The sequence below is a fragment of the Oreochromis aureus genome, linkage group 13 (genome assembly GCF_013358895.1).
Source record: "Oreochromis aureus strain Israel breed Guangdong linkage group 13, ZZ_aureus, whole genome shotgun sequence".
In the NCBI taxonomy this organism is placed as follows: Eukaryota; Metazoa; Chordata; class Actinopteri; order Cichliformes; family Cichlidae; genus Oreochromis; species Oreochromis aureus.
Window position 1 is genome coordinate 23,843,558 of NC_052954.1, and position 144,179 is coordinate 23,987,736.

The following is a 144,179-nucleotide window of genomic DNA, read 5'->3' on the forward strand; positions in this document are numbered from 1 at the left end:
GGGTTTTATGCGTTCATTAATAAACAGCCAACTTTGCTCCAGTTGGAAGACTGCATGAGGACATAACTTATCCAGGCCTGTTTATCATGATGCAGGGTTATAAGCACCCAGCAAGTAGGGGCATAAACAAGTCTAGTACAGGTATCCAAATAAAGAATGCACTCAATTCAAGAGCAATCAATATCGTTTTGTACAACTAATCACTCAAAATATTTGTAAACATCAACTCTTGACACATTTCCAGCATCAGAGTAGCACATTTTAATTTTGGCAAACAGCAAACCTCTGTTAGATTAAGATGTCTGTGGTGAGCTGTACGAGTCCAGTAAACTCTATAAATCAGCCTCATAAAATACCTCAACACAGTGTGATAGACTGTGTTAAGACAGGCTTTATTTTCTCTTTTTTATATGCCTCTTGGTTTAAATGTGGTCGACGAATACAGCAGAATATTTCTCTGTGCCCCTGCTTGGGACCCTGTGGTGTGCAGGGGCTCAGGAAACCCAAGTCTCTTGTATCTTTGGGCCAATTAGAAGAGAGCATAACAGAAACAGACTGGACTCTCTTGTGTAGCACAGGAAACAGTTAGAGTATACATTGTAGACTGTAACCCAGAGCTGATGTTAAGAGTTAAATGACAGGGCTCATTCATTTTTTTTTCCTGCGAAAAAAAAAACAAAAAACAGAGCTGAAGCTGAACGCTCTTTAATTTCGATCCAAGACAACACACATTGTTGGCTGATGCAAAAACGGCCGAAACCCACGCAACATCATCAGCTCCATTATGTGGCACTACGTAGGCGAGAAACGGTGGGAAAACTTGCAGATGAAAGCAACCTCATCTATAAGGAACACCCATCCTCTAGCTGAGGACAGTGAACGTAGCCAATGATGGACGCCACTGAGGTCTGTGTGATCTCGCCTCCCAAGTTTGTCCAGGCTGTGAGTGAGGCCATTGAAGGACCAAAATGGAGCTGTACTTCCACATCTGAAGCCACACCAAAGTCTGGCATCCTCCAATGAGCATAGGAGCTATGGTATATATGGAATATCAAAGAGCTGTACATCCAAGCTCATACTTAAAGACACCAGCTAATTATAAATTATTTTGCTTCTTTCAACGACCCAATGACACCATCCATATGTACCGTAAAATGTCCACACATGCAGCATTCACAATTAATTGCACACACAGAGACGAAACCCCCCTGAATATGCCATGACTCATTATCCAGCTGATTAAAGAGGCTTTAAATATTCAGTCCACACGTGCCATATCAAGCTCAAGGCTGAATACGTAAGGAGCACCTCATTAAGAGATGACAAACGATACTCATACATACGCTTAATCATCGACGTTGGAGTGGAAATGTCTGCTCCGTGTACACAGACTGTTCTACAGTGTCAAGTTGGCTTACTTGTACACCGTTTCCATTCATACTTTTGCTCCTCGATGAAGACGATTGCCTCTTTTCACTCAGCTGTAGTCTAGATTAGGTTTTATCATCAAGCTGTGAGTAAGAAGTTAAAGTTGAATTTGAAATTGTGCATGATATAGCAAATAGGAAAGGCACACCTTAGTCAGATATAACGGCAAACACATTTTATAGAATTATAACAAAATAAAGTTGAATTATGTTTGCAAAAATTATGATACTTTATTTATATTTTATTATATAAATTATTAATGCAGGGCTTTCAAATGGAGTGTGGAGTTGATGTTTTATTCAAGGATCCAAAAATTGTCAGTTTCTTATTTATTGTAATTATTTTGATGGCTAGTTCTGGTTGGGGCTAATATTTCAGTAAACATGGGATTAGGGGAAGCAGGGCTCACAGACACACCCTCTTTTGTTAATGTGGCTTTTTGCATGTTTCTTACATGATTCTTGTTATGATTCTTGGCTTGGTCTGTGCTGAAACATCTGTTTCATGCTTCTCCTGTGTGGTGTTTTGCACTCCATCAACCGAAACCTTTGCAGTCATCCGTGATGAAAACATAACTGGTGGTTTATAGAGCACAGGGATGTTTTCAATGACAAAGTGAAGATTTTTCTCTCACCACAAGAGGGCAGAGGAAACTCTCTGCAATCACATCAAAGACTCAAATCAAACTGTGGATGCTGCCAAACATTTCTCTCTTTGCAGACTTTGTAAACCTCTTATATTCCACCACAGACTCATCATCCTCTCCTGGATAAAGATAAGCACAAGACTAAAACATGAGCACATTTTCAGTGTTTATTTCTTTCAAGTCATCCACATAATAAATAGAGACAATTCAAACCAATTACACTAGACTGAAAAGAGGGTGAAATAGCTTGGCTTTGCTAGGCTCTAACGCGGCAGGCACTTAAAAAAGATTAGTGTGTATTATTTAGAAGGATTACAGTGGGACTTTTTTTTTTTTTTTAAATAACACCATGAGACAGCTGCCTGCTACTAGGCTGTCAACACAAACGTGAACAGGAACAGGACATGCCTAAAAGCATATAAAAAATAAATCTGTTTCTAGTCTGCAAACACACAACAACCAAAACATCTGTAATTAAAAAGAAAATACAATTTTAGGTATTATTAAAACCTTAGCATGCAACATAAGTGGCTGAGCTTGAATACTTTTTCTGTTAAACTATGAATTAAAACGTATGCACGGGATCAGTTCGGTATTATCTTCAAACTAGTAAACACAGGTTTAAGCAAATAATGTCTTTCAGGACTGAGCTAAAGCTCACTCTGCCATATTGTTGTTGCTTTTCTTTTTAAATCAATATTAATTACAAAATGCATAGGAGTCTTCTTGTTCACTTGCTACTTTAAGTCGTCATCAAGACTCCACAAAGTCTAATACAGTGAAATATGACTCACCAGAAAGAGTGACTTGGGTTGTGACATGGTGCACACGCTGTAAAAGCTTAAAGTTTTTTTTTCATCTTGTACATCTGCACGGCACTTTGACTTTACTACCACAAGTGGATTATTGGTTAAAACTATTTACTGTAGTATTAGTAGTAGTAGTAGTAGTAGTAGTACACAGAAGAGTACTTTATTTTGTCAGTAACAACAACTCAATCAACCAAAACATTGTTGAGAACACAGTTGCAAAAAGAACAGACCTTAACCCTCCCTGTATATTTAAAAACAAAGAGATTCAAGTCAGTGGCTTGGCCACTGTTTAGAAAAAAAAAAGAAAGACTAAATATATTTCACCTTGCATAATTATACACATCGGATTGTACATAACTATTTCCATTTTTATATATATATATTTTTTTTAAGTCTAGCCCAGTCCAGAATTGTCGACTTTTAATTTGTATTAAAGTGAGGATTTGATCTCTGACTTGGCCTGCTCCAACACTGGCAATAGTACACAAATCCAGTGTTACAATAATGAGTATGAATGGATCACACAGTTTAGTACAAGTAGATCTGAGAAGTGACAAAATGCCAGTCCTCACTTTGAACACTCTTTTCAGACATGAGGAATTAGCTAGCACCCTTAAAAGCTCCCTTATTTTCTTGGCACAAAGTGGTTTGCAAAATTCCTCAACACTTAAATGCTTTTAACACCTCTTTATGCCTGTACAGATTAAAATAAAGCTGTTATTGAGTGCTAATTGACACAAGTTAAGTAGAAGGTGTAAATTAAGTCTTTGTAAATAATAACATCATTTGAACTATGACAGCAGGCGGGAAGGGCTGGGGGAGGGGGGCGGGGTCTGGGTTGACTTTGGCACAAGAGTGCAGTTCAGAGGTGAGCCAACTTGTTTCTCCTGTACACCGATGGAGTAGTTCCAAAGAGTTTGTGACAAGAGCTTTGACTGGGAAAAAAAAATTAATGTTGCTCACAGGATTTCTCCTTTATCTGAGGATCTCAGTCAACGTCCGGTTGACTTTTAATGTCCAGTTAAACGGGTCAGACCTCGCTCACTGGCAGATCAGCGTCCTCTAGGTTCAGGGGTGTTTCAGGCATGTGGGGCTCAAAGCTGCTCCGCCGGCGCCACGGTGACTCCTCAGAGCTGGCGACGTTGGTCATGGGAGCGTCGCAGGTCACTTTGCCAGCCGTGTTTCCTGCAGGGACAGGCGTGCTGGCGTGTGGCTGTGACTGGGGCGTGGCAGCAGGCTCATGAAGTGCTCGCTGTCCCACGCCAGACTGTGAGCGTGTGCCGCACGTGATAGCACTCCCCCACTCTGGGTAGCATGGTGGCACTGCAGATATGGGCGAGCGAGGGACGGGGGGACCCGTGGGGGTGCGGTAGAAAGTGGAACGGTTGCCGTGTTCCTGTAGCAGAAAAAGCAGGAAGAAAGAAAGAGCAAGAATGAAGGAGACAAGAGGAGTTATTGTTAGTGAGATGAGTCAAATCCTGATGTGTGTACTTTATGTGAGAAGAGCCAAAGTTAGTTACAGACTTGGAATTAGCGCCCACATTTGAGGCCTGATGCAGCTTGAAGTTGTAGGTGCTCAAGAATGAAGCATTGCTAGAGAATGGAGTGACGGCAGTAGGAGTGGTAGCAGTAGAAGTAGAGGTAGCAGGAAAAGTAGTGTCAGGAGGTTTTAGTTTTGGTAGTCTCAATAGGTTGCAGTAGAAGTTCAAACAGAGTGCAGTGGTTGGTTGTTGCTCATTATTTCACAGCTTTTCAGATTTCAATCTCTGAGAAAAAAAAGAAGTATCAGAAGAAAGAAAAAAAACTCAGTACAGGTAGAAAAAACAAAAAAGGGTTAGGCAGCAGGAGGTGAAATGTAGGTTAGACAAACACTCTGCAATGCTCTGTAATGCACCAAAATATGTACATGAAAACGCCGCCTTTATGGCTGTATATTTTTAAACATAGCCTCTTCACCAAGACGCTTATTCACGGTAGCACCATATGACTTTGCAGGCCAGTGCAACTTCCTAACTATCACTTACGCGTCACAAAATTTAAGAGTAAGATTGTAGCACAAACATGACAGAAACCACAGTAAGAGTCACAAGTGTATTAAAAGTTCTTTTTGTTCTCGTCGTTGAATCCAAATGTCCAAAATCAAGCTCATGTCGAAATTTAGCGGGCAGTGGGAGGGGAAAGATTAGACAGTCTAACTGTATGAACGTTTGGGAAACCCCCAAACTTTACTGCAGTGCCAACTGTCATCCATCGTAGCCATTTAAAGCTAACCTGCTCTAAATTTGACTTTTTTTTTTTTTTTTTTTTTTTTTTTTTTTAAGAGTTGAGCCCGACCGAAATAGGATATTAAAGACTGATGTTTTGCGATTTAAAAATCCAATATAGCCGCCGATATTTTCTTTTCATTCAGACTCACAAAACAACCATCATTTATTCTTTTATGTGTCATTATTTATGATTACATACCAACATAATAAAACAAGATTATTTTTAAACTGCATCATTGCAACAAGTGTTGGTTGACCTGTGTTTGTGGCTTTCTAAATCCCCTTTGCCCACTGGGAAGTTGCAGAGTGCCTTCTGGTGGACAAGCTATGTAACAACACGCCACAGTTGAAGGGTGTTTCCTTCTGTCCCTTTATTACTTTCCTTGTTTTCATCGACAGTCACAAATGCCAATACTGATATATTGACAAATAGCTAATATAGACCAATATATCAGCCTAACCGATAGCTGTTTAAGAAAAAAAAAAACAACAAGTCACTATGAAAAACTGAGTTTGTGACTCTGGACGTGTGGATTCAGCTTTGGTGAGTTGTTGTTACACATTCACAACATTCAGAGATGTGCTTTCGGAAGTCAACATGAAAACAAGGATTTTATTGTATGGGAACGTATGAGAAAGAGAAAATAAACATACAGGCAGCGAACAGGAGGGAGGAGAAGAGACAAGCAGGATGTCACACATCTAAGACAGGTACACAGCTGCAGCATACTGCAGAGATAACAGAGCACGGAGGGAAGAGAAACAGAAGGTGTGAAAGATGCAGTAATAAAGACACAGATACAATCAGGCTCAAACTATTCATAGCTAAGCTGGTCAGACAGTTCATGCAGTCAGAGCATATTTGTGCATGAATATTTCCAACTTTGCACTGAAATGTCATCAGCAACAATGAAAACATGGGAAAGCTGTGGATGAAGATGAAGGAGACTGCAGGTCCTTGTGATGGTCAGTTTAGTCATTTTGTACTGTGGCAGAAAAAAAAAACCCTTCATTTTTAGCATTTGAAAGACTTGAAGTATGCTTGATTTGCACTGCCATGCCTGTGACAACAGCCATCACATGCAAGAGAAGCAAGCACACCTCGACTCTTAAAACACCTGACGCACAAATTGCATCCATTTAGCTGCAAATATTCTAAATGCAAAACCCCTAAACTTTATGCTAAGCTTGATATCAGAGAGCTGCAAAACAAAACAAACAATCAAAAAAAAAGCAAAGGAGATTGAGAGGTGAAGATAAGCAGCGAGAATGAGGATGTGAAGGGAGGAGGAGCAGTTGTTTGGTTATCACAGCCATACGTAGGGTGTGGTTGGTACAAAGCAACAAAAAAGAAAAAAGAAAAGCGCATCAGATGTGCAGTTGGATCTGATCTGTTCCCCTTCGTCCACAACCAAAAGGACCAGCCAATAAGTGAAAAAAAAAAAGTATTAAAAAGGTGAACCCAGAGCTTAAAAAAAAAAAAGGGGGGGGAGTGGGATTTAGACGAGCTGACATACGTGCTGCTGCACTCCCCGATTCGGGACGTATACCTCTGTATACAAGGGTTCGACAGCCGTCTGGCCTGCCGCATCTGCAACAACACAGTGCAAAGCAGGATTAGAGCAGATGGGCCATCTGCCCACTGGGAAAGGAGAAGGAAGAGGTGGAAAGAATGTGAAAGAAAGAAAGGGAGAAACGGATCGAGAAAAGAGGCAAAGGGAAGGAAAGACGAGCCAGAGAGAAAGACACAGAAGGCAAGAAAGGAAACCATAGAGAAACAGACGCTTTGCGGATAATGACTTCAGTCTAACCAAAAGGGACCAAATGTGGCAGAGGCTGGTTTTCATCTGCAGCAAGAACAATGGAAGTGGTTTATTTCACTGCTCACCTACCGGGTCAAGCTGCCTGACTCCCTGCACGTAGACTGCCGAAAAGTAACTAATGCTCAACAAGTGGTGACAGCTGGTTATCCATTACCCACTTTATCTAAATCAGTTCAGGGGCAACCCAATGGGACTGGAGCTAAGTGGTAGCCATGAACTTCAATGTCCCCAGTTTGTTTCCAACTGAAGACTTTTGCATGCCATCAGTTTCTCTATCGCTCTCACTTAACTGCAAATACATTTAAAGAAAATAATTTCAAAAAAGTAGTATTTACAAAAAAAAAAAAAAAAAAAAAAAATATCAATCTCGTTTGTAGGTGGTAATGAAGAGGCTTGAGGAACATTCAGAACAGTTTTGAGCAAAGTTCAAGCTGAAATTTCCCCCCTTACCCAAAAGAACCTTTGAAATATTACCATTTTTTTTTCCAAGTAATGTTCTCATTCATGCTTCTTCGTATCCTGATTTTAAACATCACAATCCCCTTTACAGGTCCATAGCTCAGGAGTTAGAAATTACAAGTCTATGTCATTCTGTACTATGCAACTACAACACAATATTGTTAAAATACTATTATAGGATGAACCAAATTCATGCGGAACAAACGGCAGAGCCAATTCTCCTATTATGCATTTGTTTAAAACGAAGTCAAAGAAAAACAAAAGAAAAAGAATGCCACTGAAACTGCGTGAGGACGTGTAAGAATAAGAAAAAACAAGCGGCACAAGTGAAACAACACACAAATCAACCATATCATCTTGACTACTACAAACCACGTCACTCAGTAAGTCTCCCATTCTACTCATGCAAGTAAAAGTCAGGGCTGACATTACTTTTGATGTTAAGCTTGAATCTGATTGCAGTGACTTATGTTCCTCCCATGGTGGATTTGTGTTGTACCGTAGTGGAAGATACTTACCGTGGCAGCTGACCTCCCAGGGCCCCGCTGGGCCACAATGGCCCCCGACAAAGCCTTGATCCAGCTGTGCATCTCCTCTGGACTGTCTGCCTAGTGGAGACAGACATGAAAAGAGGCAGAACGAAAGGAAGGAAAGAATGAGAACATAAGCAGTGGAAATCAGGATCGGAAGTGACGGGAAGGGAAAACATGTAGTTGGTAAAGATGCAGACAGACAAGACTGAATACCAGATTCATCAACATTAGTAAGGACTCGCGTCTGAACCATTCTTTTCATCACAGAGAGTCGCATACCTGTATGTAAAACGTCCTTGATGTGGTGACAACTTCAAATAGATTATCTCTCATCATAATGTCACTACAATGAAGCAGAAAAAACAGGATCAAATTTATCTCATCTGTATCTTTATCAGAAAAAGTAAGCACAAACCACCGAGACAAAGACATTTTTCTGTACAATGGAAAAATGTTGGGACTTGTTAGATACCTCTGCTTGCACTCCTGGACTTTGTGAACTTCTTTTAGTGGGATCATTCTGAGAGGCTCTTTGTCCTGAAAGCAAAGAATTAACTTTTCAAAACACAGGACAAATATTATTTATAATGTATGCACATTTAAAATGCTGTATCTAAAAAAAGGTGCAGAGTTTCTGGTTCACAGGGGAAGAAGGAGGTTAACTTTCCAAGAAGTAGCAAACTGCAAACACTAATGGTTGCAACTTTCTTGACACAGCACTTTGATACAGCAGACAGAGAGTCTGTGTCCTTGAAGCCTGTTGATAGCCAAATAGACAGATAAAGTTGTCAAATAAGGGCAGACCTAGACAAGGACAGGGTAAGGGACGTACAGTATTATCCAGAGGACAGTGTGTGTGTGTGTGCGTGTGCGTGTGTGTGCGCGTGTGTGTGTGTGTGTGTGTGTGCGTGTAAGTAAGAAAACCCGGAGGGAAGAAGGCATGATCGGACATGTACAGTGAAGGCATTGAATTCCACAGGCTATGACTAAAGCATGTTGGAACTCGGGGTTGTGTTTGCAGATACTCCCCCCTCGGATTCTGGAGGAGAATCAAATCTATGTGTACTACAAATCTAAACATTCCATAAAAGCTTCATGTAACTTAATCACAGTTAATTACCAAATCTGACTTGAAGTAACTCATTGAATTCTCTTCAAGAAGAAAATATCGCCGTTTCCAGTTCCTCATCTGGGGAGAAAAAACAGATTTTTTTTAAAAAAAAGATTCAGATTACAGAAGCACATCTTTTTTTAGTTCTTACACATTTTACTTTGTCCATTACTGTTGGGTCTTCCTAAAAGTATAGAATTGTACACACAGGAAGAGCTGAATTTTCTTAGACTATCATTATATTAATTGTAATGGAGCTAGGACCACCTACTTTATTTTTTAATTGGGTCCCTGAGCAGAACTACTGCACAGGGGAACACATCTGAACATCAACAGAAGGACAAATTAAATAAACTAATTTTAAGCGAAAAAAAAAAAAAAAGCCAAAAACAGTGTCAGGTGCTCACCACAGCTCCTTGCTTGACACAGTAGCCTGACTTGATGACATTGTGGTCCTGAGCTGGCCTCCCCAGGAAGTAAGGCAGCTGGCTGTGGGAACGCTGCATGGCCTCACGCTCAGCTCTATCTGCGCCATCACCTCCTTCGTGCTGGAGGGTGAAGGACATAAAATAATGTCAATTTGAAGCTCATTGTGAAAACCAAACAGATTTTGCGAACAGCACAAATTGCCACTTTGGATTCTGTGATGACAAAAGATCAGCCAATGATCCTAGTTAACTGAATTTTGAGAAAAAGACATTGGTCAAGAAATAAAAATATTCACCAGTCACTTTGTTAGGTACACCTGTTCAACTGTTAACACTCATATCTAATCAGCCAGTAACATGGCAGCAATGCATTTAGTCCTGAAGACACGGTCAAATCGAGCATCAGATTTAAGTAACTTTGAAGTTGGCTTCGACAGGCTGGTCTGAGTGTTTTAGAAACTGCTTATCTACTGAGATTTTCCCACACAACCACCTCTATAGGGTTTACAGAGAATGATCAGAAAAGAGAAAATATCCAGCGAGTGACATTTCTCAGAGGACAATGGCCAGAGTGCCTGGAGCTGACAGGAAGGCAACAGTAAATCAAATAACCACTTGTTACAACCAAGGCCTGCTGTGAGTACACAGCTCATCTATCCATAAAGCAGGTGCGCTAAAGCAGCAGAAGAAGTCATGGATTCATCCCATTTTACATCAATGATCCAGGATGCTTCTGGCGGTGTAATGGTGTGGGTGATACTTCTATTGCCCCATTTTGGGTTCCAGCATTTTCATATCACAGCCTACCTACCTGGGTATTTTGGCTGACCATGTCCATCCCTTTATCTTTTAATGGTTACTTCTAAGATAACATTTCTTGAATATGCCAACGAGTTCACTGTACTCAAATCAACTCCAAAGTCCCCAAATCACAATCCAACAGAGCACCCTTGGGATGTGGTGGAAAGGGAGATTCGTATCACGGATGTGTAGCAGACAAATCTGCATCTTTGATCCTATCACATCAATGAAAACGTCTGAGGAATGTTTCCAGCACCATGTTAAATCTCTAACACAAAGAATTAAAGCAGTTTTGAAGGTAAAAGGGCATCTAAAGTTGTACTAGCATGGTGTAATTGGTGACCTGACTGGTGAGTGCATAGTCACTGTTAAAAATTAAAAAAAAAAACCTGTGATTAACATTATTGTTATTGTTGCACAGATATTAATATACAGTAGTAGTTTCAACATCAGAAATTAAGGATCATTTCCTTTATCAATAAATGATGGATTAAAGTAGTTATCAAATGTTATTAATCATTTATTGGTTCAACAATAGTTTTGCACTTTAGAACATAGAGATATCAGTTTCTCCAAGATCAAAGTGAGGTCTTTAAATTGGTCAATTTATCTGACAAGTTATTTATATTCAGGTTAAAACTGTAGAAAAACTGTTCTGTATTTGAAGCAGAAAATTTCACATGTTTGGGAGCCTGAACGCTGCGTGAAAACTAATGATCTAAAAGTTGGAAATAGCTTGACTAAATCGTTCTAACAGATACAATATAAAAGCAACATTTTGGGAATAGTCTAGTTTAAAAACCAATTTACACATTTTCTTTTGAAGGTTTTCCCAAAGCTGTGATAAATAAAGTACGTGTTATTATATGTATGCATGCAAATGTAATCAAATACAATATGTGGTTCACTGCATTCACGGGTAAAGTTTACCTGTGTTTGGGTGACTATAGGCACTCCTCCAATTATCTCAGTCTTATAGGAGACTTGTTTTTTGGGCCCTGCAACATCTGGCAAAGCCTTTTGGTTCTCTGAGTTCTGCTGGCCATCAGACAACTTTGGAACCTTAAAAACAAACAAACACATACACACACACAAAAGCTTTAGGTATAATTATCCTCTTTTTACAAACTTCAAGCCAAGCTTCATGAAACTTTATGCATGCAGACTCTGACAAGCCTTTTATCCCCATTTCCCCTCCGCATGCCTAAAACTTCATTGTCCTTTATACCACAACTCTGTACAAAGCAGCATCCTGTTAGTCATGCTCTGACTAACTTCCATCTAGTTCCTTGAAAGAGGAAGAAATAAAAGTTTTTCCAAGTGATAAAACATAAACCAGAAAGAGCAGATTAGAAAAGCTGAATCTAAGATGGGGGTGTGTGTCTTGTGTTTATCATCTCACAGTGATCTTGGTGGCTTTATTGAGAGCGTTGACCCAGTCGACAAGGTCCTGCTGATCATTGGCCTGCAGGAAGAACTTCCTCATCCCAGCATTGATGACTAACAGATGACAAAAAAAAAAAAAAGCATTGGGAACAATAGAAAAAGTGAAAGTATATTCAGCCCTCTTCTGTCACAATCAGGCTACAATACACCCTCTGAATCACAAACCAATACACATACAAAGACATATTATACAGGACTGAAGTGTGTTTTCAGCCCTTTCTTGTATGAGTGTCAGAACACATCCACCGCCACAGATTTCTCTGGAAGTGAAAAACAACTGAGCCAAGGGACTCTCCCACACACACCCAGCAGCATTTTCTCTGCATGGCGATGATGACCCAGCTAGACTCAGCTGTCTCCGTCTGCCACCACCTACCCACGTCTAACCATGACGGAGGGGGGGGAAGCTCACAGCCACCAACAACCACATATTCTCACACGGTTTTACAGCCATATGAACATGAGAAAACTGCATTTTCAATCATGAAGAAATTTTTGGGTCAAATGCTGATTAGCTATGGATCAGGATTTAGATGCTGAAAGAACTAAAGTCTCTTTTCTCTCTGGCTTTGTCATAAATCCTTCAGTTCTGCAGCTCAAACCGTCCCTGTGTCTCCTCTATTTCCTTCTGACACCATAGCAATAAATTACATTAAAGCTGGCCTGGTAAATCAGGCGGGGGAGAGCTGTGAAAAGGCAAAAGGCAAACTCTGTGGCACAATGAAGATCATTCTTCCCCGTTCTGTGTGTTTAGTCCAGATCTTGGACACCTCAATATATTATTCCACTACTTTTCTGTAAAATAATTCTGTCTATCTGGCCTCAAGCAGATGACCAGGAGGAAATCGTCCAACAGTCTTGAGCTAAAATTTGTCCACTGTTAGTGGGAGAGGTAAACTACTTGGCAGTAGTGGAATTGCAGTGATATCTTTGGCGCTGGAATGAAATCTGGGAGAAGGGGTATCAGATCTGACTCATAGTTACACATAACAAAACAATGCATGCTGCTGGGAAATGCAGACAAAAGCCAAAGTTAACACAGTTGCTCTTAATCTTTCTCCATCGCATGAGCTGCAAACAAAAGTCTGTTTGTTTGATCTTTTTAAACTATAAATTAAATGTCAACATTGCTTCACCCTATATCATGCCTTGGCTTGCTGGACACAGGAAAAGGGGAGGAGCACGATTCATGGATATCAGACAAAATTTAAAAATAGCTTCTCATGTCTGCGAATCAGGTTCTGATTAGGATGTCGGCATCCTGTCATACCTCAACAAGGCAACTGCTGTGTACACAGCCAGATATACACACAGTGTGAACATATTGTCACACACTAGTATTTCCTGCTATTGAACTGGACAGATGAAGAGGGAGGCTAGTAAAAAAAACACCGCGATGAAGGTGTACTCTTAAAAAATAAATAGTCGATAGTTTTTATTAAATATTTTTTCCCATCTTGGCCATATGAGATAAGAAGACAAGTACAAATAGGGCTCTACCCATTTCTTTGTTAAAAGACATTGCAAAGAGGACATCAAACAATATTAAAAAGCCAACAACACCCTATAAATTATACCCAGTCCAGGTAAAATACAAAGACTATAAAATTCACTCATACAAAATGAGTGTCCTTATTACCCTTTTATTTTAACATATAAAATAAACTATACCGTTGCCAGAAGTGTTCATAATACACAAGGTTTCAAATAATGAGGTCAACGTATGGAGAAGTAAAAGCTCAGGCTACAGACTGCTCTAAACGCTCATTTTCAGGGTTTTTTTGTGGAGATATTCCAAACGGGGTCATCTCAGCCACTAAACTGAGCACTGAAGCCCCACACATTCACTGTTAAAACCTTCTGCCTGCAAGAGGCAGCCAATCAGCTTGCTTAAAGGAAGGATGGCTTTAAAGCAAAAGGATAGAAATGGAATAACTCTGGAGTTGTACGGAGGCCCAGAATTAGACAAATAAAGATTATTTTGTACTATAAATCACGCAACACAACTCTAGTCTTCTTCTTTCGGCTGCCGCATATTCACAAGGGGTCGCCACAGCGGATGGATCCACATTTTTGATTTGGCACAGATGTTTACACTGGATGCCCTTCCAAACACAACCCTCCCAGGGATTTCTGTCTCCTGTTGCATGTTAGACAAATGTGTTACCCACTACACTATGGAGCTGCTAAAGCTACTCTTGTGAAGTCAAAAAATAAAACTATGGAGTTGGAAAAGAGCACAGTAGGTCCATTTTAAAGATAGTAAGTAAGAAAGTTCTTGTATCAGAGTCAGTTTTCTAATCACAGGGACCCATACCACAAGCACAGAGTAATGCGACTCATTTCTAAAGACTGCAGAATCAATGAGCATCAAGATTAGCCAACAACGCACCAGAAGAAGACAACAGCAACTTATACCTTTATAAAACGTTTTACCTATTGTAGTCAGCAACAGGTAACACCCCAGGATATCCTTATTAACTAGTACCTGAGAAGAATGAGATTAAAACCTTAGCAATACATGAAAGGCTGTTTTAAAATAGGACAGATAATAAATTCTACCCACAGAATAGTTAAACGTGGTCAACAAAAACCCAGGCCATTACCTGCTGGAGCCTCATGCATTTTTGTACGTTAACTAACCACGCAACGCTGAACAATGCTGCTTGATTAGTGGTGGAGAAAACCTGAGAAAAGCTGCGCTTGACCATGTTGAGAGAGCAGACAAGGACAAAAAATAGTCCTCCCTTAGGTTATATTAAGGGTATCCAGCTTAGTCAACATGTGGTTAAACTCACCATCATTGCTCATGTTTTCAAAGCAGTTCAGACATTTGTCAAGTTGTATTTTTATAAAGACGCAAGATGTTTTCCTGTTTAGTATGAATAATACTATGAATCATATTATCCAAGACTCATTAGTGACGTCATTGGAAAATGTGTTCAAAATAATATTTGACATGCGAGATGTTAAAAACAAGAGTGAAGTCTTCTGTCAAAAACGTATGCTTTTATTATGCTAATATCCTGACTGGAAGAACAGATTTGATGATGTGCATTTTCTTACCGAAGCAGAATTCTGCTTTAGGCCTCAGCTTGGTGGCATCGCTGACCTAAATAAGAACAAATCCCAAAGACGTTAGCGCTCAAGCTCTATAAAAAATGTGAAGTCTTCCAGTTGTATATAATCTTGTAGCTCCAGTGATGATCTAGCTTACCTTAGAGATGTATGTGAGCTTGAGGGAACCAACACAGACCGTACCAACAGGCAAGTTCTGTGGGAGAAGGTGGAGAAGAAAAATACTTGCAATAAAAAGGAAGCTCAAGCTAATGATGCAATTACGCAATACAATACACAATGCAAGTGTCAGTAAGGCGGACCCTTAGCCGTAGGAGATCAAATGTGATCTGGTATGGGGGTGAAGTTCTGCAAAGCCAGTCGATATTATAGAGTAAGTACAGTATGTGTTGGCTGCACTCCATCCAGTTAATGTCAGTGCCTTCCTGTGTTTCTGAAACTAGGAGATCCAGATTTAACGTCATTAAAATTTAACTTTTTTCAATCTATAAAAAGAAAGAGACTTATTCAATTATTTACAATTTTTTTCCTGCTCTACATCATTTATGAATACTTGGTGTAACAGGGCACTTAACAAATACAGCAAATCTAAATCAGATTATGTGCCAACAGAGGACATATTACACTAAATAAAAAGTGACACTATGGGGCACAGAGTAGACACTGACGGCCAACCTCTTCGGTCAGTGCAAATATTACTGTAGTCTCCTTGGGCCCCTCTCAACAACATGAGTACATTCTACCCCCTATTTAAATGGATGAATACCTGCAGCCTGCATGACTGCAGTAAAACACACAAACCTCAAAACATGCTGATACTGATGCTGCACATGCGTGCTGGTTAACATCAGTTAGGCTTGCAACTGGGCATGTGTGAGTCACACAGCTTCTGCTACAGGTAAGAAAAGCACCAAACACACCTCCAGCTACAAGTTACTCCCCTGTGTTGCAGTCCACAGACAGCCTTTTCTGACATGATTTACAGGAGTGTCTGCCAATAGTTACAACACAGACACAGCATTAGATCTGAGATCCTCCTGTGTCTGTAATATGTGCTTTCCAAGCATGTTGGAATGTAATTTTTAAAAAACATAAATTATAGAGACTGCTCTGCTATCAGTGGCTCACAGTCAAGATACACCTGCATGAAAGCTAATCATCTATATGATAACTAAAATTCGCTGCATGTAGTTTCCCAGTTTGCCTGTACGGTTACCCTGAGGACACCCTCCAGTAAAGCTAAGAGCTAAGCTAACACATCTCTGTGTATTTACCTGTGGGTTGTCCATGTACCACACCAAGCTTCCCTGTTGTGTGTCCAGTATGAAGTAACGGCGCAGGAACTTGCCGCTGTTCTCATTCTCCTCGATGTCCAGAAAGCCACAGATGCGGTTCTGTCGGTCCACGTAAGGCATCGCGCCACCGGGACATTCCCTGGCCCGCTTAGGCCGGGAAGGGAGAGAGAGGAGCGGGAGAAGAGAAGGGAAAAGCGGGACTGGTAGGAATTCCTTAAGGACACATTGAAAAGAGAGGAAAGAAAAATGAGTGAAGAGGGTGGGTGGGAATGAGGAATTTTAAGTTTTCTTTGTGCAGAGTCTTGCTCTCTCTTTCTTTTGCTGTCTTCATCTACTGCATCTATGGTGTCTCTGCCACCTGGATCTCACTAGGCTACAGCCAGTGAGGGGATCATGTGACACAAACCACAACCCCGCCTTTATCCTTTTATATCAGCCTCACCCGCTCTCTCTTCCTCTTTTTCCCCGTGTAAAACATACTCTACACTGTCACTCTCTCTTCCACCCAGCCCGGCTTGCACCCCCCCTTACCCCTTATCCCTCTTCCCTTGGAGTCTTTCTTTTCTCACTTTCTCAGCCATCTCCTCCCAAATTCTCTCTCATCCGATTTGGCAAGCCTCTGGCCAGCCCCTTCTATCCCCTCCCTTCAACCCGCCTCCCTGCCTCCGCAGCTAAGCACCGCTTGAGTATTGCCAAAAAAATACCAGTGAGCTCAGTCATGTTTGACACAAAGGAGAGACGAGAGGGGGAAAAAAAACAAAAAAAAAAAAAAAAAAAAAAAACACCCACAGGACCCACGCAGGAGAGAGTGTACAATATTTAACCTGCTGAGCGCTGCCACATCCCTGCTACTCTCCTTTAATGAACTGAAAAGTAAATGTTTAGACCAACACGTCTGAATGTGCGCATCTCAATGTCAGCACTCCTGTGGGTGGGCGCAGTGTTACTGTGGGGATATTGTCACATTAGCCTGTTTAAGCTGCTGTCTTTCTGAACCAATCCTACAATATGTGAGATGAGTCTGTGGAAGGCCGAGATAAAGGCGCTCTTTTTCCAGAACATTATGAGCACTGTGTGGGTGGATGAGGGCAAGGAGGGGACAAAAGGCCCGCTTGTTGTGCATGGAGTCTAGGCTGTTAGCATCTCACTTAGTTTCTGGATCTACCCGTAAAATATGCATCTACCCATAAAAGTCAGCTTCTGAGTCATCCTATTTGACACACAGGCTACAGAAAGGAGCAGCAGTGTCAGAGACAACCATCTCAACGCTACGTACACACCGAACGTCAAGTGAGAGACGTTTCTGTGGAGACTGGAGACACTGTAAATAAAGTACTCTGCAAAAGTTAAGCTGAAGGCATGCTCATCCATTTTAGTGATTCAAAAAAGAATTTGACAAAAGATGAAATTAAATGCACTTAAAGATAGGGAAGAGAAAATGAGGATTATATCAAAAGTCTTAATGCAAACTAGATCAACATTGTACCAGAATTCAATTTTTAACAAAAACACATGAAATAAAGAAACTTCAATATAGATAACAGCTTTGTTAGCCAAGATATGTACTAAGTAGGGAATAAGGGAAAATTTAAAAAATTAATGCATTTTTTCCGCCATACTATAACAATATAACATTTGAAAAAAATTGATCACTCCCCTAGACTTTGTTTGACCCAAAGTGCCTTTCAATGGGGGTTTTAACGTATTTAAATACATCGTGTGGATTTATTTTGTCATCACAGCATCAGGTAGAAAAATGCTTTTCATTATTCTTAGTTCCTAGCTTCTGTTGTGCAGGGTTGGGTTTTTTTGTTTGTTTGTTTTTACACTAGTAACACTTTTTTTAAACCCAACAAGGCATCTTCCTTTAGCTCCTACTTGCACATAGGAAGATGTAAGATCTGCAAAAAGATGTAAGGAAACACTGACTGATGAACCCATGGCAAGTACCATTAAAAACATGTAATCAGGAGCCGAAAGATTACAGATATAAAAACAAAAAAAAGTACAGTAAAGTCCAAAATAATTTATCAACCACATATGACCAACAAAAAGCAAACCAATTTTGACTCATCAAACAAAAGCTTTGCTAGCATTTCCTCACAATTACTTGGGGGATCCAAACAGCTGAAGTGGATCTACATCAGGATGGCTGATGCTGGTATAGATGTGGGAACATGAAACATACAAAGAAAATGCAGACTGGGTATGCAGCTTAAGTTCGCTGTTAGTTTTTGGAAGAATCGGGTAGATATTTGAGAGAATCTAATTTCCATGCCTTCTCAAATATCATCACAGCATTAACTTTCAATCAATCAGGTGAGTCCAAGGTTAATAAAATTATTTAACCCCTAATGAAATGTAAAAGCTCATAAGGGACTAGATAAATAACTGTAGATGGTTTTATATTATAAATAACTCTGTGAAAGACAGCATTTCCTTCCGTTCTAAAAATTGCTGTGGGAACTCCTTTATACAACGCAGGTGACAGACAGGAAGTAAACAGTTAGACCTGTGCACTTGCTTCTGTTTGCAAAGCTAAAAAGTTTGCAAATGACCGGTTGGTAGAACACCTGAAAAGCACAGCCTACTCTACCCTATTTGAATTCTAACAGGGCAAATTTAGAAAAAGGTGGGGTAGTGAGATGATTGGTTCTGGATCTGCATAAAGTCTATGACACAGATAATATTTTTTTAATTCCAACACGCACAAGAACTTGTAACACGGGGGTCTTGCAATGATCAATATTAGGGCCACTGTTATTCAGCTTGGGCATCAATGATGTCCCATCTGTGTATGATGATGTAAATGGTAAATAGACTGGTTCTTATATGGTGCTCATTTACTCTACTTGAGCACTCGAAGTGCTTTATACAACATGTCTCATTCCACACATTTATAACAGTACTTTTTTTCGACAGTGCACGTGTAAAGTATTCACATCACAGTTTTTTATTTTTAATACATCTGCAAGAATCTCAAGCAAACCTTTTTCACTTTGTCATTATGGGTATTGTGTGTAGAGTTTTAAAGTGAAAATTGAATTTAGACCATTTTGCAATAACATTGCAACATGACAAAATGTGGAACAAGTGAAGCGAATACTTTCTAAACACACAAGTCTAAGTGCTTTCTGACATTCACACTCCGGTGAACACATGAGGAGGAACTTAGGGTTCTATATCTTGGCCAAGGATACGTTGGCCAACCACCTATCTTCCAATTAGCAGGGGACCTGATCTATGTCCTGAGCCATTGCCATCCCATAAAAAAGGCATGAGAAATATATGTCATTTTAAGACATGAGAAAGACTACAGAGCTTGTAGTCAAACCTTTAAATATAATGCAAAAACATTTCATATTGGTTTAAATCATGCCTTACACTCAGTAAGGCTTGCAAAATTTCAAAATCTCTGGTAGCCCTTCGGGCAGGCACTCTTCAGTTTTTGGTAGCCCAAAATAAATGTAAGTAGCCCGAATAAAAAAGAGAGCAATTTTTTAATGTTTTGTTTCCTTTACAATATTATACATTAAAGTATAATATTGTAACGGAAACAAAAAATTAATCAGAAAATTGTTAAAATACAAATCACAACAACTGTATAAAAATTACAATCGTTAACTCAAATACTTGGTTCTAATTGAACAGAAATTTCTATGAACTTGTAAGAACTGTGTAGAACATGAATCAGTCTGTGTCAGATCCTGAATTTGAAATTTCCACTGAAGTCAAGGGTAAGGGGTAAGTGGAACCAAGATCTAGGCCATTTGCTTTTTGAAGTTTGCAAAGACTGCTAAATTTTGACAATGGTAGTTCACTCTTTGCAACATAGTATGCTTTTGAAAGATTTTTCAGGACTTCTTCTTGTGCTTGGTTTATTTTTAGTATGTTTTTTGTAATTGCCGTTTGTTCTGGGAAAGATATTGCAGACTGGGCAATAATGCATTTCTTGCATTTCTCATGGGTTCTTTGTAACTGGGACCAGTAATTTTAAGAAAGGCGCTTGTCAACTCAAATGAAATGAAACTCACAACACACCTGGCAGAACATCATGTTATTTAGCTTGTCATATTCCAGCCACCAGAGATGGGCAGTAACGCGTAATCTGATTACTTTTTTCAAGTAACGAGTAATGTAAGGGATTACTATTGCAAAAACGGTAATTAGATTACCGTTACTTTCACGTAGGAACGCTGCGTTACTAAAACCGTGATTTTTTGCGAGAATGTCTCATGGCAGTGACGTAAGCGAGTGCGACGTTCGTGACAACAGCTGTCTGCAGATCAACAATGGATAATATATCGAGTGCAGGAGAGAGTATGAGCATGCAGCGTTTAAAGCGTGGAAGTACTGACCTTACTTTGAGTTTGATTCCATAAAAAGTGACAAAAACATTAGCGTCCGCTGTTCACTGTGTGGGAAGAAAACTTCTTTTTAAACCCCTAAACTTCCAAGCAAGCACCGAGTGCGCTACGACGTAATGTGAAATTCACAGAGAAACTCGCGGATTCTTCCATTGACCGCTGCGGCACACCTGCACCAGGGTAAACCTCCGCCTAACCCACTCCTGCTTTATAGGTGAAAATAGAGCAACAGGACCGCTAGTCTTTGATTTTATTTATTTTCTGCTGTGTTTTACTTGCATCTATTTGAAAGAGTGAGTGTAAACACAAAAAAAATATTTTATTTTATGTGCTGGGATGTGCAGAAAATGGGTTTAAATGTTAAACAAATTTCTTCCAGTCAGAGAATGTTGCATATAATTTAATTTTTGCTTGATGCATAAAGTTAAAAGATTAAAACTAATAAAACAAGTTTTAAAAAGGGACTTTTCCATTCGATTACATTTTGTATGAAGAATTATGCAGAAAAAGTAGAATTGGACTGAAAGATCTATCGCTTTATTACCTATTCAGGTTGTAAATCGTGTTTTTAAAAAGTAACTAAGTAACTAAATAATTAATTACTTTTGAAAATAAGTAATCAGTAAAGTAACAGGATTACTTTTTGGGGGAAGTAATCAGTAATTAGTTACTGATTACTTTTTTCAAGTAACTTGACCAACACTGCCAGCCACAAATTTTTTTGTCCATAGTCTGCCTCATAGTCTGATTTGTCATAACTTTTCCGTTTTGTGGTAGGCTTTTCTTTGGCTGTCCCTTCTTCACCCTGACCTGTCTTATTTGGCTCAGCAGAACTAAAATACCGGCGTAAATCCTGCTGCTTTTACACACGTTCTTACATAACGGTCAGCGATTCTCTGCGCAATCAACCCAGGGCTTGCAAAATCGCTAGCCCGACGTCCCGGGGCTAGCGATTTTTCCAGTCGGGCTACCAAAATCTATCTCAGCTCTGCCCATCGGGCTATCATAGAAAGGAAAAATATGTGTCAATGCTTTTGCATTTTCTTTCGCAACTGTAGCTGAGTAATTATGTCATTGGCATCGATGAGCCTCTGTCAATATGTGACATATTGAAATCGCGTTTGAATTTGTGCTTGTTTTTTGCTTCACTTTCACTTTGCGATCGCGCGAACGGTGTGTAGAGAGCGGCAGCACTGATTGGTGAGTGACGATTAATTGCGCACCAATTCCTCTGGCATCATCTTATCACTCATTAGATTACTATTCAAACGTGACAAGTGAAATCTCCCACAGCAAGCTTAAACATGTGAGAGGTTGATTGCGCAGAGAATCGCTGACCGTTATGTAAGTACGTGTGTAAAAGCAGCAGGATTTACGCCGGTATTTTAGTTCTGCTGAGCCAAATAAGACAGGTCAGGGTGAAGAAGGGGCAGCCAATGAAAAGCCTATCACAAAACGGAAAAGTTATGACAAATCAGACTGAGGCAAAAAGAAAGCTCAGCTTTTTTGGTTTCATGGACAAAAGAATTTATGTGGCTGGAATATGACAAGCTAAATAACATGATATTCTGCCAGGTGTGTCGTGAGTTTCCCTCGATATCTGAGTCGCCAAGCGCCTTTGTTACTGGGACCAGTAATTTTAAGAAAGACCCCATCAGAACCCATGAGAAATGCAAGAAATGCATTATTACCCAGTCTGCAATATCTTTCCCAGAACAAACAGCAATTGCAAAAAAACATACTAAAAATAAACCAAGCACAAGAAGAAGCCCTGAAAAATCTTTCAAAAGCATACTATGTTGCAAAGAGTGAACTACCATTGTCAAAATTTAGCAGTCTTTGCAAACTTCAAAAAGCAAATGGCCTAGATCTTGGTTCCACTTACCCCTTACCCTTGACTTCAGTGGAAATGTCAGATTCAGGATCTGACACAGATTGATTCATGTTCTACACAGTTCTTACAAGTTCATAGAAATTTCTGTTCAATTAGAACCAAATATTTGAGTTGACGATTGTAATTTTTATACAGTTGTTGTGATTTGTATTTTAACAATTTTCTGATTAATTTTTGTTTCCGTTACAATATTATACTTTAATGTATAATATTGTAAAGGAAACAAAACATTAAAAAATTGCTCTCTTTTTTATTCGGGCTACTTAAATTTATTTTGGGCTACCAAAAACTGAAGAGTGCCTGCCCGAAGGGCTACCAGGGATTTTGAAATTTTGCAAGCCCTGCAACCTCTCACATGTTTAAGCTTGCTGCGGGAGATTTCACTTGTCGCGTTTGAATAGTAAGCTAATGAGTGATAAGACGATGTCAGAGGAATTGGTGCGCAATTAATCGTCACTCACCAATCAGTACTGTCGCTCTCTACATACCGTTTGCGCGATCGCAAAGTGAAAGTGAAAGCAAAAAACCAGGCGCAAATTCAAACGCGATTTCAATATGTCACATATTGACAGTGGCTCATCGATGCCAATGACATAATTACTCAGCTACATTTTCGAAAGAATGCAAAAGCATTGACATATATTTTTCCTTCCTATGATAGCCCGACGGGCAGAGCTGAGATAGATTTTGGTAGCCCGACTGGAAAAATCGCTAGGCCCGGGACGTCGGACTAGCGATTTTGCGAGCCCTGCTCAGTATTGAGAAATCTACATTTCATTTACAGTTTGCATTTCACTAGGAAGTGTAAATAAACAGCAATATTGTTGATTAAATAAACAGTGTAGAGGAAGTTACATAGCTAGGTGTAGCTTCAGTTCACATCAAGAAGGTGAGTAATACAAAGGCATATTAAAACTTACTCACTGAAAGCAGGAGGGACCTGAATGCAAACACACTTCCTGTTATCTATTAGTTTATCTCTTGTTGGATCAGGTGAGACAACCTTGAAACCAATGAGATCATATCCTCAGTAAACACAGCAAATATTCAGTTCTCATGATCAGTTAACAACTTTGAACTTCATGGTAGTTTACAAAATTGCACTTCCATCGATAAAAACATTTGTACAACTTTGCTCAGGACAGAGAAGCGGCGCCTCAAGGTCAACTGTTTAAGTGTTTATAGTTCTTTTAAAAAAAAAAAGTTTTTCACTACCACTGTTTTTAAAGTCAACACGAGGCTCATTAACATTTATTTTTCCACAGTAAAGCCTTGAAGTTTTAGAAAAACTCAATTTGGACTTCTTTCAAACTTTGTGGCACAAATTATTCAATCTTGAGAAAAGACACCTTTTAGACTTGGTCATAAATTATTCTCGAGCATCTCTACTCTGTTTTCTTCATCCTCCATTCGTCTTTACAGTTGCTAAAAGTAGCAACAGAGACTCTCTTTGCTAACTCCTTGCTAGCATTTCTTATTCAGTTATGTGCTATTCAGTGATGGGGATGAGAAACTGTTCATGTTTGACAAATCAATGTGTGCCATGATACAGAGTTAGTTTTGAATAATCATCGTCTTATAATATTGTTTGTGTGTCATACAGTTAGAACTATGAATGAGAATATGGGTCTTTAATACATGCCCATCTCCATACTCTTAACATCATACATTGAAGCAACAGTGGACATTTTATCAGTTCAACTAATCACATCGTATATGAAATAAAAACTGTATTTTGGTGCATAGCAGTAAGCATGACCCCCCCCAAAAAGGTAACGACTGTTTTGTAAAATAGCTGATTATAAAAATATGTATATGTCACAGGTCACCTGTCAATCTAGGGGGTCAACATTAAAAAAAAAAACAACACACACACACACACACACAGACAATGACAACACAGACTAAATTCCAATGCTGTTAACCCAAGTTCACATGAGGTCTGTAGACAAATAATAGTGGTGAGTAGCAAAGGTAGCACTATCAGACAGGGCTCGGACTGAAGATAGCTACATCCCTAACATCTCCTCCAGAGGAAAAATGTGCATGATTGTTTATTAAAATGAGCCTTCTCCTTAAAAACAGTAAAGATTATTTACACCAACACTTGCCTTGAGCACATGACAACGAGAATACATTTATGGGACTGAATCTTACTATCTGGGCCCCCAGAAGAAATTTGTTAATGTAGACAATAATTTATTTTTTACTTCAGTTTTATTTAAAGTGTGTGTTTGACTTCTTTTCAGTAATAGGTATCACATCTTGAATTGGATTGACAATGTTTCTTAAAAGAGAATGCAGAGAGCTAGATCTAGGTCTGAGACTGCAGTTTGGGGAAGGCCTCGGTGAGGACTGGTGGCAGCTCCCGGGCCAAGTGTTTCCCAAAGAAGGCATTCCCCAGAAGCAGTGATGACTGACCATTACAAAGATCTTGATGAATCTGTGATGAAGAGCTGGATTTAATATGGTCAAATATATTGCACTCCTTTCTACTTTCAGCTGCTCCCTTGTCAAAGGGGCTCATCACAGTGAGTATGTGTGCATGTGGGGATATATAATCCCCCACTGGGGATTATACAGGACATATATAGACCATAACAGCACATCAGTAATTCAACTGTCAAAATAAAAAATATAAGGTCATATTAATTCACCCGAGGTGGCTGTAAGCTACCATGTGTTACAGTGCAAGCTACCTCTTGTGCTTAGGGAAGAGCAAATACAGAATGGACAGAGTGTAGTTTCTGCATGAGTAGGTATTTTTGTGTCCAGGGTCAATGGTCATAATATCCTTACGATAATTCAGCTCCCTCGCAAGTAAATCTTTGAATATTTTCCTTACAGGACACGCATAATTGCGCCAAGGAAAGCAATCCACACATGGCAAGCAGTGATCAGTAACCCAGCCTTTATTTGAGAAGCATATCTGGGTTTCTCTAGTAAGGATTCAAAACAGATCACTACCAGGATACTTAGAAATGCAAAAATTCTGTCTGGGATCACACAGCACACTTTTCACTGTAAACTGAACGAAGGAAAGATACAAGGAAACATTACAATAAATTGTAGAACGTGCTAACCAGACTACAGTGAAGATTTACAAGTTTAAAGGTCAACCTCTTAAGATAAGATGGTGATAACAGCCCACTTCTTTCTAGGTCAAACATTTCCCAGGTAGACTGACTCTTTACATTTGCTGGAAGGCCTCACTAGCACAAACACTGTCACAAGATACGGAAGTCATAAGTCAACAGTTAGGACTGGACAGTCAGTAATTTGTTTTCATGGTCCTAAACTGCAGCTTGAAGATCTAAAGTACCACAGCAGCTGGAAATATTAACTGCAGAGTATAAGTTTATGTTGCTTGTGCTGCTGACTGCAGCAGTTATGCATGTGGATTGAAAAAACAACAACAAATTAAATAAATAAAAGGGAGAGAAAACAATGGTAAGGGATTAAAGGTAATCTAAGGAAAGGGGCAGGGGACTTCACTTGCTCATTGTGGGTCAAAGGTGGGTCAAGCCATTCTAGTTCAAATAAAACAAATAATTTCTCGCCAGAAACCTTTAATCTAAATAGAGCCCATAAGGCCAGCAGGTTTGCCCGGTTTCAGCCTTAACAGTTACTTGGTCACCCAGGTTTCTGTGCACCACAGCAATACCTAGTCTGGATTTTTCTATTTCCAAAGTAAGGCAAAACGAAGATGCTCAGTGGGTTTAGTCTACTAGCTGAGTCCTGCGCGTCTAAACCAAAGGACTTAGGAAACAGGAGTCCATAATCCCAGCGTAAATATAACATCACAACCACAAACTGTTAGCTAACGTTAGGGTATTCCAGCCTACCACAACACGCTGAAAACGGCTGTGTTAGCAGCATCAGCAGCTGTGGCTCCCTGGCCTCAACTTAACTGAGAACGATATGGCTCATGTTAGCTTGTACTTAGCATGCCGCAAACTTGTAAAACGATTCGCAAGACACCGAGAATTACAATATATAACCCCTAATACTGCTTTTTCTTTACTGCTCGACCGTTTATAACTAGCTGGGAGAAAGAAGTTTTGTCACAAACGTTAACCTAACCCCGAGCTAACACTGGCGGCTCCTGCTAGCCCGCTTCGTTAAATATTAAACGGACAACTTTAAGTGTACGAAACAACAAAGTTAGTAGCTTAATTAATTTAGTTTAACGACCCGTGTCGGCTTACCCGAGTCTTCCCTCCTGTAAGTGGTGCGCTGAGCCGCCGTGGATCTCGGTTGCTGTTGGGTCTGTGCTCTATACCTCAGCCCATCTCCCCCGATCCAGGACAGGGCTCCAACACAGCTACTGCTGAGCGACGACCGCAGATCGTCTATTATGAAGATGATCACTCTGACGCTTAACAAAAACACCGATAGAGGTCTGTCTTTTAGATTTTTATTAGTGTTTTTTTTTATATATATATATAATTTTAATATGAATCCATGTGTAACAGGGGCATAATACAGTACAAATGCAACAATTCGTCATATATTATTATTTCGATTAAATAATAAATAAAAACTAACACTAAATACTCAGTTTGCATCGGACGTTTGAGCCAGTATTTTTTCAATTACATGTAAATATATATGTATGTTTATATGTTTGATTTAACTGCAATCTGCTCAGTATAAATGTCAGCGGTATTAAGGGTGACCAGATGTTCTTCTTTATGTGGGACTGGACGGTATTTTTAAGTTTCCACTCGTGAGAAATCTTGAGACAATGTCCCATATTTTGACTCGCTTGGCATTTACCCCAGTGAATGTGAAGGGAAGGCTTGTTATTACAGCCTTAGCCTGTCTAATGCTATGCCCAACAGGGAAAGTTACAAGGTACCAAAAAACGTCACAAGTTTGGCAGATTTTAGTGAAAATGATGAAAAATATGACAAAAAATATGAAGAGGCAGTACTGAAACCCAGAGACTGTAAGCAGGCAGTACAGCAGCTGAAATAACAGTGAAAATGGGAACATAAAAAGATTATCACATGTAACCACAATTTAAAAAAAAACATCTTTGTTTTCTCTTATTGTTGGAAGAGCTCGGAACGTTAGATTCAAATATAATATATCTGACTATTTGCTAGCATTGCATACCACTTTCTGCCACACAAACACTGTCAAACCAAACCAGTCAAACCAGTCATATTTAAAGATTATCCAAATATTTGGTGCTTGAAAATGAGTGCAGAGTGAGAGGTCTCTACATAAAAATGTGAAAATGAAGCACTGGGTGTCAACCTGAACGGAAATCAGCAGAGTAGTGATTTAGCGACATCTTACGTTTAAAGCCTGCATCCACCGAGTCCTGCGATTATCCCGTGGTGATAAATAGAGATTTGTTATTGTGTAAGATGTGTAACAAAAGAAACCTTTCTTCATGCAAAAGTGCCTCATATTTCCTGTTTTTTGTTTATTTTTAATAAATATAACCATCTCTAACTTGATATTACTACTACTATCTGTTCATACGGTTCACTCATGCAGGAGAAAATGCATGCAACTCCCAGGTCCTGCATCCAGATGCAGTTTGTGCAGTTTCGGTAAATGTCTTATGTATGACTGTAATGGAGTTTCTGTGCACTAAAGTTATTTATTTTCCATGCATGCCGCCTCAAGTTACAGCTAAGAGCCATGTTACGCAAATGCATGCAGTATATGCATTGCTTAAACTCCGTCTTCTTCTTTTAAGTCATGCAAAATGGAAACAGCTTCAGCAGTGAGTGGGATAATCGGTAGGCTGCTGCTGCTGCCTTTCACAATTGTTCTTAGTCATAACAGCAAGCCAACCTGTTTGCAGAGGCAGATGATGGGCGTGAACAAACACAGGAACACGTACTGTCTGCGGGCTAAGAAAACTTTGAAGAGGAGGAAGAGAGGAGGAGCAGGCGGTGTGCTGATGTTCAGCAGGTTCCTGTGAGGTTTCTCGCTTTCTCTTCACTGTGAACTTGTTACTCCTCTCGCCTGGCGGGTTGACAAACGAGGTGACAATGGCCGACGAAGAGGAGGGGGATACCTACCGGGAGATGAAGCTTTTTCCACAGCTGTGGCCCCGCCACAGGTGCCGCTCTCAGAGTGATACCTCCGGATTTCGAGCTAGAGTTTTGTTCAAGCTCCGGGGAGCCCGCTCAGGTAGGAGAGACCTCTCACGAGTTGGCCAAGAAAAATAATAATAATAAGGAAGTTGGAGACAGAGGTGCTTAATAAGCACAAAATAGGCTTCATCTAGCTTTCTTTAATCAACAGTTAAGGTTATGCAAGTTATAGCCGTTACGTCTTACTAGACAACATCTCCAAATTGCTTCCTCTGACTTCCTGTTCTCCTACCCCAAAATAGTTGTCTTATCTCTTCCTCTCACATTTTGGGCTGAATTAAAAAAAATGAGCAAATAAAGAAGCCAGTTTTTGTTTGTTTGTTTTGTTTTATACTTAATTCTGCTTTCTTGTTCATACATTTAATGTTCATAGAACACAATAATTACAGTAGTGTCTCACTGCTCTCTTGTGACACACCTGTAATTCATCACCATATAGTGGGTACACCTATTTTTTTTCCTCAAAGTTACACAATAAATTGCATGGAGATCGTCTTTGTCAAGTCAGGGTGTGACACATAATTAAATTCACCAGTAACTGAAGTTAGAAAGTGTGCAGTATCAGTATAATAACAATGGCGGTTATTTCTTTGGGTATTAGATATCGAAAGGTCTCAGATGTAAAATGTAAAACCAATACTTGGGGAGAGGGTGTTAAAATGATGCAGTGTGAGACCTCATTCACTGTGTTAACCATGTGTCCTAAATGTCACTGTCAGGGTTTTGCTGCCTGAAGCCCGTGGCTTGCAGGCCTATATACTGCTTTAGTGGTTTGAACCACTTCCTATCAGTCATCTACACTGTTTTAACTTGGAGCCGTGCTGTTTGACCAATTCACATGCCTCCCTCTGCTCTGACATAGTTTGCAGACATAACATTTATTAATTCACTGTCTTTTGGTGAGGACTTTTTTTTTCTCCTTAAATTGGATCAATTTATTATAGCATAAAAATAACATTTGCGTTAATAGTTAAGAGTTACATTGCTTGTCTACAGTTGCCACAGGAAGTGTCCTGTGTTTACCGTTAGGCTGTAATTACAGGAAATGATTGTGGAGTGGATCCGTTAGGAAAATAGATGCCCAAAGTTATTTATGTCTCCTGCCAGTTTGCATTTTGAACTTCACCAATTGGGTCGATGCAAGATTATTAAATATTTCTTATAAATGCCCTTACATATGTAATCTTCAGTCAAATCTGTTAAACATATGTAAGGTTCCAAACCACCGGTTTAGACTATATAATGACTGTAATATGTACAAAACACACTATATTGTAAACTGAACGATTTGTAGCAACAGGGGGCGCTATTTCACCTTTCCTAACAATGGTCCTTAAAAACAGCACACATCAGCTCAAACGTATTACGTCACCCAGGTGTGGACTGATGGTGGGAGGCTGGGTTTATTTTGATTGAGATGATGTGAGATTAGAAATAGTGTAGTACACATCGCAAATGACGCAGACCATATCTGTCATTTTAAAGAATCATATTTTTTTCTTTTCTTTTTTTTGACTAGAAGGGATGAAGCTGATCGAGGTTCTGAGAAATTTCCCTTCCCAATGTAAAATTGCTCCAGTGGGGAATATTAGCACGATTAATGGCAGAAGGGAGGGATGTTCTTTTCATGCTAAGTATGGTTTGTTTACAAAATATATGAGAATAAAAAGGAAATGCCGCCCACGTACTTTAGAACATGCAAGGCAACAGGAAGCATAATCGAATGATAAAACAAAATAGGCTCTTTTAAGTAAAAGTGAACTCTCTAAGCAATCCATCCCCTTTAAAAATGTATTTGTGCCACAGGTGAGGAGTGTTAAAGAAAGACACTGAGATAAGAAACCACAGTCTTGTGAGATATTATGTGGCTAAAATGTAACCAGAGCAAAATCAAGCCCCATAGTTTTTGAGTAAAGTGGGTCTGAATGAAGACTGACAAAAGATTCTGTTTAATTTTTGGTGTAATTTTCTATCACTTCCTGAATGTGCATAAAAATAACAAAGCATGTACACCAATGCACTTCATGGCTCTTAGGTTATATGTGGATAATGCGCATGCTAAGATGGCCTTTGATGTACTTTGTAAATAATATGTTGTCCTCCAGATGGGTACTGTTTCGCTGTCCTAATTAGAGAGGGATAAAGTAGAGGAGGAGATAAAATGGTACAAGAGGCCGGAAAATAGAGGAGAAAGATAGAAGGAAAGGCCAAGAACAAAAAGTACATATTAAGACAAAGAAGAGCAACAGTGAACAAACAGACCAAAGAGTGGAAAGCAAGTGAGACATTTGAATGCAGACAAGGGAACATTGTGAAATCAGCGAAGAGCAGAGAGGAGGCAGAAAGGGATGCAAGGACTGGATGATTAAGGAGGAGGAGAGGACCAAAGCAAAGAAGACAACAGAGGAGTGTCAGCTTTCTGGTAGCTTGGCTTCTTGCGGGTACTTGCCTCGAAATTACATTGATTACAGACCCTTTTAGCCTGCGATAACTGCTTGTTAAAATGTACTGAAATGCAGTGAGCTGCCCTTCCCCCTTCACTGCCCACACATCTTTAGCTACCGATGTGGCTTCTGCAACAGCCACTGACATACCCAAAAAAAGTTATGGTTTTGGTTTTTGTAGTAAATAAAAACACCATCTGTAACCATGTTGCAGTGTTCACTTATTATAACCACATTCGGCTTTTCCTTCTCCAAAGTCTCAAATGGAATTGGAAATTACTAAATCATTAATTTTTAATAGATTTTGTTGAGAGCTCAATTTCTAAATTCTGGAGATAGACAAATCAGAGAGAGGAGTTTTGGTTTAATATTTGCTGTGTCAATTGAAAGCTTCTAAAAAGAAAATATTTTAATGTGAAATGTATTGTTTTTTATTCCAATTACAACGGATAGATGTAGCGACGTCATGAAATGTGTGCCAAGTGATGGGGCAGCTGTGGCAGTGATGGGAAGGAATCTGTCTGTAACCAAATGTAGACCACAGTTTAGGATCTATTGACTTATTTGACTATGGCTGTTATGTAGCAAAATACAACCACCTTGTTTCAGCTACATTTATGATGATATATGTTTTTTACATAATACCATCACATTTGAATTTATCAATGACCCTGCTGTGAGGCAGTAATTCCACCCCTAAAAACAACATGTCAGCAAGCTCTCAAAGGGTCATTATGATTATACCTGTTTTGAGCAAAGCAAGACATTAGGTAATGGTTAACTCTGGTTTCTGACGTCAAAGTTTAAAAATATTGAAAACCTAGCCTACAGCTTTGGAACCAGGCTTTATTTTAACATATGATATCAGTGGCAGATTTTTAAGAACAAACTTATATCTTTTATAACTTAAGATGCCTTGTGACACATTTTCAACAAGCCCACAGGCAACCCTAGGTGTGACACCCAGTTCAAGCAGTCAAACAGCATTTGTTTAAATTTGTTCAGAAAAGTCACATACTCCCATATACTCCCATACCAAGGATTGCAATGAATGTTAATCTTGGAATATTAAAAATAATTGGAAAAAGTTTTTTTTAAATTTAAAAACGTCACATTAGCTAACATGCTAGCAGAAGAGAGGCTAGTTGTAATGCCTTTATACAAGCTCTCCATAGAAGCCAGTACAGAGAATGGATCTACAGAATATACCATTTTAACTAACAGTCAGTGTTTGCTTTTAACAGTATCAATCGCTGACGTTTGGCCCACCCTCTTTTAGTAATAATTTAAAACCAAATCACCAAGCTTGCCTAATCCCTGATCAACTTGGGTTTGTGTTTAAATCTAACTAAACCTTGACTGCAGCGGTGTCAGATGCGCAACTTATTTCATTTTCAGTAGTGAAGTGTGAGTAAGCCATACGTTCGGTAAACTCTCCTATGTGTTGTTCTGCAGGGACGTTCCAAACGCACTTCATCAGAACCTGTTGGCCTGCTGCTGCTGCATTTTAAATGACCTCGTGGTTATACCAGCAGATAACAAAAAGCAACTCCAAATCCAATAATTATTCTGGATCAGCTCTGTTGTCTTGGTTTTTTAATACACTCCCTGGAATCTTCATGAACACTCTTTGAATGCTAGCTCTAAGAAACTGATTTTCTTTCCTTTTTAATAATCACACTCAGCCTTGGTAAGTTTTTGGATGGACTTTATGTGTTGCTCTCACATTAAACTGTGAGAAAAGAGAATAAGACTGCATCTCTTTTTGATTATCTTGTTAGATACTGGCACTTTTATGCTTTTTTAATCTATTCGCTTCTTTTCCGTGTGATCATGCGTGTGCCTGTGTGGGTGGGTGTTACTGGAGTTGATGAGCCAGTTTCTGTTCTTCTCGCTTATTGGGAGCCCTTTCATTGGACTGAATCAAAAGTCAAAGTCTCACTTTCTCTGTTTCTTACTCCCCCTCCATCTGTCTAACAGTAACTCTGTGCAGTTACTTAATAAGCCTTTAACTTTATTAATATATGTTGAAACGCTTCGGCTGCAAATGAGCAGGATGATTACTCTGCACAGCCTCTAATAATGCTGTTTACATACAGCAAGTGTGTGTTTAAGCGTGAAGTGGGAATTACATAATCACTCTGTGTGTTAATTAAAAAATCCAGTGGAAGAGAGACACTAGTGACAAAAATTACAGGTATAAGATAAATTATATGTATGTATAAAAATATCAATTGAGAACAGGATTAAATAATAATAAGAGAGTCAAATAGAATAATACAGGAAAGCACTGACAGTTGACACGTAGCACTAATGTTTGTGTGTGGACACCATATTTGTTCTCACTCTAGTTTACTTACCTTGTTTACACTGGCTACACACACACACACACACACACACACACACACACACACACACACACACATGCACGCACGCATATCTATTATTCTTAGTCCATCAGCACATTTTATCATGTTCTGACACATTTTTTCTTTCCACAGATTGAACTTTAATGTGAAATAGATATGCTTTATAATAAACAGGAAATTAAAAATCACCTGTGCTTAGTAGACGTACACAGCCAACATAAATATGCAGCAGATATCTAAAAGAGACATGCAGTAATCCTAACTTTTGCTGATATAAAGCTTATTTAATTATTTATTTAGTGTGTGTGTGTGTGTGTGTGTGTGTGTGTGTGTGTGTGTGTGTGTGTGTGTGTGTGTGTGTGTGTGTGTGTGTGTTTGTGTGTGTGTGTGTAAAAGTGAGAGAGGGAGAGACAAAGAGAGAGGAAATAACCGTCTATCTGGCTCTTAGTATCACAGAAAGCGATAAGGAAAGGACCCAAGCAGACTTGGCTGATGAGAAACTTGAACATTAACAAAGTCCCAAAAGGCACAAAAGGAACCAAAGTGGCATGATGAGCACAGAGACAGAGCACACTGGGGAGCATAACAGATGAACTAGCAGACAGAGGAGGAACACAGGGCTATATATAAACACGGAGCACTAATTGGGGGAGCAGGCAGAACGCTATAGGAAACAATTAACAGCAGGTAAAAACAGTCAGGGAAAAAGAGAACTAACCTTCAAAGTAAAACAGGAAATAGCCAAAGGACACTAACACAGAATTTAATAGAAACATTTAATAAGAAGTCAGGAACAAATGGACACAGAGGGAGGCATAAACATGGACACTAGGGAGACTACTACTACTAATAATGATAATAATCTAGATGAAACAAAACTTAGACTCCTCAGTGGAATACAGTAAATGCACGAAACAAAGATGAAGAAATGTTGAATTTAGATTTAGAATCAAGAACACATAATGAAAAATGTGAGGCACTAGAACAAGAGTGAAAACAACAAAACCACTCAAAAACCTTGGAACCAGACCAGAGGCCATGGCACTTCATGTTTCTTGCACTTTTTATTCTACCTGCCCTCACTTGAATCTCTCTCTATGTGTGTGAGTATGTTTGTTAATTTTTTAGAGATATAGTTCTCACAAATCTTATGTTTATATTCTTGTCGTTGGGCCACAGTCTTCAGCTGTCTTCTTAATTAAGCAGCAGTATGTAATAAGCCACAAACGGGGTTAAAACGGGGAGAAAAAAAGGCCACTAGACAGCTGCAGTTTACGTCTATGTCTTTTCAGACTCAGTGTGTGTACTTAATACTTAGTAGTGAATTAAATTAAAAGGTGGACAGTAAAAATTCAGTATCTGAAAACTTTGTGAAATATGTCCACATCTGTCTTTCCATTCCTCCGTTATAGTGTGGAATTTTTTTTTTTCCGTTTTTAAGGGGATTATAACGGTGTGTCATGGTCACGGTCCCTGTTCATTTAACTGAAATCCATTCTTGGGTTTCTGGTTTTCATATTTTCCTAATGTCTCCTAGTGTGTTTCCTGGTTTTTGTCTACCTCTGTTTATGTGTCTGTTTGTTTTCTTGTTTTTAATCATTCTCACTTCCTGTTTTATTTTGGTAAAGAGTGTTTTGTGCATCTCTGATGTTTTTGCTTCCTTTTTGATTTCTCATTAGTTTCACCTATGCCCTAAGCCCTGTGTGTTTGGACTCCTCTTTCCCCTTTCAGGTTTCATATGTGAGTTCAGTTGTGACTATCGTGTATTAACGTTTTGCTTTAGGCTTTACTGTATGATTTCTTGAGTTATGGCCATGGTGGTTAAGCTGGTATGAGGAAGTGTTTTTTCTTATTGTTTTTTTTGTTTTTACGAGTAGGACATGACGTGTGCTTGAGCTATGCAATTTGTGGCTTTTATGATGCTTTATATCACTGCATTTGAGACATATTTATATACACAGTACATTACCTTTTGTTTATTTTTCTTTTGTTTCCCTTTCAATTCAACCATTTATTATATTAACTGCTCATTCAATTCAGAGTCGCAAGCATTGGAGCCTATCCAAGCTGATATTGAGTATGAGGTGGGGTACACACTGGCAGTTCATCATCATGAAGCTAAAACAGAGAGACTGACAACCACACACTTACAACTAGGGCTGGGTATCGTCACTGATTTCTAGAATCGATTCGTTTCCGATTCACAAGGTCCCGAATCGATTCGATCCATGATTCGATTCAATTCGATTCAATTCGATTCAATTCAATTCAATTTGAATCTGGGAAATTTTGACAGTCAGAAATATTATAATTCAGATCAGTACATTTACATATTTTTGTATCTATAAAAAGGAAGCTGACACAGCAAGACTTTATCAAAGGTGTGAGCGTCACAGCAGATGCCTTTGTGTCAAAGTAGCTGAAGATAAAACACAGAAAAACATGAAGGTGGTTTTCCTGGCCTGGGATTTTATAAAAATATTCTGCAGTACATCAAAAACGAAAGAAAACCATTAATCAACATATGAATGTTACCTCTGACGTTACAGCGGTTTTATTAGAGACACGGCTAAGCGTTTTGCATTTTGCATAATTTTAAAAAGTTTAAATTTGTTCAGTATTGAACGGCAGAAATTAGGTTTTCTTTTCGGAAGTATGTAAAACGAAAAAAAAACAAAACAGCGGGACAGCGCTGTAAACAACAGTAGACTTGTGCGTAACAAGCAAGCGAATAATGCAGAAAACAGATTTTTAGACGGGAAACTGTTCTTGAAGTACAGAGAGAGAGAGAGCTGTGCATGAAGTGTGATTTTATCATGGTGGAAGCAAAACAGTAAAAGTCAGAGTGATTTCATGACGATGTTTATGTGAAGCGTAGTTTGGATCTTCTTTTGCTGCTGGTTCGGTCAATATTGTTTGGAGAGAGATCAAACTAACAGCTTTAGAATCAGCGCAAAAAGGGCGTGAACACAAAGCGCGGACCTGCCGAAACATCAGAATCAGCGAGCTGTCGGCTTTCAGCCCCGACCGTGTCCGTGCAGTTGTTGTGCCAAAAAGTGATTGTCTGCCAGAAAGTGATTGCCGTCCACGGGAGCCCGCGCAGCCGATTACAGTTGCAGCGCCCGTCAGGTGAAAAAGGCGACATCTCCAGTGTTGGGTAAGTTACTTTAAATTAGTAACTTAGTTACATTACTAGTTACTTCTCTAAAAAAGTAACTCAGTTACTTCAAGTTACTCGTTACTTTCAAAGTAACTAGTTACTAGGGAAAGTAACTTTGGTTTTACTCAGAATTCTCTTGTTAATGTGTTGCTTCCATAACTGGCTACCCAGCCAGATTGCCAGTCTTCTATCTTGCTTACTTGCCACAAGTGCACTGTGCCACCTACCAATAGAAAGGAAAAAATAATGTGCACATTTCCACGAGAGAAATCCCACGCCTGGACCGTCGTTGACCGCCGCCATGATTCTAGCCTGCTTTTTACATCCAACACAAAAACTGCAGTCATGGTGCTTTTGATTGTACTCAGAACTTGGAAATTCTGCCTTCTGAATAAGAAGATGTAGGTAACACCAGACTGCAGATGAGCTGCATACAGAGCTGGACTGGGACAAAACAATCGTCCCGGGCATTTTGACTAGAGACCGGCCCACCATTATAGGAAAAATCATAAAGCCTTTGAATGAAAATAAACACTGTTGTGACAGTGATGTACACTGTTCTGATGGTATATATGTATCAATCTATCAATTGTTTGTTGTAAGACTCAGATAATTATTTTTTTTAAAAGCGAAACATTTTAAATGAGAATAATAAAGAAAAGTATTTCCTTGTCCCCCCCCTTTCCCTGTTAATGCCCTACCTGGCCCCCTGGCAACACTTTCCTAGACCCGCCCCTGCACAGTTACCAGCTGTCAGCTACTTAGAAAATGATCCTGGTGTTATTTGTCTCTCAGAAACAGTTCATAACTTCCCTTCAACTCATTCATGTCACCTAACAGGTAAACCTGTTTCTCCATCACCTGTTCAGCTCTGATGATTCAGTAAGGACATCTCCTGGTTTCATCTTCATGTTTCCCTCTCACCAGATAACCAAACCGATATCATGACCAGCAGCTTTACAGCTGTGGCTCCAGCAAACATCAGCTGATACTAGCAATTAATATTAAATACATTCTAACAACAGCTGATCAAGCTTAAACGTGCTGCTGTTGTTTAACGCGACATCCGCTGGTTTCCTCTTTCTGGCGCAAAGTGGGCGATAATTAAACAAGAGAGAAAAGCCGATCAGCTGATCATTGATCAGTTTCGTGATTGAAGTAGAAACAGGAGAGGAGAGAATGAGAGAAGAAGAGGCAGCTGTGCAGCTTCAGTTTTGTGTCTTTTTCATTGTAGCTGAAGTCCGGGACAAACTGTGTTCCTTTTCACCTCAGTACGAAACGCGTAATATTTTCTCTGAATGCGAGACGATTCTGTTTTTTACGGGACGGTTGGCAACTCTAATAATTAACCGTATGAACAAAATAAAGTTCAACATCAGTAACATAGCACCCACACAGCTGTATAGAAACTCCGTCATGCTAGCTAGCACGCAGTACGAAAATGTCAGCATACCGAAAATAAACTCCACCTAAACTTGGTTTATATCTGACTCCGATAGACTGCAGGTCATAACTTCTTACCTGAAGTTCAGTTCACCTGACACGCGGACCGGCGGCCGCTTGGGTCTCTCCTCTTGCCTCCTTTTCCTTCATCCACCTGCTGGCCTCCACCACTTGCTAATGTTATTGAATCCGTGGAAGCTCCGCGATATCCACCACACGAAGTAACGAGTAACGAGCCTATCTAAATCCCAGTAACGAGTAACGTGTTCCTGGTTTTGGCATAATAACTAGTTACCGTGCTCGTTACCACAATAATAACGTAGTTACTGTAACGCGTTACTTAATAACGCGTTAGTCCCAACACTGGACATCTCACTGATTCTGATCCGCGGGTCCGCGCTGTGTGTTTACGTCCTTGTGCAGAATCCGTGTACCTGCTCTCATTTCCTATCTTAGCATAATATATTCTTAGTATTTACCTATTTCTACCCGTGTCCTACATGCTATGACACTGCCATTCTACCTGCACAGCTTGCAAGAGATTGGACCATCTGGTGTCATCTTTTCTGTTTTTACTTTAATCTTAGTTTGGTGGTTGTTGAAATTTTGTGAGGTTTCACCTGAGATTCTGGCATTTCGGGCAAAATAAATTTATATTAAAAAATCGATTCAGGATTTTAATGAATCGATTTCACGTTATCCAAGCCAGAATCGATTTTAATCCTACTTTAATCCTACCCCTACTTACAACTTACAATCACCAGGAAATTCATTTTCCCAAGGGGCCACGTAAAAAATTTGGGACTGTTGTGGAGGACTGCACCCATTTGGTGAATCCAATTTTGCTTAATATCAATTAAGCAGAACTGAGTTTAGTTTATTCTGCTTAATACTAATTTTATCTTTTATAAACTTATAGGTGCCCTCCAAAACAACCCCAGTTTCTTATGTGACCCCTTAAGAAAATTAACTGCCCACCCCTGAGTTCAGCTCTTGCAGTTCATGTCTTTGAACTGCAGGAGGAACCTAGAGAAAACCCATGCAGGTATTCAGTACATATCAGTTTGATTTACTGGCATGAAAGTTTAGGTAAGCAACTGCCATTTGCATTAGCAATTTCAACAAACAGTATACAACAGTAAAAATGCATTAGATAGATTATTAGGACTGGCGTGAATGAATTCTATGTAGTTTTTCTACTATGCGAGTGTGTGTTTGAATGATTGCATCTGCTGTGCCATATTTTTCTTCTGCTTCTTCTTTTTCTTCCTTCCCCTTTGCGTCACTGTGGGATTTTAGTCCGTGGGGATGGGGTAGAGTTAAAAACAATAGATGAGCATGGAGCCAGACTGGGTAGCCGTAAGAAGAAGGAAAAACTTCACTGGTAGGTTGATGGAGATAAACGCAGGATGAGAGGCAGATTGGGAGAGAGAACGAGGACCTGAGATGGAAACAAACATTAACTTTTAATGGTCTTTATTGGAGCGAAGGGATGCAGATGGGAGGGAGGAAGGGAGGAGGAGCAAGTGAGTAGCAGACAGTGTAGAGAGACTGAGAGAGAGAGGCAGGGAGGGTAATACAGGAACAGAGAGAGAGAGAGAAAGAATAGGAAAAGCAGGCAGACGGTGAGAAAGAGGGAGGGGGAGCTGGCAAGGGGGAGGGCGAGAGGCAGAGAGGCTGTGTGTCTGGAAGAGGCAAGGATCAACTCAAACTGCTGATAATATTCCCTGGGTCAAGTCATGGAACATGACGGTAAGTTTCCTCCTTATATAATAAGCTGTACTTCCTTGTATATCTTTCTATTTGTAAATGATCCAGTGTCTCTCTGACTTTGTGTGTCTGTGCACCAGTAGCAGAAGCTACTGGGTCTTCACCTAACATGCTGTCCTTTGCTTTGGTTGTCACCTGTTAGCCTAGGATTGCTTTACATGTTAAGTGTAGGCATAGGCTGTAAATCCTGGGTGAGTATCACCTGAGTTATGAAACACTCTGGTTAAACTGCTCATGTTTAGCCTGATGAAAGAAATGAGCACACAGTGGGGGAAATAAATGGGGGGTCATATAGCACTTTAATGTCCCCATTATTAAAGCTTTTAATTATTTTGCAACTTTTGTATGAGAGTCTGACTTTCTTCAGGCTCGAGCAGTTTTTCTAGTAGCGCTTTGCATTGTTTCATTATTTAAAATATATATGCAGCGCATACCAGTGACAACACCCAGTCATGCAGTATATGCATGAAAACTTCAGACTCAAGCATCTGTTTGGAATATTAATAAGATACTATTGTTATGGAGTGTTGTAGAAGACTAAATGACATTAAGGGTTTCCATATCTTCACTTAACTATACCTCTAGTGTCCTGGTAGGTTCAGATTTGTTGATGACAGAAAGAGTTTTTGGCAGTGCTCACGAAGCACCGATCGTTGTGTACTTAATGTAAAAAGAAATGATTGCTTTTGAAGTCTGTTCACAGTTGCATTATAGCATTAGAGTTTCTCATATGACTGAGTGAAGACTGCATCTAATGGCTGTAACTTTGTTATAAATATTTCTATAGAGAATAGAAAACTTATTAAGGATAATAATTCCTAATGTGCTTGGCTGGAAGCCATCTTGGGTGTGCTAGCCAACATGAAAATGGTAAGTCTGTACATTGGTTGGTGTCACACACAACAGGAGGGGGCAGGCAGGCTATATCAGTCCCATGTTATCTAATGTAGTTTAATTACTGTTTGCTGAGGTTGTCATAACATATCACAGTGTTTAATAGCCAAAGCCCCTGCTGTCATGCGTCAATAAGGCAAGCCAGAAATTTTGAACAAAGACGATTGTTGCTGTCCTAGGTAAGCTTTACAATAAACTGCTTTAACCATTCCTTTGATTGTGTGATTTTGCCTTCACTGGCAGACTTGTGCTGAGACCCAAATGAGTATACACAATATTATTGCTGCGATGAATTTGTAAAACAGTGTTTTGCAAGGCAAAGCAGCATCTGCGTGTGTGCGTGCATTCATATGCATATGTTTGCACAGACCATAGTTGGTCATAGTGCTACTGTGTGGATATATTTCCTCTGCCCACTCTTGAATGCATGTGTTTTAGAGAAAACACAAGGTCAGTCTGCAGATTTGCACACGCTTGTATAACATGAGTCATTTACTACTGCATCTGCAGTCTGCACTATATGGATGCAGGTTAGACTCCTACGGACTGTTGATAACACATCAACCTCTGCACTCAGCTGCTAAAGTTGTGATGACCTTTCTGAGGGGGGAAAACCACATACACCGAACTTCAGTTATGCCACAAATGCCACTGTGTTTGTGTTTCTCTCTCAAACATGAATATTTAAATTACAGAGGAGACTTGACCTGGTAAAACAGCATAGTTTCAGACTGACAGATTGACGTACTTGTTTGACTGGTACACCAGATAAATCAGTACAACTCACTTACGTTTTTAAAGAGAATGATCCTTATGTCACTCTATTGAGCCACTAAGATATCATCATAGGGGAGAAGATGTTTTATTATTTATTCTGTATTTTAAACCTAAACTGTTTTATGGTATCTAACCTTCTTAAATAACCCATTAGCAAAACAGCTCTTACTGTCAGTAAGAGCTAGCAGGACAATGGCCAAAGGATCATCATCAAGCGGTGAGTCTACTCTAAAACAAACCATGTTTCGCCTTCAAAAGAGAAGCAATGTCCTGACTAACAGCCACACAACACAACTGAGCAAACATGACTGACGTGCTTAGGGCAGCTGTTTTTGTAATTAACAGCAGCTCTTGGGTAAATCTAGCCTTATATAGTTAGACTATTGTGTCCTCTTAAGCCTTCACATCACACACTTTTAAAACAGTCGTGCCATTGCCATTTTCTCTTATGTGCAGTTGCTCTTACATTTTCCTGTCACGGTGGCCATTATTTTATGGTTATTATTAAAGACCCCACAGGACATTAATGGTCTTTCCTTCAGCTCTTTTGGTCCTCATCTGTGCCTCTTTCTCAGCCTTTCTCTCTCTTGTTCACCTCTCTCAAGCTCACGTTCGCTTAAGCTCTCTGGCTGCCTGTCTGGCAGGATGTCAACTATTGATTTATACAGGCAACATTTTAGCAGTGATGGCGGCTTATGGGTTGTGCCAAACAGAATACAACAAACAAGAGATCAGATTTCAGACAAGCTTGCTGGCAGATGGAAAGAGGGATGACAGTAGCCTTTACTGTATTGTTGCATTATAATATTGTACAGTTAATATTACCAGTGAAAAACGCTTTTATTAGGTACGTAAGAGGGTTATGGGTGGAGAGAATAGACAAACTTGTGTTTATAAGACTGGATATTAGTTAGATTCAGATACTGTATAGAGACTTACATCTTTTGTGTAGAGATGAGATGATCGTGAGCAGAACTACACTTGTCCAATATTAAACTATGATTTTTTTTATTATCAGCAGGAAAACCTATAAAACTGGAAATTCTTACTCAGTACTTAGTGGTGATGTACTGTAAAAACCTAATGAAAGCAGAAGTAAGTTTGAAGTAAAAGTTCACTAAAGGCCTCCCCCCACCGACACTAAAACTGTAACCACACTTGGTGCTGACCAAAAAAGTTGGCATATTGACGGAATCAAAATGTGTTACAGTGCAATGGAAACAGTCTTAATGGGTAAATGCTGACATACACGAAACACGTGACTCAAAAGTCCAGCTTCCGCTGCACCAAACTGATGAGGCAAAGGCTTTCTCAAGTTATTACATGAAACAAACACAATTACCAAGTTTCTTCTTAACCACTTCTTCTACTTTGTTTTCAATATTGATGTATTAGAGAGAACTGTTTTCCATCATTTGAGGTTTGACTGGCACTTATTCAATCAACAATGAGATCTTATCAGACTGTCAGTTTCTGTAATGTTTTAATGATCCATTTGGAAAATAAGTGTGCCCAACCCTTAATATTGTTATACAGCAGAGAGGCAAAGTATTTGTTCAATAATTAAGACTATCTTTCATGTTTTTTCTGGAAATTTTGTAAAACAAAATTCTAATTATGCATGAAAATCTGGCTAAAGTAATATGATGTATGAGAAAATGATTTAAGGTGGTTTAATACCGCAAAATTTCCTAATCTATGCAAAAAATTCTGTTTTACTGAATTCTACTGAATATTATCAAACCTGGCAACGATGAATAAGATACTGTGAATGTTGCTGATCACACATATTTGACAGACACTATTTTAAATCAATGAAACTCCACAGAACTACAGAGATTGACTAGTTTTACATCGAGACCATTTAAAATAAGTTCCTCTCTTCTCAGCTTAGTTTGCTTGTATAACAGAGCCTGTTCCTTGCTGAGTCACACCTGACTGTTATGACAGTTTGCAGTCTGAATCATGATCCTGGTTCAGACAAGTCCCGTCACTGACTCTTAAAAAGGTTAGTTAGTTCATAACACAGAAAATCCATTAGGCGAACTTCACATAGACCTCCTTAAACCGGTTGTGCTGTGCATGTAAAGGACAGCCACATATACAGAGTTATGAAAGCGCAAAATAATATTTGGTTAAGACAATTTTCTTAGACTGTGCTCTGGGGAAAAAAATAAAATTCGTTTAATAAATAAATGAAGGGGAGGGGAGAAAGGCTCTGAAAAGAAGCACTTAAACAATTATTATCTCTTGTTCTGCTGAGGCTACTACTTAATATTTGATGACTCTCTTCCTTTCCTCTGGCCCCTCGCCCCCTTCACCTCTCTTCTCTCTCCTTTTGCTGTTCCGGTCAAAGAAATGGTCAGACTCCCTCTGTTAATCTCAGTTATTTAGTGTCAGGGCAAGCAGAGTCCATTTCCTGAGGTGTTACCTTGAGCGATTCATTCTCATACTCAAAGCTGAGTACTCTTGATTTCAAATAAATCCCTAAAAATCTTGCACAAGATTTACAGCACAAGTATTCATTTCATCTAGTCAAAATCTTGCGTCTGATAATTCATCTGTTTTTCAGGTAGTTTACGTGTGAAACGTGGTGATGCTGCTCTTATGGCATGTTTTGGTCATTTCACTGCTCAGTTCAGTTCATTTTACGTAGTGCCAAATCAAAGCAAGGCCCTTTATATTGTAAAATAAAGGCCTTACTATAATAGAGAGAAAACACCAACAATTAGACAAATCTCCAATGAGTAAGCGATTGGCAACAGTGGGAAGGAAAAACTCCCTTTTAACAGGAAGAAACCACCAGGAGAACCAGAGGGACAGCCATCTGACATAAGTGGTTGGGGTTAGGAGAGGGAGACAGGACAAAAGGCACACTGTGGAGGAGAGCAAGAGATTGATAATAACTAATGATTAAATGCAAAGTGGTGTATGAATAGAGAGTGAAAAGAGTTCAATGAGGAAGAAGCGCTCAGTGTGTCATGGGAAGCCCCCAGGAGACGAGGCCTATGGCAGCATAACTACGGGTGACAAACGGAACAGTATGTACGCAGGCGTTTATAGGATGCTCAGATTCAGCCAGCTGTTTGGAAAGTTACAAGAATTCAGTCTGATTGAGATCTGGTTACTGACACTTGTTAGCGATACTTGCATAAAAGCAAACATTAAAGCAAAGAAACCCCACACGTAAAGCTGAAGAACTGAAAGTGGCAGCACTGAAGGCCTAGCATTAACAGAAAAATTACAAATATAGCCACCGGGCCAGAGAAGTGAAGCCAGTGCAGAGGTGCCTCGCAATCCTTTGAAATAGAGTCACTAAAAAAATCACTGTTTTCATGAAACACTAAATCAATATAATGTAAAAAAAAAAAATCAATATAATCTCATTGTCTGAACTCACTCCTTCAGTGAACTTGTGATCCTTTTGAAATGAATCCCATCAGTAAGTGTGTATTAAACTGCAAAGAAAGGTATATACTTCGAATCAGGTTTCCAGTGTCACCAGCTCCACCTTATCCAAATACAGTCACTTCTGACTCCAGAATTCAAGTGTAAATGGTAGTCAATAAACCAGCTGGTGTGACATCAGGATGAGGGCATCTCTATTGGAAACATACATAATGTCTGCTATTGTCAACTGATATTTGTCTGTCTGGCTCTAGAGGCAACACAAGCTCTACTCTTGTGTTATCATGGTGTCTTAATTGTGCTTAGATGGTTTCAGGCAGGGTCAAGACTCTGTGCATCAATATAAATGATACCCAAGTAGTGTGTGTGCATGCATGTGTGTGCGTGTGTGTGTGTTTTAAGGCAGATGGGCAGTGAATGATAAAGCTCATGAAATTCAAAAATGAAAATTGTCCTGCACTGAGAACAGAGCCACCCATTTGAAAGTATAGAATTAAAAATAACTATACATAAAAATGCAGAAAGGCATAGATTAAAATATAAAATCCCACCATACATGCTAACATTAATCTATGTAACCTTGTATGTAACCATAAAACCAAGCACATACAATGAACTCAGTAGTCAATGTTTAAAATGACATCATCTTTATCCTTTTAGACCTCTCATGTCTTTCTGTTGGGATGAGCTGAAATCAAGCTTGTTTCAGATAAGGTTTCATTATCTTCAAATCTTTTTCGGCTCAGTTTTCATTCTTTTTTAGCTAATTAGCTAATGCATGTCTGACTCTGATCCACTTTGGACAGAGTCCATATATGTGCATCTCTGTGCATTATTTCAGTTATTCTGAATCTATGTGGATGGCTTCACTGGTGGAGCATAGAGACTCTGTGGGTGGATGACCAAAGGGAAAATACTAAGTTTAATGAATATGATTTATCTATGGAAAAAAAGTTACCTCATGCTATTGTGCTGACATTTAACTAAAATGCAACACGGATCTTTTTCACTGTTAATAATTAATTTTAAAAAATGTGGTGTAGGCAAAAACATAAGAATCATTGGATTATGGGAACTGAAGGAACCAGTGAAAATACCCTCTGAGACTGAATGTTGTGCTGTCTTGTCTGGAAATCAGTGTGTGTGTGTGTGTGTGTGTGTGTGTGTGTGTGTGTGTGTGTGTGTGTGTGTGTGTGTGTGTGTGTGTGTGTGCTGGGTCACTATAGTGGCCTATTCATCTCAGTGGTATTATCTTTGTCCTTTAACACGTGTAAATGTGCTCCAAATTCAGTATGTGTTGCGGGTACATTGTGTAAATGACATTACCTCCCAGTAAGTGCTAACATAGTCATATTCCTGCTGTTAACCTCTCTAAGTACTTCCATTCTCATTCTCAGTTTTTATCCTCCCACCTCTTTACCGACTTCCTTCCTGTTCAATTATCCATTTCCATCTCATTCACTAATGACAGCTCCATAACTGTGTGGTTGACTTGGCTGCTCCAAAGCTAAATGTATATTGAATGGTAACATTGCATGCTACTAGCACAAAAGCAATTGAAATGGGTCATTTGTTAATATGGTGAATCAAACAAATGTCACATAATCTTTAGACTTGATGGCATCTGTGTCACCTTAAGAACCGAGTCAGAGTTAGGTTGAAATAAGCCACAATGAAAGGGCAGGTAATTGGGTTTTATTGAATCAGAGCAGACAAGAAGTGGTGAGTGAGTCTGCATCCACACACACACACACACACACACACACACACACACACACACACACACACACACACACACACAAAATCCATACACTGCTTCATTTTTGTACCAAAACTTCCAAAATTAGTTTTTTTTAAAGGTCACTGTTGGCTTTATTTCTCATTCTGCCACAATCCTTAAGAAGAATGTTCTCTGTGCTGTGGCTGCTTAAATGCCAGGACTGCATGTGGCTTCCTGATGTTTAATGACTTATGGGGAAAAGGGATCAGGGAGCAAGGGCAGCACTGCCACATAGAAACAGAATTATGAATGGAACAAGAACAACTTTGTGACAAATCATCTCCCAGTTAACCTGAAGTCAGTTTGCTTATGCTTACTTTGCTTAACACTAGATGGCACTCTTGGCCCAAATGGAAAGTCATTTCGTGTCCAGATCAGGCAAGTTTAATTTGCTCATGCTGCTGCTGTGTGTGTCTGTGTGTCTTTGTGTGTGTAGAGAGTGGGAGGAAACGTGTGTACTAATGGCTTATTTCTGTCAAGCTGTGTTCTGCAAGGTCTCAACTGACACTGTGTTGACAGTAATGATGGCCAAAGCTCTCTTTCTCTTGCGCTTTCTCTTCTATAAACACAAACACACACACACACACACACACACAAAGACAGACACACACAGTCACACATACACACACACACACACACACACACACACACACACACACACACACACACACACACACACACACACACACACACACACACATGTTAGTTGACTCTCGTGTTGAGAGTCAGTGGCAGGAGTGTTTGACTCAGTTTGCCACAGTTGTCACTGAGCAGTGATGTGTGCTCTTGTGTCTAATATTAAACAGATATTACTTGTGTGTGTGCTGCAAGTAGAGCACCTAATGACAACACTTGACTGACTTTGCGCTCTTTTGAATGACTCACTGCTGGGTTGGTTCAAGATTCACAACTGTCATCTTCCTTTTTAATAATAAATTGCCTGCAGGGTAAAGCCTACTGCTTTTCCTCTGGAGCTGGACTGTAAGCTCATTTATTTATTAATTATAGACTGTAAGCTAAATATATTGTCATTTCCCAAGCCTGGTTCCCTAGATAGGCTCTCAGATGTTTAATTTTCATGCTAGATGGTACTATTGGGCTGCTGGAATGTCAATAAAATAATATTTAAAGAGTGTGACTATAAAATCCAATGTGAGTGGATTTGTTGCTAAGGAGGATCTTAAATTTGGTATAAAAACAACTGATATGCAATGCCACACAGGTTTTAAATGATATCACTTACTGTGCAGTAAGTACACTACATATCATATTAGCAATGCAGCATCTTATTATTGCCATTATCATCATTTTTTTGTTTCTTGTTATATATTTTTAATATCGGGTAATATTATAAAATACCCATCACAAGTTCCAGATCCACTACTTAAAATCCACAGGCACATCCAGTAGCAAGAAAATCTGTCATAACTCTTTGGAATTACCTGGTTTTCTACATTAATTGGATCATGAAAGTTGATCCTTGAGTAACTAACACACACAAAAACACATATTTATAGAGCACACTCATTTGAGGTCAAAAGATAATTTAACCCTTGGATTTAATACCTGCTTCAGCCTCCTTTGTAATCTCAAACCTCAGGCTTCAGAGGAACCTGCAGGTCAGAGATGGGCAATGTTCACAGGGGGAATTTCGGACCATTTTGTACTTACAGGACTCCTTCAGTGGAATCAAATTTCAGGATGTGAAAGGCTCTAATGAGGTCATGCCACCACATCACCCATTTATGGGAAGTACTCTAGGTTGAAATAAATTGGATTTAATATTTAAGGTAAATGTCCTGCTCCAACACACAACTTATTGTGCACACCCAGACATAATTTTGCATGATACCTGCATGCTTCATTTATTAGTTAGACTCCAGCTTTTCTCACCCCTGAATCTAATTGCTTTCTGTTGCTGTCATTAGCTTAGCATTAGCTGGAGACTTATTCCAGCCTGCTGAATTCACAGATGGAGAAACAAGTTAAAATATATATTTATATTCAAATACACAACATACACAAACGTACTGGGCCTCCTACACATTATACCTTACACCTATTCAGCTCAGCTTATTGGACTAAGAAAGTGTAATGGGTTTCCGTGATTGTTTGTCCATGGAAACCTATGCCATGAAGCTCCTGGTGCACAGTTTTTGTGCTCATGTTAATGCCAAGGGAGGTTTGGAATGCTACAGTTATTGAGTCAGCAGTGTTGGCAACTTTTACGCACAATGCGTCTCAGCTCTCGGTAATCCCACTGTGTACCTTTGCATGGTATGCCAATCCGTGGCTGAATTGCAGTGGTTCCGAAACACTTTCACTTTGATAAAGTAACACTTACAGCTGATTGTGGAATAGCTAGGATGGAAGAAATCTCACAAATGGACTTGTTGTAGCAGTAGAATCCTAGCTCAAATTCAGGGAGCTCTTTAAAACTGTCTTCTTCCACAAATGTCTGAAAAACAGACCAAGGGCTGAACATACAGAAATTGTGAAATTGCATCCAGGAACTTGTTAGGCAACAGTGCTAACCGCCATGCCACCATGCTGCCCAATTATAATTTCGATACTAAATAAAATCGTCATTAAAAACTTTATTTTGTGTTTACTGGCGTTATTTTTTCTCTAATATTAAAATTTGTTTTATGATCTGAAACATGTAAGTGTGACAAGGATACATGTGTGATAATACTGCAAATGACTGCGTAATGTGGCAAAAAAAAGAAGACAATACACAAAAGTTAGATACAGCTACAATATGAACTTTAACAAAAGCTACGTAGTGCACTAAGGCTACAGTATTTGCTTGTGAAAATAGTTTAGTAGAAGTATATAAAGTAAATTATGCAGGATAGCTTAATCACATTCACCTCCAAGTTTCACTGGAGCGCAGTTCTAGGTTAATTCCATCATTTCGTGGTCCTGGCCGATGTAAACCAGCGCTGACGGTGTCGGACCCCTTCGCCCTTTGACCTCAGCAGCGTCCCTAATCTGCATAGAGGAATGAGAGGCATTTTTCAGCCGCTCACAGGAGGAGGAGGAGGGGAGGAGGAGGTGGTGGTGGAAGGAGGGGAAGTTACGACGTAGTAGAGACCCAGTGAGTGAGAGAGTGAACCAAGTTTCCAGCGACTGAGCCATCACGGCGTAAAAACTTCTTTTTTTGAAATGAACTCGCTTGGCGGCGGCGGACGGGGTTTATGCGGAGATAGAGAGCCGTGATAGCGGGTTCGGGGGCCCGGTCCGGCCCGGTGCTCAAGCTGAATATGGGTCAGACCGCCGTGTCTGCCGTGTCTCAGACTGCAAGCGGTGAGTGTGTGTGTGTGTGTGTGTGTACATGTGGTGTGTGTACATGTGGTGTGTGTGTGTGTGTATACGTGCAGTGTGCAGTCTCCCTTCCTCTTGTCTCTCTCTCACACACAATCCGCTATCTTTATTCAGGAAGTGTTCTCGTTTTTGTTTTCGTTCTTTCACATTTCTGTCGCATAACTTCGACACAGTTCAAACGAAGCGCTGCGCTAAATACCATCAACGCCAGTGGAAGTTTGCTAAATAGATGTGTGTTCATTTTATTCTTGCATCATTTTACGCCGTGTGTGTGTGTGCGTGTGTGTGTAGGGGGTTTCTAAATTTATCGCTGGCTCTGCCACCCAACTGTTGTAAAGAAGAAGAAAAACTAGTGAAACAGCCTGTCTTAAAACAGGATGCAGTGTTGTATAACCCAAGAGCTGTTTAAAAGGCTGGCTTGTTGTAACTAGGTAATGAAGACTTTATGTATTTAGCAGCCAACTTGACATTGGTCCAGATGATCGGAAGGAGCAAAGATTAGACTTGTAACCATTTTCCCCCTACAGCAGACCCCAGATCGAGATGACTATCCTACAGTAAATACAGTCACGAAGCTGTTGAGCAGCACTCAGTGACTCAACAAGTAGGCCTGGTCATCTTTATGAAGAGCTAGCAGGAAATGCAATTTTACAGATTACAGATTTTAATTGTGCATAAATAAGAGGTGCTGGAGTTATGAGCTGGGTTTAAACCGATTATTATTTAAATTATGGATTAATGTAACTGTTTACTGAGTTAATTATCTCCTTAGTGAAGACTTCTTCAGATTTCTTTCTAGTTTTTTAGGTGCACCATGCTAGTACTGGATTTGACCGCCTTTTGCATTTACAGCTACCTTAAGTCTTTGTAGCATAAATTCAGCGAGGTGCTGGAAACATATCTTTGGTGCATATTGACTTGACAGCATCATGCAGTCATCATGAAGATTTGTCAGTGATGTGGATCTCCTGTTTCACTGTTTCCCAAGACCTCAGTTGGGTTGAGATCTGGTGACTGTGGAGGCCATTTGACAGTGTCATTGTCATGTGCAAGAAATCCTGCTAGAAGCAGCCTTCAGAAGATGCTTACACTTTGGTTTAAAGGGATGTACATGGTCAGCAACTATATTCAGGTAGGCTGTGGCGTTTAAATGGCGCTCAGAGACCCAAAGTGTGGACTGACATTATACCACACACTATTAGACCTCTATCACTAGCCTGAACTATTAATACAAGACAGGCTGTATCCATGCTTTCAACGTTTTTAAGTTCTAACCCTGCAATCAGAATCAAAACTTCTTCAGACCAGTTAATGTGTGTCCGATCTTCTCTTGGTGAGCTTGTGCAAACTGAAGCCTCATTTTTCTGTTCTTAGCTGGTAAGAGTGGCACCCAGTGTGGTTTTGTGCTGCTGTAGCCCATTTGCTGCACGGTTACATATGTTGTACTTTTAGAGATGCTCTTTTAGATACTTGAAGTTAAAACAAGTGGTCATTTGGGTTATTTTTGCCTTCCTGTCAGCTCAAAGTGGTCTGAGGGGCAACACCAAAGGCCCTGAAAAAGTGAAATTATCATTATCAAGTGAAATTATCATTTCAAACTAGGAATCATGCAGATTTTGAAGATTATGAAGCTGGAAATTGGCATAATTGGTCCTAATAGAAAGAAAAGGAAAAAATACTCTTAAATGACACAGTCTAACCATCAAGTGTTTATCAGCTTTATAATGACATTGACGCCTATTATGATCTACAGATTGAACAAAAAGAGTAGTTTGTGTTCTTTCATCTGCGAACCAACTGCAACACTGATTGTTCATCGGTTAATCTGTTGGAGTTCTTTGTGTATCTAATTCCCAGAGTCATTTTAATCAGCTTTTTTTCATAAGCAACACTGGCAAATACTGAACCCAAATGCTTTGATTTTAAAATCAAAGCCTTTTTTTTTTTTCCATCTGGAGCCCTTGGTCAGTTCGTTGAGCCATAAAGGTAGGCACTTCACATTCAATCACACTTTTTATGGGAAGGCTTAAAGGCAGTGAGGTAGAGGATGAGACACATGACTCTGGATGAAAACAAAACTAAATCTGTTTTATGGCTCTGTCAGCATTTAAACTAAAACTCAGACTTAACTGTAATGCACTTTAGTCAAGGAACCTGCTGGCTATAATAATGATCTATACGTCCTGCATGGTTACATTACGACTTCATAATATTGTGGTGTGCTTTAAATGCCAAATCTACTGCTCTAAGAGCACAAGTGGAATTCTTTCACTCAAGGTCTTATTGAAAGATCATTAACATACTGAGATCTCTGAGCTTCTCTACAGAAGTTAAAACATGGTCAGTTTCCTGTTTGACTGCTTTTTGCTCTGTTACTCCAGACTTAGCCTGAGCTTTGAAGTCGTGCAAGTATCATGAGTTGAGCTCTATAATGCCTCTCCAGCCTTTGCTGGAGAAAGATTTGGAAGAAATGACCCAAGTGTTAAAACGGCAGCGCCGCCCCTCCCTCCACTCTTGTCCAGCACCTCTTGTTGCCTTGTCTTCTTCTCTTCCTTTCCCTGTTCCTTCTTTCTTTAATCCCACATTTTCTCATGCCCCACCTCAGTGTCCCTTTTTCCACTGTTTTTCCCCTCTTTCATCTTTTCTTCTTCCCTTTGTTTCTTTTTGCCTCTTTCTCCCCCTCCATCCCTCTTCCTCTGTTTGTGACGCTTGCTTCTTCCCTCCCCGGTGACTTGCAGTGAAGGAAGGAAGCCTCTCCCTTTTCCCTCCTCCTTAACACATGTTCAGGCAATAACGTCTGAAAAGAGGTTGCTGGCTCTGTCACAGTACATCTCTTTTACCCTTAAATATTATATCAGGCGATACATATAAAACTTTGCCGTTTGTCAAGGCAACTGGCAACTGAAGTCTCTTTTATTTGGTCGTCTGCTGTCTCTGAAGTTGTGTTTCTAATTATCCCACCCAGCTGCAAAATATCCAAGTCCTGACTCACCCATTTTGCTTGACATTGCATTTCAACTGTTTCAGTGTAAAATTCAGTGTGGAACAATGGAGTCGAGTCAGCACCTGTAATGTGTAACAAAGTCCCAGAATCAAACTGAGATTTAGAGGAGGTATACAGTTTAATTTAAAGAGATCAAATACAGCACTGTTTTAAAGCAACTGTCAGTTACAACAAATACTGTCAGCATAAAATATATTACTGTTAAACAGCAGATTGATGAACTGAAGATCTTAATTCCTCTGATTTGGTTTCCTAAAACCTGATTTTGTTGATTTATGATGGTGTATATTTTTCTTAATAGATACAATAGATCAAGGCCTGACAAAATTGATTTAAAAAAAAAAGGTTTTTTTAGTTGAAAAGAAGTCAACATGTTTAAAGCTGTTATCTGTTAGTACCTTGTTGACAGTGTTCGACCTATTGGCAAATAAGATTGGCAGTAGCTGGTGTTTATCTGTTTGTGTAATGTAATGAACAGCTAAAACGTTTGCTGTGTTTGATGTAGCAGTTGTTGAGCATTCGTCTTGCACATACAGTAAACTAACATCGTCTGCTTCAATTTATTATATTTGTCACCGTTATATTTGACTATGTAGACGTGTCAGTGGGCTTGAACAGGGATGGGACAACTGTGGTGTTCACCACAAAGAGGAACAAGCGCAAAATAAACAATCAAACATTTAAAAAGTAGCAAAAGAAGAACATACAGTGGGTGCAGTGGAGAGTTTTCATGTTGTTTCATATATTGTTTTAATTTTACCCAGTGTCACTTCACAATAAAGAAGTGTTTTTTAGATATATATTGTGTCTTCTGGGGCATAAGCTAATAAAAGCAGCACTAACACAAGCGAAAGAGTCCCAAAGACTGGTTATTCCAACTATTTTTAATTCTGCCTCCCCAGTTTACAGTATACAGTATAGTATACATTGCTAGTCCCTTAATGTGCCGTCACAGTGTTCACAAACCTAGAAACTCTCAAACTGAGCTGAAATGAGACAAATACAAATAAATGAGATCGTCCTCTTCTTTTAGCTCTTTTCTTTAGAAGTTACCAGATTAGCTCACTGGCAGATTATCAGCTTTCATTTCGCACGCAAGCTAGCAACTTCTTCTGTCATACTAACACTGTATGTCCTCCTTCACTACACCCATGACTCTTCTGTGGTTTTCCTCTTTTCTGTCTGCATGGCAGCTCCATATTCAACAGACTTTGTCCAGTATCCCTTCCCTGCACGTGTCAGGTCCATCTTGTCTACAGACAGCTCAAGCTTGACCGTCTCTCTGATATACTAGTTTCTAATCATTTCCCTCTTAGCCACTCCCAGTACAAGTCTTAGCATTTTCAACTCCGCTAGGTCCAGCTCCACCTCTAGCGCCACCTCTGTCTTTTTGTTAGTGCCATCTAACCAGAACAGTGCACCCTTAGGACTGGTTCCTATACATTTTGAATCCCAGTGAAAACATAAAATAATCAACCATCATGCAATCTCTCACTAAAGAACAAACAACAACCCTGCTGTTGCAGCTACAGGTTCAATTACTGTGGAGAAATTGTTAAAGTAGCTAATATCAACAGAATATTCACTATTTTCTGTTCCACCACAATGAAGCTACAGTAAATCCCCAAGTTTCTTTTTCTTTAAATGTCGATAAGAGTCGTATACATAAAGATGGAAATCAAGAGTTATTTAACGGTTGCCCGCCTCCAAGCATCAGCCTCTGGTCAGTTGTTTGGAGGACAGAATGACTGGAATTTCTGCAGAGTGAGGTGAGAACAATAAATTAACTGTAGGTGTAATTTTCTCGGAAAAGACGACGTATTGTTGTACTTGTGAGATCTCTGCCGTTGAACACATTCAGTGTAAGTGTAAGCACCTCATGCATGTGTCACAACAATGCAGGCTTTAGATTTCCTGCATTGCTACACGACACAGCATGAATCTCAAATCTTCCCCTTTCCTTATGATAATTACATAACTGTAAAACCAGGAATTTGAAAAGACTGTATTACAGTTGGTTCAGAAAGATGGGAAGCAGATGAATCTCTTTTGTTGATTTACTTTGTTTCTTCTCTAAACTAAGCAGTGAGTTTTCTTTTACCTCTTTCTTTCATTTTCTTTTCTCAGCAAGTAGTAAGTCAATCTATTGTGCCTGTTTGGTTCCCACTGGAAGTTTGATAGTTGGCCTAATGGTGATGATAATCGCTGTTACCGATTTTCCCATCATTAGCGGTACAGAGTAGCTGCTGAAATGCACCTATTGTTGTGATTTGATATCAACACAGGAACAGGAAATGAGTGTGTGTATGCAAAGTATGTGTGTGTGCAAAAAGAGGGTGCTACATTGGTCTGGGGGGAGTTGTAGGGGGCTCTGTGCAGCACTTTTTCCATGTCTTCACTCTTTACTGCCATTGTTTTTATGTACATGTCCTTGAGCACTCGATGTGATAAAGGTGATCACACTACTGTTGGGAGCAATAATGAAACTATGATTTTACAAGCATTCCTTAACAAAGCAGAGTGCTTTGTTATGGTTATATTGCTCTGGTTATATTACTTCTTACTATCTGACCTTCATTTTACACTTTAGGCTAATGACACATCTGTTTTTTGTTATAATAATCCTACTTTATTCAGTTTAGATCTGCTAAAGACCACCAAATGCTTTAAAACCTGCAAAACTGGCTTTAAATTTATAGACAGAATAAGAAGATTCGATATTATTTGTTAGATATTAAGAGTTTGTTAGTTGTAAACCTGTGTGAATTTGGTTTAATCATATTTAATTGACAGTGTTCAAACAAATATTTTGATCGATGCACATTTACGTTAGCTTCAGTAATGCAGGGGAAAAAGAGAGACTTTCTCATTACCATGTGAAAATAAACAACACTAGTAAAAAAAATTACACTTATGTAGACTTTAAATACTCACAGCGTGTGAATAAACAATGCATTGATCCTTCATCAGCAGTAAGCAGCAGTCAGAGATAGTTTATACTCATCAGTTTTAGCCCATGTCCATCTGTGCAGAGTGCAAATCAGCTATCTGTCAATGCTGGTGAGAGCCAACCAATTGTCAGAGTATTGATAGTTTTCAATTGAACTGCAGATTATGAAATGGATTTGACCCACTAGATCTGCTCAGCCAGGAAATGTTTGACTGAGTGACTTTAGTTGCTGTTAGGCAAATGGTTACCTAACTTCTTTACTGCCAAAATGAACATCTGGATCATCTGGTCAGCTAAGCTGAGTGTTTTTAAAGCTTTGGTCTGGTGGAAATCTGGCAGATATTTATTTTGCTGACAATAGGGCTGCATAAGCATCTTAAACAGTACTGAGATGACACTGCACTGTTCTGTTTTCAACCAACTTTTATTGTTTTCTTGTCAGCAGGTATTTAGAGTGACATGAGCTGAGTGGGAATGCATTATTATTTCTATTGAGTAGGCATAGTGATTGCCTCCATGTGTAGCTAGCATTTGCGAATTTAGGAGTTCTCTAAGAATGCACTTGAAAGAATGAATTGATGAATTCCCTTAAATCGTCTCCCTTGAATAATTGCATTTATCTCAGTTTGCAGATGACATGAGAGTCCCTGGCCTTCGGCTATTGAGGTTTTGTGATGATTCTGTATTTTTTTTAGTTCTTCAAACTAGGCTGCTGTCATGTCACCAAAGGTTGACAGGTTGTGCTCATGAGTATATTTCCCCTTGCCAATCAGAATACAAATTGTTATAGATTAGTGTAACCAGGATCCTGGATTGTGCACTTGATCTTGCATCTTTTAAAGTTTTTTTTTCCTTTGTTTAAAAAATGTTTTAAGAGTTAATTGAAGCTGTCCACATAATTGGAGAAAACATCCACCATGACTTCATGTGAAAAACATCCAAGTATTGTGTTGAAGAGATATCAGCTGAAGTTGAACTTGAGCCAGGCTTTTTTCTATAATGCAAATTGTAGGTATGATGTTTTGTAATCATTTTAAATTTTTGCACATGGCTGATTAATGTTCCGAACATCTATTATTACTTAGTCTGACTGCATTTTAATATATTAATACAATAAAAATAAAGTGTTCAACACAGTGTCTGTGAAGGCTCTCAGTCATCCAGGTCATCGTAGTCTAAGGAGCATGGAAAGAAAAGCGTCTGGACGTCTTTAAATTGCTTGAAGGTGTTTCACCTCTCATCTGAGAAGCTTCTTCAGTTCTAGGGTCAATTGGTGGAGTCCCTGATTTAACCTCTGTGGGAGTGTCCCTGAGAGGGTCATGGACCCCCTATTGATCCTTTACCTAATCACACGAGCCAAGGTGTGAAAAGGGGTGTAGGTCACAATCAGCCAAGGTTTCGGGTGAGCTCATTGTGAAACCTAACCCCACCCTATCACGTGATTTCCTGAGGTCAAATGGCCCAGGATGTGAATGGGCGTCAAGGCGTCTGGGAAGGTATCTCAGAACTGGATTATAGATGGCAGACAGTTGGTGTCGTAAGCCACCACCTCTGTTCAAAGATGGTCGTTCACAGTGGACATAGATGGCTTCTTTCACTTCTCATTCAAACCATGTGTCTTCTTCATAAACGCGTGGCACAATATAAACCTGAAAATTTGAGTAAAGGATGTTAAATGGTAGCACGTCTCAAGCCTCAATGAGGGCAAGTTATTTACATTACACTTATTCTTTTCTACTGTATTAGTTTTGGGGCTGTTCTGTCATTTAGTAGAAAAGCGCTATATAAGACTCAGTCCATTGAGTCCATTTAAGAGCACTTGTACGCTAAAAGCACACAGCTCCTTCAAATACTCCCCGTGCTTTTATCTTCAGCCACCTTCCACATTGCTGAACTTCATTTCCTACAAGCAGCAATAACTTGACCTTTTCTTTGAAAGTGCAAATATGAAAAAAGACATAAATTACTCAAAAGTTTTTTTGCGGAAAAAATGATACACATTTGGCGCTAGCTGGGCTCCATAGAGTCAGCGGTGATTCAGCAGTGTTACGTAGCTGCAAAAACAAAAGCCTTCCTCTGCTTAAATCTGAGGAATCACACACACCACCTCTCTTTCCTCTGTAAGCTTCCTGCACACACACACACACGCACTTGCACACTGTCGACATTATCCCAGAAGTTTCACAGCGCTTCTAATCTTTCAGCAGGAAGAGGAGGAGCTGTGGGAGGACAGGGATCTCGCCAAGACACACACACGAGCGCACGCACTGCAAATACTGTTAAAAACAAATATTCGCCGCAGTCGAAAACTGACCTGTAGAGTGGGACAAATATGACTATTTCTCAGCTTTTTTTAGCACTTGCTGACTCCGTCTTAAAAACGTGTGTGGATCTTCCTTCATTTAAAGCTTTTAGTTTCCTGATAATATAGGCGGGCGTTATCGGGAAACTGACAGGAACAAGCATTCGGCAGTAAACACCAGTAATCACTTGTTAAAGAGATGTGTATAATACTAAATAACACTACACTATTAAAATATAAACACAATTCCAGTAAATACAGACCGAAAATATAAACACCACTATAATCCTGCACATAAAAAATGCAAACTATAGAGCCAGATAAAGTGCACTGTGGTTTGTGGAAGCTTCCATTATGTTAAGAGAGCCATTTTTCCTGTCGTCCTTTAAATGGCTACAGGAATAAAAATGAATCTTAAGTGCTATGACTCTATTTTGAGCATCATGTTGCTGTGACCTGAAGGAAGGAGGTCGGATGATTGCATATGTTTGAGAGCACTTCAAGTAAAGAGGGTCCTTCACCTTCTTGGATCATTTCAGTTGAATAATTTGAAGGGTGGGATTCAGGCTGTTCAGTATATCACAGAAGAAGGAGTATTAGAAAAAAATCGGAGAAAAGGCAGAAAAATCTGTTTTATAACATATAACACATGTGTACATCGTAGATGGCCTATACTTGTCAGTATTGTGCAGTATGAAGGAGTTAAAAGAAACTAGTTTGACTGAAATTAAGGTCCAGTATTATTATTTTTATTTAAATCGGAAGTGTTGGTCTTGAGAATAAGAATCTCCTGTGCCCAGATGGCAGGATTATCCTTGCATATCCGTTGTAGGAGAGACCAGCTCTCCTAGAGAAAGGCTGCAAAGGCTTATGGATAATATGCAAATAGAAGGGCCCTGCCTGGGTTGCACGCTGATATTCCTTTTCTCCTATTTACATGCATTTCTGCTTGCGTGTCTTCTAGTTGAGGGATTGGAGAAATCAACATCTCTGGCCAGCTGCGACGTGGCGGTGGACAGCTCTGCCAATGCCCAGAATGCCCATGCATCACGGCAGCAGCGAGGCAAGCTGTCAACCCTGGGCAAACTTTTCAAACCCTGGAAGTGGAGGAAGAAGAAGACCAGCGACAAGTTCCAGGATCTTTCAAAAGGTAGGACGTCTTGTGTGTCCGTGTGTGGATGTGTATGTTAATGACACTGTATCAACAAGCTGATGAGTCGCTTCTGATTTGTTCTCCTCAATCAAGTGTCTGGTCAATATCACAGATTGCATTTTTGGATTTGTGTGGAACATTACGCGTGAAATGGAGCAGTGTTGCTCCCAGAAGAGCTTTAAAAGGAAAAGAGTGAATGGTTTGTTTGTAGTTCTTGCTGATTGATTCCTCAGGGGTTTGGCTGGGAAATAAAGAGAGACAGAGGTAAATACAAAAACCAGAGACTCTTTTCCTGAAAGCTGCTAGGTTTTATCTTTTGCTTTTCCTGTGTTTGTATGAAAGTTGTGTTCCTCTATGTCCCTTTAATGCTAGCGCTGAGGACAGTTTAGAAAACGGTAGGGGATATATAAGGTGCTAACTGGGAAGTAGAACTTATTTCCTTATAATTAGATTATTTATTGGTGTCAAAGTTTAATTTTTGGGGGGACATCTGAGATCAGGTCACAATCACATTTCCATGTCAGTAAAAGCAGATTGTGGTGATTTACACATAATTTTAACACCATATTTATTAGAAAACAGTATAAAATATTTTCGCACAGTTGTTTATATATAGGATTTCATTTACTTAACATTATGTGGTCTCCTTTGTCACATTTTTCTTTTCTTAATGTGCAAAATGTTTACATGGGGTGACAGGTCTGGATTGTAGGCAGGCCCGTTCGTCACCCCGTCTCTTATTTCAAGGTCATGCAGTTGCAAACTGTGCAAAATGTGGTTTGGCATTGTGTTGTTGATGTGTTCGAATAAATATATTGAACTTGAGCTTGTTGGTCTTTCAGTTCTAGAGAGAAAAATCTCCACTAGACAAACAAGGGAGGAACTCATCAAGAAAGGAGTTCTCATCCCAGACCAAGGTTTGTCCTATGTCTCAGTCAAATCCATGCTCAAGAACACATTGAATGTAACATCTCTTCTTGATTTTCATTCCCCAAATTATGACATTTACTTATTACAGAGCAAAGCAATTCACCTGTAAGACACATCTTAACATGTTTTTTATCGTTCTTTACACTTCGAAGCCTTTTCACTTTGTCAAAGGTTGTTTGTGTCATATGAGGAGATGGAGAAAATGACTAAAAAGCAGCTTTTATTTCTTCTCCCCTAGATGAACCAGTCATCAGTGAAAATCTGAATGGCCATGCCACATCCAGTTTGACGCCAGAGGAAGTCAAAGTCGACATTGAGTCTCAAGAAACACTGCGGGAGGAACAGGCCACTGGGCCGGTCAGAACTGAGGAGAAACCAGGTAACCTTTGGACCAGTCACAATATAACCTTTGTCATACTTTGGCCTGTAATCCAGGGCTGGTTGGAGTCTCTGTTAGATTCCTGTACTAGTTGAAGTTACAAGCCCAGGGTAACAGTCTTCTAACCTGCATATATTGAAGAATTAGATATAGAGACATTGTTGTTATTCTTTTGAAAATTACAGTAAGAAACGGTTGTTGCTACAAACCTGCTAAATGTTGAGAAAACTTTACTCTTCTACAGAGAACTCACATATTGTGGAATGTGGGGCTTTTTCGGCCCTTGAACCGTTCCATTTTTATATACTGGATCTAAATATTGTAGCTTTTTTTAGGTGCTTTGATGTCTTTTCCTCTGGGCTGTGGAATGCATTAGTATCTGCAGCAGCTTTCTGGTTGACATTGAACTCTCTGTGGGATCAATGAGCGGGTCTAATGTGTTCAGATAGATATTCCCATTATATCAGCCTGCAATAGGCATTCACAGCTTGAACTGAGCTGTAGCTTCTCCTAATGCCTCTCTCTCCCCGAGGAGACAGGCCACTGTTCTTGTGTCTGATGCTGCTTAAGTGTTGTGCTGTTTTCAACTCAACCCTGTTAGCATTGAACTTGTAGCCATTTGTTTGTTCATTTGTCAATAATCAGAAAGGCAAAGGCAACAAACTCTGTAAGTACAGCAACTGAACACACATACTATCACCGACCCTGGAGCCTGGGAAGGTTAATGGGTACATATTATCTATCAGTTCTCTGGAAAAGCTGTACAAGAGCCCTTCATCATCAGCTCTGTCATACACTTTCTGTATCATTCATTTTCTCCTCTGTCTCTGCTTGTCCACCTCTCTATTTGTGCATCAGTTTGCACAGATCAGCGACTTTTATCTTGCTTCCAGTCTTTATATTAACCTGTAAATGCTGCACTTTTCCTTCCTACTCCCTCTCATCTATTTAGAAAGGTCTGATACTAAACCTAACACCCGGGCAAATCAGGTGCGACCTCGAGAGACTCAAGCTAAAAAACAGCCAAGCGCCACCCCGCCCGCATCATCCAAACCTGCCAGTGGCACCGCAGCCACGGCAAAGCACAAGGATGGTGCCTCTGGGGCTAAAAAGACAACTAAAACCACTGTCAAGACTGGGTCATCCACACAGGCTAAAGCTAACCCCCCACGGAACACTAACACGACTGGTCGTGGGACTGGTAAGTTCAGATAGTTAGAACCAAAACCAGCTGGCCTGTCAGTGTTCATCCCTTCCCTCCTTCCCGCATGGAGAATGCCCTTCTATCACTGTTGGAAGGGAAATAGGAGTCACTATTAAGCAGTTTGTACCTTCTTAGCATGGCTTTATGTGCAAGTTTCTGTCAAGTGGTTGCAAAATAGTATTTCCTCTTTTCTCCCTCTTCACGATGTGCTTTCCTTATAAAAAGCATTTCACTTATGATATCTGGCTGTTTTCTAAGAAAGCAGAAGTAAAGATTTATCTGTGTACCTCTGGAAATGTCTGCAGTGTGTGTGTGTGTGTGTGTGTGTGTGTGAGAGGAGGTGAGCAAGAAAAGTGAGTGAGGTCAGTGTAGCATCGCCACGTTCAAAAAAAGAAAAGAGAGAGAGCAATCTGACAAGCTTGTGTGGTTTCACTAGCATGACGCCAGGGCATGATCATCCCCCTGCTTCCTGTGTATATGTGTGTGTGTGTCTGTGCTGCACTTGTCAAATATATAGCATGGTTAAATGAAACCTAGAACACTGCATGTGATGTTCATGCAGTCCTTTCTGAGGGTATTTGTGTCTTTTGTGGTGTGTTCAGGAAAGTGGCACAAACGTTGCTTCATTAATGTTTGAGTAACTTCGAAATCCTAAGTTCACCCCCTCTCCTAAGGGTGTTTTTACCAGCACACAAAGACACTTCACATAGACTTGAAAAGATACTTTAGTAGTCAGTATATCCTTAGGTATTCTGTATTTGTCACAGTTTTAATGGAGAAGATATGTTTAGATAGTTACTCTATTATGTTTAAGTTTAAGAGTAGGTAAATACTGGAATCCATATGTGCTGCATACACATGGATTATGTGTTAATCAAAAATGGTTACGTTTTCTGGCATTGCACAGCTTAAACAAAAAACGTGATACATTTGAAAAATAAAATTCAAGGCTGATCATACTTTAGGTGAAACTAAAGTAAAGCACCTTTGATTAAAATGGAGAGCAAAAGTGAGACATCGCGTTTTATATGCTTCAGTTTTATCCATGCAGCCAATCAAAATGTTTCACTTGAACAGAAGGATTAAGACTACTAGCAATAGTTCCCTGGGTTAAGTAGCCAACGGCCATTAAACAGAATATAAACATTGCTTATATTTTGGGATGATTCTCACATTATCATACACGTTATTAACTACATATATTACTGATGACATTTTTACTGTAAAACACATAAATATTTGTCTTTTACAACATAGAATTTGTAAGAGCATATTATTAGGAGGTTTTTGTGCATGTCTTCAGAAAATAGAGCATCTAGAAAAACAAAAAACGTCTGATTTTCTGTCCTTCTCCTCAGCCAAGTCCTCTCATCCAAAGAAGACGGGATGCACAACAAAAAGCACCACCGCCTCCACCTCCACACCTCGTTCTCGTGCATCGAAGGACACTGGTTCTGCAGCACAGAATGAAAGGACAGATGCAAAGACCAACCGGAAATCAGACACTCCGACTTCATCGTCTGTACCTCAAAAAGCCTCTGCAGAGACTCTGAACCCACCTGGAGACTTAAAATCTTCTCCCCTTTCCTCAGACACCAAACCTATTTCATCTAAAGTCTCAAGCAATGACACAGGGGGAGCTCAGGGGGACTCTGTCCAAGATCCTAAATCTTCACCTGACGCATCGCGTGCAGGTGAAGATACCCATAAAGGTGCGGTTCCTGGAACCACAAGCCAGTCTTCTCATGTCAACACTGCTACAGAAAACACATCATTCGGAGATGGAGAGGCGCGCGGCAGCTCACAGAGCAATAAACAGGAGAGGACAAAAGAGGAGGGAGGAGGAGGTGGAGCGAAGAAAGGAGAAACAGAGAATGCTGTTGAAAATAGCCGGAGGTACTGTAAAAATCTAGTTGGTACATGCAAGTCGCTGATTGCTTGAATTCCTTATGTTCATTTTGACTGTATCTCAGTTTGATAGCATGCATTACAGTAACCTTAAGGGAGTCACAAATTAATCTTTATATGATTTGCTGTTATATGAAATTAGATAATTGACAATAAATCTATTAAAATTTGTTTAGTCACACTGTTGTGTTATTTATTCCTGCAGGTCAGCAGAGGATGAAGCAGAAAAGCCGCAGCGACCCAGTGTAAAAACAGAGCAGGCAGAGGTGACCGTGATACCCGATAGGCCGAGAGACAGCCAAACTAGTGACTCTGATTCTGACGGACCAATCCTGTACCGGGATGAGGAGGAAGAGGAGGAGGAGGAAGACGAGGACTCAAACAGTATGTCACACAACTATGAAAAAAACAGCATGTTTGACAACAGTCATGTCAGCTGCAGAACTTTAAGAGAAGCTCACCTAAACAACTCAACTTTGACATTTCAGTTAGCAGGTGGGGTGTGATGTGTTTAAGAGGATGTAGCACAGTGGGTCCAGGGTTAGAACTGTTACCTCACAACTAAAGAGTCATGGGTTTGAAACCAGGCAGGGACCTACTATGGTTAAAATGTATTTATTTTGCAAATAAATAGGTTTTACTTATATTTTACCTAATGACACATGACCTTTGGTTTTAATATAAGACAGCATATCCCGATTCAGAGTTGTAGAACTGACCAGTAGGCCAGCAGCTCATGGCTACTGAATAGACACTTCCAGTAAAAGAATATGTCATGTCACCAGATGTGTATAAACCCTTGAATGGTTGCAGAAACACATCCATAGCTTTTACATCCTGCTCAGCTGAAGGGCTCATTGCTCCCAAGATGAAGTGAAAGGACCGTTTACAGTCAGACTGTGAAGCCACCCAACTTGCTGTGACGGTGCAATGTTTGCTTCGTGCAGTCATGCTGTTAAAAATGTCAAAGATGCCTCAGCCGTGTTAGCAACTTTTGCTTGCAAATTTACCCAGCACTGGTAAACAGCATTTAATCTGTTTATCATTACAATGGACTTTCTGTTGATGTTTCAAATTTTTAAACGTCTCATTTTCTTCATTGCTTGTTCATTATGATCCACAGCTGACCCCCCAGAAGACTGTTACTAGCCGTGCCTGTTCTCTCTCTGTTCTAGACTCTCTTGCCAGCAAGATCCGCCGACGAGACACCTTGAACATTAAACTGGGGAACCGGCCCAGCAAGAAAGAGCTGGAAGAGAAAAACATTCTGCCACGGAGTTCAGAGACGGAGAGGCACGAGCTACGCCAGCAGATAGGCAGCAAATTAGTCAGGTACACTCAAACACACGCATACAAAGCGGACTGTGAAAATGTGGCTAGGTGTTACTTTTTTCTCAAGTTTGGCATTGCTTTAGGATAACAACAGAGATTGTTGATTATTTTTTTGGTGTAGCTGTGGGTGGTATACTGTTACAAATGATGCACATTAAAAATGTGTCCTGAAGTTTGGCCTTTTCTAACAGATGAGCCAAATTGGCTGGTGTTAAAACAGCCTTCAGATTCTCAGCAACAAAAGGTGTAAACAAAAAACAAAATCTTAAGTGTTGATAATTTAGGATTTTTCTCTGCACAAGCCTGCAGAATTATTAAATCCATACCTGCTCGTAAAAAGAGTGTAAACGGTTTTCTCTTTTTAGACGCCTGAGCCAAAGACCAACCACAGAGGAGCTGGAGCAGAGAAACATTCTCAAGCGTAAGTGCACTCTTCAACAGACGTGTGATGTGATACACCTTTTTTTTATGATAGTCATAAGATTTTAAAGCCCGAATTATGTCATTTATCTACCTGCAACCATATCACGAGGCTCATCGTCAGGATGGTCACGTTATAGCCGGTATTGTGCTGTTCCAGCCGCACAGCCACAATCTGTTACTGCCACTTTCAGATCTTCAGATATGACCTTGCGTGTCTTATTAATCAGATGGACGAGACAGATATGTCTGTCTAAATTATGAATTACTGTCTTTTAGCAGCTTTGTGTCTCCCACGGTGGAGTGATGTGTTCAATCACACTGTGAGGGGATTTTCTTTGGTCATCATGTACCGCAGTGATAGAAGCTGGTCTGAGTCATTCGTTTTCGAACGCACACTAACGAGCATGCTTGTCATGCTACTGAACATGAATAAAATAACTCTGCTAGCGGTTATGGTCTCGCCTGTTTAGTTCAATTTTGTCATTCGTGTAGGCTTTTATGGTTTTAAGAATTGCCCATTACTTCAATCAGTATATTTGCTCTTGGTCTAACTGAATAAATGCGTGATACCTCTTTCCCTAATATAGAATGATTATACTGCTTTATTGTAGGTGAAAAGAATGCCTGTATTGCAAAGTTCCCAGTCAATAGAACAGACGTAGTCCATACGTGTAGTGGTTATATCCATATATATAACAGCGGTAAGGAAGTTACGAAATATTGTTTCTGGTGTTCATCCCTTTGTGGGCAGGAATTTATCTACAAATAGACACTTGTTTGAGGTTTCAGTAAAATTATATAATACTGTGTGTATAATGTAATGTAATGTAAAAGCGTCCTGTTAAAAAAACAAGAGCAACAGCTTTACAGGGTATCTGTGTAACTTTATCCTCTGATTTATTTATTAAATTAATTTTTTTGAAAGGTTGGTTTGCAGACTTTAAAATGTTTCGGTCTGCAACACACAGCCTCAGTCTCATCATAGCACATGAGAAATAATGCAAGGCGCTCATGTGTTCCTTTAAACACAGGAAGCGAAGTAACACTATGTATGTGTTGTGCTAGAGGGAAGGAAGGATTAGGTGTCATAAATCCTGCATGACTTCTATTTCAATCTGGATGAGACCACTAGATGTCACTGAGTTCTCCAGTGCCCCCTCCCCAAGCTGTTTATATACATATGGTGCAATTCAATAAATATTTCACAAGAATATTTGCCATTCAGATTTCATATGATTTCTCTTTTTTCGCCTTTTTGCTTTTGTTTACGTAACGGCAGCCACACTGCTGCATAGCCATGCACTTGGCTTAATATTGCAAATTATAGCTTGTGTATATAATTAGATGCGGAAACTTGTTGCAGACATAGTAGGTGTGAAATCAATCTGCTCGTTTTGTACATGCAGAAAAGAATGAAGCAGAGGAGCAAGAAGCTAAGCAAGAGATTAAAAGGAGGCTCACGAGAAAGGTACTGTAAATTTCATACACACACACACACACACACACACACGTACATGCATACATACATACATAAGAGAACAGAAAGTACACAGCAAGTCTATATTTAGCTACTAATATGTTTTGCCCCACCTTATGAGTCATGGTAGTAGAAAGAAACTGTTTTATCTAGAGAGATCAGGCCATCTAGTGGACACAGCTGGAACTGAGACATAAACCAAAATACTGGGAAGATCATTTTGAAGTTTAATATTTGATTCGACTGACTGTCTACTTTCTCCTCCTTTCTCTTCTGTGTGTAGCTGAGCGTGAGGCCAACGGTGGCAGAGCTTGTTGCTAGGAGGATTCTTCGTTTTAATGAATATGTGGAGGTAACGGACGCCAAGGATTATGACAGACGAGCTGACAAACCCTGGACACGGCTTACTCCTGCTGACAAGGTACTGCTCTTGTAGACTGCTTTGTAATACCTGATATAATTTTATTTATTAGGGCTTTATGAAACCTTTACAGTTTCTATTCAGGGTGAAAATTTTGTGAATTTGTGATGTTGATTACTTAGGTGATTAGAGACGTAACTACATGTGGCGAACAACCATCTGCTTTTATAACGGTCTCAACTTTCTTGGGAAGACTTTATAAAAGATTTCAGATCTTGGCTGTAGGAATTTGAACCCACTGGGCCGTAAGAGCATTATTAAAATCAGGCACTAAATGCTTCCTGGCTTGGAGTCGCTGTTCCAGTTCATCCCACAGGTGGTGGATTGGGGTCAGAGCTTGTGCAGGCCAAAATTCAAAAACCCATTTACGTATGGGTCATAGTTTGTTGCAGGTTTTTTTCTAGTTTCAACAGCTCGGCCTTCTGCGTACACAGTTGTTTCATATTATGGTCTTAAACGTCTCTGTGTGTTTATGCTTAATGATATACATGAAATTCACCTAGCTCACACTAAGTCAGACTGTAACTACATACATGTGCCATCTGCACTGTATGAATATTTAGTGTAGCTTAACAAAATATCCTCACAGACAATAAAGATCCTCAAAGTGTGCAGTTTTATGTCAAGGTTTCCCTCTGCTGTTGATGTTCAGAACTGCACAGCACATAAATACAGACCTTGAGACTTCCAGCCCAGATCCAATATATTCAATTTTAGGTTATCTTTACACATTCAGAGGGCAACATGGAAAACAATGCATGGACAAACCAAAGTAAACTGTCTGCTTGCACATTTGTACAGTGAAATCTCCATCACCAGTCACTGTTACCGCAGACAGCCTTGCAGACATATAAATGATTTCTGATCGCACAAGTCCAAACTCATTACTGCTGAATAAAAGAATGGACAGGCAAATAAAGCAAGCAAAGTCTAACTAAATCCTTAACAACCTTAAAAATAAACCTCCGACTTCACAGCATCACCTGCATAACCAGATCAAAAAATGGATGTACTTCATGTTGCTGACGACAGACACACAAACTTTTCATGTAAGGCTTGAGGGAAAAGTTGGGTATAAACATTACAAGAAAATCCCTTTAAAATCATTATTTTATAAGTTAAAATGAATGAGAATAATCATTTGTGCTGCTGTGTACTTTGCTCGTATTTTTTAACCCATATACTATTCATTATGACTACTTCCCCGAAGCAAAGACTGTAGCTGTGCAGATTTATGGAAATTATCTGTAAACATCTTAAAAGCTCCAAATGAGAGCCCTTAAGCATCTGAACATTTCACATTGAAACAGCTCAAAGGCATCACGAGCTTACTTGGAAAAGGTGATTGGGATGGGGGGCACAGTTGGCCTTGGTCTTCTAATGATGTTATTATCTGTGTGTGTGTTTGTATGTGTGTGTTCTGCCCCCCAGGCTGCTATCCGTAAGGAGCTGAATGAGTTTAAAAGCCGAGAGATGGAGGTTCATGAAGACAGCAAACAGTTCACCAGGTACTTAAGCGGTCAATGGCATTGACCATTTAAGCCGACTCTGAAGCTTTATTAGCGCTTTATCACAGTAAATGCTGCTGTTTATTAGTCACATTGATCAATATTTATATTGTTCTAGTCCCACATTAAAGTCACGATATACTCCCGGGTCGACTCCGGTTCATTTGCCTCAGGCACTAATTGACAATAAAGGTTAGGTTTCCTCTCTCATTTGTTATTAAATCTGTGTGACGTGGATTTTTATCACTGTGCCGAGCCCACCAAAAAGAACTAATAAACCTTTCAATAAACACACAACTGGCACAAAATGTTTCAATATTTGTTTACATCCTCTGTCTGAACTTCTGAAACTACTTAAAGAGAATAGATGTTACTGCAACTCATGCAGGACAGAGACATTGAGTCACCATCATTTCCTCATATCTTATTACACTTCGTTTTATGAATTTAGAGAAAATAATAAGAAAAAAAAAACAGCAGTGGTGGCATTATGTCTGGCAATGTTTTTGCCTCAAGACTGTATTAAATTGTTAAGGCCTGAGGGGCAGGTCATGCAATGGAGAAGAGTATAAAAGAGAAAGAAAAGTGCTTCCAGGGTGCAGTTTTCCCTGTCTGACTTTAAAAATGCCATTAAAAGTGAGCCATAGAAGTCAAGATAACATTTAGGAACAAGACAACTTTGATATAAAATGTACACAGGCTGGAAATGGAGGAAAAGCAGCTACTGCACAAACATAGTCCACATGGAAAAGTCTTCAGAAGGGACGCTTTACCTGCAAATTCAGTACAAAAGTCAATATAATGAGATGAGAATGAGAACACGTGCTTTAAGAAGACAAAGTTAAAACTGAAATCTTTCCAAAAGTATGTTTTGTAAAGAAATTTAAAAAAAAAAAAGATGAACAGAACGCTTCCCTATCTTTTGAGTCTGACAGTGGAAACATTTGAAGAAAGGTCCATTCTAGTGTTTGCTACGATTTTCATTTTCCTTTGAGAAGTCAATGAAATGCGTCATTTGTTCTAAGATGCCCAAAAATGTTTTTCCTTTGTGCAATGTTTTTGAAAAAAAAACCTGTAGACTTATGCTTTTCTGCAAGATTTAAATCCATTGTTAAAACACTTCAATTAACAGCACGATTAAAATGCACCAGCACCATTTTTGTTCTAAAGCCAGCAATCACAGCTCAAAGATAGAGGAAACTCGTGTTTGACTGTTTTTGCCTGATAACACACAGAAATGTAGCAGCGGTAGATGATAAAACAATGTTCATATTATAATTTGTCTCACTCACAGTGATGTGAATAAGTTTCTTTCTAGAGTCCGGTGAAAAACTATCTACATGATTACTGCTTCCTTAGGAATTTAGAGGGTAAGGAGCAGCCAGGCTGATAATCAAATGCACTTGATGAATTGATAATCAACAAAGCAGAAGTTTGCTGGTGTGGAGCATTCAGATGTGTGTTAATAACACAATCTTTCATACAAATTCACCTGAAGATTCACATGAAAAGACCCAAGAGCTACACCTCAGACTCCACCGGCCTCAGCATGTTAAATGTTGAAGTTTATGACAGTACTTTCAGATAAAAGCTTAAAAAGTATGGCTTATTTGGAATGGTTTCCAAGAGGAGGCTGCTAAAAGACCATGGCTTAGGTTTAGGTTTATAAAGTTGCATCTAAACAAACCAAAGGACACACTGTCTTTTGCAAGGGAACACAGTGGCATCGATGTTTGAATATAATCTACAGCTCATGTTTGTAAAAGGAATCTGAACCAGCTGTCAATCTCAGCGATGGAGGAGTGATAATTTGGTCTTGTTTTGCAGCCACAGTATCTGGGCACCTTACAGTCATTGAGTTAGCATTATAGAGTCAAATGTGAAACCATCTGTCTGGCGGTGTAATTGGGTCAATGCAGCATATCACAATGATGTGACAGATTGATAAAGTCTTACAGAAAAACAAGTGTGCAAGTTATTGCTTCTAGGTAAGCTTCAAGATAAGTTCAATGACTTTTAAAGATGATTCAAGAAGGTGATGTGCTTGTTGAATGGTTAGTTTTTCTACAGGACTGCACATAATCCTTTTTTTCACATGACTAATTTTTGCTTTATTAAGCAGCTCAAAGCAGCCCTGACAGCTTAATGCTTTTCATTTGAAATTCAAATGAAAATTGGCAGTCCTAGTGTTCACTGAGCTTTGGTTTAAATCAACAGCATTTGTTTTAGTGTTTGAGAATTTTTCAAGATCTGAAAAATGATTTCAGATGCAAGATTATTCCCAAGTACTGTGCAGGTACATTGTCATTCAGAGTGTCTGTCAGATTCTTGGTAAAAATTAAAATAGTAGAAATTGTAATTAAATGACAAGGACAGTACATTCATGTATTTCTATTATACTGTCTGTGTGTTTCTTCTGTTGTAAATAAACCTTTGTGTCTGTGTTTTCAGATTTCATCGGCCGTAAGTGTCCTCACTGCCCCGTCGACGTCAGCGCCACAAGCTCTCTGGTCCACATCTCCCAGCAGGCTCAGCTCAGTCCACTTCACTCTGGAACTCAGTCGACCTTTTTCACAGCAGACGTTTTGACTTGTCGCAGCAGGAAAAGCGCAGGTGTACTTTACAACACTTAAACGTGACTGTGTTTCATTCGGGTTAACCAGTTCCAAAACCTTGGATGTGCGCTCATACTTTAGAAGAGCGATTGATAGGAAGGTGACACTCTTAATGAAAGTTGCTTCACCTGCATTTTTCCTACTGAAGCACATCAGAATATCTTATGTAAAAAAGCTCTGTTGCCCCCGATGAAACTTTAAGTCTATAATAACATCTGTGTGTGTGCTTCATGGCACCCATAAAACATTTGCACATATCCAATGTCAGGATAGTGGCGTGTATTGTGCTCAGATTAGATTTATTTATTGTAGAGTATCAGAACCAGCTGGTACACAAAATATTTTGTGTATTTTCTTTTAGTATGTTTTCGGTCAGCCCTGTAGTAGAGAATGTGAGTGTACTGTAGAGTTTGTGTCCTTGCCAGGGTATGCCTTGTCAGAAACTGACAAATGGCCAAATATGGGCAACTTCCTAGGACAGGAAGTGGGGATGATTGGATAGTTTCATGCTGATGTCAGTGCCTATGTCACAGATCACAGGAGAGGAGAGGCAGTTTCCTCTGCTCAGATGTTCCCCTCAGAGATAAATCAGAAATACTGCAGTTCATTTTTTTAAAAACAAGCTTTAAGTTCTGCCACTAGAGGGCACTGTATCCTAAGAGTTACAGAAGAGGATGGCGCACGTAGCTGAAGAATAACCGCAAGTGTTATATTTAAAACTGCTAAAGTTGAGGGAGCCACCTGAGGCTTTAATATTGAAGTGCACAACCCATTCTGGCCACTTCTAATCCCTCAGCATACTTTCCTGATGATACATGATGATAACATGATGATCATCATGTGTTCTCTGCTGGGTTATGAACCTCTAATCACAAAGTGCTGGACTAGATGTTTAGAGGATGTACTTATTGTTTTCTTACTAGTTCCATTACAGGCCTTTGGCTGGGGAGCTTTACTTGGCTCTTTATTTGGTGCCAAAGATAAAGCAGGAACCTGATCGTATGTAGGTGTTCTAAATTGGAACGCTTACAGGTTTCATTCTGTTGGGTGGACTACGTAGAGAACAGGCACTGAGAGGTTCAGCACTAGTAATGAACTGCCCTCTTCTTTCAGAGAATGAAAGAGTGCTTTAATTTTCATTTCCTTGAACATGCTTTTGCAATTTAGTCAAGTGACTTTATTTTAGAACACATTTAAAAAGAAGAAATGTTGACATGAGTGCTTTGTGACTTTTGTGATTATATCTTTACATCTAGCCTTAACATGCATCTTGAATCCAGCAAAATTACCTAGTGTCATTACATGTTTTTTTTTAACCATGAATCAGATTTATTTGATGGATTTGTTCCACTTTTTGGAAAGTTAATCTCCAGCCATGTTAATTATTTCAATAAGAAATTATCATTTTAGATCATTTTACAGTTTTGGTCAATCATTGGGAAAATGTTTCAACTTTTATGTGGTTGAATAGATGCCATATTTAACGGAGTCAAGAGGATTTCCTTTGTTTAAATGTGGAGCTATGAAGCATCTAGTGTGTGGATTTCTGGCTCGGTTGGTTTGGTAACTATTGGATTTTGGGGGATTTGTGGATTTGCTGCCTTTAAGTGCACTGCCAGATACTTGAGATGCATGTTTCGGAAAAATGTAGAGGATCCATTAAAAGTGTTTTCTTTCTCCGAGAATGCCAGAATGTTTGTCTGAGCTTTAGTAATATTTTTGTCCCATGCCTACTCGACAAGAGTGGAGATGTTGGCTGTCGAGTGATTGACAGATAGAGCTTGCTGACCTCCAAAAGTCCGTGTTCTCATAATAGAGCCCCAACCTCCACAAACACTCGTCATTCTTCCAAATAGTAACTGAAAAGGGCAGATTGATTGTTTCCGCTTCTGAATGTGCGGGGGTTGTAAAGTGAAAAGATGTATAGCAATGAAAAAGAAGCAACAGTATTCTTGTTGATGTCTAAGTTGTTGTTCATATATATATATATATATATATATATATATATATATGTATGTATGTATGTATGTATGTATGTATGTATGTATGTATGTATGTGTGTGTGTGTGTGTGTGTGTGTGTGTGTGTGTGTGTGTGTGTGTGTGTGTATTGTACAGAATGTATATCAAGCATGTGCATACATTGATATGAATTTTACTAACAATATAATATGATACAACTTTGATGTGACTGTTTTAAAATCAAATTGCGTTGTTTTTTTGTAATATTTTTTTGATACCATCTCCAGACACTGATAAAGAAGTGATTACAGCTGACCTGAAAGTAGTGCTTTTTAAGCAATTTATCAAGCACAGTCTTTAATAATAACCTACCTATTTCATATGTAGACAAAGATAATGATCTCTGGGAATATCCGGTTTTGGATTTATTTCTACAAATATCCATAGTTTTAATCTGCACAAAATAGAAATCCTTTACATAGTAATAATAATAATACTTGGTTTTAGATATTTATATATAAAGAGAGAGAGTGTACTCTATATGTAGAGTTTACATATGCTAATTAGTTTGGAAATGAAAACTAGCAGCTGAAGAAAGGAAGTCAATATGAGTTTGATCCCTTACAGTCTGCTTGGGTGCAGCTCCAGCACAGGTGAACACGGTAGACACCGTCAGCCAAAGCTGCTGTAAAATACCCAGGAATTTTGAGCTTTTATTACAGATTAAAAGTCATACATCCAATTGAGTTAGAGGCAAATAGATGTTTTGGGTTTTTTTTGGTTCCTAAACATATTTTACCTCTCACATGAGAGACGTCTTTGGAGGTGGTCCTGAGAGTCTTTACTGCTTTCCATTTATCTCAGAAGCTGGATGTCAGAGCTGGGATTTGCATCACTCCCAAGTTGAGCGTGTTCCAGTAGTAAAGTCGGAAAAAACGGGATTGGTGATCAACGCATTCATTCTGAGTTGGAAATCCGACTTTAGCAGAAATTCCATTTTCCAACTTTAACTTGAACATACTATCTAACCTACCCTGTCATCGCAGGTGTTGGTAGGGTAACATGAGCCAAGATGTGAATCAAGATGTGGTTCGTTGGGGTCACAAGTGTGTCAAGGTGTGAGTGGCCCAGCTGAACTTAATAAATTGCATAATGGGAGGGTGGGTCAACAACTCTCACGACTATCTCCAAGGTGATGACCTCGCTAGGGGCACACTGCTGCCCATCCCACCATGGTTGAGTAGCCTAACCCACGTTATTAACGATTTACAGCTTATATACAGTCAAATAAAATTACAATTAAACTGGTTATTCAGCGTTATCACTCATTATGTACCAGTTAGGAAAAGTTTTAATTGTTATCAAAATAAATTAAAAACTTGGAGTTTCTTAACATTTACTCAAAGCTACATTATAGCGTGTTGTATATAATTTTAGCGATTTATACACTCATCAATCACATTACAACCTCCTGTCTAATCATGTGTAGGTCCTTCTGCTGCCAAAACAGGTCTGACTCATCAGGGTATTGACACAGGACCTTTTGGGATGTCTTGTGTTGTCTGGCATCAGAACATTGGCAGCAAATCCTTTAGATCCTGTCGGTTGCAGGTTGGAGGTGCCTCGTTACAACACACCCCACAAAGGTCCAGTCGGGGTCTTGAGCTCTTTGTTGTGTTCCTGTAATTGGTTTTTGTTGAGTTGCAGGGTGCATTGTTCAGCTGGGAGAGGCTCCTGGCAATGGTGGGTTGTGAAGGCCAGAGTCCAATATTTCCCAGCAGTACACTGAATTATAACAAGATGATCAGTATTATTCGCTTCACCTGTTAGCAGTTTTTAATGTTGTGGCTGATAGGTGTACATATCAGTGCTAAATATGGAGGTTAAAATGAAGCATTACCAAATGAGAATATTTAGAAACCTTCTCCAGGCAAAAGCTTAGTGTTATCGCTTTTAGAACGGCTTTTTAATATTGAAACCGCTTACACCGAAACACTTGCGTGGAATATCAACAGCATTTATATCGTGCATAAATCCATATTTCTCTCCGAAATTAGGAATGTGGGTGTTAAGCTATAACCACTTAATTCATCACGATTCAGAACGAATCGTCTAAAAACGTTGATGGGTGCCATGTGTTTCATCTCATCTGTACGGCAGCTGTAAAATAAACAGTCCCGTTACCCAAAGAAGCTGAAAGCCTACCCCACATTTCCCAGTGTTAATAGTGATAGTGGAAAACGTAATAATATTTAGACTGCATTTCAGAAGGTATTTCTCTATTTCTCTTGACAGCCATAGTGGCACTTGTTTTTCCTGAGCTGCTACTGTTCATTTGTAATGCTGTCTGCTTCCCCCAGTTCATAAAAATGTTTACATTGAGAATGTCTCCTGCTGGTGGTGCTTGAAGCTTCCTTTATTGCTTCCCGAATGTAAATCTATACTTCAGACTGGAGCCACAATCAGACTGCAGTCAAAACCCCCCTTTTTTTTCTTGAACATGTAATCTTTTCTTGACCATGTGAAAATGAATTGTAATTTTCTGCAGTTTAGCAAATATCATGCTATAAATCCTATATACAGTAATGCATAAACTGTCAGAGTAATGGATTTACTTTGTGCTCAGAGCAGCAAAGGCTGAGGAGAGGATATTTCACATGAGCTCCAACCACCTTTACTCTATGTTTGACATTAACAATTCATCTTTGAAGTTGTACTACAATGTTATATATCTCAAAACAGCTACTGTTGTGTCCAAACTGTGTATAGTGATTTTGTATATAAAGAGTTAAACAAAAAGTTTTTTTTGTCATTGTCTTTTTTTGTCGTGAATCATTTTATCGCTGAAGTAAGATCAGAACTGTTTTTTGTCCGAGAACAGGGACACCAAATATTTTAGTTGGTACATCTATTATTTATATGGCACTGCCTTAATTCTTTGTGGCATAGATTTAACAAGGTGCTGGAAACATCCCTCAAATGTAGCCTCAATTTTCTGTTCTGGTCTGACATGAAGGGTCCTCAGTGCGGTCTGCTGCTGCTGTTGCCCTTCTGCTTTAAGACTGGCTTCTCCCTTCAAAGATGCTCTTCTGCACATCTTAGTTGAAACCAGTGGTTATTTCAGTAACTACTTGAAGCAGTCTGGCCGTTCTCCTCTGACCTCTGGCATCAGTAAGTAATTTCAACCCAGAGAACTGACGCTCACTGGATATTTTCTCATTTTTCGACCATTCACTACATCGTAGAAATACTTGTGTGGGAATATCCCAGTAGATCAACAGCTTCTGCAGTACTCATATCAGGTTGGAGCTGTCATTTTGACCATGTGTACCTGCCTAAATGCACTGAGCTGCTGCCATGTGGCTAGCTGTTTAAATATTTTTAGTAACAAGCAGATGAACAGCAGTTGTACCTAATAAAAATGGCAGGTGATTTTTTATGACTTAGCAGTAGATGACAGAGAATGAGGGGAAAAAAAGCTAATCTGAGAGAAATATGAAATTTCTTTGCCGGAAAGAAAATAAATGTCACAGGTTTGGAATTTAAGCATGTATGTGTTCATACATGCAAAAGTTTCAGAGTTTTTAATGAAGGTATAATTCATCCACTGGATATGAGTCTAAAAGAGAGACAGCAAAGTGGTGCCAGCTGAAAGAATTACACCCTGTTGGTCAGTAACCGCCTCCTGCTCTCTGACCATGAGCTTTCTCGCCAGTGATGTCTGGACCCAGTCAGCCTGCCTGCAGGGAAGGCTTTTAGATGTTGTATATTATAGGGAAATGTATGAATAAAGAAGAGTTATGCAAACTGTGCATACAAAGTGGAACAGAGGAGCTCGGAGATGCATCAGCAATGGACGTTCTAAAGCAATGCATTTGCACATACCTCACAAATATATTAGGATAATGTGTAATTTCATTGAAGCCCCTTTATTTTGCGTTGCTGTCCTCTTGCCAGCTGTAGTCCCTGCAGGTGCTTTTTGGCAGCATATTTTCAGAGCCCTTGAAGGCTGCGTCTCCTAATGAACTATTCAGAGACGCAAAACGCAAAGAGCACAACACTCAGTGGGGTTTTATTTTTGAATATGTTACATAATTTGTGGCAGATTTCCTAAAGTAATTGAAACCCTGACTGCCCCCCGCCCCACCACCACCCCCCACGTTTCCATTAAGGCTACAAAGAGCAGCTCTGAGAGAAATTTACCGTCTATGATGCACCTAAAAGTGTGGCAATTAGTGCCAATTAAGCTTTTTTTGGATATAAAAAAAAAAATATAGAAAGCTCAGCTCACCTCATTTCATCATCTTTTATATGGCTTTGTTTGGATAAACTGTCAAAGATGACAGCATAATTACACTGACTTAAACTACTGGGTTACAAAAAGGTCCCATCCATCTCAACAACAGTATGTGCTTTCAAGAGTTTAAATAGGAAGTGGGTGTAATGAAGTTGGATGTGAAGAAGAGGACAAGAAAATGAGAACTGGTGATGGAAGGAGACTGGGGTCAAAGAGACCTGGATGACAGAAGTGATAATCATTTTTATAGAGCACAGGAGGGCAGCAGGAAAACTGTAGCACCTGGTGCCTGTGTTTGAAAGATACCTCCTGGTACACAGTGATCATAAACCTCCTCCTCTCATTTTATCTTAGACACACACACACACACACACACACACACACACACACACACACACACACACACACACACACACACACACACACACACACACACACACTTGTCTTACTCACGAGAACTGATGCTTGTCTCTAAAATCCCTGCTTTTATCTTAGACTTCTTTATTCACCATAGCTGCATTTTTTCAACCTGAACTTTAAACCTAAACCATAAATCTAAACTGAGCCCTGCTTTCTGAGAGTAAAAAGTTTCCACTTTTTACTAGCTGTAAAACACACACACGTACACACACACAACAAACAGCCCACTTTAATGAAGTTTCCCAGCCGGACAGGAAGGCACTTTTATCCCTGGCATACCGCCTGGAGGTCCTGACTGTAATGCAGTCTGCTCAATTGGAAGTTGGTGGATTAGTCATCGGTCTAACACTTGCTGACGTTACAAAACATATGATTTTTTTTGTTTTTGCTCTGTTATACTGTACATATTACAGTCATTCTATTTCTCAAAGTATTTCCGTTCCTTTCAAAAATGAGGGAAAGGTTATAAAAGAAACATCACCACAGACTTGAAAGTAATATGAGCAATCCTTTTTGAAAGGGTAATTGATTGGTAAGAGGTGTGGGTGACAGCTGAATTGTAATTTGCTTCAAATTGCATTTAACTAAAGGATGCTTTAAGGAGAACTTTCACGGCACAAAAGTGCCTCCAGAACTGTGCAGAAAAGAGAATTTTAATTATTTTCTTCATACAGAAATCCCTTTTTTCTTCGTAGTGCCATTTTTCTGGGTGAATTCTGTTCTGCATTTATTTTCTGAATATGATTTTGCACCACATTCGTGCCTTCTTCACACAAAAGATTCATGTGTTTTTCCACTGCTTGAGTCATTAGTTGCTGTGTTTCCACTCCACTGGTAAGCCTATCTGAGAGGGTAAAGACGAAGAAAGAAAAAAATGGAGTGTAGTAGAGGAGAAAGGGAGGATGTGATGTGGCTGGCAGGAGGGGGTTCGAGCAGTAAAGAAGAATGGGTGAAGAGTTTAGTGAAGGAGAACAGGAGAGCACAACGGTTAGGTGGTGGGTGGCCATGTGGACAAAGATAATTGAATTTGTGGAGAATTTATATTTGACGAGGGTGATTGTGCTTCCTGGACCTTTGCACCGGTGTGTAATCAGAGGAGAGAGCAGATATGGACGGGTAGCCAAACGAAGAGCTCACATCAGCATGAACACAGAAAGGCCAAGTGGCTTATTAACAAATGCTATTCAATGTGTCAAGCTCCATTTGTAAATGCAAACACACGGTGCTGCCAGTTTCCAGTTTCCACTCTGATTGTGATTTGCAAAGAGTCATAGGGAGTAGAATTAATTGCCTCAACTAGACCCTGCAGGATCTTGAAAGGTTACCTAGCTGAGGCGAAAAGGAGCGGCCGCACGAGATTCGATTAATTGATTGGCTGTTTAGCTGCGAAATGTTCAAGTGGGACTGCATTTATTGATCAGTGGCATGGAACCTCAGCATAAAGAAGAGAGTTATTGCAGCGCAACTCCCTCAAATGAAGCAATTATTTGAAAATCTACACCAATCAGTACCCCATTGTAGTAAAATCAACATAACAATGGGTTTAGACACCGGTGGTGGTGACGCTGTATGATGGAAGTCTGCATGCATATGATGTGGAACAGGACTTCTGATGAGGAGGCTCTGAGGAAAACTGGGGGTGAATGAGGTGGAGGAGGACTGCATCCATTGACACTGAAGTGACAGCTGACAGCTTGACAGAAAGAAGCCGTTTTAAGATTTGACAGCAGTGCAGTGACTTGCTCGTTGACAAAATCGAATGTGACGAGTTAGGTGTGGGAAGAGAGAAAAGGACAATAAATAGCTTTCTTTGTGTATTTCCACCAGTTACTTGATAAACAGAAATAGTTTTGCATATCCAGCATGATTAGCTTAAATAAAATAAACCAGTCGAGTTGAAATTTTATTTGAGAAATAATTTCAAAGGATTTGAATTTCAAAACTCCACCCTTGAATCATTTAACTGAAGCCTGAATAAAGTGAATACAAAGCAGCACAGGGGTTCTGGTTCTTCCTTAAGGACTGTTTCCAACTGATATGACTGCCCCATCTGCCCTATATACATGCAGATTAGTCTGGAGAAAAATCAGTGCTTCTAGTCTGGTAAGACATATACTAGCATGAAATAAAAGAACCCTAAACTATTTAAGCGGAATGGCTTTAGCTATCAAAGCCAGTTACGTGTTTGGGTCATTACACTAAAAGCATTAGTGTCTCAGTTTTTGGTGTGTTCTGCCAGTTTCTTTTTCTCTTTCACTTTTGGATTTTGGGGATCAACAGAGTAATTTTCTGACTGGTATAAAATATACTGCTCAAAAAAAGAAAGAAAGAAAAAATATCTGGACTGGGTAACGTGTTAGGAACAAAAGGGATGCCACTTTTCAGCCTACAAAGGGTTGACAATATCAGGTCATACTCCTAATGAGACAACAGACGGCATCCTGGGGGATCTCTTCCGAGTTCTGGACCAGGGCATGACTGAGCTTCTATGGGTGTAACCTGGTGGCGGGACTGAAACAAAATGTATTATTGGATGCAGGTCAGACGAGCAATGGGGCCAATCAATGGTATCAATTCTTTCATGCTCGAGGAACCGCCTGCATACTTTCGCGACGTGAGGCAGGCCGTTGTCATGCACCAGGAGGAACCCACATCCCACTGCACTAGCACAGGGTCTGACAATGGGTCCAAGGATTTCAGAATACCTAACTAAAGTCATAGTGCTGTTACCTAGACTGAGGTTAGTGCGACCCTCCATAGATATTTCTCCACAGACCATTACTGACACACCACCAGACAATCATGCTGAGCGATTTTAAAGACAACATAATGTTCTCCACAGCTTCTGCAGACCCTTTCACCTCTGTCACATGTGCTCAGGGCAAACAGGTATTCTGTGGAAAATACCAATCTGGCAGTGAACAAAGGCCCTACTAGAGGAGGTCAGGCTCTCAGGCCACCCTCAGGAAGTCTGCTTGTGATTATTTGGTGAGACACATTCACAATAGCCTGCTGGAGGTCACCTTGTAGGGCTCGGGAAGTGCTTGTCTTGTTTCTCCCTGCACAAAGCAGCAAATAATTCTGCTGATGGGTTAAGGACCTTCTACCACTCTTTTCAGCTCTTCCCAAAGTAACTACCTGTGTCCTGGAATCTCCCATGTGCTATTGAGACTGTGTTGGGGGACACAGCAAACCTTCTGGAAATGGCATGTATTGATGTGCCATCCTGGAGGAGTTGGACTACCATTAGAGACACTGGCCCTAGTGCACCTGTTGTTAATTTAATGAACACCAAAGCAGCTGAAACTGATTAACAACACTCTCTGCTACTCAACTGACCAGATCAATATCCGAGAGGTTTGATTGAATTGATGCTACACTCTGATTAAAAAGTGTTCCTTTTATTTTTTTCGAGCAGTGTATGAAATATTTCTGACTTTGGTCAGCTGAGGCATTTTTGTGTGGAGTCTGCACGTCCTGTCCGTGCCTGTGGCCGTGCTCTCTGGGCACTCCAGCTTCCTCACAAAGTCCAAAAACAAGCATGTTAGCTTAACTGGTGAGTCCAAATTGGCCATAGGTCTGAATTTGAGAATTAATGTTCATCTGTCTCTATGCTTTAGCTCTGTGATGGGCTCAGCGTCTAGGGTGTACCCTGCCTCTCTCACTCCCTGTAACGCTAGTTGGATAAGAAGTGCTGGATGGAAGTCTAAATATTTTATTTGTCCAATAAATCATCCAAGTATTTTATTTTTTAATATTATGCTCCATTCATCAACTAGAGGATTTATATGTGATCATTTCTTAATGAAAAACAGTTTTTGGTCCTTGTTCATAATGAATAGAAGATGAGTGTTCATTATGACCTTGTAGCTGTCATGGTGAGGATTTAAGATTATTGGCAGGCAGGCTTCAGTATTTATGGTCACTGGGACAGACTTGGAAAAGAAAAACAGTACACAACAGTTGTATGCTGCTTTCACATTTTCTTACTGTGTGAAGTTTTCTTCTGTGCTTCAAAGCAATTTCTTACACAAAACTGTAGTGATGTAATGATCCAAGAAAGGCTTTCTGTTGAATAAAATGTTTTTCTCACCACTGACAAAAAACCTTGTGATGGTGCTCAGTGGTTTGGAAGATGCTCTGATAATTTCTCATAGCTGCTGGTGATTTTTTAAAAAAAAATGAATGTGTCATTTTTATAATTGAAAACAGGACCTTCTTTCAGGGTGCCTCAGATACATATTCAATATTGGTTGTTCTTGAGATCACACAATCATATGATACAATTAAACAGAACATGAGACGCAGACAATTATTTATGGGCTCATGTCTTGCATAGTCAAGCATTTTATGTGTTTCGCGCGCGAGTGTGCGAGACAGCACACCAACCAAACCTCACGCAGCTTTCTCGCCTGACTTGGCAGCGCCGTCTCCCCGAGTCTGACAGTGAGGACAGATGGCAAGGACTTACCCCACCAAGAAAGCCTCCAACACACACTCTCAGCCATAATACACAACACAAAAACTTCCCTGGCACCTCCTGACTAGTATCACAGTCCAACAATGAGTCATGTTTAGCGTCCTCTCCCACCAACTGACTGTGTGTGCAAATTTGGGTGACAGCATACTTTCACAAACCACCTTAAGTCAGCAAGTCAAACCTCAGCCCCTGCTGTGCTTTTCTGATTGCTCCCCAAGCAAGGTCCTTGTATCGACTGCAGCATCACACATCGACTCGACTTTAACAAGCCTGAGGCAATTAGTATTATAAAAAAAAAACTTGATCCCATGGGTCGTGGCATATTAAACCCACACTCCTGATCAAAGATCCAAATTCATTCACTGGAATAATTTTTCTTAATGTCTACCCTGAGCTGTGCTATAGAGGTTTTTGCTGCACCTGCTTGAAAAGCTCATTTGAAATCTGATAACTGTTACACACTTTTCAGATTTGTAAATACAAGGTAGCAGACAGAATTTTAAAGCTCAATTAACCATGAATATCACATATGTTCGTTGACAAAATCTTTATATATAAAATATAGCATGTCAAGACTCAGTCACGGACAGCTGATCTTTGTCGGCTCAAGTGTGTGTGTGTGCTGAACACAAATTAGAAAACTGGTCAGTTCTGTTTTTGTAGGCCATTTATCACCAAGAATATTCAATCAAGTCATTTTCAGCTCTCACTGATTGGGCTTTGGTTGTGTAATTCTTTGGAAAACAGCTACATTGAATGATTAAACATCAGAAAAGGGTGTTTGGAGAAACTTGGCTGAATCTGAGCACATATAATGCTCTTGTACACTTCTCCATTCACCCTGTTGATTACAATACAATTGTGCCAATTCTACTGGCAACCATGCATGCTCAACCCATAACGCGGTTCACAGATAAGGAGGATCCTTTGCACAATGAGCTGCTTGTTTTTCGCTTACTTTCTTTCTACAATTTTATTCCATTTTAATCAAAGCTGACTTTTCCTTCTTCACAGTGCAAATGATTTTATGCTCCCCCACAAGATCTGCTAGTTTTTTCTGTCCCCTAGTTCTCTTTGTAAACCGGCTTACCTAAATGTTTTTTCCATGACTAAGTTTAGTCAAATGTCTACTGTGTACACATTTTTCTTTTTGAGTGCCAAACTTAAAAAAAAAAAAAAAAAAAAAAAATTGATTCAGTGGAAACATAAATCCTTCCACCAAGACTCTGAATGACTTGGCCATGAGCTGGCTTTCACAGCAACTACCTTCTATCCAACAGAACAGCTACAGGTGGTGCGGGAATGTAACAGAAAGCACTTTCCACCTGATGAGCAAATCTTTTTTTGCACAAATTGTTCTCACTCCCCCTGTGGTGTCACAGGGATGAGGGGTAACCCATGCCAAGACACATTGGAACTGCTGTCCCTTTGTTGCTGCCCAACACTGTCAATACTAAATCAGTTTTTGTTGGGTACAAACTTTTTTCCCCATTTTTTTTTAACTTACTGTATAAATGACTACATCTTAAATCACAACACGTGAATGAATCTGAACCATTGGCCATTAAATCTAAATTCATGTAAATGCAATCAAGAAGTGCCAAAATAGAAAACGACAAATTTTAATGAAATCAAGAATACATCTCCATCCTTTAATGCAAGCACATGCAGATGAAAGTACACCACTTTATACCTGCTTTCTATTATGTTCTCTGGTATATGTTCAGCTGTTGAAGCACTTTCACCTTCAAACAACTGTTTAGAAAATGGTGCTGGGCAAGAAAATATTTTGATCTGGTCCATATAAAACCAAAAAATGAAAAAGTCTTCTCTTCTATAAGTAGACAAGGAATCCAGTGATGGTGGAGTCAAACAAGGACGAAGTAGCAGTTTTAGTTGGAAATTTTTTGTTTCTGACAAAAAGCACCCACTGCTCACTCCAGTGAGATCTAGGCATCATCAGGTTTATCTGCTGGTGGTCCACATGGCTGAAGCATCTTCTCCATCAGGTTGAAACGAACACGCGCTTTGCTCTCGTTCTCAGCTACAGCAAAGTAGTTCAGCAGGTCAAAATGTCCCATGTAGGAGCAGTAGGAATCACGATGCTGATTGACCAGCCATTCCCACTTGCTGGTGTCGGCGTGTCCTGTGCCAATATACTTTGATTGGAGATGCTCCAGCTGACTGTGGATGTTGTAACGGTCTGTCATTCTTGCTGAAATGAGTCCTGGAGGCTCTAGACAGGGGAAGAGATGAGAAAGAAGTTAGAATACAAATACAAAATAAATAAATAAAAATAAATATGGACCACACAATGAGATAACAGGCTAAAAACTTTAAGATGGGCTATTAATCAAAGTCTGTATTCAATTAGAACTATCTTTTACAGACTGAAAAAAAAAAAAAGACTACAACTGTGCTGTTTGTCTTTTAACAAAAGGCGAGGGTTCATATTTTGTCCTATTCTATAAATCCAGTGAATCCCCTTCCTTTGCACTGGCACAATTTTGCCCCTCACTAAACACCCAGTGTTCCCTTCAGGTTTTGGCAGGTCAGCTCAACCAAAAATGATATAAAGAGAGACTTTTTTGGTCATCAAAAAGAAAACCAATTCATATGTTTGGAATACCTTTGACTGAAAAAAGTGACAAAGAACAAGAAATAAATTGTCTTCATTGTTTAAAAAGCTCAAAAGTCTTACCAGGTTAAAGAATTGCAACCTTAATACTGAGCAAAAATAACCTTGATTATTGTGTTACAATATTTTTATCCCTTATCCCACATATTGAGACTGTGTCCCACATTTTCACTGGCTCTGGTTTTCCAAATACAACACAGACACTTTTCTAAGGTCTGGTTTTTATCCAGTGGTTGTTAAGAAATAGGAAAAGGCTGTCACCACAGATGAAGTGCAGGTAAAGGTCCGATTTAGACTTCTGTGGGCATTCTGCGTCTACGACACAACTTACGTAAGTCGCCGACCTTGTTGCTGTCATTTATACTTGTGAATTTTGTTTTAGTAACAGAGTGGTCGTGTTCTGATGTTTTATATTTATTGCCAGCCATTGTAGAAACAAAGACTCATTTTCTTTACCAGCCGTTGTTCTTCTGAGTAAAGTCACATACCGAAGGCTGATTGATTCGGAGCCAAAATAACCATCTATTGTAAGCCGTTTAAGGCTTATAAGTACAGGGACCCATGAATGAAACGCTATCTAACAGCAATAGCACATGCGGACATCACAAGAAACGTGCAGCTAAAAAGGAGACGCAAGTTCAGTCATGTAACCTCAATATTTTTCTTGTATTTTGTATTTACGAGTCTAGCAATGCCACAACAAATGTTAACCCGAAATGAATGATTATAATAGTTTGAAGCAATTTACATTTTATTTAAATTTAAAGTAAAGACATTTCTATGTAAACAGAGAAATTAACCGGTTTTTGTTTTCCTGCTAATGCTAATGTGAGGCTAATTAGCCATTGTTAGCCTATTCACCGTATCTGTAAACCGCTCTCTAAATGTTCCTTTTAAAGTTAATATAATAACTAGGAAGACAGATTTTAAGTTTAAAATACAACGGATACTTACATAAAATGTTAGGAATTCAAACACGAAGGTAGGAGATGTAAATAAATTACACGACTGTCTCCACCTCAACACAGCACCACGGAGCGATCACTTCCGGTTGGTTCGCCCAGTAAAATGAACCGGAAAGGAACATAGACTGTAAACTCTGCGTTTCTCGTGTAGATCCTAAATCTTAATTATATATATATGTGCATAGTATTGTAATGTATTAGTAATACACACAAGTACGAAGGTGCAATGCATCACTTAACACTGACAAAAAAAACTGTTGTTCTCTTAACCCGCAGTTAATTATATAATTAAGGAAATACAGAGAATAACAATCAATCAATCAATCAAACATCAAAACGACCGGCTCGTTCGCGACCTGTGTGCTTATATTCGGATTTTTGAAATTTTGTACAGTATGTGAGGCAACGTTTATTTTACAACAAATAAACTGAGGGGCACTGGCTCAGAATCACATGTTGTGCAGTTACAAACAAATGAAAACATCTGCTTATCATAAGTTTAAGCCTAACATTTAGTATGTAGGGAATAGTAAATAATGTGCACATTTGCGATATAATGCGCGCGCGCGCGCGCACACACACACACACAATTAATATTATATAATAATAATAATCAGTCATATAAATAGCATAATTCCAGCTTTTGATCAACATCATATTCAGCCACAGCCTGATATGGAAAAAAGACAGAAGCCTATTAACTGTACATACAGACTGACTGGATGTGTCACCATATAACAAACTCTCTCCTTTATTCCTCATTCAATTCTTTCCAGTGATCACTTTTATAGGAACTCTGACCATATTTGTTTTGCTCAGGTACATAGGTTGGAAGAATGGTGCTAAATCTTGTCATTTGTTGATTAATGTCAACAAAATGAAAGATCTTGTGTTGAATTACACAAGCCCCATTACAGTCTTTCACTTTCTGGTCAGTCTGTGGAAGTCATTAATAGCTTATATATATATGCTAACATATATTGATGACAAGGTTAATATTATGGTTAATGTTGACCCCATTTACAAGAAACCTAATCATTGTTTCTTATTAGGATGTTAAGGGACTTTGGAATTAATCACGATGTTTACGTCACTTTGATTGAAAACATCATTACGTTCAATATTTCAATAACCTGACTATGGCAATTTAAGAACAAACCACATTATTTTCAGAATCAAATTATTGGTCAACATCAAATTAAACTGGATAAACTGTGTCATCAGTCTGTTTTGAGGAAAGCCCGGTCTATTATTGCTGACCATGACCTCCCTCTCTATTCTGATTTTGAATTAATGCCTTCAAAACGACATTATAGGACACCTCCAGGTATAGAGGTGTATAAGGGAGGATTTGTGCCGAGAGCAATTGATATACTGAATAATGAGATGCTGTGATGTGTTTTTATTGTTGTATTGAAGTGTTGTATCTGTATATGTATGAATGTGGGTTCATTTGAAGCAACTTGGTGAAACAAAGGCAATTTTCCATGGATTTGGTTAATAAAGCTATTCTATTCTATTTGATCATATAGACTGGGCTCTAGGGCACGGACACCTTTGCTAGAATGTCAGCAATGTAGTAGCTCATCCACCTCATGATCCATCATAATACAGAGGTTATTGTATTGTGTGAGGTGCAGAAAGAAAGTTTTGTTGTTACTAGCTGGCTTTATTGCAGAAACTCATGAGAATTGAAATCCACTGAGAAGTCAAGCAGGCTTGTAAACAGTCAGATCCAGGACAAATTAATGTCATTTCATTAAAACTGGACCTCCAGGAGAAACAGTAATTCTTGTGAAAATGGAAAAATGTCCATAAAACAACAACTGTAACCTTGACATTGACAATGAGAACAGTTTCAGTGAAGAACCATCAGGTGATCACTGTGTTTCACTAAATTCTGACCAATAGTTCAATTCAGTTTAATTCAGTTCAACCCAATTCAGTTTATTTATGTCATGCCAGGACATCTGTCTCTCAAATAGTCGAATGGGAGCAGTGATTCTTGTGAATTGTGGGAGTGAAGGATAACAGGCGCCTTACCATTCCATAGGCTCATTAGCTGTTTGACCCAATTAGCTCAAAATGTGTCTGTCTCTGTTTGTGTTGCCTGTTTTCTGTTAAACTGCCAAATTTGTCTGTATGATGTTCTGTGGCTAGGTGCAAAGCAGTAATAACTTAACCACAGACATTAGCGTTATGGCACTCATGGGTAGGATGATGGGCAATATTCTTGGCTCAACATTTAATTTTGAGCCAAAATCACCACATTTCTGAAATGTTTACTTATATTTTGTGAATAGTTAGGCTCTATTGTCTTTAGATGTTATCTAAAGAGAATAGACTAGTGTGCCAATACATGTGGCACAATAGTGCATGGTTTGCCTCATGGCAAGAAGGATTTTTGAATCCAGTCTGGGGCTGTTTTTGTGTAGAGTTTGTATGTTCTCACCGTGTGGGTTCCTCCCACAGTCCCAAAATAAACATGGAGTTAAGTATACTGGTGTATAGCTGCAGTGCTATTTTTTTTTAACACAGTTTTGGAAATAAATTTGGGAGCTGCTGTTTTATGCTGATATTTGGACAACTAAAAACTCAGGGTAAGGTTTAGGGTCATCTCTACAAGTTGCTGACTCTAACTGACATTCCTTGGACTTTGGTGCCTGTGTTACTGCTGTTTTATTCCTGGGGAATGTTAGTATTTAGTCACAATGCTATTGGACACTTTACATTTTTGACCTGACAATAAATGCATACATTTTATGAATACATAACAGGCTGGAATTCATCCCAAGGGCAGTGTGAATGCCATTAGGGTCCCAACTAAAGAAACAGAAAGGAAATAAACGTCGAGACTTCTGGTATCAGTAGCATTCAGATCATTTTCTGGGAGCCATGAAGGTCTAGTAAAAACTATTACTACATCTACTATAACATTTTACTGTCTGGCTGAACATTGTAAAATGTTTCTTTGGGGAAAACAATTTAAATCCAACATTTCTACAGAAACTATGAGTGCATGACTCCTGTGCTTCATTAATTTTAATAGTTTTTGTGCATCTCGTAGACTGTGTTCATCTCTAAGGCGCAATAACAGGAAGATGTGCATTGAGGTTACCCGAAGGTAATTTTAATTTTTGCAAAAGCATTCTCCTGAGAGTTATATTTATTTTTATTACCAAACTTATTTCCAGTCCCAACCCTTTTAAGATAACATATTGCACTTTGGATGATTACCTGAATTTTGCATGTTCTTTATATTAACTGTTTGGTTGGTTGTTTATAGAGCCGAGTCATCTCTTTATTACTGTTCAGAGACCGCTGTGGTTATCTGGGTAGCTGCAAAAGATTGTGTTTGCTGGCTTTACCCAAGAATGTTTCTGCTTTTGATCCCAGGAGCCGTATATGCAGCAACGAGTTGGAATTCTGCAACATTTAGAAATAACTAGAAATCTGGAAGAAATCACTGGAAAAACAGAATAGTGCCATCAAAGTTACATTCCTATGATGTGTCAGATCAGATCAGTATATAGATACACAAAAGCATTTTCCATGTTTTAGGACCATTTCATTAAGGTTTATTTTTACATTTGATTAAACTACAGAAGACAACATATCACACTGAATTATGTCCCATGAGGACTGCTCTTCACTATCAACAGTCTAGCTCACTCGTTCTGTAGAAAAATATCTGATGAAAATAACGTGGCATGATGGATTATAGCAATAAAACAGGAAGGTGCATTTATCAAACTGCACCCCAGGGATGATATTCTCAGCAGCACATCCCGGCAAAGCTGGGTGACACCTTAGCTGTGGTGGAGATGGGATGTTGTTTACATTGCTTGTGGCTTTGCATATAACAGAGAAGCATGCAGAGTTTAGTGCAGCTGAAGGATAAAAACTCTCCAGCCTCTTGAGACTCTAATCCCTCAGTATGAGCTGAATGCAAAATAAGTGCAGCGGACTGTTAAAAGGGTTTGGCAACAATGTGAATAAAGGCATGATTATTATGCTCAGTCTTCTGGTCTCCACTTGAAGGTGCAACAGTGAGATAGAAGGTGTAGAAAAATAGGTGCCGCTAATAAAGCCTGTTAAATTATGCTTCTGCTCTACATTTCCCAGTTAAATTCCAGTCTGTAGCACTCTGATGTTCAGTATTCAACAGTTTTCATAACCTGCACTGCATTTTAAGTGGACAACATACTACTGAATATATATATACTGTATATATATATATATAAAAAACTTTGTCTGCAAAAAAGAACAGAATTTAATAGAAATGGTAAAGAGGTAAGGGTTAGGGTTTTATTTTTTTAAATTATTGTTATCTTTTTTGATTGGCTGGCAGAGTGGTGCAGTGGTTAGCACTGTCCCCTCACAACAAGAAGGTCCTGGGTTTGAATCCATTCTGTGGTCTTTCAGTGTGGAGTTTGCATGTTGGACAGGTAGAAGAAGAGAGGTGGATAACAGACCTGTGTTACCAGAGGATAAACTTAGACTGCAAAAATTTGAGACATATGTGCCATAATTATAATAAACTTTGATCTTAAAAAATGAATTGACAAGCAAAGCAATCATTCATTTGACTTGTCTGATCTTGATATGTGTAAGAAAATGCAGTGAAGGTTTTTCTAGCCTCAGTCCAAGTCACTGAATGTTTTCATATCAAACTTCCTCTTCATGTGTGAATTTCAGAAGTGCTGGAATGATTTTTTGTATTAGGGTCTGGTTATAGAGCAAACCTGCACAACTGAAGTAGTGTTGAAAGTTTCTTTGTAGCTGGTATTACAACATCTGCTGAAGAGCCCTTAATAAAAGTCCTGAAGTGTGTAACTGTCTTGCAATGTGTGGAAGAAAAGGTCATGTATTTATGCCAAGTTTTGAATAATGGGTGCTGTAAACATATGAGAAGAAAATATATGAGTACAGACAGATTATATATGTGTTTCCAGTAGTTTTATGGGGTTTTTTTTGGCTTTCCTACTCTATTAGAAACAAAAAATATGTAAATTTTATCTCACTTTGCAGAGTTACACCTATGGTAAAATAATAGCTGCAGGGACGTGATAATCAAACTTTGATAGCCAATCTTTTAGTGAGCTGGGACCTGGGAAGTGCAAAGCAAAGCACTAGCGGAGAACAGGGTAATGAAATCAGGTGGATTGATGGGAATATTACCTGACTGGATGGTTCCCATGCCCCACAGTCTCGTTGAGTAACAGCATAGTAAGAAATGGAGTCAGCGATATTTCCATTGATTTAAACCTGGGCTCATTCCCAACCACCGTGCACTGGAGATAGACGGGGAAGCACAAGAAAACTACACCCTGTTGGGTAGTTAGAACCATGGTTGGTTGGTGGACTGACAAACGGAGGCAACTTATTGGTCAGATGACAAACTGCCCACTTTTTGCTGGATGGCTGGTTTATTGGCAAGTAGAGCCATAAGGTGGTGGCAGTTTTGTGGGACTCAGTGGTCTGTCACGCTGATTTGCTTAGATAAGCTCGACCAGCTGGCTGTTTTTTTGCTGGCTTACTCTGTGTCTTTCCTCTTAGGACAATCCATGACTTTCATTTCCTCGCCACACCTGAGATTCTGACTGTGGCATCTGGCTCTCACCCTCCCTATGTGCTGTGAGCCATAGCAGTAAAATGCTATGTTCCTCTCCATCAAATGAGGAGAGCCAGCTAGCCATTTATCTAAGTGTGAAATAGCCTGAGGAAAGCACTGCTCTATGAAAGCGCAGAGGAGCGCTGGGGTATCAAGGCCTGAAGGACTTAAATTGGATTCGACACAGCCCTGAACACACAAACTCACTCCTTTTTGACCCTCCTTGTTTGAGATTTCATAACGGATTTATGTTTTTTGCTGCTATAAAACAAATGAAAAATAAAGTCATTACTCTTTCTATTTCTTACATGCTTCAATCATACAGGAGTTTGTTATTAGAAAGCAGCACATAGTTTTCCCACCAGGTAAGCAGGTAAGACCGCATGACTCTCAAACAAATAGAAGCCGTGTTTAAGTAAGTAAAAAATAGTTAATTTCACGAATGAAGCCAAAACTATTGGAGATGATTTGATGCAAGTCTTTAGTCTAAACAAAGTGAAGTTTATTAATGAGACCATAAATCTCAGTGAAGGCTTACTGAAAGAAGAACAAAAAAATTCAGAGTAAATGTTTGTTTTGCATTTATTTTGTCTTTCATAGATCTTCTATTTCTCATAATAACAACTCATAAAAATGTCCCCTTGTTTATGTTTCTTGCTCACTATTAATACAAAAGCGACCATTTTCATGGGTGGATCACGCATGAGACATATTTCTTTTGGATGATCTACAAACATAAACGTTTAGTATTCACGAGAAAGAGAAAGCTTTCTGTTTGTTTTACTAAATTGAAATGTTTGCTTGCATCACAAATATCTTATCAAATTTGTCCAGTTTTGAAAAAAGATTATCAGAAAGAGCACATTTGCATACATAACTTATCAGCTCTCCCCTGCATGCACAAGCGCATATTAAGTTTTCAGACTGGAGCATGAAATAGGTCACAGTATTGTGTTTCTGTATTATTTTATACAACAAATCTCCTCACACAGACCCTTGATTTTGTCCCCAAGACAAAGGTTTAACCTTTTAAATATCAAGTTATTAAACTTGGATTTTGGGGGATTAGGTTTGTTTTGGTTGACTGGCTTTCCATATGGAAAAGGGCAGATTCACAACATCGGGTCTGGGTGAGGTCTCGGTCTCTGCAGGAAGACGGGACAATCACTGTCACTCCGTAATAATTGCTATGACAGGATAAATCATGCTGCCAACTCCAATAAGGCAATGTCTGGCTGCTGAGCAGCAGCTTACATGACAAGCTGGAGTTTGAAGCATCTATGCAGCAAATACATGCTGTGAATACTTCCACGCACTTCTGAAACCATGATGATGTGTACAACCCTCGTGCACATTACACAGACATGCTCAGACTGAATGGAGTCTATATTGATAAACATTATAAGTTTTGAGGGTAGTTGTATTTTAGACAAAAAAGTGAAGTGGCATTCTGGGACATCTTTCCAATATGTTTGGAAATAGCCTCTCTAAATCATTTCTTTTTTTTCTGTAGCTATCCAGACAATCAGTCCTACGGTGAACAAAATGAAATGCTGCTGAAACAGTTTTCGGTCTTTTTAAAATGCCCTCTTTTTCTTTCCCTTGACACTTGGTAACACATATTACACCATACTGCACCATATGTCAAGCGAGTGCCCTCTTGCTGAGTGAGAGCACTGCAAACGAAATGCACCTGGCCATAATCAGGCCCAACAACTGAGAAAACTATCATTTCAAATATACAAGGGAGACACAACAGATTTTAGATGGTTTTCATTTGCATGTAAATCCTTGAACATTGAATAACATTTAAGAGAATTACAAGCAGAATTGCTAAAAAGAAAAAAAAGATTAAAAAAATTGAACAGCACTTTTTATTGTATTGGAAAAAAAGAACAAATACAGGACCACAACACGTGCTCGCTGAGTGTTATTAATAAGTCAAGCTTACATGGCACTTATGGTGTTATTACAGCAGACTGAAAGAACATACCAAAGAAAAAAAATGCACCACATAGTTTTTACCACTGCTGCTGTGCACAGGTGCTCATAGGGGACTCATTACCCATTCCTCACATACAGGTACAAATTTGGCAGTGGTTCCAGACTTTTGAAAATGATGACGCATGATGACACCCACGTTTGCTTCCTGACTACATGCGCTTTCCTGACTCATCCCCATTTTCTACAACCAGCCAATCCTCTGCCTTCTGCTTCCAATGGCACGTGCATGCCCAGCATCCGCGAGTGGTCCTGGCATAAGGGTTTTCAGGCATGTTAGTGAATGTAAATTTCTTCTGAATGTGTGGATGTATGGCCTTATGTTGAAATCTTGTCATTTTTAAAAGTTAACATCACTCTGAGGTGATGCAGCACCCGAAGGCTGACATGTGAAATTTCCAAATGTCGCAGCAATATGTTTATAGATTATCTGGTGATAAATTATAGTAGTAGGAGGTAATGCGTGATTAATGGGAGAAAACACTCCAGCTGCTGAATGTGAGTAAAGTCTGCCTGAAGGCAACAAAATGTATTTTGTATAGTTCATTTTTCCTCATGATCTGTTTCTGTTGTCAGTATTTATCTCTGGGTTCACAGACAAGCTGCATTGTGTTTAATTTGAACGTGGAAAACATTCTTGTTTTTGAATACAAGGAAGACTGAAATGTAGATAATGTTTTATTCAAATGCAAGAAAAAAGGTAGTTCGGTTAGATTTATAATGACACTTTATTCCATAGACAATAACCAGATAACTGCAATATTACATGTACAGTGTTACAGAGAGCCATCCATAAATCATAAATTCTTGTTTTTAACATTAAATCACAAGAAATATCACCAGAATACATTTTTTATAATTCTCATAAATAACAAAATAAAGAAGAGAGAGTTTCATGGCAGCACATGTACAGCTCAAGGACGGTAATGACTCAGTTCTAGGTGCACTCGGAGCCAGATGTTGCATCTTGCACATGTTAAATGTACCTTGCTGTGCTTCAGGATGGATCGTGTATTGTTTTTCTTCATTTGAATGGAATTAGAGTATCATCATCTTATTGTACCTTATTGCATCTCGCTATTTTTTTTTCCGAGTTGTCCAGGCAAGAGTCAATTTAAAATTGCAGGATAGGTTATTGGTCTTGGCGAATGGTGTGCTCTCCAGAGAGGCTCTCTAGTTATTGCTGAATCAATGGATCCTTGATTTTCAGCACAAGTACATCAAAGCAGGCTTCTTGTTTGTAGCAGCAACCTTTAGCTTTGTGGACTGAAATGACCATTTCACCTACAGTTAGCTGATTAAAGTAAGCTAAAGAATATTGAAAACAGGGTCTTACACATGAACTTTACTGCTACATATATAATCAAATATCTACTAAGCTTCTAGTGCTTGAATTCTGAGACCAGCCTGAGTCTTTTTAGCTCTATAGCTAAGTGGGTTGAGGCTTTTAAGTTGGTAGCAGATTACAAATGCCATGCTATTTTAGGTAATATTAGTTTGGTTTGCTTTCCTCTTATGTTTCTTTTTTCCAAGCGGGTTTGTCTTCCTCTGATTGCTCCTGTACAATGATTGCAACAATTACTTCATACAAACACAAACAAATGCATGAAAGACAACTTTCAAATACAACAATGCCATGCACATAGCTTCAGCATTGGAGAAATTTAAACAGATTGCCTGGCTCGCTGATATTTAGTTATTTGCAACACTAGAGCACACCTAAACTTTTCTAGCATGTATGCTTTTTCCGCATAACAAATTTTCTTGTTATACAATGCGCCGAAGGTCATCATTTACCCTGAAGAGATCATTAATCTACGACACAGTTAACAAATGTGGCAAACTCTCAGCTCTCACACTCAGCTATAGCCACTCTAAAGTTCCCAGTTATCTAAACAGGAATTTCTCTAGACTTCAGGTGGAAACATAGTCCGATTAAAACCCTTCCTCCCTTTGTTTACTGCTGCAACTGTTTATTCCTTCTCTTCATTCCTGGCCTGAAACACTGCACAAAAGGTGACATTTGATTCCTTTGTTTACATGATGTGTTTTGTGAAATGAAACATAATGTTCTCGTTGCCAAATGAAGAACACATTGCGCTTGAGATACAACATTTGACAGTTCATGCACCACGGAGCAAATTTTGCTGCTATTTTGAAGCTTGATGGGCTGCAAAGAATCATCTACAGTTTAGTCTTTCAGTTCGAAGCAGTATGCACAGTGTGCCATCCTCGTATAGCAGTTTTCATCAAAAACAGTTTCCAAAGTTAAACTCTCTGTGTACAACAATTTACATACACAGTATTCTGATTTACACACGTCCCGATTAAAAGCAGATTTAAAAGACAAAATGTATATATATATATATATATATATATATATATATGTATAGTACCACACTGATTTTAATGATTTCACATTCGTTAAAAAAAGCGACAGAATACTTATAATATTTTACATGGCAGATTAATACAATCATTTACTTTTACAGATCCTTAGAAAAAAATACCAGTACACTGAATATCGCATAGAGCTACTATGAAAAAAGGCGCTCAAGTTTGGCATATGGCACAACACGTAAGCACAAGGAATTCTAGTGATTACAACAGGTGTTACAGTCCTGCTTGGCTAAACTTTTTCAGAGAAGTGACTCCACTTCAACCCTTACCTGTTGTAATGGCTGCTTAATTATACACTGGTAAAAGCATACGTCTGCACTATTTGCTGCAACAGCACACACTGAAGGTTGTGCAGGACGGGCTGATGAAAGTTTTTTGCTGGTTTAGAGCATCCACAAGGATGCACTGTGGTAAACAAATATACATTCGTACATATGTCAGATTTTGCAGAGAAAGTACAATACTGTACTACAGCGGTCCCCAACCTTTTTTGCGCTACGGACCGGTTTATGCCCGACAACATTTTCACGGACCGGCCTTTAAGGTGTCGCGGATAAATACAACAAAATAAAACTGGTACCGGTACCGAAAAAAAGAAGATTTATTCATAACACACGTGAAAAGACCCAGGAAAACCGAGTTAACGATAAAAACGATAACAAAATAACGCTGAAAACCGATAAAAACCCTGAAAACCATACATTTCACACCTGAGCCTCAACTCTCGCGGCCCGGTACCAAACGACTCATGGACCGGTACTGGTCCGAGGCCCGGGGGTTGGGGACCGCTGCTGTACTACATCTGTGCTTCATGGTGAAATCGTTACCGAGTGCAGTGCAACTCACAACTCATCTTCTTGAAGTGGCCAAAGTTTGAACGGCACTACGTAGATCACTCAACGGAAAATTCTGCTAACCAGGTGTAAAAGTGAAAAGGTGCTGATCTGATATAGAAGCAGTGTCAGGCGCTGTAATTAGCTATGAAAGACATTTTCTCTATGGTCATGTCTTCATGCAGTTACACAGGAAAAGAACCAACAATAAGCAGATCCTGTGCCGCGCAGCAACACGATGATCTGTTCTTTTTAGACATCTGGAAAAAAAGTGGCAGACTGGTGTGAAGCCATATGAGCTTGACAAATACAATTAACTGATGTATTTTTTACACTATAATGAATTAGTTAATACGAGAGACTTTGATAAATGGGGCAGCTCTGTACAAAGCAGAAAGAAGAAAACAAGACACATATACCAATCGGTGGCTTGTGAAAGTGGCTTTTATAGTTCTGTCAGTATATTTTTATGTTTAATGCACATATTGAATCTGTGTAGTCCACACAATACTAATGTAACACAAATACCGCTCAACTTAGTGCAAAAACTTCAATTCAGACACCCTGATATGGTAATGACTGGTTTTCTTTGAGTATAACTTGTATGAGTTGAGTATGACTACATGGTGGAGGTCCCCCCTGCAAATGTTAAAAACAGGACAGTTCTTCTTTATACATTTGTATGAGAGGTATGTGCATTCCTTTTAATCAGATGTGGTGGGTTTTTTTGTTTTGTTTTGTTTTAAAATAACACAGTGAAGGCTCCTGTACTGTCAACAGCCCACATTAAAACAAAACCTGCTTCCATTTTAGATTTCCAGCTACCTCGAGGCCACCTGGGCTGTAAAAAAGGGATTCAGCATTATAGCATTGTTATCTCCTTTGACCAATTTTGTTGCGTCTTAGTTGAATATTTTACAAATCTCCTTTTGGCACAGTGATAGGCTAAAGACGCCTTATTCTCCCATTTAAATTCTCCCATGTGTCTCCACATCATAGATCCTGAGGTCTATCATTTCTGGCCATGTAGGTGTGGAGCTGTTAACAGATAGAATTTAGGGATTGTTTTGGCTTAGACTCACACAGACCTACATTTGAAGCATGTGCATCCAGTAAAAGAAACATGCCACAAATCCACTTCACAAACAGTCCGCATATGCTACCCAATCGATGTAACCAATGTGTAAAAAAGCTTGCACAGCCATGTAGTTAGGTACACTAGCTGGCAGAGTAGTGGCCTGATGTGATGCAGTTAAGCATTCTGGCTAAAATGTTCTGTGCTGTTGTGTCTTAGCCGTGTCCTGAATGGTTGTGTGAATGTGGCTTATGTGTACGTGGATAATCAGAGCCCCGTGGTGACCTGGGTGACTTCTGAGTTGAGATCGTCATTGGGAACACTGCCACAACAGCGAGAGTCCACTGACGACCCCTCCAAGGCTAGTCATACCTGCAGAGAAAGAAAGGATGTTTATCTTATGTGCACTTAGTTACACACTTTGTGAACCCATGGCCATGAATTCACTAGAAATTCTTGGATAAGTTTGATGTTTGGTGATATATTCATTATTGCTTTGTTGCTGAGAGTTTGATACTGCCTTCATCTTTGTAAAGCAAACATGACTGTTTCATTTAATGGTAGGTCCGGACGTAGACACAATTTAAATATAAACAAGAAGCACTGCAGTGAAGTGCAAGAAGTGCAGTCAGAGCTCAGCTAGCTAAATATTATGGAAACAAATTTACTCTTGTGGAAATGTTGTACATGCTTTCAAAAAGTGCATCGTACTTTGTTGTTATGAATGTGTTTAATAAAGAACGAAAAAAGGATTTATAAGAATTATTACAAATACATTTGAACTGAAACAGGCATATTTTTTAATAAGGACTTGATCTTAATGGGCCCATCTGATAGGAGGATAAACTGAGATAGATGAAGAATCTTAACAAAGTGTACCCTACCATTGTAATTTCAAGACCCTTCAGTAGTCATATTAGTAGCAGTTATACACATCAGAGTGAGAGCATAGAGGGCTGGGCTGGAACTGGGTTTAAAAGCCCACCAGTGAGAGGAGCATAATAAGAAACAGGTGAACTCAATCAGACGTTAATGAAGATAGTGGGTATTTTCAAATGTCATTTCCTCTAACTACATAATGCTGTGTTCAATTTGAGACAACACTGTGCTGTTGAAATTCGGCCTGTTATGCAGTATACATAGTTCACGGTATGAAATGATGTTACAGCCTTAGCCTAAGTTAGCCTAATGCTACAAGCAGGAAGAGACATTTTTAACTTGGTTCTGTTCAAAATTAAGACTTGAGCCTCCCCTAATTTTTTATGAAAAAGAGAACTGGGTGAAGCAAATTTATTGAAAAAAAGGTTTAACATACGCGGAAACACGGTATTTAAGGCAAAACAGTGTGTTTAGGATCATTGTTCTGCTAAAAGAAAATGAAGCTATCGCCAGTTAGATGCTTTGTGGTATTACAAAATCTGACAGTACTTTTGTACATTCATAATTCCATCAGTTTGACAAAATCCCCCAAACTACTGGGTGAAATAAGGCTCAAACCATGGCAGAGCCTTCACCGTGTTTATGCTTTGATTTTCACAGCGCAGCCAGTGAGAAATGACTGTTTCCCTCTCTTAAGAAATGCTTCTCTACTGCCACCCTTCTATTGAGACCTTTTCTGATGAGGCTACAGTGAAGGGGCGGATGCATCTCTCAGGTCCTGTGTCATGTCTTTGCTAGATTTTTTTCTGTTTCTGAAGAACACGACTTTCACATGTTGTTCATCTCCTATTGTCCAGTTTCCTCAACTTTTTAAGGACACACCATACATGCAATAGCATTTTGAGAATCACCTTGTTGGTGAAAAACCAGAGCTATTTTCTGACTGTCACACTGTGTCGTCTTTTCCTTTTGCAACTCGCTGTTAATGGCAAAGTGGAAAAGATACAATTTAAAAGGTTGTCTATGACTTGTAGACATGGAACTAGTTTGTGCTTTGAGTTAGGTGTCTTTCTTATGCTCAAATGGTTCATAGGTCAGTGTTAACAAGCTTACCAAAAAAACCCCACTAACCCCAACAAATAAACCCCTTGGAAATTGTCAGGCATAAGAGCTGGACTGAAAAGCAGCATATCCAGAGAAAATCTAAGAAAGACCTTAAAAAAACAGGAGAACTGTTGTTAATAAAAATGTCAAGAAAGTCTGGCTCCTTGGAAGCAAGATATGAAAAAATTAAGGCAGGCTCAAGACTTCTGCACAGTACTGCATGTCAGTTTAGATTGCACACTTTTTGAGGGTGCACAGTGACTTTCATTTTCTCTGCTTCTGGCAAAAAAAAATTCTGCAAGCCAAGCTTACCAGCTGTGCCACCAACTGTACAGATATTTGGAAGCTGTTGATGTTCTCCTTTAACATTGAAACTCAGAGTGAAAGACTCTTCCACTAAATGCTCCTATCTAACTACTCCTTTAAAAACATTCAAGTAATACAGACACTGGTGACCTGTTGATTGGACCTTTCTCCTGTGTTTGCGCTGATGTGTTCGCGCTGTGGGATCTTGCGGCTACTGGCTCCAGTCCTGGATGAATTCTGTATCTCCAACACCGAAGGACTTGGGGTGCAGAACTCACGGAAACAACGCTTGAAGTTCTCATCCAGGTAGCCATAAAGGATGGGGTTTAGACTACTGCAGGAGACAAAAAACAGGATCAAAGCTTATAACAAGCACAAAAATCAGCCTCAAGCTAAATTCAACTTTACTGTTTAATGTGGTTTCCTGATAAAATCCTCCTATTATCCCATCCTACACCCTTTTCCTTTTAAATTAATAATTCTAAAAATAATTAGAATCCAGAATTTTGAAGAAAAACAAAAACAGTGCATATTTTTCTCTGCTAGGTACCTGTTGGTGTAGCCGAGAGCGATGCAGAAATGCCAGGTGATAGTCTGGAAAGTGGAGTTGGGGATGGTGATCAGAGCTGAGATGATGACAAAGATATGGATAGGAGTCCAGCAGACAATGAAGACGGCAACCACTACAAGGACCATCCGGGTGATTCGACGCAGATTCCTGTCCTTCTCCTGTGTGTGAAAAAGTTAGGCAGATTAGTGATGGGTACAAGTCTGGTGAAAAGATGAAAAAGAAAAAACTGGAGAAGGCAGGATAGCAGGGAAAGATAAATAATAACGAAAGAATGACAGAGCAGAGAGGCTAGTGTGTGAAAAGGATGGAGATTAGAGAATGTAATCCTGTAAGGAAGGATGAGAGAGTAAGAGGAGAGAATTAAGAGCTATAAGCAGTAACAAATCCTATGTAGAAGAATGTTTACTCTTCCTTTTATTTCTGCTTTAGGATGTTTTCATTATGCAACAACTCAAATACTGAGTGAAAGGTTACTGTCGTGCATTCCAGTGTGGTGTTACCTTACCATTTATCTCCCCCCTTTGACTGAAAAAAGACAACTAGCTTTGAGGTATTTTGGTCATTAGACTCTTATGCTGAAAAATAGTGATTTGCCTTTATAGAAAAAGAACATGCAGTCCTTTTTAAAAGCTGGGACCTATTGGTGTTGTTGGTGGGGGGTTTTTTTGGTATATTTAAATGTTTTTCATTGAATCGTTATTCATTCAGAGTAAGCTGATGCTTTTTAAAACACGGCAGCAGAATTTTCATTCTACCCATATTCATGCTAGTGAGCACTAAGAGGTTAATTAAAACTAAGCCGCAACCTCAGGCTTAAGTTGATTTTCTCTAATTACTTGGACTTGAGAGCGATGAGTGCACCATATTTGCAAGCATGCTCTGGGCAGGTTGCTATTGTGCCTCATTATTCTGAAAAATAAAATCAATTAGGTTTATACCCTAGGTTTAATAATTTTAGAAAATGCACAATTTGCATCTAATTAAATCCCCTTGACGAAATGCAACAAAAAAAAGTAATTATATATGCAATTTTGGGGCTTTTGAAAGAAAACGCATTTTCCCAACCTGGGAGCCCGACAGCATTCGCACGCTCTTCAGCCGCAGGATCATGAGGCCATAGCAGACAGTGATGATGAGGACGGGCATGATGAAGGCAAAGATGAACACACAGATCTTGAGCAGGGTGTCCCAGTACCAGGCAGGGTGGGGGAAATTCAGCTTGCAGTCCACTGTGTCTGTGCAGGTTAAGGAGACACAGGATAGGGTCATCATAAACATTCATCATATGCATGTGTAAGTATTTAACATAAACTCTATTTTTGCTTGCTGCCTATTTTTTTTTATAATCATCATTGAAAACTATTTAAAAAATTACTGATTAGAAAATGAACTGTGGAAATTACTTTCATAAGAGTCCAAATTTTCCATTCTTTAATTTATGAAAAGGGGTTGATTATAATCACTTTCAGTTGTAATATTTTATTATTGGACTCTAATGGTTAGATTGCAGTTCAAAATAATACCTAATAAAACTTATTATACTAAATAAACCCAGGCTGGGTCTTGGTGCAGCTCCACAGCTGCCTAAAATGTGCTGTTTTACGACCCTCCCCCCTCACGTTAAGCTAGCTTTCTTCTGATTGGCTTTCTCTTGCAAACAGAAGCGTTGAACAGAAGGTGTGCTTGCAGACAGAGCGGCATGCTCGAAACGACCATATCAAGAATCTCAACTTTCACTGACATCATACAGAGCCAAGAGCAGCCTGAGCTTTTGGGCTTGTAGGGCTTACGTATATAACCTGACCTCAGTATTTGAAACTTTGGGTATGTATACTATGAGCTCTATAGTCACAGCATACACATACATAAGATAGGATATAAACGGGTCCCTTTTAACTGCCTCTTTAAAATGTGAAAATGCAGAAAAATAATTTTTCAGAGGGCAGTGTCACATCTTCAAAATAGTCTTTTTCTAAAACTAATTATGGAAAGCAAATACAACCAAAGAAGAAGCAAAATCCCACATTTGAGAAATAAGCAAATTACTTAAAATGCTGTGGATGATTTGGTGCTTTACATATTCGTCATATATATTATTATATTATATATGCAGTCAGCCAACACAGGGGAACAGATCTCTTGTTCTTTATGCTTATTAAGTTTATTTACAGATAGGATTTAAATACACATGCACTATCACTTGTTTTATGGATGCTACACATTTAAGTCTATTTCCTTTCACCAGCATGATCTCAGACTTATTGTCAAACTAGGTAAGTAGGGAAAAAATTATTAGTCCATTGTTCAGTGCTATATTATGAAGCAACACAAAGACAGCAATGTCTCCCTGAAGCTGCCCGAGAAAAACCTTTTCACTGAAAACTGTTATGTCAAGGTAAAGCAATCACGTCTTTAAGAACCTTGCCTCCACAGCCCACAGCTTCGCAGTAAATCTCCTTTTACTCTCTCTTCTTAAACAGATTGAAAGAATGCTTGAGTTTCATTTTTATTCAGTTACCGTCTTTACCACTGCATTTGCTCCTGCATTTGCTCCTGGAAATGCTTCTTTTTTTCCTTGCAAGCAGCTTTTTGGCTGTGAAGACAGCTGTATTTGACAGCAGCCAGAACTAGTTATTTGTGCAGTTACACAATAAATATTGTAGTTTCTCTTCATTTACAGTGTGCTGGAGTGTGTAACTGCTTTTTCAAGCAAAAATGAAGAGACTGAACTGAATGTGTTCATTATTGTTTTGTAGTTTCTGTGCCATTGTTGAAATGCTGTTTGTAAAAATAAGAATTGCATAGGGTGTGTGTACATTTTACCACAAAAAATTATTTAATGTTTAATTCCAAATTTGGGTAACTCCTAACAACTTGACTAGTTTACTAAACGTATGATGAATTTTGGGGTGTTAAATACAGTGAAAGAAAAAAAAATGGCCACATATACTTGCAAGGGTTCATTTTGACTTCCCATTGAAAAACTATAGCTTTGGCTGGTAGCTTACTTACAAGGGATCACCACAGCGTTTTTGCTTTGGTAGATTTTTATGCTGGATGCCTTTCCTGACACAACACTCAAGGGGTTTGTGTCTCCTCTCAGGATCAAGCCAGGGATCTTTTGCTTATTAGGGAAATGTGTAAACCACTACAATACACTTAACTCCCCATGGAAATCAATGAGATAGCGTACTTGACAATAACAGTACACTTGATTGCCTCGCAACACATGTTGTTTACACACTTTTTGATGTGAGGACTTCCGTATCATGAACCAGAGTGAGCTAACAGGCAAACAAATGGGGGGCTGGAGTTAGATAAGTGGTGAATAATTATTCGACAGAATAATGGGTTAGGGGTAGAGTATTGAGCCAAGGTAGAGTGGGGCAAAGTAGATGTGTGCAGAAGTGGACAAGTTGATAGCTGTGCAGATCAGTGAAGGAACCTTAGTTGAACCGAGCAAAGAATCCAGATTGTGGGAAACTGATCTGAGCAAGTAAGTAGAGAGCGCAAGGGAGCAGAGAATGTAAATTGGACAGGTTTCAGGAGTGCACAGCGGAGCTGAGGAAGTGAAGGGCTGCAGATAGGATGGAGTTTGAAGGGATGAAGGCTGGCTGCAGGTGCGGTAGAAGTGGGTGGTGTGATAAACTTCCACTCTTCTACTTTTAGAATATGTAATTTGCTACAAAGTGTTCCTTATTTTGTTGTCACTGTGGCCAACTGTGTGGTGAATTTTGGAATTTAGACAAAGGCTGGATCAGTACGCGCTGGCCAGCGTTCTGTTCTTTATTTTGGCGAACCCAACATGACTTTATTGTCGAAAATTCATTTTTAAATTTGTAATTTAATGTTCTTCTTCTAAAATAAGTTAGTTGTTTAAGTGTGTTGTTTTTTTATTGGTGGATTCTAGATTTTTTTTTCCTTTTGCCAGTTCCAAACATGGATAAATGGGAGGTTTGTATCATCAACTTTGCTAAATCAAATATGCCGATTCATCTGCTGTGGCAACCGCTTGGGAAATAAGGGAGCAGCTGAAAATAAAGTTAATGCAATAATCTAAGTAATTTGTAAAACTGAATCTCTACTCTTTATTTTGCCACAGCTTATTTATAAACATGGGTGAAAACAGACAACTTCTTCAAGAAATTAAATGATCTTTGCTTTGCAGTTTTAGGGTCAAGGATGCTTTTAGCGGAGCTATTTCATTTAGCTTTAAAGTTGTCCAAAAAGCAGCACATCATCATACGTAAGGGGCAGAACAGGCTGATGGCAAATGACTCAAAAAAATGACATAATTGTCTGCAGAGAGAACTAGCTGTTTTCAAATTTACTCACTAGATGCTAGCAGTTATTGGGCTAATGTTTCACTCACTGTCTATGTAGCAAAACTTAAATCATCAAGATTATTGTGATGAGGTCAGGCTGCTAACACAATATGTAGTATGTTTACTTTACAATTTCCCCATTCATGCTAAAATTGAAGTGCTACAAATCAGGATCAGCATTAGTGATACATGTGTTCATACTTAAAGTGACAGTAGTGGAGGCCATGAACATGACAGGCAACCCAATTGCAGAGGAAAGAATCCAGTTGCAGACATTGACAATCTTGGCATTGCGTGGCGTCCTGAAGTCCAGTGCTTTGACGGGGTGGCACACAGCGACGTAGCGGTCGATGCTCATGGTGGTGAGTGTGAAGATGGAGGTGAACATGTTGTAGTAGTCGATGGACATCACCATCTTGCACAAGACGTCCCCAAAAGGCCAGGTCCCCATTAGGTAGTTAACACTCTGGAACGGTAGCGTGCTCGTCACCAAGGCGTCAGCCAGAGCAAGGTTGAAAATGTAGATGTTGGTGGCTGTCTTCATTTTGGTGTATCTGCACAGAAGACACATATTGGATATGTAAAAGGTCACATATGTTGTATTCTTATGTTTTGTTTTGTTTTTGTATTTATTTGATCCCTTTTTAGCTGTTCTGAGTGTCTTTATAGGTATCTTGTCTTTTTTATTTGCAGTAGAGAACATGACCAAGAACTAGAGATGGACCGATCCGATATTTCGTATCGGTATCGGTCCGATACTGACCTAAATTACTGGATCGGATATCGGCGAGAAATAAAAAATGTAATCCGATCCATTAAATATCAAAAAAACACCTCACAAAACTTGAGACATGGCGTAACTCGGCTCATAACCGTAGCACGTCGGAGCAGTGTGCGTCACGTGATAGAGCGGCTGCGTGTATTTGTAGCCTCACTACCAAACCAGCATTTCATCTCCGAGGAAGTTATCCCAGAGAGAAGTAAAGCAAGTGTGTAAGTTCATCTCTGAATGTTTGTAAAGCATTCCCATGTTAAGCTTAACAACCAATATATGGAGCGACTACCTCTCTCTCTCCCTCTCCTGTTGCTACTTCAATCGTGAAACTGCTTAATGATCAGCTGATCGGCTTTTCTGTCGCGAGTCCGTCTCTCTTCTTTGTTTTTGGTCCACTTTGCACCAGAAAGAGGAAACCAGCGGCTGAACAACAACAGCACGTTTAAGCTTGATAAGCTGTTGTTAGAATTTATTTAATATTACTTTCTAGACCAGGATCCTTTTCTACGTAGCTGACGGCTGGTAACTGTGCAGGGGCGGATCTAGCAAAGTTTAGCCAGGGGGGGCCGATAGGGCATTAACAGGGAAAAGGGGGCACAAAGACATACTTTTCTTTCTTATTCTCATTTAAAATATCTAGCTTTTAATAATTATCTGAATCTTACACCCAAAGTTTTAATCTGATGTAAAATGTATAGAAGTCCATTACTGTATATAGTAACTTTTAAGTCTAATATACCCTAGTAAGCTATAGTCTAAGGAGCTTGGAAAGAAAAGCGTCTGGACTTCTTTGAGTTGCTTGAAGCTATACTACTTTTTCCTTTGGGAAAGTACCATCTGTGAATTCTGCAATTCTGTTGAAGAAAGATGTTGAATCTATTTAATTATTCTTGAAAAATAATTTATTTCTGTGCATTCTTTTTTTCACCCTGCATCAAATTAAAGTTGATTACATCGATTAAGCATCATGAGGTGGAGGGTGGGGGGTGGTTCCCTATTATTTTTTTTATTTTTTTTTTTGCCGGGAGTTTGCAACCCTATTAGTTAGGTTGCTTAATATTTCTGCTAAGTACTCTTTAAAATACCAGAATAGGGAGGATGGAGTAGGTTTAAGTTTATTAGATTGATCAGTGTTGCTGAACTATGAAATATTTTGGGTGCAGTGTATTTTTTTACATACAGCTATAACAGAATAGCTTTAGTGTTGTTGTTTATTTAAACTTGAGTATGAACTTATACAAAATGCAGCAAGATATTATAAAAACAGTTTTATTGATTAAAAAACACACTATATCGGTATCGGCAGATATCCAAATTTATGATATCGGTATCGGTATCAGACATAAAAAAGTGGTATCGTGCCATCTCTACCAAGAACCTCTGATCCACTACTGAGGTCTGACTCTGCAGCACAAACTGGTAACAGTCACTTCAAACAGTGGCTCTAAACCATTAGCTCGGTGACCCTTTGGGCTCGGCAGGCCTGTTCAATAATTATAACTTGATGTTTTAAACACAAACAGAGAATTTTTCTCATTTGATGAAATGAAAACAAAAACATATGTGAAATTCCAAAAACTGACAAAAGCCCTAAGGACAAGATTTTTTTTTTTCAGTCTTTACTTAGAAAGAACACTACTTCAGCTAGTGTAAGAATAAAGAAAGAAAGCATCAGAAGGATGCATATAAATAAAATGCAAAATTTAAAGATGGAACCACACAGACGTGACCATTTGCTGAATATAAATACCCAGGCTTGCATTGTTTCCTTGTGACGCAAGAATACTGTATGATCGGGGCAAAGTATCTTGAAATGATTTCTGAATAACTCAGACCTCTTTTGTGAGCTACTAGCCCATTTTGTCATAGAAAACACTCAGCTCCATTTATTGAAAAGATTACCAGATATTACAGAATACAAATTAACCATAAAATTTAATCCAAAAATATTTAAAGAAATGTATAATTAAAAAATTCCAGTTTCTAACAGGCAGATAGGAAAAATTGTTTCTTGTATGTTCCATATTATATTCATAGAGTATAGAAATAATGATAACAGAGGGCCGTTAATAAAGGACTCAGTAGAAAGGTCAAGTGAATAATATTGACTAAAAAGACATTGCTGAAATAAACCTTTCCCTTAGGCAGCAGTAGCTTTTCTGTGATCTGAATGAAGAGTGATCAAAGCATTTCAAGGATGGTCCTTTTAACAGTATTTCACAAAAATGTCCCTTCAGCCAGTATGGTGGAAAATTGAGCAGAGGGGGTAGTTCAAAGAGAATGGAAAATGGTGGAGTGTTTATAGAAAACAGAAGAAAGCATGGATCCATTTCCACAGAATGAAGAGGCCTGAAAATAAGTGACTGAAATGGCTCCACTGTTTACAGCTCTTGTCAGCAAAGACATATTCTGTGTTTATCGCTTCCTATCGTTGCGATGAGCCGAGGTTAAGGCTGGATCCCATCAAAAAGATCTAAAATCACGTATCTTTTATCTCATAACCTCAGCATGCAAGACCCAACTGAATTATTAAAAACCCTGTTATATTTGTCATCCTTTCTAGGTGACATCTGGTTTTCATGGTAAAATTATAATGAAATTATATAAAATTCATGGGTGAAAATGCTGTGAAAAATTCAGCTCCAACCTGCAACATCGGACCATGTTTAAGGCTTTAAAGAGTGAAGCCTGGCATATTTAATCACGCTGCTTTAGTCTCTCATAATGTTAAACGTTAGAGGGTTCCCTGGTGATGTCGATATGCCTGCGAGGTATTACAGAGTTCCACAGAGTGGTATTAGACAGTAAAGAGGTAATCGACTCAAATAATGATGCTATAATGAAGCTGTCTAGGAGTTAGATTTTCCCTGTGAAATACACTTTAGTTCTTGTCACTCATCAGTTTTAGTATTCCAGCTTATTATTATTATCTTCATTTAGATAACAGATGATTCAGATGACTCCTAATGGTGGTGTAATCTATTTTTAATTGTTCATTATTATTCTTATTAGATAAACCAGCAGCATTACCGTAAAGGCTAGACACAGGGGGAAACAGCTTACCCGTCCATGTAATCTGTTTAACAAGAGAATAAAACTAGAGCTCAACTGATATTGGTTTTTTATGATCAAAGTGCTGTTTAAAAGAATAGTCTTGTTTTATTGTCACAACAAGATTACGAATCTGCCTGACTCGTCTTGGATCAGCTGGTTGTTTTTGCGCCCAGGGAAGCTGCATACTTTCCTCTGGCGGACAAACTATGGAGCGTAATGTTGGCTGAAGCTGTTCGTTGCTTCTCCCGCCAATATCGGCCAATATACCAGTCCCCTTGATGCATTGGTCAGGCTTTAAAGGTTACCTTTTTTAACCTAAATGATACCAAAATAAGTAAAAAAATGATAACAATAGTTGTGAGGCAGATATGAGGCTTGTGTTTCTTAGGCTCAACAGATGCATTAGATGCACTGCCAGCTGTATCAGCCAGACATGAAGGAGATGTCAGTCTTTCATGCCTAATTCTCTTGCCATAAAGGGAGCAAGCACATCTCTAAAAAATGTCTTAATATCCAAAGCACAAGAGGAATTGTGCTGTTCTAACAGTATTCCATGTAAAGACTACTTAGACACATCCCTGCTGGGAGGTTATTAAATTAATGAATGAATACACAAAGTGACAATGATACATTACACCCACTGGTCTTAGCTGTATTAAACCTCAACTGTCGCATTACTGCCAAGGTAATTTGCATCGTTTTTGTTCTAGCACTGTCCTCAGTAATCCCAAATCCTCTTAATAACCAGAGATGACAGTTAGTTCATTAAATTCTGATTAACTGTAACTCAGACAGCTTAGTGTGTTTGTTATTTCAGACTTTATTTGCACTGGGACCGACGAGACACCTTGTGATGAAGTAAAAGCTGTCACCCCCAAACATAGTAGCTTGATAGAGCTCAAAGGGAATTTCAGCATCCTTTTATTGAATTGGAGACTCCTCCAGCTAATAGCGTTCTCTTCCTGAGCGACCTGACCGTTTGCCACAGTCACTTTGAAATTGACCAAAAATAGCCTCCACAAATCCTCACACATTTGAATTTTTATGTCCGCTACTGCCAGAGCTACAGAGCACTTGGTTAGCCTGTAAGACTCCAGAGCAGCCAAGTCTGATAGGACTCCTTACCTTGATGGCTCCCATCACTGCTGGCTTCCACCATCTGGTTCAGTGATTACAGCCACAACAGGCACCAACCACCGTGCAGACACAGCTCTTTACAGCTGGTCTGCAGATCTGATGATCGATCTGTGCGCTAGGGCAGTGGTCCCCAACCCCCGGGCCACGGACAGCAAGCAGGAGCTGTTCCCTGACCCAAAGGTGCACTGAAACAAACACCTTTTGTCCACTGGAGAAAACCCCAATATACAGCATTGAACTGTTGGGGATTCCATGATACTCCCTCCAGACTGTCATCTATCATCAAGGACAATTGCAGATTATAACAGAGTCCAGGGCCTCTCCAATAGACTGTGGGTGTTGAGAAGACATGAGTCCAGGCCTATGTTACCTCTTCAGGCTGCATCCAACAGGGTCACATGGGTGAAAGCCTTGCCACTAAATGCTTTCTAGATTAAGCTCCCTCCCAAGGCCTGGCTCCAGGATGAGGGCTGGGTAACAGTATCCCCAAGAGGGTAGAGTGGTCCTCTGTTCATTTATTCTTCTTATGGGTTACCTGAATCATTCTTCATCTGGCCCCTCAACTAGGACCAGTTTGTCTATTAATTTGAGAGACCCTAATAGGGATAAAAGCCCCTGAAAACATAGCTCTGGGATCCATGGGACACACAAACCCCTCCACCATGATAAGGTAGTGATTTATGGAGGGCACAAATTAGATTGCAGAATATGTTTTAGTGAGTGAAACTGTGTTTAGAGTTCGTAGAAAGGTTAAATGAAATCTGTAAATTATGTCTGTCAATAAAACTGCTTAAGGTTTTGCCATGAGTGATTGATTCAATAAACTGGCACTGACATATGTCACAGACTCAACTGAAAACTGAAAAAAAAAGCAGAAAATTGATCTTATTTAAGTAAAACCTACATTTTAAATCCACCTGACCACAGTTCTTGTATAAAAAGGGACAAAAATGATGGAGTAGTCTACATCTTTTGAAGGGTGGAGACTTGCCCATAACTTTGAAATTATTGGTAGGACAAGAATGTAAAAGTAAAGTGCAATCTGTGTCCAGGCCAGCAACAGCTACCCAGTGGTCCAATAACAACACTAAATCTTTCCAAGCACCTGTAAAGGCAGTATATTATTAACACAAAGCTAGCAGCAAAAGACCTGTGCAGCCAGAGTGCATGCTGATACACCCAAGGAGCCAGAGCTTGATGTTCAACAGGTAACAAACACAGAGATGAACGGGCTTGTGTATTACATATCAATAAAAATGTTCTAGGTTTCTAGAGCAGACTTCAGCCTGTAAACTGCTCCTTTTTCTCTGGTTTTTGTCAACTTGTCAGATTTATTGTAATATTAAAATACTAAAAGAAAGCATGTATATTCTTATGACAAGGTTAGGGATTTATATTGACATGGGCAGATATAACTTAATGTTTGCATCTTAGACCACGCTCTTTTAAGTGGTTGGAAGCAATATGTTATACATCGCTTTTGTTTGAAATTCCAAGACTTTTTTATTGTACTATCACTTAAGTTTGCGCACAATCTCTAGTCGACTTTAGCTTTGTGCTTTAATTTTTCCTGCCCTAGGCACCGCAAAATGTGGTCGCTGTAAGATCCTTCCATGGCAGTAGTGCCCTGAAGTTATTTAGTATAAATCATACTGTCCATGATAAAACAAGAGGGAGCCAGAGAGAGACATCTGGGAGTTTATTATATCCCATTTCAGCCATGAAGAAAAGGTAATGTGTAGCTGGAGAGCACCAAATCATATTTAGGCTTGTTCACATACAGCAATGACTGATTTACCCTACTTTAAGCTACCGCACACACAAGCAAAAGCAATGGTTGAAAACCACAAACAAAATTATTGTGATTATGTGCATTGAGCTTGTTACCCTTTGAAATGGTGGCTTCAAAGAAAAGAACCGGGGTTGCAACTACATGCAATCAGTCAATCTTCAAGTGACTTCGGTGCATCGAGACGGAGACAAAAGGGAAATGAGCCAGAGTCATTCTATCATTCTCATCAGTTCTGCATCAACTTGCAATTAAATGAGGTGATTACATATATTTGTTTGTGGTGATACGGTGATTAACTTGGTAAATTAGTGAAAATCACAAATCTGTTGCTATCTGCAAATCTGCATGAGCATAGATAGAAATTCACATTAACGACTTACATTCAGAGTCTGACTACAATTTTATAGCTCTGAAGCAGTAATTCTGAAATTCCTCAACAAATAGTGACGTAGTTGCTGCACAATCACAGCAGTGTAACTGTAAATGATACAGATGCTCATACAGGAATGTGACAGCATACAGAAAAAAAATTGGCAAACACTTTTGAAATAAGTCCCTTATTGCAAAGAGATGCCTTGTAGACAAGTTGTGGTCAGAATGACTGACCTATTGATTGCAATATCTTGGCAGTCTGTCTGCATTTATAAATTAGATGGCAATTATCTACAAACCATCACTCCACCAGGCAACCTGTGCAATTGTCTTGTGGTCAAGACGTTGAGGGTGCTGCATGCTCAGCTTTTGGTAGGACAACTCCCATCAATAAATAAACAAATCAATAAATAAAATCACTGGGCAGCCACTGTTTTTTTCCTAGTCAAAAAAGGATTACTATTTTTGCTCTAGTGTGACCTAGCCCTTAATAACTTAATAATCAAGTTATAATCAAGTAACAGCATAAATGCATTTCTTGAGCAAATAAAATAATATTGAGTCTTAGTGTTTCCCTGTTTCCCTTTTGTAACTTTTTTTTAAACAGCTTTTTTGAATGTTTTTTAAAATTATTTGCTAAAATGAGTAATGGGAACTGCAGGATAATAAGATAAACTAGCTAACTTGGCTGCTTTTGTCTTAAAATAAATCCCTTGTGCCCAGCCAGAGGTCACTTTAGGAAGGACACTGGGCTTACAAACAAGCATTCTAACTCAACTGATGCCAAGCTGCTGCTGTTTTCTCCTGGCACGACTCTTGTTGACCAGGATTTCTAAATATTCTGGTTAGATGGCACTCCTGAGGTGTAATATAATGATGATTTGTCAAGTCCCACGGCGTTGCTGAGGAACGTGAAAGATGACCTTCTGCGTTCTTATGCTATGCGCCGGGTTATGGATGAAATCCAGTAGAATGATGCTCCCGCGGTAATACACGTTCCAGCCATGTATTCCAGCCCTAACCCTAACCAGCACTTTAATGATGTTAGATAGTGTTTTCCAAAGGGATTTAAGGAAAACAAACGTACATGTGTAGATTACAGACGGTTCTCATGTTTCCTAATTTTTCCGATCTCGTGATCTAGGGATATGTTGGGTGCCTGGAAGCGTAATATATCGACGATTTGTCACCTAGCTTAAAATGTTACACTTTGGGAATGAGAACGTTTTGCAGAACGTGTTGCAAGTTCTCTAAACTTTACCACTCTTCTATCAAACTGTCAAGCTTCTCACCTAAAATGAGTGTAGGCTAAATTTGTTTTACCAAATACCTTCAAGTTAAGCATTCAGCTAAATGCTGCTTACATTACTTTGTGTAAAAATGAAAACACGCTTCACTTAGTCAAACATAATCAAATGAACCACAACAGTAGTGTATATCAGAAGAAAATGAATTAATCTGTTGTTTCTGTCATTTTCAACCCTTTTTATTAAATTGTCTCATTGCCCCGCACTAGACTTGCGACCTGTCACAGGTGTACCCAGCCGTTTGTCCTATGACAGCTAGGATAATGGCTCACGTCTCATTAGCAAGGTTATATTATCAAGTGGCACTACACTTCATTAAATACATATTTATTTGCAGTTGCAAGTTTATCAGTATTTACAGGCAGGAGGAGGTCTGATACTGAAAATACCAGCAGGTATTAGTCAAAATTAAAACCCTTTAGGCTTTGTGCAATGCTTGAATGACTTTTGTGTTATAATAATTGGCAACATAGAGCTACAAAATGGATATCTAAAGAGAAAATTACACACTGTTACTTTCTAAAGTTTAGAATTCATTTTCATGCCAGCAGCAATTATTTGATAAATATCTTTCATAAAGAGGATACAGATCTCCCACGGAGTTCTCATTTTGGAAGTAAACTTTGACAACTCGCATAAACAGAAGATAAGAACATCATCTTGTTGTATGCCAGTAAACAGACTGCCGATAATGGAGTAAATAATCAGTCCATTATTGACAGAAAGTGACTTTAGAGTCACAGAGAGACAAGGCAGAAGTAATCATCGGAAAAGTAAAAACCTTTATTATGCTTCTTGTGTGAATAAACAGCACTCAAAAATAATAAAAAAAAAACCCAACAGAAACTGCTTCGTCTAACTGTAAAAAAACATTCAATTGGAATTCTCCTGGACCACTAAACCACACGGACAGCAAATAGAAAGATGTACAGTAATGGGTCTTAAAACCATCCACAGCAGTTCTGAAATATGTACAATTCACAGCCTTCCATCAACTCAATAGCTGCGGTTCCCTCCTACAGGGAAGAGACTCTGTCATTCTTGTTTCTCATCCATCTTCACCTCTCCTTAAATGAGAAAACTAGATTCTGTAATGATAGCAGATTATCCCTGAGACAATTTTGACATAAATTACATTCTACAAACTCATCACACCTGATATAGTCAAAGCGAAAGGAACAAGCTGTCCTTGAGGATTCATTATTTAAACATTCAGATCGTTTGACAAATATGTCGATGTCTTACTGTGCCATTCGTTTGAATAATTTTCCATAAAGGGTTCTTAAACGGGTGGCAGCTGAGGATTGGTTGTTTTAATATACACAAATTCAGCAAGTCATTTTAACATGCCAACATGTGAAAAATTTTTATTATGATAAAGCCCTCTTTTTTTACTCATACGCTCTGTGACAGCCTAATATAACATAAATTATGTTGGTTGACAGATTAATAAAAAGAAAATTAGACTAACTTCAAGCTTGGCTTCCTAATTAGTCCCATTTGTTGTTGCAATGTAGAGCAATTGGTGATTGTTTGTTTTGGGCTTTTGTGTTACGGTAAAGTTAATCTGGTTATACATTTAGACATTCAAGTTTCATTGCACACCATTGAATGGATTAGAGGAAATTGGTGGGAGAGTATACACCGATCATGCATAATAACACTGCCTATCACTTAACAATGGCACCTGTTAGTGGGTGGGATATATTATATATAAATTTTGTCCTCAAAGTTGATGTGTTGTAACCAGGAAAAATAAGTGTAAGGATTTAAGTGAATTTTTCATGGGCTGAATTATGATGGCTATATGACTGGGTTGTAGCATCTTCTAACTTTTTTGGGGGTTAGCAACAGTGATGAACAGGATCATGAGTAGACAAGCCAAAGCTTGTGATTGATTAACTGATTGATTTTTTTTGTTGTTGTTGTTATTGTTATTGCTATGTCTGTTTTTTATTACTATGTGCATATTAGTATTGTACAGCACTTTGGTCTACCAGGTGTGTTTTTAAAGTGCTATATAAATAAATGATGATGATGATGATGAAGGCTGGCCCATGTGGTCCAACATGGACGAGATACGGTAGCTATAATTGCTGAAAACTTAATGCTAGTTCTGATAGAAAGAAATCAGATCATACAGTCCATTGTAGTTTGTGGCATATGGAGCCCTGTATGAAGGTCAGCTGAAAGGACCAGCACATGAGCATCAGACCTGGATCACAGTGGTCTGATGAATCATGTTTTCTTTTACATCATGTGGATGGAGTGTGTGTGTCGCTTACCTGGGGGACACCCGGCACCAGGATGCACTATGTGACACTTACCAACTACCTAAGCATTGCTGCAGACCTTTCAATCAAACGGTATTCCCTGGACTCTTTCTGCAGGATAATGCGCCTTGCCACAAAGCAGAAAGGGTTCGGGAATGGTTTAAGGAGATCATCAATGAATTTAGTGACCTTTCCTGGATCTCATTCCAATTGAGCACTGGTGGGATATGCTCGAGAAGTCTAATCCATGGAGCCCCATATATATATATATATATATATAGCATATATATGCTATATCCATACAATATGCATATATAGCATATGTACTGAAGAGGCAACCAACTTTGACTGTGGGATCATTTTTCCTTACCAAAAAGAAAAACAAATCATCATAAACAAACCTGCTTTAAATCACATCATGAATCAGTATGCATAATTACAACCATGCACTGAGAGCACACTCATCGCAAAGTGAAAACGTACGTGTCTTTGATGGCATATAGTGTACAAAGCAGGAGAGACATTTTTTTCTATACACAGAAGTAGATTGACGAACTCTCCACACACACTCCAAGACACCTGAGGTAACCAAGTGTGAATCCAGAACATCTTCAACACATTTCAATGTGTTTTTGTAATTTTCTACTGTGATTATGTTTTAAAACTGGCTCCATGAGCTGATGATTGACCTCTTTTTAGTTCCAAAGTGTCTGGGTAGACCCATACATTACAAATTCTTCATCGGTCATGGCTATGATGCTGCAGATTCACTGAGTTATTATTAACCAAATATTAAACGTGAGCCTGTCTGCTGGTCAACCTTTTCATTACCAAACTGCCTCATTAGCAGACCAACCAATGATGTCCCAGGTTAGGTGCTGAGAAAGGCCATGAACTAAACAACTGATGCTGCTGTCTCTGATACTAGATGCTAAAGTGACAAAAAGAATGAAATTGAAAATCTACAAAGTCTACAAAGTTTAATGTGAATGTTAAAAACTGCCCCAGCATCAGTGAAGGAAAAGTTCTCTCTCTCTCATATTAAATTATTTAATTTATCCATCAATTTTTGTTTTTAAATCTTTATCTAGGACAGAGAGACTGAACACTATTTATACCCACACCTACTGTATATTCAGAAGTACCAATGAACCTAACATGCATGCTTCTGGACTGTGGGAGGAAACCCCCAAAAAAGGCACAGGGAGAACAGCAGACTCCACACCCTCCACGCCCCAGCTGGCCAGGAAGCTCAAACCCTGAACTATCTTGCTGGGAGGAAAGAATACTGACCCCTGCACCACTGTGGATAAAATGGGCCTGAAAACTAACGGCATATACACAAATACAAAAACTCTCCATTGTTGCGAGTAATTCTTTGCATGTGCTTCCTGCGTGATTGCGCTGAAGCAGGCTAACCCCAGGTGTTCAATAACAAAGGATGAAAATTGGACCATTATTTCAGGCTACCAATAATCTACAAGCCTTCTTTTCCCTCTGGTTCAACAGAAAACTAAACACCGAGACAGTAACAGACGTGAACACATATGAGCTGAACAGGCAGGAGAGAAAAAACATTCTGCCCTCACAGCATGTCCCTATGAAAGTAAACGGCATGGAGCCATTAAAATGTCCCTGAATGTTAATTAGTCAATAACTGTGCATTTTCACATGTGAGGGTCGCTCTTCACCATGGCAACAACTGTGACCAGGGATAAGAGACTATTATATCAGGCACGATTAAATTTAACGTAACATGCTGTAACATTTATTTGCTTTAATGTTTCTGTGTGGGTTGAAAAATAGCTCAGATTTAATGATGGAGTGAAAAGAGAAACAATTTACTTGCCAAAAATGGCATCATCTATAAACTAGAAAACTAACGCGGTATGTATATTTTTCTTCTCATTGCCATTAGCTGAAGCTATGTAATGGGGTCGGCACCAGAACATTATCACTCTTGTATAATTCACAGGAAGTAGGAATGATTGAAAATAATTCACTTTAGCTTCATTCATTTAATACTGTAGTAACAACAGAAAAACAGGCACTGAAAAAAGCTGTGGAGATTTCCTTGTCAAGATACAAAAATACCCCATAAAACAATAACAATTATTCAATATTAGCATAAAATTTATGTTTTGAAAATATAAGAATGGTTCATTCCAAGGACAAAGTAGCCAAACAAAAGCAAAAGAACATCATGTGTGCTATGCGGTGCAGTGCCGTAATGTGTCCTCAGATATTTATATACGAGAAACAAAACATCCACTCCACAAATGCACGGTACAAGGAGAGCTACCGCAACAGAACAAGACTCAGCTGTACACTTTCTTTTAAAGGAGAAAAGACAGTCTTTTGAGGATGCTAGGGTTCACATTTTGGAGGAGAGAGACGGTTTGAGAAAACAGTAAAGGTGGGCATTTACGTCCGCTGTGAATGACCCTTGTTTAACAGAGGTTATGACTTACAGCTATCAGATTCCCTTCCCAAGCATCTCAACCTTGACTCACACCTTTCTTCAAGAGATCTTAATAGCTCACATGACAGCGGGGAGAGAGATTTCACACCTTGGACCAGGTGTGAAATCTCCAAGGGGACAACCAGAACTAGGGGTTAAATACTCCGGACTTTCCGACAGTTGTTTTGAAACTGAACAAACCTTTTGGAAGAGAGACACAACATGTACATGAACCTAAAGGAGTCCAGTTGCCTTCTTTTCAAGGCAAGCACTCAAGACTACCATGACCTGGATGACTAACAGGCTATATTGACACAAAGTAAACATTTCCTTAGTGTTTTGGTTGCCTGTTATGTTTGATGTGTAAAATGGATAATCTTGGAAAGATAACAGATGTTAGGAGACTAATAGCTTAGCAGATATTAAATAATTTGGGCACAACTATAAGCTTTGATTTGGCTGTAGTGAATCAACCGTCTTGTCATCATATTTCAGTAAACGTCAAAGTAACAAGTCACACACTCAACAGTTTGGAACAGATTCCGATTACTTTTTATGGCTTTTGTTACACAGCAACCTAAACATAATCCGTCATTAGCTGACGAAGCTCGCCAGCATGTTTGCAGCCCTGTGTATGATTCATTAGCTGCTCATGGCTACAGACAAACCATTAAGTCCTGGTTGCTGAAACAGAGGCTGCTCATGTGAACAGACATCTGGATGCCTCTGGCTCTGACCAGTAACACAGTCCATGCACAGTGTGAGGAACATGATGGATATGGGTGCACAGGGTGTGACTGTGTGCATGTCTGACTCACGGGCATGTGTTAATGTGGTGAGCAGTGATAGGATGTTGAGACTGGAAGTTAGAAGAAATTGATGGGTTTTTTTTTCTATTTAGTATATACCAGGACTGTTACAATATCCGGTTTTCACTGTAAGTTACACAACTACTACAGCCACAAGGATTCGTACTAATGACACTGTGATGTCTACCGAATGTATGAGATTTACCTTTGTTTACTGTGTTTTGTTTATTTGTTGTTGCGTTCTTTTAAAAAGAAAGAAGAAACGGTTTTGCTTTTTTTATAGTGGACGCGACTGCTCTGATTGACAGGTGTCCCACACGTAGACCTGAAGCTGATGTCTGCTTGGCCTCACCTTCACTAACGGGGTGGCTGTGACTCAGGCAGTAGAGCAGATCAGCTACCTACTGGAAAGTTGGTGGTTCGATCCTTGGCTTCCCCAGTCTGCATGCCAAGTTGCTCTCCGATGTATTCATTGGAGTGTGAATGTTGGTTAGATTGCACTTAAGTATAGAAAGAAGTGGGTGTGAATGAGGTATGTTGTATACAATGCTTTGAGTACTCCGGAAGAGCAGAAAAGCGCTATATAAGAATCAGTCCATTTACCATGTACTAACTGGAATTACTGAGCTGGAGCTCCTGATCACGTCTGTGTTTTTGATGCATTCGGGGCAATTTAATGGATGTATCTAACACGCAATGGTATACTCTGTGGTAAAGCCCATACGAGAAGTTTCTGCTTTAGCTTTCGTGAGTTAAATTCTTGTGTTTCATGAGTCCCTTAGCGTGTAGATTACATTAGTACAGTTTGTGGATGCAACATGCTAACAAAGCTTGCTAGCATTAAGGGGTAACTCGGCATTCCAATGTCTCATTCATATGAGATAACTCCTGACTTAAACCAACATTGAGGATTCAAAATGTCCAAAATTAATGGGGGACATTACAGTATGTGCATGAATCTTTTATACTAAAAAGCCACTTTGAGCTGCTCCCTTTGCACATTTCACTCCGCCTATTTGATTTGGCAGCTTTTTACGTTTGATGCCCTTCTTGACAAAACCCCAAAGGGATTTGTGTTTCCTTCCAGCACGGAACCAGGGAGCTCTTACTTGTTAAGCAGTTGTGTAAAGCACTATCAAATCCATCTTTCACACTAAGGGAACCAAATACCAATAACATAACCCCCCTCCCCAACATCATTACACCACCAAGACCACTGATGTTGTAGCACAAACTGAGACTCATCCAACAATGCAGCATTTTTCCAGCCTTATATTGTCCAACTTTGGTGACTGTGTTTAAATTGTAGCCTCAGTTTCCTGATCTTAACTTGTAGGACTGGCATATCCAGTATGGTCTTCTGCTACTGTAGCACATCTGCTTCAAGATTCAGAAATGCCCGTATGCATACCTTGGTTGTAACAAGTGGTTGTTTGAGTTACTGTTGCCTTTCTATCAGCTTCAAGCAGTCTGGCCATTCTCCTATGACCTCTGGCTCTTGAGTTACTGCTGTATGATTTACTGATCAGACATTTATGTGAACAAGGAGTTGAAAAAGTACCTAATGTAGCGGCGAGTGAGTGCATACGCAGAGTGAAACTGCATCCAGTAGGTATGCTTAATATAGTTGCCAGCTGCCTGCACTACAGGGAATTTTCCCTGAAGCTTTTTACTGAAAGCTGCAGGGAACTTGCATTAGTTGCTCTGATATATGCCATGTTGACTCTTTGTTTCTACAGCAGGGGCAGAGAATGCAGTGACCGCTGGATATAATGGCCTAATAACCACATTAATGGGAAATAAATTGGAATTATCCTTTAAATTACTCACAGGTCTTCATCACAGCACTCATCAATTCCACGTCAGCTCAAATAAGCTTCTGAAATAGCTCAAGTAATTACATTAGCACACTGGTTAGTACTGTTCTTCCCCTCTTTAATACAATACAAAAATTTAAAATGTGCCTGTTTGACGTAATGGGCAGAGTATTTGCCATATAAATTCTCTAGAGCTAACATTTCTCAGGGGATCAAGTGTTTAAGTGTTCTTTTTAATTTGGCTTGCAGGAGAATCATGCAAGTTTTATTTAATGTGACTATAAAAAGAAACCAGTGTCATGTAAGGTGTATCATTAAAGATGAAGTTAGTTATGATCTATGAAACACCTGATGTAGTAACCTTGATGAAAAATGTATTAGAACTGCTGAATCCACAGCTTGCACAGAGTTTTACTATACAATAATTCATCTTCAGAGTCACAAAGCCCAAGGAAGTGTTAAAGATCACCTCAGTGTTAGCCTTATACATTTTTTATGCGTGAGCTGCCTGGAAGATCCCAACAGTAACAGCTATAAGATGCTGTATATAAAAGCAGCAACATGGCATTGAAAAAGGAGAAAATTACAGAAATGTATTTTTCCTGGGTCCCTTTAATGAACACTGGCTTTATCAGCTGGTCCCTTTTCACATTTCACTTTTAAATTGTTAAATGCCTTTTTTGTGCATTGAGATGACTGCTGTTGTGATTTGCTATTATATGAAATGAACTGAACTGCCTTGAATTGAATACACCAATCTGCTACTGTTGAGCATAGGCCTCAACCAGCTCATCACTAAAAGCAAATATGGTTATAAATTCAGGAGTTGAGTAACCATCAGCAACCTCCTGGACGTGAATGATATCAAACTGTCATCCTAGGAGTATGTGTGACATCGACTCCACCTCACCTGGATCTACAACAGAGAAAATGAGACTTATTCAGACTGGATAAGTGTGGATGAATGCCTGCAAATAAAGGCAAGGTGATCCAGACTAAAGTTGTGGAGCTACCAGAAGGTAGAGTAGTAGATGTATAGGACAGCTGGTAATCCCACAAGTCAGTGGGAACCATGATAAAGATGTGCAAGATGGGTTGTGAGAAGCCAGCCGGATGGAATAATAATACGATCCAAGCCATCAATACATAAACTGTACTGATTATCAGAAAACCAGCTGGAATAATAAGATGGCCACAGGACGAGACAGATGCCACTGATGTAAAAACACAGAATCTCAAAATGCACAGAGGTCTCCACCTAAAGTCCTGCGCTCTGAGGTTCTGTGAGAAACACAAAAAGACAGGCAAGCATTAGTGGGTGTCAGAGCCACAATCCAGGATGAAACACATCCTTAAATATATCAGGAAGCTGAAGACAAGAAGTGATGCACCACAGGAAAAGGAACTATCATGGAAAACCAAGTGCTTGTATGGGATGTACTACCAACAGGCAGAGGAAGTTGCTGATGTCAAGAAAGTGTCTAGAAAATGCCTTGATCCTTGAAGAACAAGAAGAGGCCCAAAGCACCAGATCCAGGCAGGAGTCTACCGAATCAGACAGGACGCAAGTTGAAAACTGTGCAAAGATGTCCTAAAGACCATCCAACACATAGTGGAAGAATGTAAGATGGAAGCTGGGGCAGTGTACACTGAGAAGCACAACCAAGTGGCTGGGATAGTCTATGTGCTGCATATGGACCAGAAGTCTCCGGGTCTTGATGGTTAAGAACAACAGACCTAAGTCTGTGTAGGACTTCTAGTTCCAGACAGACAAGCAGCTGCTGGCCAACTAACCAGACAAAGAGGTAGCTGAAAAAAAAAACAGAAGATCGCATTATGATAGCAACATCAAGAGGAAGGAGCATGAGAAAACAGAGTACCAGGGGCCAAAGGAACAACTGGAGCAGAGGTAGAAAGTATAATCCTAAGTATTCCCATTGGTAACAGGAACATTGGAAGCTATAACCCTGAAACTAGAATAGCTGCTCCAGCAGATTGCAGACGCAGCATCTGAGGTCTCTGTGCAGATACTGCACAGAGCCCCAGCAGAAGTTTATTGGCAAGCGGTCTCTATAAATTCTATGGCTGCCATTCAAAGATGCACAAATCTACTCATTAGTGCTTAATAATACACAAATAAAATAGTATAATTTCACTCACCAAAACTGAAGCAAAAACTTCTTAGAGACCATAAGCAAAAAAATACTGATGATATTCATCACATAATTTCATAAAAAATGCTCCAAAAGGCACCAACAACACAAACACAGCTGTTCTGTGACTTTTAATAATTACCTCCAGAGGAACTGGAGTTTTTGGAACTTCTGCATTGGTTGGCAATTGCAGGTCACAAACACTCAGTCATTTCTGTTTTAGAAATGATGCAAAGAACAGATAACAGCCTCAAAATGAGCAAATGGTGAAATATGTTATTAAATGTTCAGGGTGCATGACCTTGTAAAACTAGCAGGAGAACAATGATCTTTGACAAGTGTAATATGGTTGGTTGTATATATTGAGGATTAGTAATAAGGAAGGGAGCAGCAGTTGTAGAGTAGGTGTTAGAAACACAGAGGTAATTGAAAATGAAGGTGTTAGTGGCTGGGAGTGAAACGACAGGGGCCTTTACTGACAGATTAAAAGTATTTAAGGAAAATACGAATTTAAAAAATCTAAGTACCCAAAGCACCTTCTCATGGATGCTTTCCATCTATACAGATTTAATTCATAGCCTAAATATGACACTTGATGACACTAAATATGAGTCTTGATAAATAGAATAACTATTAATCAACAAATCCTGACAACAGTGTAACCTTGAATAAAAAGGAGAATAAGAAAAGCATGGAATGAAAGCACATAAAGAAATAAGAAGCACTCCCAAGGAACCACTTTGAATAGCTGATAACACGTTCTCGTCGCAGCCTGAAACAGTGGGATTCAATACAAACATGCAGCGAGAGATTCATGAATTTTCTGCCATCACACAGCGCTTCTGTGTCTGAGCCGGCCACTTAATTAAACACTTTCACCTTTCACCATTAGTCGTCATAGAAACTCCCAATGGGTGATAAATCGATGATAATACTGAAGCGACTATCTGAAATGATTTTGCTGGGGTTTTTGTGTGTGTGTGTTTATAAGAAAGAAAGATGGCATTTAATCATTAATAGGTTTATTACACAGGGCTCTATTTTACCAGAGTCACCACAAAGACAAGCACAAAGTAGGGGGTCGTGTTTGAAAGCTCGGTGACGGTGCCAAGTAGCAGTGATATGCACAAAAGGACAGGGTGACGAGAATAAAATAGGAGGGTGCTGCTCTCACAGCCAAAAATACCAAGACAACAGGTAAAGTATGTTTTAGTATCAGTAAAGTGCACAAATGGAGCTTAAATGAATTAATGCCCCGTAATCCTGTTCTTCAGCTAAAACTTTCCTGTCCCCACTGCGTTAAACTTACCAGTGACATGTAAACTTTGAAACTACTGTTAACGCTCATAAACTGTGTGTATGTGTGTGGATTGTTATACAAATAGAAGCACAGTTCTCCCTGAAACGGACTGAAGAAGCCATGATTTAGCATGAAAATTTATATTTCCTGAGCTGTCAAACAACATATGCAGATATTCACGTGTACACAGAGAAACAGATGTGTAAACACAAACACACACACACATACACAAAAGTGGCAGACAAATAGAAAAGATGAATAATTACACATTTACTGGTCAGAGGGAGTAAACAGCTCAGCAAGTGTGCCGTGGTGGTCACACTGTGACAGATGGACAGTGTTGTGACAGATGCGCCTCTGTTCAAGCTGAGGGTCAATGCTCGCAGGCTGCCAGTGACACATACACATGACAGCTCACACAAAACATCTTTCCTATATTCTAAAATGATAGCTGTTGCTCCACTTAAGCACTTGTGATTTTACAAGCTGCAGGAGTTATGTGCGATTTATTTTTTAATGACTGAAATAGAAGAAGTATTCCATTTTTGTGTATTTTCTGCTTTTCCAATTCCACCCCACACAAGCCATTTGAGATGATTTTTGCTTTACATAGTTATTTTGTAAATATTGCTAAACTGTCTCGCAGCTACAACCTTCCTCTCAAGAGTGTCGAGAGGAAGGTCTTTATTTTGTTATAATACTGCGCAGCCTGTAGAGTTAAGACTACAAAAGACTACAAAATCAGCATTTTAAATAGATATTCAGCTAAATTAATAAACTCAGTACCAAGATGGAGTTTCAGGCTTTTCTACATCAAACACACCACTGTAAGCAGTTAAAAGTCCATGAGGGATGAAGCAATTATAGAGATTTTTTTTCCTTCAATAATTCTGTATTTTCATATTTTAATGTTCTGGCAGATATTTTTATCTTACCACACTGATGGCATCAGTTTCTCTTCTGTACACGTGCTCAGTTATGGAAACATTTAATAAAAGCACCTATCAACAGAATGCTTCTGACCTGACTGCAGTGTGATACAAGGAGATCAATATCCATGAACAATCAGAGAAAAATGGTGACGGGGATAGAACTGCTGTGCTTTTTATCTTCTTTTAGACATGCACTCTTTTCTATTAATGTGACAGCATGTGAACATGTGTAGGCAACATGTGTGAATAAGCACCCTGGTCATTTTTTTGTGTTACCTTAAGCACAGTTTCAACTGGGCATGTCCCTCCTGCCAGTTGTTCAGTTCAATAAAAATGTGATTGTTTGGGCGAATGCTTTGAACAGTAATAAGAGATACATTATAGCATTTTATCGCCTCAACCCCACAACTAATTTGCATAAAGATTAAGACATCCATCTATACTCCATTTTTACTGTTCCCATTATACAGCAGTCTGTCTTGAAGCCAGTGTGCAAAGGGAAATGGCATCTACTAGTAGCACACCCACAAAGGTACTTTTGTTATTTAGTATCCTAGATGAGATACTGTGTGTGTACTGAGTCTACAATTTGTCCAGAACTGAGGGGGCTGTATACACCTACAAGTGTTCTGGTCTATGCTTACATGTTGAACAACAAGAAGAAGAAGAGCTACTAGCACAAAAAATGCATGTGGAAGACAGTGAGTAGTGCGACTGCTGCAATATCTCCACTTTGACTTGTTGATGAAAACGGCAGTAAGTGCTAAGTGATAACTGATTCACAAAACACAGTACAGACATGATGCCATCTTGGTTTTCAAACCAAAGGAGAAAGTACACTACATTGCCAAAGGTATTTACTCACTCACAACCCAAACGATGGGTTTGGTGGTTGCCAGGGGGGATTATGGTGTGGGTTTGCTTTTCAGGATTCAGGCTTTGCCCCTCATTTCCAGTGACAGGAGCTCTTAAGCATATCAATACATTTTGGACAATTTTATGCTTACAGCTTTCTGGGAACAGTTTGGGGATTGCTCTTTCCTGTTCCAACATGACTGCACACCAAAGCAAAAAGCAAGGTCGATAAGGATATAGAAGAGGGAGTTTGGTGTGGAAGAACTTGAGCAGCCTGCAGAGTCCTGACCTCAACCTGAAAGAACACCTTTGGGATGAATAAGTGCAGAAACTGCGTGCCAGGCCTTCTCATACAACATTACTGTCTGACCTCATAAATGAGCTTCTGGAAGAATGGTCAAAAATTCCCAAATACACAATCCTAAACCTTGTGGAAAGCCATTCCATCCCAAAAGAGCTAAAGCTCCTATAGCTGCAAAGGGTGGGCAAACATCATGTTAAAACCTATGGATTAAGAATGGGATGCCACTCAAGTTCACATGCGTGCAAAGGAAGATGAGTGAATACTTTTGGCAATATATATTAGGGCTGAAGCTATTTTAGTAACCAAGTAATCTATCGATCGTTCCATCAATTAATCGAGTAATTGAATAAGAGATACTTTTGTCTTCTTAATGAGTAATAACAAAGATTCATAAGAGGAAAACCACTCAGTGGTTTCCATTTTAGAACTTGCAGTGTTTTTAAGTTTAGCTGCATGCAACAGCTGTCAAAAAACAAACAACCAAGCCCTTTGATTGTATGTCCATGCCATATTGAAATGTAATTTTTCAACAAAAAAAAATTTCTTAAATGCAAAAATATATAATGAATCTCAAGGTAAAATAAAATAGGATATATGTGCAATCTAAACTATGTCATAAAAAATGTACCTTTATCTTCTTGGAAGGTTTTCTGACGTAATAGGATACAAGTTTTTGTGCTACTGAAATAAGATGTAATGCTGGTCTAGACATTAATTGATATTAATGATAATTCACTGTCTAACCTAACAACTCTTAGGTCAATGGCTCACTGAAAAGATGGTAAATGGCCTGTATTTGTATAGCGCTTTACTTAGTCCCTAAGGACCCCAAAGAGCTTTACATTCATTCACCCACATTCACACACTGGTGATGACAAGCTACATTGTAGCCACAGCTGCCCTGGGGCATACTGACAGAGGCGAGGCTGCCAGACACTGGTGCCACCGGGCCCTCTGACCACCACCAGTAGGCAACGGGTGAAGTGTCTCGCCCAAGGACACAACGACCGAGACTGTCCGAGCCGGGGCTCAAACCGGCAACCTTCAAATTACAAGACAAACTGCCAACTCTTGAGCCACGATCACCCAGATAAGTAAACAAAAACTATTGTAAAATCATGAACATGTGCAACACTTAATAATGTAATTAATGTTATATTTTGCATCATTAGCTTGAAATCTGTAAGCACTTCAGTCTTTGTCCTGTCAGCAAAATATAATGTTAACATTTTAAATAATCTGCCACTAGCATGTCATTAAAACTACTTTTATTAAATTAGTTTGTTTAAAAAAAAGCAATGAAGCCAAGAATTTAATTAAACTAATTTAATGCAAGCACTTAATTAGCCTGTAAAATATGGCATCAGGAATGGAAACTATCCAATATGGGTGCAACAGAAAACGAAAGTAGTTTATTAAAACAGTTAAAGCTGTTATCAAATTATAGCTGAGCTGAAATTTGGCAGCTCTGACAGGTATTTGCAGACATTAAATTAATGTGTTAGGAAAATATTCTCCATCTTGTGATGAAAACCACAATGAGAACTTGGCCTAGTTGGGTAGTTGCATTTAGTTTGCAAAACACTTCAGACAATCTCCAAATATGGTTATCTGGACCACAATGACATAAATCACACAAACTGCGTGTATTCAGAAACGTCTGTATTGTGCCCTGCTCATGGTTTTTACAATTTCTGTGCACTTCAATGTGATTCACTCTGGTAATGGGTTTCCATCCTGAGAAATAAAAAATATGGAAATAGATAAAATAAAATCCCAAGTCTGTCCTTTAGAAACATCCTTTTAAATATAAAGCAGACCTTGTTAAGTTCTGCTGCTTGTGGTCTGCTTTACCTTTTTAAGGTCTGCTATATGTGAAGTACTTGACCCCTATCAGGAAGTGCGACAGAGCTGTGAAAATATTTGTCAACTGCCAACATGTGATGAATTTCACTTCAGATGAGGTCATCACATGTCCTCTTTGCTTTGTTTACTTGCTTATCTTTTTGTGAGTTGTGGCAATAAATTAATTTTAAGGCAAGTCATACTTTTTTTAAATAAAAAGATAAAGAGCTACAGAAGAACAGATCCTTCTGATCTCATTGAAAAGTCAGCCTTGATGAAAAGAGACGTGTTTTACAGCACCTGTCATAGAGTATAAAGAGCAGAGTTAGGGTAAGCGAGTGAGTCACTTTAGAAATGACAGATGGACAAAAGAGCCAAGAGCTCCCATCAATCATCGAGTACAGAAAGACGCAAAATCAGTCTTTTGTTTCCTCTTAATTAATCATCATTCCTTCATCCTCTCAGTGCTTACAGTAAGAGCCTGTCATTACATTACTCAACAAAACCCCATTTTGCTTTCTCCACAGTCTGGTGAAGCGCTCGCTGTTTGCGTCTAACTTCTTCTTTCCGTTTAGTCTTTAAATTCAACAGAACACCTGCTCCTGGAAGCAGGCTGACAGAGCTCTAATTCTCCAGCAGTGTCCAGTGGTGTTTGGGAACTCATCACTCACAGACACACACACACAGGAAGGACAGGCTAATTAGTTCTCTGCATGCTCTACCCACAATTGTCTCCTTAGCAAGATATTAGACTCTGTACCACCCTGTTGTGCGCACATACACAAATTTAGCATGACGCAGCAAGCTGAATTCCTGTCTCTCTGAGGTTCACGCTGTGCTGTCAGTCTCCTTCTCACTGATTATAGCAATGATCACTAAGGTTCAGACGGCGTCTCGTAAATGCACGAGTCAAACAATCACTCTTCATTAGCAGCTGATAGTTTTATTGTTGCCAAAGATGAATGTCACTCCATAAATAAATTTGTCTTCACTCATTTTGTTCTAGGTGAGTTTGTACTCAAAGGCAAACAAGGTAATTGCATGCAAGAGGCAATTATCAAGATGTTCCGTTGTCATTGGTTATCAGCAATCAAAGTCATATAACATGATGGCTGCATGTCCAGCTGTTACAAAACAGAGGTTGAAACACCATTTCTCAGATGCTGGCTGAAGAAGAGAAGTATGTGCCAAGTACAACCACGGAGGAATACAGATCTGCTGGTAGCTGTGGGAGTTACGAGTGTCTGCTGTTGATTTAGTCAGTTTACGATCTCATGACTATACCTGGAAAAATCCATGCACTGCAGAGCAACTCTAGAAGGGGATGTTTATAGATTTAGAACGGCTCCCATTTGATTCCAGAAAGATTAGCGAAGTCTATAAATATTGTAAATTGTGCAGCTCTAATCTGTAAATCTTAAATCAGCCTCGACTGACAGCATCTGAATTATGATTTGTTCTTATATAACATCAGCCCAAATATAGCCATAAACTAAAATGAGAAGAAGAAAAAGCCAGGGAACACATACCATTTAGTGGGAGAAAAAATAGTTGGTTAGATAAACAAAGCTAAATATCAAGCTCATTAGAGTGTCCCTGAGTAAAGTTCACCACAGGCTGGGACGCATATGCAATACCCCTACGGAGATTTTCAAATCAAAGTGTTTAAAGTGTTATATGTGGTTTTTCTGCTTAAGTTACAGAAAGATCAAACGTTCTCACAAATCTGTTTTATAAAGAGGCCTTAGAAGTCACATCTATCATGCATGAGGAGGCTCAAAAATTCACATGAAAGGTGTCTGCTTCCCAAGCAACCACAACCTACCGACACTCATCAGAGAGAACATTTAAGATCTATAGAAAAACAAGTCAATCTTGAAGGCTCCTGCAGTTTTTTCGCCTTTTTCAATATGCATACCCAGCAACCAACTTTGTATTAATGAGGTAAAGGTCATTCTCTTTCCTCCCACACAATCCACTTCCTGCTAATTGTTGATTACTATCTGTAACACAATGTCAAGAGTTCAGATTTTTATTCTGCACAAAATGCAGCTGTTTTAAATGAGCTGCTGTGTCCACAAACATAGTGCATAACACATTTATTCGGCCACCATCAGGTGCAATGGTACATCTACCAGTATGAACAAGCTCGTTAAAGGAAAGGATTTTTTTAAAATCTAAAATATCATTATTATTATAATAATCTCTGAATTTGCAAACTCATAGTTTCACAAAAAAGAACACATAATAAAGCACATGTTTTTTGATGATTTCGAATTTCAGTTATTTATTTGCATTCCTGAACACAAAAATTAGTTGTAGTGGTTGAACGCATTGCTTGACAAATTTCTGACTTCTAAGAAGCTCAAATTTGATGATAAAAATGTAAACTCAGTTTGTTATTTACATAATAAATAAGAATTAAATGATTTGTTTTAAACATGCTTTTCCTAGATTTCTAAAATATTTGTGTTTTCCAGTTTTAGGACAGATGATCTAACAAATTTGTTAAGCACTATACATTTAAAGCTTAATGTATCTAACTACTCCATCTCTCCATACTACAGTAGAGTTGAAGTAAGGGCCCCCGGGATCTGTTTAGTTCAGATAAAGTCAATATGAAGCTAGTGCACTCTGTCTTGGTTATACACATCAAGTAGTTCTCTTTTGAAGCTGTAGTTGTTTTCGGACCATTACCCTCTTGGCCCTTCCCTACAGTGCTTCTTGCTGAGAGAAGATTAACACAAAGGGGATTTTTATTACAAAAAAGACTTACTTGTCTAACCCATTCTGAAACAGACATTTAATCTCTCTGGAATAAGCAAAGTGAAATCTTATATAAGGCCTGCGAGGCCAAAATGCATTTTACAGACTGAATTTGAAAGGTAATACCATTTAGAAAAAATAACATAAAATATGCTTGTTAAGCATATCTTTTTGACTGTTGCTTGCTCAGCAATAAAGCACATACCAAGGTGTGTGTTTCTTATCTTGTTTTAGCTTTTCAGGTAAGAGGGACCCAAGCAATTGGTTTTTTATAGATTCTTCATGTTTCATGTCACTGGAGAGGAGCTCTTGTATGAACGGGGACATGCAGAAGTTAGAGTGTTAGAGTACCATCAGAATTCTGCCATCTGTTGTGGAGCTATATGCAGTAGAGAGGAAGCAGCAGTGTTTGGATGCATGCAGGTCAGCCTGTCAGCCTGTCAGCCTGCAGATGTTCAATCGATTGCAGTTTAGGAAACACTGAAAGCTGATAAATGTGCCCAACTAGGTCTAGCTCCTCATGAGGATAGATGGGGTTCGGTTTGGTGGTGATGGAGTCACTTTGCACTCATCATGCTCAAAACACCTCCTTGCGTTTCCATGGTAACAGGAAGCACTCAGCGCCGGCAGCACACTCCTTGTGGAGCCCAGCAGTTTCTGTTCATCCGCAATCGATTTTCCCGACTGAGCGTGTGGATCTCTGCTAATGTTTGTTTGCTTGCGAGAAGTTTGCGGATGTTTGCAGAGTTTTGTGAAGGGTCATAAGAGTCAGCAAAAGGACAGAGAGATAAAGAGTGAAAGAGAGATAAATGTTTTATAGCGTTAAGGTCATCATTATTCAGACTGCAAGGGGGACAAATCTCTCAGCAGCTGCTGTCTCTTTTTTAATTTCGACAAACTACTTTCAACTACGGCTCGATGGGGACAGAGAATTTAAGACTACATTTCTGTTTGCAAGTAAATATCTACAGTGTATCATTAGCTAAATGGCAGTTCACTCTCAATCTGCTGACAGAAAGAAAAGAGCATAAGACATGCAGAGAAGGGGAGAAAGACAAAGAGAATATTGAATGCTAATGACTCTGGTGGACTGTGGTTTTTGTGAAAATTAAACATATTTTCTAGCGTCTTTGCAATTCCCACAAAGTCTCATTTGCTCAAAAAGTTGCACAAATCCTTAAAACTTTTTTGGTCACAGAAGTGCCTGCGCAGCCTCGAGGCTGCCTGTCAGCATTCGGACTTACAGCCTTCTGATTACTATGGAGAGAAGCCAGGGATCATTGGGTGGGTTCCTTTTTATTATGCTTTGGTAAAACAGCCAAGGATGAGAAAGTGATGCCCTTCACCATATACAGTCTGTGTTGATGGCTTTAACACACCAACTGATACATGCCAGACATCAGAATTCATTTTACAGTTTTGCATTGTTCTTCCTTTGTTTTTCACTCAGGTTTGTTGCTATGGAGGCAGAAGGGAGAGGATTCGCTGCAAGTGATTTGGTGTAGGAAACATCCGGCACAGATGTGGAAAAAAAGGGAGAGAGGAAAAAACATCCGGCGTAGATGTGCGCATTCTTTAGGAAAACAGATGTATTTCAGGAAGCACTCAGACTGCAATTAGTGTGGGATGATGTGTGCATGAGCATTCACCTGCCTTTGAATTAGTGGACAAGTGAGGAGAATTATAAGTGTTATATATTCTATTAGCAGTGAAGGAAGTCAACATAGCCAGAAAAGTCTCCTCTGCAATCACTTGCATGAAGGCAAATTCTCTGCACTGTCACACTTCAATGACTCTACTGGACCAATTAAGCAGGCAATCACTAAGTGGAAAAAATTGAAGGCTCACCATCCTCACCTTTATCTCTGTTCTCCTAACTCCTAACTTTTACCACTGGCTGCCAAACAGTTTTTGTTCCCTCAGCCCTTAAAGTATTCTTGCTTGTTACATCCTCATCCTGCTCCACCAGTCCAGCTTCTTTTTATTACCTAAACGAGCCTTGTTTGGAATAACATAGCATTCCAGTGGCTAGTGTTGAGTTGCAAATTTTAAAAGATGGTTCGAGCACCGCTCAGGTTAGAAGGAGTGTATTTCTACGTCCAGATGCCAATTAAAATCAAAAACACAAAGATCACAGGAGAAGAGCAGAGTTCTATGTTTTATTGAACAGCAAGTTCAGCAAAACATAGGAAAAAGCAAAAAGCTCCCCTAGGGTGTTCGCTGTGAGCACATCCAGATCAAAAACCAACACAAACAGACAAACAGCGGCCAAAAAGCTACCCGGGGCGCATCTGACCCATCTTTTTATAGGGTCAGTGACCCCTCCTCCTCCCGTTGGGTATTTTCCATTCCTTGTTTTTTACTTGATTCATATTAAATTTAAACTAATAAGTATTTTCTCAACTCTACACAACTCTCCCTCAATTATCGATGCAATATGTTTGTCAATACTTTTTCCCAATCACTTGTCAATTTGCACTTTGTCCCTTCTTTAATCTCCGACACTTGTGTTACATAACTTTCTGGCACTACTCCATGACCTTCCTAGCACTGTTCCCAGCATCCATCACTTTTAATTGGGTCCCTTTGACAGTTTTATGGCCAGATCGAGTCCAAAAGTCAGCAAAACTACAGATATCAAACCGATTGCAGAGACAAAACAATGAATCCTCCTGACAACTTTGTCAGGTTTGCTGCCAGGGGTATGCCACTATATCCGTTAAGGAAAGGTTTTTCACAACTTTGGGCAACGGAGACAGGCAAAAAGTGTCCCAGGTGCACTGTCAGCCGGGCCAACTTTGTTTACCATATTGGTTAAAGATGGGTGGTTCACCACCTTCTGGCAGCGAAGATGGGCAGAGAGGCTCCCAGGTGCATCTTAGCAGGACCACGTTTATTTAACCCTGTTTGGACTTGTCACCGTTGGCCATAACACAATGAAAGGTTACTTATTGATCCTAATTACTTCATTTCAGACAGTATTGATCACATATGGTCATACAAAAAGTGGCACAAACTTCATTAATATAATTGTGGATAATATTTGACCCAGATGTGTGGGTCTTGTGATTTTAAACATGTAGGTTAAAAGCTTATCACAGTGATTCCATTATATAAACACTCCAGTGCAGGTATATGTATAAAGTGCATACGAGTATATATTTTGATATATATGTGAGTATATGTCTGGTCTATACAGGTATATATATCATAAACAAATCCACAACACCAGGGGGCATTTAACTGACATAAATGTCAGGGGTTCATGTGTAATTAATGACCAGTGAAATCCTGCTTCTGACAGTGAGGTCCACTTAAGTAGGCAGAAGTTTTTTTTTTGTAATCAGTGGTGAACAATGAAAACTAAGACTATTTCTATTATTCCAGTTGGTCTGCACTGACAATAAAAAGGCAAGTGGCCTCACAGTTCGAGTCTGTAGGACTAAACATGTATGATCACCCTGCACTTCTTGTGCCAAGTGATTGAAATGATAAAAGCTGACCCCGTGAAGGGAAGGCATTTTAGATAGATGTATCAGTGAGATGTGAACATGATATATGAAATTTGGTAAGAAGGTTGGTTATCTATACGTAAGAAGCATCAGAGAACATGCTTGAACATAAAGCTTCTTTCTGTTTTTAGAAAGCAAATATCCACAAATCTGCTCATCTAATGTGTGGATTCAGAGCCGGGCAACCTGTGTAACTTTTAGCACTTGCAGGCTTTATGTTAGCAGGTGTTTGTTTTAACACCATTCCCAACTATTTCTGGACGTTCGTTGAATTTGCGCGAACACAAGACACCGACGCCTTTGCGCACAAGAAGGTAGCAGCATCTAACCGGGAGTGTGCGTTCACACGAGACTTACATGGCGCGTGCTGTCATCACGTCACAGCATCACATCATTTTTGCTCGTGGTTAAAAGCGACAGATGAAGAGATGTCAGCTGCCACTGTTTTAAAGTGAAAAGTAGTGTGTTTTGTGCACCCCCTCCTCCCCCACCCTCCACTCTTTCTCTTTCCCTCATTTTCCTTTCGCTCAGCTCGGGTTTTGGCGCTGTAGCAATTTGCTGCGTTGTTGGAGGCATTTTTACGCACGAACGGCAGCTGTGCTCGCAGCGCTGTCAACACCACAAGCACATGGTTTCACTCGGCCTCATAAAAACACACGACGAAAACACACACCCGCGAATTAATGTCCGAAGAGGGTTAGGAGTCATTTCTGATTGTGTGCAACAAGTCTGAGAACAAACATCCACTCATATCAGTGTTTTTAAGAGTTTTTTCATTTCATTCTTTTTTTTAAAAATTGCCTTACCTGACAATGATATACATGACCAGCACGTTTCCAACCAGCCCCACGACGCACACTATGGAGTAAAGAGCGGTGATGGCAATCGCTATGATAACCGGATTGGCGTCGATTTCCATGTTGTTCCCTCTACTCCCCTCCGCGAAGCTTGTGTTGTCGGTGAAGTTCCCACACAAGCTGCTGCTGTTGTAAAACGAGCACAGCTGGCTCCGTTGATCCGCTTCCGAGCAGTTGCCGGCGCTGTCCATGGTCCTCGACCGGTATGTACCGCAGGCGCGTTTTTCACCTCCCCTCAGGTGCCTGTCGAGCGCGCTCGGTGCCTGTGATGCCCCGCTGGGTGCTTCTCTGTCGTGTGCTCGGGGCAGCTCTGCCTGTAAGGCGCGGGACGGGCCGCCGGTGGCGTTAAACCTCAGCGTGTTGAAGAATGTGGCGTGCGTATTGACGGTTTGAGGGTTAACGGCAGGGTGAGCGAGTTTTCTGACGACCTTCGCGCAGAACGGCGAGCCTGCACGGGACAGAAGCGACGACGTGAAAATGAATTAGTTCGCTCCCTTTCTTCTTTCACCCTAGGGTCTTTCCTCTCTTTTTTCCTTACTGCCTGTTTCCTATCCTTTCATTCCCCCTTTTTGTTCGCACATGTCTACTCATTCGTTCCTTCCCACCCCTTTTCGCGTGCCTTGTTGTGCTTCCTTTAGTCCCCCCTTGCTCCGTCCTTCTTTCCTTTTCGTCTCCTTACTTTCGTTCCTTCTTTCTTTCTTTCTTTCTTTCTTTCTTTCTTTCTTTCTTTCTTTCTTTTTTCTCATTTTCCACCTTTCACCCCCCAGTCGTGTTTTCCCTTCTTCCCTTGCTCCATCCGTTCTTCCTTCTTTTCTTTTTCCCTACTCACTCTTTTGACCATTTTGGGTTTAAAAAATATTTTTTATAATTTTTTAAATATTTTATATATTTTCTTTCATTTCTTATATACTTTTTTGACCACTTCCCCCTCCTTTTAACTTTCCTGCTTCTTTATTTTTTCATTCTACATGTTAACATCTCCTTTCTCTTACTTCACTTTTCCCCCTATTCTTTTACTTTTCTGTCATTGGGAAATTTATGTTGCTCATCTTTGTTCCTTCAGTACTTCAGTATTTTTTCTTAACGTTCCTTTCTTCTGTTTTCTCTGCGTTTTACGCATTACATTTTTCTTTCCCTAATTTTTATTTACTTTCCTTCTTCATTCCCATTCTTCTTCCCTTATTCCTCTTCTTCCTTCCTTTCTTCACCTCTTCTTGGTTCTTTCTTTCTTCATTCTGACTGGACATTTTTAAAAACCAGCCAAGAAACAGGCTATTGTTACCACTAGAAAATGCTTCTCAGGTCAGCTGTGATATCAGTTTCTATGAGCAGCAGTTTGCAGGACATATACTGTGTCTTTTAAAGTGAAGCATTACAGTGATAGTCTCTGCTTGTGTAGTACCTGAAGGATAGTAAAATGCTCACAGCAACAGTCTGAGCTAGCTCTGAGGACACTAAGAGAACGCTCGTGATTATCTGTCAAGTCACCCATGCCTGCACATGTAGCGCTTTGATGAGGCTTCTCACTTCTGATTTCAGTTTCTGTGCTTTATTCTAATTATGGGAGCCAAGCAGGGGAATGTAGCATGGCATAATCCAATAGGAATTGATTTTAATCGAGATAATGTCCCCACTTGTCTCATTACAGTTTCACATAGCTTCAAAAATGACAAAAGATCATTTAACAAATGTGCCAAAGGCTCCAGAGTAAAGCTTTTCAACATGATCATTACTGGTACTCAAAGTCACTGCTGTAAAATTGTTACTTGCAAACACTTTAATCAACACAAATTGCACAGTAAGAAGAACTTGAAAGCTTAATTCATCTGTGTGTTAAGTGATTAAAAAAGGGAGCATTACTGATGTTTTGGTGAAAGAACCGTTTTATCACTTCAGCTAAGGCTGACAAGCTCAACCCAGTATCCTTCAAATATACTGCTAGTGTTTTGTTGATTGTGATTAAAATGCCATTGATGATTGAACAGTGGGGATTTCTTGGAAAACTTGGAGAAGAACATGGTTTTTTATAATACACGTGTTTCCGCAGTTTTGAATGAATGAAGTGCCGCAGTGATGTTCAGGGTGAATGGTGGACGTAAACACCATAGTCCAGGGTTCAGACAGTTTAGACAGCAAAAGCACTTCGACTAAGATCAGTTAAAGACTGCTTTGGTTTGTAAGTGTCTAAACATAATCATTAATACTCTGAATAATTCTGCAGTTGATTTAAATTGATATGCATGGGCAGATATGTTTGGTGCATCAGCACATTTGCAAGTTTAAATGAGTTAACGAACATCAAGTCCTATTTACATATTTGAACATCATTTATGATGCTACAAATGTTATAGTTATATATGAAGACTCTTAGGAGATGATGTTACATTTCTTTGTTGCTACACTGTTTGGTTGTGACATTATAAAAACTGTTTCTTTTTAGCTCTGACTTTAATAGTAGAAACAGGTTTACTTCTGTGGCCACAAGGCTTTTGTGAGCTTATGGCTGAGTGCCCTTTTCAAAAAGGTCAGCTTCCTTTCTAAATGTGTTTTGCAGTGATATGTTCATGATTCAGCGGCGCAAGACTGAGAAGTGTTGCACCAAGAAGTGCTACACTCGTTGTTAAGACAGAGCACAGATGGCAGCTACATTTCATGGACAGACTTGTTATGTCAATCTTAATGATAGTAATTTATTTAAAGAAAAAGATAAAGGAAGCGACTGTTAGCCTCTTCATATGTCTAATTCAGGACTCTTTTTTTTGGGGTCTTTAGATTTTGTTCCCTGATATTCATGCGGGAATCACTTTAGGAATGGCTCACTTAATTCCAGAGCTGTACTTCTGAGAGAACATGACTTCATGTATTAAGTAATGTTTCTGGGGATTTGGGGGTTTCAGCAACCTGACTAGAGTTCAGGTTATAAATACAAAGTCATCTTTTAAGGAAACCTTCAGCTTTTTAAACCCAGTATTTTTCCACCAGCATCCAGCAGAAAGCTTAGAATAAAGAAATAATGAGGGTTTTATGTAAAACAAAAAATAAAATAATATTAAGATTAAAATAGAATGTATTTAGTTCTATTTATTAGATCACCAGACATAAGAGCAATGAGCCTATCAACATTACTAATAGGTAACTACATGTGGTTGCCATGCAGTAGGCTATTTATGATCGTTTACTTTCTTACAAAACAGTTCTGAAGGGGAGGAAAAAATATATTAGCACGTTTAAACCTATTTAAAAACAAAGTTGATGTCAAGCTATGCCAACCACTGCTAATTCAGTTTAATATTATTTATATAGCACCAAATCACAACAACACTCGCTTCAAGAAGCTTAATCTTTCTTAATCCCACCTGTGTTTGCGATGAATCCAATTAAAGGAGCGTACTCTGATAATAAATAAAACTCATGGCTGCCTAATATCGTTTAAAAAAACAAATTAATTTGTCCTGTGTATGACTTTATGAGCCTCTTTGACTTCTCATTGGATTTTAATTCTTATTAGTTTGGGCAGTGCAGCCAACCAGTGATGAAAAACCGTATCACTTTCTTTCTGTCCTTCACAGATTACAACAATCTGTGAACGGTGATAGATCATAAGTCGGATCAGCCGATGTTCTGGTTTTAGAGGGATTTCTGCAGGCACTGAGAAAAGGGTCACAGGAGCCTATCCCAGCTGTCAGCTCTGTGATAGACGGATACCCTGGACAGGCTGCCACTCAGAAAACTGTAAAAGGTGCAGGTACTACACAAACTATTAGCTCTTGTGATATGGATCCCAGTATTGTTTCCACAAAGTGTTATAAAAACTTCTTAGCTCATTAGCTCATTTTGAATTTGCTGGCAGCAGCATGTGTCAAAAAGTTGGGATGGGGCCATGTTTACCACTCTGTACTACTCCTTCTTTAAACAACAGTCCATAAACAGAATTTGCTGGATGTTTGTAAGAGGAATGTTGTCCCACAGCTACTCAGTAGTCCTGGGTGCTCTTTATTGCATTTTTCATTTCGTGATGCTCTAAGTGTTTTCAGTTGCTGAAAGGTCTGGACTGCAGGCAGGCCAGCTGAGCACCCGGACTCTTCTACTTGGCAGCTGTGGGGGGTTTTTTCTTTTTGGCTAAAAGCAGACCCAAAGAACAAACTCAGACAGCAGCTGGCAGGTTTAGAGTGTTTATTGTTAAGGAGTGATTGGTTTACGGATAGAGGGCATTTGGCTAGGAGATTCAACAGCACTACAGGCTTGCACATGAGAGTTCCGTCAGAGACGAGACAAAGAACTTAACTGGAGTCTTAAACAGGAATATGATTCATGTGAGAAATCCAGATGGTTATTAACAGCTTCACTTGAGTTAGGAGTGAATGGAGGTAGTTTGTGGGCAGGTGGTGGGTATCTAAGAGTTGGTGGAGAGATGGAGGATGGGCAGGCAGGTGAGCAGGCTGGTCTTTCCTTTGACAGGATATGGAGAGCTGGAGGTTTCCACAGATGACAGCTGAGCTAGTTTCCAGATGAATGTGTTTTCTGTGGGTGCACAGAGCAGACGACAAGGAGAAGCGAAAAGAGACTGAGTAAGAACTGAGCAGGTGATTACAAGCAACAAGAAAACAAGCTGGATGGTCCCCCACCTTTTTAGTACAGAGGACGGAGCATCCGTGTTTTCCAAAAAGAATTTTGACTTTTGATTTGTCTGACCAGAGTTTTCCACTTTGCTTCGATCCATTTTTAATGAGCTTTTTTAAGAGATGGTGACATTTCTGGATCATGTTCACGTATGGCTGCTTCTTTGGATGATCAAGCTTTAACCTGCATTTGTGAGTAGTGCATTTCTGGAAGGGCAGTGCAGTGATTTCTATGACAGAATCATGCCTGTTTTAATGCAGTGGTGCCTAAAGCCTGAAGATCATGGGCATACAATAATGAAATTTGTCCTTTTCCCTTGCACACAGAGATTTCTCCAGATTCACTGAATATCTTGATGACATTATTTACAGTAGATGATGACATAGTCTTCATAGTGAACCTCTTTGACTTAATACCTGTGTAAAATCTCCCTTTAGACCCAGTATTACTGAAATGTTGCCAGTTAACCTATTTAATTGGAAAATGTTCCCGCAGCTGTTTCTTTGTAGTTTCACTTTTCCATCCTTTCTTTGTGTCCTTCAAAACTTTTGATATATTGCTACCATCAAATTCAATATGACCTAATATCTTTCTTAAAGTAGCATATGCTCTCAGTTTAAACATCTGATATATTTTCTATGATCTAAAATATGGGTTTCTGAGATTTGCAAATTATTGGATTCTGTTTTTGTTGTTGTTGTTTTTTTGTGAAATGCAGTTGTACAAGTTGTGGCTTCTGTGGCAGAGCCACTTGAATAAATGGTTTGAAGAATTAAGTTTCTGATGTTGAATGCTTTTAGAAATTCTAACACTGTGTAATATTGTAATTCCTCTGAAGCAGTGCTGCCTCATTTATGCATCTTGGGTGAAGTGGTTGGTGGTAGGGGCTCTGTCCTGTTGCCATGGTGAGAATTACATTGCATCTCACAGAGAAAATACCCTCATATGCTCCACGGGTGGTTGTTGATCCTGTAGCGCAAGTACATCAAATTCACAGCACCTCACCTGCTTGTTTAAATAGGATGCAACCATATGGTGCAGAGTCAAGCAATCTAAAGGATTTTATTTTATTTTTATTTTTACAACTCCTCCCAGCCTCATTAAATCCCTCAAATCCCAGGTTCTTTTCGCAAGTTTATTTTTCTTAAAAGACACTTAGCAGAAATATATACTGAGAATCTCTGATGTTAAAACACATAATATGTTTCTGCTAACTAATAAAAGTCATGCTTAGACACCAGTATAGCTCAATTGGTGCTGTCTGTCTGTCCTATCCAATAAAGGCCAAAACACTAAAAATGTGGAATCCTCAGCACCTCAAGAGGGTACACGAAGTTTGACCGCTGTCCCTGTGACACTTTTTATTCGGTACTTGTCATCTCCATCTCTATTGAAATAATATGAATGAAGATTGAAGACGGGAGGGCAAAGATGAGGTTTGTGGGAAACAAAAGAAAGAAAGCTATATGGTGTGTTTAAAAATCATTGAATCCTGAATAAAAAAACTTATGACAAATCAAAATACAGGTTTGTAATTATGTTAAACAGAGAAGAAAACAGACAAAAAAGTAAACCTGAGACTGACCAAATGTTTCAGTCTACCATTTTTATACAAATTGTTTTAAAAAAAATTAATGCAACATGCCACGTAACAGAGTGCAAAATATCAGATTTTTGTGGAGTGATGAGACTTCAGCTGTATGAAATTGACATTTTAAATGAACATAGAGATCATAATTCCTTAAGATCAGTTCTTCTTTTAGTTGTGTCATTTCACTGTTTTCCCCTTTTCTGGAGTGGTTTAAAGGCTGGAGAATTAGCACCACCATCTGTTTATCCCAATCGAACAAGATGCTAATTCCCGGAGTGGGTGATGGATGCATTCATCATCTTTGTGCAGATTTTCTGTTTAAATTTGGACAAATTTTGAATGGAAATTTGACCACAGGCATCAAACACAGTCAAACAGACCAGCTGCATTTCTTTCTTGTACCCTACAGATCAAATCTCAGCTCAAAAACAAATTTTTATGGTGCATGTTTTTTTTCTTTTTCTTTTTTACTCCACTTGAATGCATCGTTCAGCCCAGTGTATAGAGCAGAACTCTAACTGACTTCATTGTAGGTGCCATTTTTTTGTAAGGAAAACATGTAGTGTAACTTCTGAAGCAGCTACAATATAGCAAAAAATCAGCATATGTATATATTTGACACTTCTGTCATTCAGTTTGAAATGCTTTAGTGCTTTTTGATCTGGAGAAATCGAAGTTATACACAACTCCAAAAACTTCTACTGCAAAGTATAAATGCAATGTTTTTTCAGCAAGCTAAAAATACCTTAAACTGCCTCCTGTAAAATCTTTAGAAGGACGCAGTCATCCTGTGATTGGTATCTGTTACCAAGCGCAGAAGAGGACACATGCATCACCGGGCAGACGCATTCCTCTTACGACCTCCAGTGTTTTCTCAGATATCTTCTTACCATACTCAGACTCAGATCTGTTTATACCAGACAAATGTTTATTCATTCTAGCTGGCTACACCTATTTGTCATCTTGAATTTGAAGAAATAGGCTTTATGTAACCACCTAAAGGCATGAGGCATTTGAGTCTGCATAGTACATGGCTATTGTGATGTAATCTCAAGTGAATGCTGTTACGTATTCAGAACAAATACTTGAATTAAAGCATGTTTCTTCCAACTAAAATGGGTGTTTTGATTGTGGAATTTTTTCTTTTTTCAGAAATCATATTGCGAAGCAAGGAAAAGCTTTTTAGAAGCAAACGAATAAAAAGCACATATTAAATAAAAAATGAACTCTAGATGCTGATTAGCAATCTTTGTCAGGGACAATGGTAATTTAAACAACATCTACTACCTGACGTAACTGAGCTGTTCCCAGTCTGTATGTCACTTCAGTCAAAGCTTTAAAGGCAGATCAAAATACTGATTTGTTCAGTGGGTCAAGAGGAACAGAATCATGACTGCATCTTACAAACTCAGAGAGTGCAAAGATTGTAAGTTGTCTAATGAGCGGGGGAGAATCATGTGAATGCTTGCCTGCACCACACATTAATATTGTTTTGCAACCTGGCTCACAGGCTGCAACAAAAGAGACGGAGACTGAATGAGGTAGTAACTAGTAAAGGATGATGTATTTGCAGAACATAATTAAAGTGAATGTGTGTGTCAGCAAATCAGCTGTGTAAAGCGTGTATGGGTGTGTGGCAGAGTCTGTGGGAAACACAAACAACTCAAAAACACCTGCTGTAGCTGAGCTGATCTAGCCTATGAAGCTGGTGTCCAAATCAGGCCAGTAAGCAAAAAGAATCAGAGAGCAAGTGAGAGACCCGCTGCAGAAAGAAGAAAGCTTTAACAGCCAGGCTCACTGGGCCCAGGTGTAGGTCGTGCAGCCAGTTACCTCAATCAGCTCCTGCAGAACAAAGCACACCGCAAACCACAGCACAAAATCCAAAAGAGACACCTAGTGCCTTGTCGTCACAATATATATTTGCAAAAATAACATATGAGGGTGAAAATGCTTTTATACGGATGGAAGTCCATAAATTCATATTCAGCTTGATACACAGAGATGTCATACCTTGCAGGTGTAAGCATGGTCTTTACTGCCTTTGTGATCATGAGTTAAAAATGACAAATAGAATAATAAAAATGAGAGACAGTTCACTTTAAATTAGGAAGAATTACTATTAAGATCAGAATGTCAGATTGACACAATCCAACACAATACAATGTTCTTTCTTCTTTTGTATTCTCCCTTTCAAAAATATCTATATATGACAATTACCCCTGTGTTAGAGGTCATGTTTATTGCATATATAATAATTGGGCTGGAAGAGGAGATAAAATGCTTTTCCTGTACT

At 39.3% G+C, this 144,179-nt stretch overlaps 4 protein-coding genes across 10 annotated transcripts; 1 reads left to right on the plus strand and 3 right to left on the minus strand.

The window, feature by feature from the left end:
- Positions 1-2,227: 2,227 nt before the first annotated feature.
- LOC116325735 (pleckstrin homology domain-containing family A member 1-like) lies at positions 2,228-26,748 on the minus strand. Of its 4 annotated transcripts, XR_005615364.1 has the most exons (14): positions 26,597-26,748; positions 16,107-16,340; positions 14,972-15,028; positions 14,821-14,866; positions 11,711-11,808; positions 11,239-11,370; positions 9,487-9,627; positions 9,089-9,157; positions 8,441-8,505; positions 8,248-8,311; positions 7,954-8,043; positions 6,671-6,744; positions 4,411-4,652; positions 4,141-4,282 (listed from the first exon to the last, which is right to left on the minus strand). XR_005615364.1 is itself a non-coding variant. In XM_031746719.2 (13 exons), the coding sequence occupies exons 2-13, from the start codon at positions 16,245-16,247 to the stop codon at positions 4,051-4,053; spliced, it is 1,209 nt and encodes a 402-aa protein (XP_031602579.1). In that variant the 5' UTR covers positions 16,248-16,340; positions 26,597-26,748; the 3' UTR covers positions 3,909-4,050. The 4 variants fall into 4 exon arrangements, 2 of the variants coding, with proteins under 2 accessions (XP_031602578.1, XP_031602579.1); XM_031746719.2 differs by lacking the exon at positions 4,411-4,652 and having other exon boundaries at positions 3,909-4,282; XR_005615365.1 differs by lacking the exon at positions 6,671-6,744.
- A 1,572-nt stretch (positions 26,749-28,320) lies between these two features.
- On the plus strand, positions 28,321-76,245 carry phactr2 (phosphatase and actin regulator 2). Of its 3 annotated transcripts, none has more exons than XM_039621678.1 (13): positions 28,321-28,544; positions 59,100-59,285; positions 60,131-60,205; positions 60,457-60,597; positions 61,550-61,798; positions 63,160-63,697; positions 63,915-64,093; positions 64,885-65,041; positions 65,407-65,462; positions 66,871-66,932; positions 67,225-67,362; positions 68,794-68,870; positions 71,322-76,245. In XM_039621678.1, the coding sequence occupies exons 1-13, from the start codon at positions 28,403-28,405 to the stop codon at positions 71,335-71,337; spliced, it is 2,016 nt and encodes a 671-aa protein (XP_039477612.1). In that variant the 5' UTR covers positions 28,321-28,402; the 3' UTR covers positions 71,338-76,245. The 3 variants fall into 3 exon arrangements, with proteins under 3 accessions (XP_039477612.1, XP_039477614.1, XP_039477613.1); XM_039621679.1 differs by lacking the exon at positions 28,321-28,544 and adding an exon at positions 49,613-49,861; XM_039621680.1 differs by lacking the exon at positions 61,550-61,798 and having other exon boundaries at positions 28,326-28,544.
- An 8,004-nt stretch (positions 76,246-84,249) lies between these two features.
- Positions 84,250-86,381, minus strand: sf3b5 (splicing factor 3b, subunit 5). Its single transcript, XM_031746772.2, has 2 exons — positions 86,236-86,381; positions 84,250-84,879 (listed from the first exon to the last, which is right to left on the minus strand). The coding sequence occupies exon 2, from the start codon at positions 84,851-84,853 to the stop codon at positions 84,593-84,595; it is 261 nt and encodes an 86-aa protein (XP_031602632.1). The 5' UTR covers positions 84,854-84,879; positions 86,236-86,381; the 3' UTR covers positions 84,250-84,592.
- A 10,562-nt stretch (positions 86,382-96,943) lies between these two features.
- On the minus strand, positions 96,944-136,278 carry oprm1 (opioid receptor, mu 1). Of its 2 annotated transcripts, none has more exons than XM_039622199.1 (6): positions 135,625-136,278; positions 105,556-105,908; positions 102,095-102,264; positions 101,009-101,187; positions 100,622-100,792; positions 96,944-98,541 (listed from the first exon to the last, which is right to left on the minus strand). In XM_039622199.1, exons 1-6 carry the CDS (start codon positions 135,864-135,866, stop codon positions 98,532-98,534), a joined length of 1,125 nt encoding a protein of 374 aa, XP_039478133.1. In that variant the 5' UTR covers positions 135,867-136,278; the 3' UTR covers positions 96,944-98,531. The 2 variants fall into 2 exon arrangements, with proteins under 2 accessions (XP_039478133.1, XP_031602639.2); XM_031746779.2 differs by having other exon boundaries at positions 100,609-100,792.
- Positions 136,279-144,179: the final 7,901 nt, after the last annotated feature.

Coding starts and splice junctions, on each gene's coding strand:
- sf3b5 (XM_031746772.2), bottom strand. CDS start 84,853: ATGACAGACCGTTACAACATCCACAGTCAGCTGGAGCATCTCCAATCA.
- phactr2 (XM_039621678.1), top strand. CDS start 28,403: ATGGCCGACGAAGAGGAGGGGGATACCTACCGGGAGATGAAGCTTTTT. Junction 59,286..60,130: donor GTTCCAGGATCTTTCAAAAG/GTAGGACGTCTT, acceptor TTGGTCTTTCAG/TTCTAGAGAGAAAAATCTCC. Junction 65,042..65,406: donor ATAGGCAGCAAATTAGTCAG/GTACACTCAAAC, acceptor TTCTCTTTTTAG/ACGCCTGAGCCAAAGACCAA.
- oprm1 (XM_031746779.2), bottom strand. CDS start 135,866: ATGGACAGCGCCGGCAACTGCTCGGAAGCGGATCAACGGAGCCAGCTG. Junction 105,909..135,624: donor GTCATGTATATCATTGTCAG/GTAAGGCAATTT, acceptor TCTTCTGTGCAG/ATACACCAAAATGAAGACAG. Junction 100,793..101,008: donor GCTCTCGGCTACACCAACAG/GTACCTAGCAGA, acceptor TGTCTCCTGCAG/TAGTCTAAACCCCATCCTTT.
- LOC116325735 (XM_031746718.2), bottom strand. CDS start 16,247: ATGCCTTACGTGGACCGACAGAACCGCATCTGTGGCTTTCTGGACATC. Junction 9,628..11,238: donor CTATAGTCACCCAAACACAG/GTAAACTTTACC, acceptor TTCACCCTCCAG/CACGAAGGAGGTGATGGCGC. Junction 8,312..8,440: donor GTCCAGGAGTGCAAGCAGAG/GTATCTAACAAG, acceptor GCTTCATTGTAG/TGACATTATGATGAGAGATA.